Source organism: Salmo trutta, chromosome 5 (assembly GCF_901001165.1).
Source record: "Salmo trutta chromosome 5, fSalTru1.1, whole genome shotgun sequence".
NCBI lineage: Eukaryota > Metazoa > Chordata > Actinopteri > Salmoniformes > Salmonidae > Salmo > Salmo trutta.
Window position 1 is genome coordinate 55,193,866 of NC_042961.1, and position 121,242 is coordinate 55,315,107.

The 121,242-nt window shown below is 42.1% G+C and overlaps 3 protein-coding genes, 1 long non-coding RNA gene and 1 pseudogene across 10 annotated transcripts; all 5 read right to left on the reverse strand.

Annotated features, from left to right (window-relative positions):
* Positions 1-1,293: 1,293 nt before the first annotated feature.
* Positions 1,294-4,986, reverse strand: LOC115194566 (fucolectin-1-like; annotated as a pseudogene).
* A 9,878-nt stretch (positions 4,987-14,864) lies between these two features.
* Positions 14,865-40,067, reverse strand: LOC115194562 (sterile alpha motif domain-containing protein 9-like). 7 transcript variants are annotated; one of them, XR_003878394.1, is made up of 5 exons: positions 39,885-40,067; positions 39,738-39,788; positions 24,516-27,529; positions 24,076-24,111; positions 14,867-15,820 (listed from the first exon to the last, which is right to left on the reverse strand). XR_003878394.1 is itself a non-coding variant. In XM_029754354.1 (3 exons), exons 1-2 carry the CDS (start codon positions 25,285-25,287, stop codon positions 24,095-24,097), a joined length of 789 nt encoding a protein of 262 aa, XP_029610214.1. In that variant the 5' UTR covers positions 25,288-25,398; the 3' UTR covers positions 14,865-15,820; positions 24,076-24,094. The 7 variants fall into 7 exon arrangements, 3 of the variants coding, with proteins under 3 accessions (XP_029610214.1, XP_029610213.1, XP_029610215.1); XR_003878391.1 differs by having other exon boundaries at positions 24,448-27,529; XR_003878392.1 differs by having other exon boundaries at positions 24,448-27,529; positions 39,938-39,979.
* A 16,786-nt stretch (positions 40,068-56,853) lies between these two features.
* On the reverse strand, positions 56,854-58,033 carry LOC115194567 (uncharacterized). Its single transcript, XR_003878395.1, has 3 exons — positions 57,847-58,033; positions 57,400-57,520; positions 56,854-57,064 (listed from the first exon to the last, which is right to left on the reverse strand). It is a non-coding gene; the product is annotated as an uncharacterized LOC115194567 (long non-coding RNA).
* Positions 58,034-58,098: 65 nt separating this feature from the next.
* Positions 58,099-63,199, reverse strand: LOC115194980 (uncharacterized). The gene is made up of 6 exons (XM_029754883.1): positions 63,193-63,199; positions 62,150-62,420; positions 59,709-59,854; positions 58,969-59,248; positions 58,331-58,479; positions 58,099-58,106 (listed from the first exon to the last, which is right to left on the reverse strand). The coding sequence occupies exons 1-6, from the start codon at positions 63,197-63,199 to the stop codon at positions 58,099-58,101; spliced, it is 861 nt and encodes a 286-aa protein (XP_029610743.1).
* A 24,450-nt stretch (positions 63,200-87,649) lies between these two features.
* On the reverse strand, positions 87,650-110,137 carry LOC115194981 (uncharacterized). The gene is made up of 8 exons (XM_029754884.1): positions 109,933-110,137; positions 91,109-91,394; positions 90,660-90,805; positions 90,030-90,309; positions 88,909-89,060; positions 88,415-88,506; positions 88,204-88,324; positions 87,650-87,877 (listed from the first exon to the last, which is right to left on the reverse strand). Exons 1-8 carry the CDS (start codon positions 110,135-110,137, stop codon positions 87,852-87,854), a joined length of 1,308 nt encoding a protein of 435 aa, XP_029610744.1. The 3' UTR covers positions 87,650-87,851.
* Positions 110,138-121,242: the final 11,105 nt, after the last annotated feature.

The window sequence follows — 121,242 nt, forward strand, 5'->3', positions numbered from 1 at the left end:
TGCCTAAATATGTTTTATTAATAATTTATGTTTTAGAAAGATAAGCTTGAAATGGACATGGTGTAATTAACTCAACAACCTTAAACACATATCTAAGTTAAGATTTCTTAATGAACCAGAAAATCAATAGTTATATCTGGCTCACTGATTGCGTCAGGTTACCACGCTAGTGGTAAGATTTCTTAGTTACACTTTCATTATTTGGTGGCAGATGTTCATTTTCCAGGAAATGGTGTGACAGAAAGAACACTGCAGTGTGTGCCAAGTTCGCATTCCCAACCCACCTCTCTTCATCTTCGCATCACTTCCACATAAGTGGAAGCTGATATATCATAGTCATTGTGATGTAATAGGAATGTTAAGAGCACATATTAACATTACGGACTAGAATTTTTGTACTCATCACTGCATTCTCACCAGACAGTTGGTTGGCCTTCTTTGATGTCACATACATTGCTATGTTTTAAAGTTATTTTATAAAAAGTCCCACTTGTAGGCTGCTAACATCTTTACTAAACTTTAGACATAGGACTTACCACACCCGGTCGCAGGGATAGGTATCTGTCAATTCCTTTGGTCCCTACTGAGTTAGCTAAGTAAATCAGCTATTAGTTTTCGTGAGCCATATTTGTGGAACAATCTTCAAAATGTTCTTACATTTGATGTTTTGGTGCCTCTGGGAAATTCAAAAAGCTGATTGAGGACATTAATACTGATGAATGTGCTTGTTTTTTTATGAACATCTTTTTCTTTATGCTTAAATTTTGTATTTATAGTTTGATGTGTATTTTCTGTTTCTGTAATTCAGGGCTCATCTGTAAAATATACGTTGGTCTCAGTATTACTCCCTGATAAAATAAAGGTTATATAAAATGTATAAATAAAACATTTATAAAAAAAGGCCCATATGAATGAGTGAATATCAGTAGTAATACAGTATGAAAACACCTAAATGCTTAGCTTCTATTGAGAAAATACCAGATTGGGTATAGTGCAAAGCAGGATCAATGAGTTAGCCACTAACTTCCCTAAATATTCAGAAATAACTTTTTATAAAAATAAAAAAATCAGCTTGAAATGGACATGGCCTAATTGACTCAACAACCCAAAACATATATTGATCTTTAGCTTTTTTAATGTCCCTAAAAATCAGTCTTTATTTTGGTTGTTTTTCAAAGTTGGCTGGCTAACTCATTGGTGCTGCTTTGGTTCATCAATAGAATGCAGGCTTGAAATAATATACTTGACAAAACCATGTTCATTACTTGAAATGAATAGGAAACAAACTACATATCAACTGATACATGTTGAAAGGAATAATGTTGTTTCTACAGACATTCAAATACTGTAAAACTTCAATGAATCCCCCCAGCGTTTATTTGCTTAAATCACTGAACACAACAGGCACAGATACAGGCTTCTATTTCAGCCAGGCGTCTAGTTCCTTAACGTACACAGCTTTTACTCATTTGCCTAGTTCATTGTTTAATTCCAGCATTCACTTCCTGCATTTTAATTAATTTATTGCACTAATGTGTTATCATTTACACACTATCACACTTATTTTATCTTGGTATGCTTTTATAATAAAAATAAAAGGAATCCTTGATAGAAAGTTATTCTCCTCTTTGACTGTGCATTTTGAGGCAGTTCCTATGTTCACCACTAGAGGGCGATCAGACGCTTTCTGGGGGTCTGTACCCTCAAAGTTGTTGACTGCTTTTGTGCTTGCCAGTTAGGTAGCAGTTCTCAGCTGTTAGCAGCCCATGGCTAGAAGTTTCTCACTGTCGATAAAAATGTATTTTTGGCATCATTTTTTTGATTCATTACTGAATTAAACAATTCATGGTAATTTATGGTAACATCATAAACATCATAAACAATTAATGGAAAGTCCAGACCAGGCCACCCACGTCCCTATCCCGGAGGACTACCGGGACCTACAGGTGGCCTTTTCGAAGACTCAGAGACCGAAGCCATGGAGGCCTACGTCCAGGAGGCGCTGGCCCAAGGAATCATCCGTCTGTCCACCTCTCCGGCCGCCTTCAGCTTCTTTTTCGTGAAGAAGAAGGAGGGAGGTCTCTGCCCCTGTATCGATTACCGAACACTGAATAAGGCTGCTGTTAAATTCCGTTATCCCCTGCCTCTCATACCCACTGTGATCGAACAGATGCACGGTGCTAAGTACTTTAATAAATTGGATTTACGCAGTGCCTACATCCTGGTGCACATCAGAGAGGGGGATGAATGGAAGACCGCTTTCAGCACCGGGCACTACAACTACAGGCTGATGCCCTACGGTCAACTATTTCAGGCGCTACAATAGGGGTTTCAGCACAGTGGTGGCCCCTCTCACCTGAAGGGAGGTCATCGACAGCTGCGATGGACTGGGGAAGCCAACGAAAGCCTTCTGTGTGTTCAAGGAATGTTTTACTAACCTGTTCTGGTTCATCCTGACCTGTTCCTGCCCTTCATCGTGGAGGTGGATGCCTCCGAGGTGTTTTTTGAGCACAACAGTGTTTGGGTTTTGTCCCGCTTTGATCTATGGTGCTTAAATACATTCAGTAGTTCTAAACCTGTGACTGCCTCCTGCATACTCCTCTCTACACCAGTGACAATCTAGCGTGATCTTATTGTCAGCATGCACATTAATTATACTTCCAGAACATTGATGTTCTACTATATTAAAGTAATGTAAACTTGACTTGATGATGAATGTGAAGAGTGAAGACAGTGACAGATGATTACCTGCAGGAGTCCCATATACTTCCACCTCACACAGAGTGAGATATTCCTTCCTGTCAGGGATCAACACAACAACGTAGCGACCCTCCATCTCATTACATTGGAAGGTGTGGGTCTCTCCTGCTGGGATGTGGGAGATGACAACACATCTGAAAGAGAGAGAGAGAGAGAGAGAGAGTGTGTGTGTGAGAGGGAGAGAGCACATTAGAGGGAATGAGGACTCTCTACAATGCACCATAGAGAATACAATCATTCTGTTAAACATATAGCCACAGAAGCATGGATGAAGACCAATGTATCGAAACACCTTCAAGACAGGACATAAAAATGTACAAAGTTGTTGATGCCATTGTTATATAGCCACAGAATAGCTTCAGAAGCATGAAGACCATATCTAAACACCTACAAGAGAATAAATAAATATGTACAAATGTCTACAGTATGTATCACCTGGGGTTGTTGATGCCGTTGTTCTCCAGTGAGTTACCGATACGGATCTCAGCACCATCAAGCCTCTCAGGAACAACATCTCCTCTGCTGGTGATGGTGACAGCTGTCACTCTGTACACATCCAGCAGGTCCACTCTCCACCAGGTGTTGGTGTTAAACACAGTGCTGCTGCAGGATCCACCACTGTTAAAGTTAGTTGCGGTTTCCATCGATGACTTTGCTTGGACTACACCATAAATCCCAAAGGGAAGACTGGGAGGCCACTCCTCTCAACGCCACGTCTGTTTGAGTGACAGATACAGATTTAATAGACAGGTTTATTCATTAGTGAACACCGTAGCAATATGTTTTGCAACTGAAAATGTTTTGCAGTTTAGTTCAGATGAGTCCATTTTGTTCCGTTTGGTTCCTAGTGAATATACCTCAGATATACCCATCCCCATCCCCCTGTACACACACACACACCTGCACCAACTTGTATTAAATGTAAGTAGTTACCGTTAATTGGGCACTTTAAATGAATGAAAGTTATTACTAGGCCTAGCTTCTGTCACAGCGGCCAATGCTTGTACTTCATGCAGTGAATCATTGATTTATTAATTTATTTGTTTACTTATTCATTAATGTATTTTTTTTTTTTTTTTACGTAATGCATTTACCTATTTGCACGGTAACCCTCAGAAAGAGTAGGTTAGTCATAATTAATAATATTTGTGAATGATTAGTCATAATTAATCATGTGAATGTGAATGATTAGTCATAATTAATCATATGAATGTGAATGATTAGTCATAATTAATCATATGAATGTGAATGATTAGTCATAATTAATCATATGAATGTGAATGCACTATATGACAAGTTGTGTAATGTGCTAGAGGGTAATGCTGATCATTAGAGATCTCTGACTTAGAGATGGAAGGGTTGGGGTCAATTCAATTTCAATAAATTCAGGAAGTTCACTGAAATTCCAATTTCTCTGTTAAACTCTGAGTGGTGGTTTTGGTCCCTGTACAGAGCCCGGTGAGTTAATCAGAAAATAGAAAGTGACACATCATTTGAAAGCTACAGGCCTTGTCATTTTGGAAATGGAACTAAAATCTTACTGCTGACAATGTCATAATAATCTCTCAGAGTTCAACAGGTTAATTGGATTTTGGTTTACTTTCTAAATTGACAGGAACTGAAATAGAATTGACCCTAACCTTGTATGTATTTAGTTCTCACCAGAGACAGGGATAGCTCTCCAACTCCACTCCATGGATCTGGGGTGTAGCAACATATTCATCAGTCAATATGAATTAATAACATTAAACATTTCCCCCTTTTAATTATCAGTTAATATGATCTATTTCTGGACATCCAACACCTGCCATGTATAGGATGTGGATGTACTATTCTTGTCCTTTTCAACATTACCACACATACCACAACAACAATAACCTTTTATTAATGTGATAATAACCCATTTCTTTGCTGATATATTATCATCATTCTTTATTATAGTATTAGCCAAGATTATGAACAATCAAAGAGTATACCCAAACATAAATAAACATACCTGTATTGACAGGGCTATCTTGTCCTCCGCTGAATCCCTCACTCCTCTCCTCCGTCTCAGTGTGCGTGATGGATTCTTCTTACTCTCTTTTCTCTCTCTCTGTCTGGACAACATACAAATCTGAGTCATGTCATGTCAAATCAGCATCACTACTCTGGACGCCTCTGACTTAGAATACGTGACAAACTACAAATACCTAGGTGTCTGGTTAGACTGTAAACTCTCCTTCCAGACTCACATTAAGCATCTCCAATCCAAAATTAAATCTACAATCGGCTTCCTATATCGCAACAAAGCATCCTTCACTCATGCTGCCAAACATACCCTCGTAAAACTGACCATCCTACCGATCCTCGACTTCGGCGATGTCATCTATAAAATAGCCTCCAACACTCTACTCAACAAATTGGATGCAGTTTATCACAGTGCCATCCGTTTTGTCACCAAAGCCTCATACACTACCCACCACTGCGACCTGTACGCTCTCGTTGGTTGGCCCTCGCTTCATACTCGTCGCCAAACCCACTGGCTACAGGTTATATAGAAGTCTCTGCTAGGTAAAGCTCCGCCTTATCTCAGCTCACTGGTCACCATGGCAGCACCCACTCGTAGCACGCGCTCCAGCAGGTATATCTCACTGGTCACCCCCAAAGCCAATTCCTCCTTTGGTCGTCTTTCCTTCCATTTCTCTGCTGCCAATGACTGGAACGAACTGCAAAAATCACTGAAGCTGGAGACTCATATCTCCCTCACTAGCTTTAAGCACCAGCTGTCAGAGCAGCTCACAGATCACTGCACCTGTACATAGCCCATCTGTAAACAGTCCATCTATCTACCTCATCCCCATAGTGTATTTATTTATTTGCACCCCAGTATCTCTACTTGCACATTCATCTTCTGCATATCTACCATTCCAATGTTTAATTGCTATATTGTAATTACTTTGCCACCATGGCCTATTTATTGCCTTAACTCCCTTATCTTACCTCATTTGCACTCACTGTATATAGACTTTTTGTTTTCTTTTTTCTACTGTATTATTGACTCTATGTTTTGTTTCTTCCATTTGTAACTCTGTGTTGTTGTATGTGTCGAATTGCTATGCTTTATCTTGGCCAGGTCGCAGTTGCAAATGAGAACTTGTTCTCAACCAGCCTACCTGGTTAAATAAAGTTGAAATAAAAATAAATAAATAAATAAATGTTCATTAGGGCACACAAACAGAAATAAATTGGAAACTTTTTACAGCGGAAAACAAACATTTGTGTTTGTAAATTGGATAAGATCAGATAGTCCCTCACTCCTTGTTTCAATCTGTTTTCTTCCGTTTGGTGCCTTATGAACACAATCCTCTATTAGCCAAACATGGGGAGGTTAAGGTGAGGTGTATTTGGTTAGCAGTGAGCTGTAGCTCAGCACCCTGTGTGTGTGTATATGTTTGCATGTGTGTGTGTGTATGTGTCTGTGTGGTGTTGTTTGTCGGGAAACTGTTATTGGAGGAGGGGTCTATACTCAAGACAATTATTAGCTAATTATGTTCTTTTAGTATTTCATAAATTTGAGGATTCCATTGATCATTTGTTGTGTCTAAATCCAGTGTAATTTGTTGTTACTGTAACTAATTGAAGGGAAATAACATTGTGAGCATAATTATTAATAATTTCACTTTAGTAAATAATAGTTTTATGATTGATTTCAGAAAAACCTTCTTTACCTGAAATGTCTCATTGGTGTTACTACTCCTACTGGTGGCACAATGTTATAATGGTAAGAAATATTTAATGTCATTAAGCTATGATTTAGAATGGGGGGAAAAGTAAAATGTTTCGCAAGAATATTACATTTTTTTTATAACTTGGCAAGCCAGTTAACCCCTTTGGAAACTGTGAATATGATGGAAACTTTGTGAACCTGTTGGAAATTCAATATTTCATTGTAAATATTCAAAAAACCATGAAGGCCAATAGCCAAAACAAGTTGGTTCCACTTTTAACAATAATTAAGCTTTTTTATTTGTTTCCGTTCTCCAAGTTGCTGAATCTGCTCTCTTCTGCAGTTTCCTCCTTACCTCCTAACCAATTGTCTTTACTTATACTGTATCTTATCAACATTATTATTTATAATATTAGCCAAGGTTATGAACAATCAAATAGTATATCCAGACATAAAATAAACATACCTGTATTGAGAGTCATTCAGTCCCTGTTTCAATCTGTTTGAAGTGTTGCTACCTGGGTGTATTTCATTTAGTGATGGGTCGTTCGCGAACAAGAGCCGGCTCTTGTAGGTAAACGTTGGGAGATGGCTCGCATGTCAGAAGAGCCGAATCTATTTATAAAAATATTAAAAAATGAAGATATGAATAATCAAAACATTTAAATAATAGAATTAACTAATTCAAAGAACGAAAAAATAAATAAAATAATATAGGCCTAAATGCTCAAGCGCACACACATTCATTCTGACTGTCTGCTCAAACTAACAGCCTCACCTGTTGTTCCTGTCAATCAGACACGCAGTGTCAACCAATGAACCAAAGATGTGTGAGGGAGGTCCGAGCCAACTCACTCACAGTCACACACTTAGCAGCGAGGAGAGAGAGGAAGGACAGCTGTGAAAACAACAGCTGGAAAATGAGTCGGGAGCACAGGAGCATTTGGATGCATTTTAATAATGTAGACAATGTTAGAGCACAGTGTAGAATTTGCCAAAACAAAATCTCATATAAAGCTGGTTCTACGCGCAACCTACACCGGCATATGTGAACTGTGCACCCAACTGTGAAGCTAGCTGTAGCGGAGCTTCGAGAAACTAGCGGGCCTGCTAGTGATAGTGGTGGAGCCAGCACCTCCACACATGGAGATGTATCCACTCAGTCAAGTAGACCTACTCCGCAACCCACAGCAACGCAGTCTTCTATGGACCAGTTTATGCCAAAGTCTATGTCTGTAGCAAAACAAGGCCAAATTGATATTGCATTGGCTAAAATGATTGCCACCGATTTCCAGCCATTTTTGATCGTGGAGGACAGAGGTTTTAGAAATTATAGCAATAGTCTAAATCCAATGTACACAATTCGAAGCAGGAAAACTCTTTTAAAATCACTTATTCCACAACTGTATGAGAGCGCACAGGCTATAGTGCGGGAAAGAGTCCAAAAAGCTACTGCAGTTTGCCTTACCTCTGACTGCTGGACATCAAGTGTAACCACTTCTTACATGTCGGTTACATGTCACTTCATCAAAGATTTTTTTTGTCTTCTGGACTGCTTTGAGTTCAGCGACAGACACACCTCAGAGAACTTTGCAGAGGAACTGTTGAGAGTGGCCAGAGAATGGCAAGTAGATGGAAAAGTGGTCTGTTGTGTTAGCGACAATGCAGCTAACATAACCAAAGCCATGAAAATGTTAAAATGGACCCATCATCCATGTCTTGCCCACACAATCAACCTGATTGTAAGAGATGCTCTGAAGGTGATGAAGCCCACTGTGGACAAAGTGAAAGCAGCTGTGGAATACTTCCACAGGAGCACAGTAGGTGCTGAAAAACTAAAGTCTACACAATGCCAGATGGGGATGCCTGAGCTAAGGCCTAAACAAGACTGCACAACAAGGTGGAATTCAACATTTTATATGTTGAAGCGGTTTCTTGAGTCAAAGGATGCCATCATATCTACCCTGGCCATTGTCAACGCACCTGTTGATTCTCTGACCCAAAAGGAATGGGAGGTGTTGGAGGAGGTGTGTAGAGTCCTGGAACCCTTTGAGCAGGTCACTGTAGAGATCAGTGGAGAGAGGTACAGTATGCAGTTATTACTACATCCTTATTTAAGTCAGCAGCATACCACCCTGCATCCCACTGCTGGCTTGCTTCTTAAGCTAAGCAGTGTTAGTCTGGGTCAGTCTCTGGATGGGAGACCAGATGCTGCTGGAAATGGTGTTGGAGGGCCAGTAGGAGGCACTCTTTCCTCTGGTCTAAAAAAAAATATATCCCAATTCACCAGGGAAGTCCCCTGTGTAGGGTGCTGTCTTTTGGATGGGATGTTAAACAGATGTCCTGACTCTCTGAGGTCATTAAAGATCCCATTGCACTTATCGTAAGAGTAGGGGTGTTAACTCTGGTGTCCTGGCTAAATTCCCAATCTGGCCCTAATACCATCATGGCCAACTAATCATCCCCAGCTTACAATTGGCTTATTCATCCCCCTCCTCTCCCCTGTAACTATTCCCCAGGTTGTTGCTGTAAATGAGAATGTGTTCTCAGTCAACTTACCTGGTAAAATAATGGTAAAAAAATGTAATCCAGTATTATATATGTATATGAGAATGTAGTATCAGTAGTCAAAACCTGAATTAATAAGTTACTGTTCTCTCTTTTCAGCTATGTGACAGCCTCACAAATGATACTCCTGTGTAAGGGTCTGCAGTGAATCACAGCCAGCCGCCAGAGAGAAGAAAATGTAACCACAGGACATGTGACAGAGTTGATGGACGCCCTATGTTCATCAATGGACAGAAAGTTCCACAGAATGGAATATAATCATGTGCTATCAGAAACCGCTGCACTTGACCCAGGTTTAAGAAGTTAGCCTTCAGTGATGCCAGAGCAATTGATGAGGCTCTTCAAAGAATAACCCCCGTTCCCTCTGAGAGGGTCTTCTCGAAAACGGGACAAATAATTACTGAGTGAAGAAACCGCATCAGCCCCTGGAAAGTGAGGCAGTTTGCATTTCTGAATGCAAATCTCTCATGAAAGCAAAATATGGTCAGCATTGCTGTGTGCTGCTGGTTATAACATGGCAATAAAGAAGAGAGAGAAAAGAGGGACCAGTTTAATGTTTTAATGTTTTAAGTTATTTATTTTTCATTGATATGGTGCAATATTCTATTATTATGTTGTTCAGATTGTATTCGTTTTGAATTGTTACATTTATATGCACTTTGTTTATATACATTAAAGTTATACTTTAAATGCAAATGTTTAATAGCATTCTTTTTCATAACAAACCAATGCAGTTTTATATACATTGTGGTTAAGGTAGAGTAAGATTTCATTTAATCATTTAATTAGAATTGTTTTAACACCAATCATAGTCAAACTATCGCAAACTGTTTGACTTGAAAAAATACACAACATATTTTTTTTAAAGAGCCGTTTGGGAGCCAAAAGATTTTATATAGGAGAGGTCGCAATTTACGCGATAAATTGGTTCATGCCAACTGAAGAAAAAAAAAAGAAAATCAGCCAGGCTCTTTTACGCCCTCTTCCAAATGGTAGCTATAAATGCAGAGGATGCGCACAGTGCAACAATATGATGAAGTGTGAATATTTCTGCCACCCACATACAGGAAAACGGTTCCAAATAAATGACATTATTACGTGCTCCACCACCCATGTTATCGACATTAATAAATGTCCATGTGGGCTGTGTTAAGTAGGTAAAACCTCTCGTTCTCTCAAACAGAATCAGTGAACATAAAAGTTCAATCAGAGAAACGACAGGGATTATCCAGTCGCAGTACATTTTAATGATTTAAAGCATGACATGTCTACCTTTAGATTTTGTGGCATAGAGAAAGTTAAGATATCAGACAGGGGAGGTGATATTAATAATACTCTGAGTAAAAGAGAATGTTTTGGGATTTTCACCCTCCAGACATTGTTTCCTAAAGGTCTTAATGATGAAATGCCTATGTATGTTATGTTGTGATTTTGAACATGAATTATGCACCTATTTCAGATTACTCTTCTTACGCTGTAGTCAATGATTTATGAAAACTTGCTCGGTAGGTCGATGTCCTCATTGTGGTTTTACAGACGTGTTTAATACGTCTTTACACACTTTATTCGAATAATAATGAAATGCATATTGTTATATTTGGTAGCACTTATTTGTTTTTCCTTCGCCTCCAACCCCTTTCGATGTGTGGAACGGATGTGGGTGGGGCTAGGTCTACATAAGGGTGCTAATTTTGAAAAACTCACAAAAGCTCTGACGAAGGCCGTGAGGCCGATACGTAAGCTTATTAAAGATCAGTGATACTATCAAGAGCAGTGTGCGGTTTCCTTTTTCCCTCATCTTGTAACTCTTATTTAATAAGAAAACATATATAAGTCCTTTATACTGCAAAACATATATTTTTATGCGCTGTAGAAACGACAGGGGACTAGCAAATCAGCTTGATCCACTGGTGATGTGTAGAGGTGTAGTGAAATTCTTCTGGGATATAGAGATATTTATCTATTATTTTGAATGATTGAAAGTGAACAAAAGTATTTATTATATTGTTTAGATCAATAAAAACATAGGAAGATATTAAAATGCATGTTGTATTTGTTACATTTCTGAATCGTATTCCACACTGCCCTTTCCCACCTGGACAAAAGGAACACCTATATGAGAAGGCTGTTCATTGACTACAGCTCAGCGTTCAACACCATAGTGCCCACGAAGCTCATCACTAAGCTAAGGACCCTGGGACTAAACACCTCCCTCTGCAACTGGATCCAGGACTTCCTGACGGGACAACCCCAGGTGGTAAGGATAGACAACAACGTCTGCCACGCTGATACTCAACACTGGGGCCCCTCAGGGGTGTGTACTTAGTCCCCTCCTGTACTCGCTGTTCACCCACGACTGCGTGGCCAAACATGAAACCAACACCATCATTAAGTTTGATGACGACACATCAGTGGTAGGCCTGATCACCGACAATGATGAGACGGCCTATAGGGAGGAGGTCGGAGACCTGGCAGTGTGGTGCCAGGACAACAACCTCTCCCTCAATGTGAGCAAGACAAAGGAGCTGATCAGGGACTACAGGAAAAGGAGGGCCGAACAGGCCCCCATTAACATCGACGGGGCTCTAGTGGAGCGGGTCGAGAGTTTCAAGTTCCTTGGTGTCCACATTACCAACAAATTATCATGGTCCAAACACACCAAGACAGTCGTGAAGAGGGCACGACAACACCTTTTCCCCCTCAGGAGACTGAAAAGATTTGGCATGGATCCCCAGATCCTCAAAATGTTCTACAGTTGCACCATTGAAAGCATGCCATCACCGCCTGGTATGGCAACTGCTCGGCATCTGACCGTAAGGCTCTACAGAGGGTAGTGCGAACGGCCCAGTACATCACTGGAGCCAAGATTCCTGCCATCCAGTACCTATATAATAGGCGGTGTCAGAGGAAAGCCCAAAAAATAGTCAGAGACTCCAGTTTTCTCTGCTACCGCACGGCAAGCGGTACCGGAGCGCCAAGTCTTGGACCAAAAGGCTCCTTAACAGTTTCTACACCCAAGCCATAAGACTGCTGAACAATTAATAAAATGGCCACCGGACTCTTTACATTGACCCCCCCCCATTTATTTTGTACACTGCTGCTACTCACTGTTATTATCTATGCATCGTCACTTCACCACTACCTACATGTACCTTGACTAACCTGTACCCAAGCACATTGACTCGGTACCAGTACCCCCTGTATATAACCTCGTTATTGTTATTTTATTGTCTTACTTTTTATTACTTTTGACTTTGGTTTAGTTGGTAAATATTTTTTAACTCTTCTTGAACTGAACTGTTGGTTAAGGGCTTGTAAGTAAGCATTTCACGTTAAGGTCTACACTTGGTGTATTCGGCGCATGTGACAAATAAAGTTTGGTTTTATTTTAAATCTCTCAAGAGCACCTTGAGACTCTGGGTGATAGGCACTAGTGAGGCAATGGGTTACACCCAAGTGTTGTCGTAGCACTTGCTGGAAGACCTTTGACATGAATTTTGAACCTTGGTCCGACTGCACTACCCGCAGAAGTCCAAATGTTGAAAATCATTTCACCAGGGCCTTAACAATACTGAGAGCCGTGATTTTCCTCAGTGGAATGGCCTCAGGGAAACGAGAATCAGCACAAATTATGGTTAAGAGAAACTGGTTACCACTCTTGGCTTTGGGCAAAGGACCAAAACAATTCACCAGAACCCTATTGAAAGGTTCATCAAAAACATGAATAGGCTGCAAAGGTGCCACCAGTACAGCTTGGTTCGGTTTACCCATTGGCTGGCAAATGTGACAAGATTTACAGTAAGCCACAACATCCTGTTTCAGACCAGACCAGAAGAAGTTACGCAAAATACGGACATACGTCTTGTTGACCCCAAGATGGCCTGCCATAGTAACATCATTAGCCAACCTCAGTATCTCTTGTCGAAGTGTAACTGGAACGACAACGAGCTGTCGACTCATGGGCATTGTAGAATTTGGCTTGTCATTTTTCTTTACTGTCCAAATACATACTGAGGGGAGTGTATTTGTTTTTTATATATATTTCTATTGTATATTTTGTTGTCTGTAAATCCAAGGCATCTAGGTGGTTGAGCATTTATGGTTGAGCATTTATCTTTTCAGAGGACTTCCTTGCTGGAAATTCCAAGCCAACTCCTACATTCCTACATATCCTATATTTGGGATTCTTCGAACTAACCACCCTTTGCCTTGATGACAGCTTTGCACACTCTTGGCATTCTCTCAACCAGCTTCATGAGGTAGTCACCTGGAATGCATTTCAATTAACAGGTGTCCCTTGTTAAAAGTTATTTTGTGGAATTTCTTTCCTTTTTAATGCGTTTGAGCCAATCAGTTGTGTTTTGACAAGGTAGGGATGGTATACAGAAGATAGCCCTATTTGGTAAAAGACCAAGTTCATATTACATATGGCAAGAACAGCTCAAATAAGCGAAGAGAAACGACAGGCCATCATTACTTTAAGACATGAAGGTCAGTCAATCTGGAAAATGTCAAGAACTTTAAACTTTTCTTCAAGTGCAGTCGCAAAAACCATAAAGCACTATGATGAAACTGGCTCTCATGAGGACCTGCCACAGGAAAGGAAGACCCAGAGTTACCTCTGCTGCATAGGATAAGTTTATTAGAGTTAACTGCACCTCAGATTGCAGCCCAAATAAATGCTTCACAGAGTTCAACAGACACATCTCAACATCAACTTTTCAGAGGAGACTGTGTGAATCAGGCCTTCATGGTCGAAGTGCTGCAAAGAAAGTACTACTAAAGGATACCAATAATAAGAAGAGACTTGCTGGGGCCAAGAAACACGAACAATGGACATTAGACCTGTGGAAATCTGTCTTTGTGAGATCCAGAGTAGGTGAACGGATGATCTCTGCATGTGTGTTTCCCACTGTGAAGCATGGAGGAGGTGTGATGGTGTGGGGGTGCTTTGCTGGTGACACTGTCAGTGATTTATTTAGAATTCCAGGCACACTTCACCAGCCTGGCTACCACAGTATTCTGCAGCAATACGCCATCCCATCTGATTTGCGCTTAGTGGGACTATCATTTGTTTTTCAACAGGACAATGACAAACACACCTCCAGTCTGTGTAAGGGATTTTTGACCAAGAAGGAGAGTGATGGAGTGCTGCATCAGATGACCTGGCCTCCACAATCAGCCGACCTCAACCCAATCAATTGAGATGGTTTGGGATGAGTTGGACTGCAGAGTGAAGAAAAAGCAGCCAACTAGTGCTCAGCATATCTGAGAACTCCTTCAAGACTGTTGGAAAAGCATTCATTAAGCTGGTTGAGAGAATGCCAAGAGTGTGCAAAGCTGTCATCATGGCAAAGGGTGACCACTTTGAAGAATCTAAAATCTAAAATATATTTTTTGTATTTGTTTAAAACATTTTGGTTACTACAATGTAGAAAATATTAAAAATATAGAAAGCCCTTGAATGAGTATCCAAACTTTTGACTGGTACTATATATTTACTTTTGAGTTTGTCAGTATGGGGTATTGAATAAGGCTGTAACGTAACAAAATGTGGAAAAAGTCAAGGGGTCTGAATACTTTCCAAAAGCACTGTATGTATACATTTCAGTAATTTAGCAGACCCTTATCCAGAGCAATTTACAGTAAGTGAGTGCATACATTTTTTTGTATTTGTCCACCATGGGAATTGAACCCAAAACCTTGGTGGTGCAAGTGCCATGCTCTGCCAGCTGAGCCACAAGGGCTCAAATGTATATTCATTTTAGCACACTAACAAAATTGCATCATTTCAGTTTAGTCTCATTTAAATCAGGACAAAGCCACATCTGTAGGTAGGCATTTATTTCAATACATATTCTAAAACCTGTGTTGTGAAAATGTCACAAAAATTCTCACATATCATTACTGTTTAAAAAGTTGTATTAGGCTTGTACATAAAGCTTTACATTTTACATTTTACATTTTAGTCATTTAGCAGACGCTCTTATCCAGAGCGACTTACAGTAGTGAATGCATACATTTCATACAATTTTTATTTTATTTTTTCCGTCATATCATCATATATGTATTTAGATCGCTGGTATTCCTTACCCTCACTGACTTGTCAATCACTTAGTAGCCAAAATAAAATAATTGAATTGTTCTTTTTATCATCAATTCTTTACACAGTATACTTTTGTATTTTCATAATATATTTGCTTTATATATTTTCTTGTCTGTAAATGATCCAGAGTATCTAGGTGAGATGGTTGAGCATTTATCTTCCAACCCAACTTTTACCAGACCCCCAAGCTCCCCCAAAATGTTATATCTTTGGCAAAGCCTCTAGGCTAAAACACTGGGTTGCAGTTCTGCTGGCTACTAATATTTACATGTGGAAAAATAAGAATGATAAAATAATCATGCTATACTCCTCTTAGGTTGTGTTTTACTGTAAACACAAAGTAATAAAACAAAGCGTAACTGCCATAATTTATGCCCTTTTCCCCTAAAACAAACTTTAAATGTCCCCAATTCACCATTCCAGCTCCTCATTCACCCTTCAGGTCTTAGCAGTGGCTCCAACTCCTTCAGGATTTCATAGAAAATATATTTTGCTCTAATGCCGCTTGCCCTCAGAGGTCCTGTGGAGAGCTCCCTCATCTTGTCCTGTGTGGTGCGTTCAGACAGTACTGAACATTAGCCCTTGTCAGTGATGAGTTTATCCAAGATGGGCTTCACCTGGTTCACTCTCTGGATCAGGTATGGCCGGTGGAAGTCCTCAAAGTGCTGGCCTGAGGTCTGAGGTAAAGATTGGTCGCAGAACAACTGCATTTAAACACGATGACATCCACAAATGTAATACACTAAAAACGAAATTAAAAACATGATAAATGGTGCTGAAGCTTGGATGCTACTGAAGATTACTAGGCCAGGTGAAGATAAAAAAATTAATGAACGGCAATAGGTGGTGGTACTTGGATTATTATATATTTTTTAAATTTACAAAAAAAAATAAAAAAATGTATGCATTCACTACTGTAAGTCGCTCTGGATAAGAGCGTCTGCTAAATGACTAAAATGTAAATGTAAATGATATAAAAATACAAAAAAAATCGAGAATAGTCTAAATTCAATTTTGTGAATAAAGTGGCAATATTTCGACTGTAAAGAGGAAATATTTCGAGAACAAAGTGGCAATATTTAGAGAATAAAGTGGCAATATTTCGAGAACAGTCTAAATTAAATTCTGTGAATAAAGTGGCAGTATTTCGAGAAAAAGGTATCAATATTTCAAGAATAAGGCGGCAGTAGTTCGAGAATAAAGTGGCAATATTTCGAGAATAGACTCTAAATGTAATTTTGAGATAAAAGTCAACATTTTGATTATAAATTCAGTTATATTTCAAGACAAAGTAGGGGATTTGGTTAAGAGCATGTTTCCCTGGCTCCCTGTTGCTGTGCGCGCCACCGTTGAAATTCCTGCAGTTTGATGACCTGGTGAAGCTATACTTTAGAATTGACTTAAGTAACAAGGAAATCCTTTCACTTTTAGCACATACTAACCATATTATTATAAGTTGGACCTGCAAGAGGTTGTGCCATAGATTATTTTCAGAAGAAGGAACCACACGGAATTGGATGAGGTATTTCATCCCAGTTTGTGTGTCTACATACATAGACAGTTGTGTGTGTATGCTGGTGTGTGTGTGTGTGTGGGGGGGGGGGGTCTAATACACTCGTTCAAACAGGCTTCACACACACACATTGTCAGCGTTGTAAGATTGCGAAGAGACATGGAGTTGCATCCATCAGTCCTTTTCATGGTGCTGTTCAAATTCGCTACAGTGTTATCATCAATCCCCTGTGTATGCCATCACCGTGCATAGTATATTTTAGAGAATAAGAGCTAGGCCAACAGCCTATATGTCGAAACGAAAGGTTAAAATAGCGTCACAGGCCTATAATTATTATCTTGTGAATGTAGGTCAAGGACTGCATAGAGAACGATTGCGCGTCCCTGTCGGAATCAAGGGCTGCCCCCCAAAACCATGTCAAGGAGCTTGCATAGCCACAAGACTCTACAATGTGAACAAGTGGTAGTCTAAGTTAACGGTATAGCTGAGACAAATAGCCTATAATGGAGATGATGCACCTGTTTTGGGATAACCTATGCATCCTTCATTCCTCCCATCCTTGAAGACATCACCGAAAGATGGATAGTGAAATAATAGAATGCGCTATAGGCTACAACCAAGTCATGTCAGATCAGTGATCATTTCTTTATAGCCTATCATCATTTATCTAATAGCCATATATTTAGATCAATGATTATTTCAAGAAAGGCAGAATCTAGCCTTGAATCAAACAGCGCCTCAGATTAGCTGGTTTGCGGATGCAGTAGTGGTCCTTGAGTTGTCTTTCCTGGCTGCTCCCACAGACACTTGCGTAAAACTCCTGTTTCATTGTTCATTCATCCCGCAGCCGTTGAATAGGCCTATAATTTATGGTGATTTGCCAACTTTAATTTAAGATTAGCCTACATGTTAGGCTACTCAATCTAGTGGGCCGATATAGGTTTATAATGGAATGCAAAATATCGGTGTTGTAGCGAATGTGGAACTTTGCACTTCATTTTTTTTCCCTTATAGGAAGGGTGCTGGAGGTGTCGCAGCACCCCTGATAAATTTAAATACATTTGCCAAAGTTATCCAATTACTGCTGTCTGTTCAGAAATAAATTTAATAATTCAGAATACTACACCAGGAGTAGGCCTATAATTCAGCCACAGAGGAGCAATAGCTTATTTAAAATAAATAGCCTAGCTGTGGATTGTGTGAAGCCTAATCACAAGGCATGCCTACAGTCGGGAAGAGCAGCAAATCTGCCATTGAACAGCATGTAGCAAAAAAAGGCCTTTCGCAATATTTCAAATATAAAAAGTCGTGGGAAAGCACTGGTTGGAAAGCCAATTATTCTACTGAAAAGAGAAGACTAATTTTTCTGTAGGCTACCAAATATGTTATCAACTTCCAAATAGGCCTATTAGGCAAACAGCTGCATTTATTGTAGCTGGGGATTTTAACAAAGCTAATTTGAGAACAAGGCTACCTAAATTCTATCAGTATATTGACTGCAGCACTCGCTCGGGCCCTCCCCCGCCCTCCCTTCAGCAAATCCATCAAACCCGACCACGACTCCATCTTGCTCCTACCGTCCTATAGGCAGAAACTCAAAGAGGATATACTCGTGACTAGAATCATTCAACGTGGTCTGACCAATCGGATTCCACGCTTCAAAATTGTATTGATCACGGGACTGGGAAATGTTCCGGGAAGCCTCAGATAATAACATCGATTTATACGCTGACTCGGTGATTGAGTTTATAAGGAAGTGCATTGGAGATGCACTTCCTTACCCACTGTGACTATTACCCACTGTGACTATTAAAACCTACCCCAAACAGAAACCGTGGCTAGATGGCATCATTCGCGCAAAACTGAAAGCGCGAACCACCGCATTCAACCATGGAAAGAGGTCGGGGAATATGGCTGAATATAAACAGTGTAGTTATTCCCTCCGCAAGGAAATCAAACAAGCAAAATGTCGGTATAGGGACAAAGTGGAGTTGCAATTCAACGGCTCAGACACGAGACATATGTGGCAGGGTCTACAGGCAATTACGGACTACAAAAAGAAAACCAGCCATGTCACGGACACTGACGTCTTGCTTCCAGACAAGCTAAACACCTTCTTTGCCCGCTTTGAGGATAACACAGTGCCACCGACGAGGCCCGCTACCAAGGACTGCGGGCTCTCCTCTCCTTCTCCGTGGCCGGTGAGAGTAAGACATTTAAACGTGTTAACCCTCGCAAGGCTGCTGGCCCAGAAGGCATTCCTAGCAGCGTCCTCAGAGCATGCGCAGGCCAGCTGGCTGGTGTGTTTACGGACATATTCAATCGCTCCCTATCCCAGTCTGCTGTCCCCACATGCTTCAAGATGGCCACCATTGGTCCTGTACCAAAGAATTAAAAAATATATAAATTTGGATTTTATTTATTTATTTTTATTTTTCACCTTTAGTTAACCAGGTAGGCCAGTTGAGAACAAGTTCTCATTTACAAATGCGACCTGGCCAAGATAAAGCAAAGCAGTGCGACACAAACAACAACACAGAGTTACACATGGAATAAACAAATGTACAGTCAATAACACAATAGAAAAGTCTATATACAGTGTGTGCAAATGGCGTAAGGAGGTAAGACAATAAATAGGCCATAGTAGCAAAGTAATTACAAGTTAGCAAATTAACACTGGAGTGATAGATGTGCAGATGATGATGTGCAAGTAGAAATACTGGTGTGCAAAAGAGCAAAAAGTAAATAATAACAATATGGGGATGAGGTAGGTAGTTGGTTGGGTTATTTACAGATGGGCTGTGTACAGCTGCAGCGATCGGTAAGCTGTTTAGATAGCTGATGCTTAAAGTTAGTGAGGGAGATATAAGTCTCCAACTTCAGCAATTTTTGCAATTCGTTCCAGCCATTGGCAACAGAGAACTGGAAGGAAAGTTGTCTGAAGGAGGTGTTGGCTTTGGGGATGACCAGTGAGATATACCTGCTGGAGCGCGTGCTACGGGTGGGTGGTGTTATGGTGACCAGTGAGCTGAGATAAGGCGGAGCTTTACCTAGCAAAGACTTATGGATGACCTGGAGCCATTGGGTCTGGCGACGAATATGTAGTTAGGTCCAGCCAACGAGAGCATACAGGTCGCAGTGGTGGGTAGTATATGGGGCTTTGGTGACAAAACGGATGGCACTGTGATAGACTGCATCCAGTTTGCTGAGTAGAGTGTTGGAGACTATTTTGTAAATTACATCGCCAAAGTCGAAGATCGGTAGGATAGTCAGTTTTACGAGGGTATGTTTGGCAGCATGAGTGAAGGAGGCTTTGTTGCAAAATAGGAAGCCGATTCTGGATTTAATTTTGGATTGGAGATGTTTAATATGAGTCTGGAAGAAGAGTTAACAGTATAGCCAGACACCTAGGTATTTGTAGTTGTCCACATATTCTAAGTCAGAACCATTCAGAGTAGTGATGCTAGTCGGGCAGGCGGGTGCGGGCAGCGATCGGTTGAAGAGCATGCATTTAGTTTTACTAGCGTTTAAGAGCAGTTGGAGGCCACGGAAGGAGTGTTGTATGGCATTGAAGCTTGTTTGGAGGTTTGTTAGCACAGTGTACCAAAGAAGGGTCAGATGTATACAGAATGTTGTTGTCTGCGTAGAGGTAGATCAAGGAATCACACGCAGCAAGAGCGACCTCATTGATATATACAGAGAAAAGAGTCGGCCCGAGAATTGAACCCTGTGGCACCCCCATAGAGACTGCCAGAGGTCCGGACAACAGGCCTTCCGATTTGACACACTGAACTCTATCTGAAAAGTAGTTGGTGAAACATGTGAGGCAGTCATTTGAGAAACCAAGGCTGTTGAGTCTGCCGATAAGAATACGGTGATTGACAGAGTCGAAAGCCTTGGCCAGGTCAATGAAGACTGCTGCACAGTACTGTCTTTTATCAATGGTGGTTATGATATCGTTTAGTACCTTGAGAGTGGCTGAGGTGCACCCGTGACCAGCTCGGAAACCGCAATGAACAGCAGAGAAGGTACGGTGGGATTCAAAATGGTGATCTGTTTGTTAACTAGGCTTTCGAAGACTTTAGAAAGGCAGGGCAGGATGGATGGATATAGGTCTGTAACAGTTTGGGTCTAGAGTGTCGCCCCCTTTGAAGAGGGGGAAGACCACGGCAGCTTTCCAATCTTTAGGAATCTCGGACGATACGAAAGAGAGGTAATAGGGGTTGTAACAATGGCGGCGGATAATTATAGAAAGAGAGGGTCCAGATTGTCTACCCCAGCTGATTTGTACGGGTCCAGGTTTTGCAGCTCTTTCAGAACATCTGCTATCTGAATTTGGGTGAAGGAGAAGCTGGGGAGGCTTGGGCAAGAATTTGCAGGGCAAGTATCTGCAGGGGGTGTGGAGCTGTTGGCCAGGGTTGGGGTAGCCAGGAGGAAACATGGTCAGCCGTAGAGAAATGCTTATTGAAATTCTCGATTATCGTAGATTTATCGGTGTTGACAGTGTTTCCTAGCCTCAGTGCACTGGGCAGCTGGGAGGAGGTGCTCTTATTCTCCATGGACTTTACAGTGTCCCAAAACTTTTTGGAGTTAAAGCTACAGGATGCAAATTTCAGTTTGAAAAACCTAACCTTTGCTTTCCTAACTGACTGCGTGTATTGGTTCCTGAATTCCCTGAAAAGTTGCATATCGCGAGGACTTTTCGATGCTAGTGCAGTCCGCCACAGGATGTTTTTGTGCTGGTTGAGGGCAATCAGGTCTAGAGTGAACCAAGGGCTATATCTGTTCTTAGTTCTACATTTTTTGAAAGGGGCATGCTTATTTAAGATGGTGAGGAAATTACTTTTAAAGAACGACCAGGCATCCTCTACTGATGGGATGAGGTCAATATCCTTCCAGGATACCCGGGCCAGGTCGATTAGAAAGGCAAAGATAAATTAACTAAATTACTATCGCCCCGTAGCACTCACTTCTGTCGTCATGAAGTTCTTTGAGAGACTAGTCAAGGATCATATCACCTCCACCTTACCTGCCACCCTAGACCCACTTCATTTTGCATATCACCCCAACAGGTCAACAGACGATGCAATCACCATCACACTGCACAGTGCACTATCCCATCTGGACAAGAGGAATACCTATGTAAGAATGCTGTTCATTGACTACAGCTCAGCATGCAACACCATAGTACCCTCCAAGCTCATCATTAAGCTTAAGGCCCTGGGTCTCAACCCCGCCCTGTGCAATTGGGTCCTGGACTTTCTGACGGGCCGCCCCCCAGTGGTGAAGGTAGGAAACAACATCTCCACTTCACTGATCCTCAACACTGGGGCCCCACAAGGGTGTGTGCTCAGCCCCCTCCTGTACTCCCTGTTCACCCATGACTGCATGGTCATGCACGCCTCCAACTCAATCATCAAGTTTGCAGACGACACAACAGTAGTGGGCTTGATTACCAACAACAACGAGACAGCCTACAGGGAGGAGGTGAGGGCACTCGGAGTGTGGTGACAGGAAAATAACCTCTCACTCAACGTCAACAAAACAAAGGAGATGATCGTGGACTTCCGGAAACAGCAGAGGGAGCACCCCCCTATCCACATTGACGAGACAGTAGTGGAGAAGGTGGAAAGTTTTAAGTTCCATGGCATACATATCACGGACAAACTGAAATTGTCCACCCACACAGACAGCGTGGTGAAGAAGGCGCAACAGCGTCTCTTCAACCTCAGGAGGCTGAAGAAATTGGCCTTGTCACCTAAAACCCTCACAAACTTTTACAGATGCACAATTGAGAGCATCCTGTCGGGCTGTATCATCGCCTGGTACAGCAACTGCACCTCCCACAACCGCAGGGCTCTCAAGAGGATGGTGCGGTCTGCACAACGCATCACCGGGGGCAAACTACCTGCCCTCCAGGACACCTACAGCACCAGATGTCCCTGGAAGGCCAAAAAGGTAATCAAGGACAACAACCACCCGAGCCACTGCCTGTTCACCACGCTACCATCCAGAAGTCGAGGTTAGTACAGGTGCATCAAAGCTGGGTCTGAGAGACTGAAAAACTGCTTCTATCTCAAGGCCATCAGACTGTTAAACAGCCATTGCTGCTGCCTACACACAGACTCAAATCACTGGCCACTTTAATAAATGGATCACAAGTCACTTTAAATAATGCCATTTTAATAATGTTTACATATCCTACATTACTCATTTCATATATATATATATATATATATATATATATATATATATATATATATATATATATATATACTGTATTTTATACCATCTATTGCATCTTGCCTATGCCGCTCGGCCATCGCTCATCCATATATTTAAATGTACATATTCTTATTTCATCCCTTTACATTTGTATATATAAGGTAGTTGTTGTGGAATTCTTAGATTACTTGTTAGATATTAATGCACTGTTGGAACTAGAAGCACAAGCATTTCGCTACATTTGCATTAACATCTGCTAACCATGTGTATGTGACCAATAAGTTTTTATTTTATTTGAAAACAAGAAAGAGTTGGCTTTAAGCACGAGCGCATCGGCCATCGCAGGTGAATGAGCTGAGCATCATTGGGTGATTCAGTAAAACTAGAAAGCTTTTCAGGACTTTACTTTCCTCCTTATATTGTACAGTATCTCCACACACCAATGGCGACCCATCATTCAGGGCAGATGGGGCAGAGATCTATTTAGCAAAAAAAAAATAATAATTTTATTGTGTAGTGACTTTGCTGGAAAGCATCTAAACATTTTTGGGGGAGTTTGCCCCACCAAGATTTACATGCTAAAATCATCACCGCCTAAGCTATTGATGGATACAAGACATGGTTTTTATTGATCTCAGATTCTCAGTTTGTCAGTGTCAAAGTAGCCTGACTTTTCGATAATTTGTGAGGTATTATAGTCTGCTAAGGTCTCCAGTCATCTAAAATTATGTAGAATTGCATGAAATGCATGCAAAAAACTTTCCTGAACCCTAGGCTTACATTTTTTCCCCAACGTGTGCAACTTCTGCAAGAAGCTCTGCTCTACTGCTGTATGCTAGCACGCAAAAGCGATGATAACGCAAGCAATGCTTGATTATAAAAGTTTTTTTTTCATGTGTTCTGGCACCTGAGAGGCCCCCAGGTAACACCCCTTTCGCGCTCACTTTTTGTTCCGTCACCTCCCAATTTGACAAATTATGCACTAAAATTACGAATTCTAAGAGTGCAGCTGCCAGCTGTGAAATTGTAGCAAAATGTAGGATTTTCCCATCATATTTGTTATTTTCATGAAAACTATTTAATATTCATGAATACAGAGCTCAGTCAACATAGGTAGTGGTAAAGTTGCATTTGTCAAACATTTATCTATTACTATTGTACGCTCTATGAATACTGTAACAAACATTAACTCACCATCACATTGGCATGTTGTTCAACTTCTCACAGGCCCTGGGGACAGACACATCAATCAGAAAATCAGACACACCAAGCACTAACCTCAGTGATAATACAGTGGTCTTAATTTCCTGGTACACAAAGCATTTTAAAATCAATGATATCACAAATATCATAACAATGATGTTTAGTGCTAACAATGATCTCCTTTGAGAGGAGTAAAAAATACTCCCAGCGTCACTGTTTCCCCTGTGTAGATTTTGGACGTCTCATGTTTATATTATTATTATATTATACTCTATTATATTATTAGCACATTAAAATATCAAGAACTTGAACGAGTAAGAGAATATAGAGATGAAAATTAGAACATTAGAATTAGAACTGTACCGGTCTTTGATCCATTTCATGTCCGGTACTTCCAACATTTTTGCGAGGCTCCTCCTTTTTAATCCTACCTGAATGGGATGGGTAGTGGATATCGTAGGCCACAGGACCTCTAATGGTGAAGCCAAGGTAGAAGCAGACGTCTCCGGACTTCCAGACTTTGCTTTGTTGGTCGGCACAAACTTTAATCTCCTTGCCATCAACGCGCGCAAACACCCTGTGCTGTCTAACAACTCCATTGACTGGAAGTAGAAGACCCTGGACACTGGGTTCTCTCCACACCTCACCACTGCTCCACTTTTGAGAGATAAAGTATTGCCTAGCCTCTGGCCTTGGCATTGGTTTCTCCTCTACCAATAGGTTGTCTATTTTTGATCTATGAACCAATCTGCTCAAACCCTCACCCTTTCCCAGGAAAATAAGGGGGCGAAGGTACCTTGAGCGAAGATGCTTCTTGTATGTGTTTTTGTAGGAGTCTTGCATCTCCAGAACACATTTGTTGAGGTCAATATTGAAATCCATTTTCTTATGCTCCTCAGGCCAAAACAGCAGAAGGACTAAGAAGTAAAACTCTGGGGTTTGGTTACTGAGATTAGCCAGTAGATTTCTCTCCAGAATTCTTCTTAGGATTGGCAAAGGGGTAAGCATTGGAGATGCTGCTTCCACTTTGCTTAAGATGATGTTGGCAAGGATGAAGTTTTGGGAAGCGTTATTCTCACCATCACCATCTTTCTTTTTTTGTTTTTTGTTTATTTGCCCCCACAATGTTGTTATTCGACGTAAATTAGATTCATCATAGCCCGTATTAAGACAGGAAAGCAGTCCAGGGAAAGTAATGGCCATTTCTTCTTTGAGCTTCTGGAGGGGTACATCTATTGCAGACTCTGAGTGTATAGGTGTACATGTCCCCACATATTTGCAGTAGCATTTCTTGACATCAGTCTGAAAGTAATGCGGTTCATTTTCTTTTATGCTGGGCTTGGAGTAAGTCAGGTAACCATAAAAAAAACTCACATTTCCTCTCCACCTCATCCCTGAGGCTGATGATGAGTGGCTTGTACTTATTAAAGAGCTTTTTCTGTCCGATTGATATGAAGAAAGAGTCAGCGGATATTTCCATGGTAAGGACCTTTTGCCAGTTTTTATCAAGAGAGACAAGCGAGTCAAAAACAATGTTGGCAACCTGTAGATAACCAAATAGTCCCCTGTTGTTATAGATGTGTGAGACGTTGTTAATACCATCGTATTGCGTGTCTGCTCCCTGCTCATTTTCAGCAGTCTTTTCCTCATCTTTGAAAGCCTCAAAGGCCATTGTTGATAGTCGCAAGATTTCTTGTGCAGAGATGGAACCCAGCTCTTCGGGAACCTTAAAGGAACCCTGCGGTTTAGTAACCCTGTCCCAACCCTGTTCTTTAGGGACCCTGATGGAACCCTGCTCTTTAGAAATCCTGAAGGAACTCTGCTCTACTTTCACCCTGCTCATCAAATGGTTCTTGTATACTTGCCCCAGTGTGTCAGCAACAAATGAATTTTTGGGATCTCTGTCTTTTGCTATTTTTGCCCACTTCTCCGCTTCAGAATAGGCTCTATTCACAATGTAAAAGAAACGAGCAAGAGCTTGAGGAAAGAATGGGTTTGACTTGAATTTATTTGAAGCTAGTTGTAAAACAGATACACAGTTGCTTTTGGATTCTTTGCCTTCAGTATCTTGAATATCTTGAATCAACCTGGAAAACTTGCCTTTCCTCTCTTCTCCCATTTTCCCTTTCGTTAACGTGTCTTGTTTCCATTCTGCATTCTGCTGATCATCCACAGTGATTTCCCTTTTAGTTAGCATATCTTTGATGACAGATATCAAATGTTGCTGCACCTCTTCTCCACAAAAGTCTGTCAGAAAGTGCCTTGCTGTATCACTCCTGGTCACACCTGCTGTAGCCAGTAACTCAAAACACTGCTGTGCAATCAGTGGGTGAGCAATGCGGACATGTTTGTCTTTTCCCTGTTGTGAAGGGAATGTCACTATCAGATGAGTGAAAGGTTCCATTCGCTGCTCAAAGGAACGATATCCGTCTTGATGCCCAAGAAATGCCTGACATTGCGACTGCAGAAGGTGGGATCCAGGGACGTAGGCATTCACCAGTGATAAGAATGCAAGAAGCTGGGAATTTTTAGGTCTTCTTTTTTTCCTAACATTTAAAAAGGCACACGTTTCTTTAACATAATCTCCACTGAAATTTTCTTGCATTATGTTAAAGCCATGAAACTGTTTGTCTTCATTGCCGTAGCTTCGACTGATCTCAATCTGTTTCTCCTCAAACTGTTGTTTCTCTGCTTCAGAAAGTTCTGTCCTGAGAATAACACATCTTGAGTTGTTATGGCCCTCTTGTTTGATAACTGCCTTACGCACACAGTTTAAAATGATGACCACAGGCCTGTGGGTTGTAATGTTTCGGTCTGTAATCTCTTTCATGATGGCACCCTGCAGATTGTCCAAAATACGCTCATCTTCCAGCAGTAAGAGCACAGTGTTCTGCTGACCTTGACCGCCTGCAGTGAAAAGGTGAATCACCTGCTTGGCGATAGCGGAGATGTCTGACGTAGGGCCTGTTAGAACAGCACATCTGAGTGTTTTCCTCATATCCCAGAGCACCTGCTTGGCCAGAGTGGTTCCTCCGCTGCCTGGCTGATGCAGCAGCTTGATGGTAGAAGTCAGGTCGCCCTTACGCCGTTTCTGAATATTTTGTATCAGCTCAGTGTACCCGTCTCTTTTGATAAAGGGGGTTGTTTTATCAGCTGACGTTGGCCTTTCAGCCCAGCAGAAGTTAAGCCATTGAGGTGGGGCTCCTCTGTAAAAATCTGCCTCTGCCTTTTTCGCTACTGCTGAGTCTATGTCCTCTTCTTCAAATGCATTTGCATACAAAACATCCAGAAGTGAAATGGAATCCCTGATTTCACTTTCAACATAAATTTCACGACCATGGGAATTGGACAGGGATGGCCCCTTGCTGTGTGCCATCTTTGTTGTCTCCCGTCCCAAGCTGAACCAGTGTTCTGAATATTAGTTGTTCTTCATGTGGTATGGACTCTGAGAAAGGAGACAATAGTGTTTAAGTAAGAATGTTGAAGGTCATTAATGGTATAAACAAAAGGCTGATTACAGTACATCTTTGACTTTGTTGGACTTTCATTTATATAGCTGATAAGTTGGACATTGGTTGGATTTATCTACTGACACTGCATGGAGCTGACCAATACAGACTGTGTTTTCATGTCTTTATTGAACACACCGTGTAAACATTCACAGTGCAGGGTGGAAAAAGTATGTGAACCCTTAGATTTAATAACTGGTTGACCCTCCTTTGGAAGCAATAACCTCAACCAAACATTTTCTGTAGTTGCGGATCAGACCTGCACAACGATCAGGAAGAATTTTGGACCATTCCTCTTTACAAAACTGTTTCAGCTCAGCAATATTCTTGTGATGACTGGTGTGAACCGCTCTCTTGAGGTCATGTCACTGCATCTCAAATCGGGTTGAGGTCAGGACTCTGACTGGGCCACTCCAGAAGGCGTATTTTCTTCTGTTGAAGACATTCTGTTAAGGGATTTATATGTTTGAATGTAATGATTAAATAATTCTACCCTGAAACTTAACTATTAGGGATAGGGTCTATGTAGCATGTAGAATGAGTAAATAAAGGGTTAAGCATAAATCTAACAAGGGTGGACTGGGAAAGAGAAGAATGTGTGTCTCTGTGTGTTTAAGTAAACACTAAGAACTGTTAAACTGTGGTTGACCTGCCCTAACTTGAACTCTGAGGGTTTAAGATATGAGAGGGAGTACCCCTCAAGGTTTCCCTAATCTCAGAGGAATTAAACTGTCGGCTGGGTAATGATCTACAGTGTTAAGAGATCTGGGGCCTTAATGTTTGTGGGTATGTGTGTGCGTAAGGAAGGAGTGAACTATAAAAATTATGCCTCTGTACAATGGACTTCAGAACGTTCTCGTGAATAAACATTCTGCCTCTTGTAAGTTGGGACTCTGTCTGTGTTATTCAACCAGAATCTTACCAATTCCGGGTTGCAGATTGAGTATTTTAATTGAAGTTAACATTGATAACATAATTCTCCTAACACATTCCGTTGTTGATTTACTTCTGTGTTTTGACAAAACGGATGGCACTGTGATAGACTGCATCCAATTTATTGAGTAGGATATTGGAGGCTATTTTGTAAATGACATCGCCGAAGTCGAGGATCGGTAGGATGGTCAGTTTAACAAGGGTATGTTTGGCAGCATGAGTGAAGGATGCTTTGTTGCGAAGTAGGAAGCCAATTCTAGATGTATCTTTGGATTGGAGATGTTTGATGTGAGTCTGGAAGGAGAGTTTACAGTCTAACCAGACACCTAGGTATTTGTAGTTGTCCACATATTCTAAGTCAGAACCGTCCAGAGTAGTGATGCTGGACGGGCGGACGGGTGCGGCCAGTGATCGGTTGAAGAGCATGCGTTTAGTTTTACTTTCATTTAAGAGCAGTTGGAGGCCACGGAAGGAGTGGTGTATGGCATTGAAGCTCATCTGGAGGTTTGATAACACAGTTTCCAAAGAAGGGCCAGAAGTATACAGAATGGTGTTGTCTGCGTAGAGGATCAGGGAATCACCAGCAGCAAGAGCGACATCATTGATGTATACAGAGAAAAGAGTCGGCCCGAGAATTGAACCCTGTGTCACCCCCATAGAGACTGCCAGAGGTCCGACCACAGGTCCTCCGATTTGACACTGTCTGAGAAGTAGTTGGTGAACCAGGCGAGGCAGTCACTTGAAAAACCAAGGCTGTTGAGTCTGCCGATAAGAATGTGGTGAATGACTGAGTCGAAAGCCTTGGCCAGGTTGATGAAGACGGCTGCACAGTAGTGTCTTTTATCGATGGAAGTTATGATATCGTTTAGGATCTTGAGCGTGGCTGAGGTACACCCATGACCAGCTCGGAAACCAGATTTCATAGCGGAGAAGGTACGGTGGGATTCGAAAAGGTTGGTGATCTGTTTGTTATCTTGGCTTTCGAAGACTTTAGAAAGGCAGGGTAGGATAGATATAGGACTGTAACAGTTTGGGTCTAGAGTGTCTCCCCCTTTGAAGTGTGGGATGACCGCGGCAGCTTTCAAATCTTTAGGGATCTCAGATGATTCAAAAGAGAGGTTGAACAGGCTAGTAATAGGGGTTGCAACAATTGCGGCAGATAATTTTAGAAAGAGAGGGTCCAGATTGTCTAGCCCAGCTGATTTGTAGGGTTCCAGATTTTGCAACTCTTTCAGAACATTAGCTATCTGGATTTGGGTGAAGGAGAAATGGGGGATGCTTGGGCAAGTTGAAGTTGGGGGTGCAGAGCTGTTGACCGGGGTAGGGGTACCCAGGTGGAAAGCATTTCCAGCTGTAGAAAAAATGCTTATTGAAATTCTCGATTATTGTAGATTTATCAGTGGTGACAATGTTTCCTAGCCTCAGTGCAGTGGGCAGCTGGGAGGAAGTGCTCTTTTTCTCCATGGACTTTAGTGTCCCAGAACTTTTTGGAGTTTGTGCTACAGGATGCAAATTTCTGTTTGCAAAAGCTAGCCTTAGCTTTCCTAACTGCCCTAAAAAGTTGCATATCGCTGGGGCTATGCTAATGCAGTACACCACAGGATGTTTTTGTGCTGGTCAAGGGCAGTCAGGTCTGGAGTGAACCAAGGGCTATATCTGTTCTTAGTTCTACATTTTTTGAATGGGGCATGCTTATTTAAGATGGTGAGGAAAGCACTTTTAAAGAATAACCAGGCATCCTCTACTGATGGAATGAGGTCAATATCCTTCCAGGGTTCCCGGGCCAGGTCGATTAGAAAGGCCTGCTCGCTGAAGTGTTTTAGGGAGTGTTTGACAGTGATGAGGGGTGGTCGTTTGACCGTGGACCCATTACAGATGCAGGCAATGAGGCAGTGATCGCTGAGATCCTGGTTGAAGACAGCAGAGGTGTATTTAGAGGGCAGGTTGGTCAGGATGATATCTATGAGGGTGCCCGTGTTTACGGATTTAGGGTTGTACCTGGTAGGTTCCTTGATAATTTGTGTGAGATTGAGGGCATCTAGCTTAGATTGTAGGACGGCCGGGGTGTTACGCATATCTCAGTTTAGGTCACCTAACAGTACGAGCTCTGAAGATAGATGGGGGGCAATCAATTCACATATGGTGTCCAGGGCACAGCTGGGGGCTGAGGGGGGTCTTTAACAAGCGGCAACAGTGAGAGACTTATTGCTGGGAAAGGTGTATTTTTAAAAGTAGAAGCTCAAACTGTTTTGGCACAGACCTGGATAGCATGACAGAACTCTGCAGTAGATTGCAACTCCACCCCCTTTGGCAGTTCTATCTTGGCGGAAAATGTTATAGTTGGGGATGGACATTTCTGAATTTTTGGTGGCCTTCCTAAGCGAGGATTCAGACACGGCTAGAACATCAGGGTTTGCAGAGTGTGCTAAAGCAGTGAATAAAACAAACTTAGGGACGAGGTTTCTGATGTTAACATGCACGAAACCAAGGCTTTTACGGTTACAGAAGTCAACAAAAGATAGCGTCTGGGGAATAGGAGTGGAGCTGGGGGCTACAGGGCCTGGGTTAACCCCTACATCATCAAAGGAACAGAGTATGAGTAGGATAAGGGTACGACTAAAGGCTATAAGAACTGGTCGTCTAGTGCGTTGGGGACAGTGAATAAAAGGAGCAGATTTCTGGGCGTGGTAGAATAGATTCAGGGTATAATGTACAGACAATGGTATGGTAGGATGTGAGTACAGTGTAGGTAAACCTAGGCGTTGAGTGACGATGAGGTTTCGTCTCTGGAGGCACCAGTTAAGCCAGGTGAGGTCTCCGCATGTGTGTGGGGTGGGACAAAAGAGCTATCTAAGGCATTTTCAGCCGGACTGAGGGCTCTACAGTGAAATAAAACAGTAAGAACTAGCCAATTCAGCAGTAGACAAGGCATATTGACATTAGAGAGAGGCATAAAGCAAACACAGGTGTTGATCAGGAGAGCTAAGACAACAACGGGTAAATGGCGATGAATGGGCAGAGCGGGTTAGTTAGGTACGTACAGAACCTGAGTTCGAGGCTGGGGCCGACAGGTAATCAAATGAGGTACTGTTTTATTGAAACAGTCCAGGGGGCATCAGCTGTGTAGCCGAGTGATCATAGGGTCAAAAGAGCAGAAATAGGTGAGTCAGGGTGCCGTTCGGTAGTCACTACTACGCTAGGCGAGCAGGGGACACAGCGTTGAGAAAAGCTAGCGGGCCGGGGATAGTAGATGGTTCTTCGGCGTCATCGTAACACAATAGCCTGTTGAGACCCCCTCGGATGGTTATGTCGGTAGACCAGTTGTAATGGATCGGCAGGGCTCCATGTCAGGTCCAGGCCAATTGGCAAAATAGGTATTGTAGCCCAAGAATTGGCTGGAGGATCTCTTCGGCTAGCCAGGAGATGGGCCTAGCTCCAGGCTAACTTGTGCTTGCTTCAGGAAAGAGACGTTAGCCAGGAGTAGCCACTCGGATAGCAGCTAGTCAGCTGCGATGATTCGGTGTAAAGGTTCATTGCTTGCGGTAGGAATCCGGAGATGTGGTAGAGTAAAAGCAGTCCGATATGCTCTGGGTTAATATTGCGCTGTGCAGACTGGCAGGAATTGACCGGGCTAAGGCTGGCTGATGTCCGAGTTAACGTGATGACCGCTAGCAGTGACTAACTGACTACTAGCTAGTAGCTAGTTAGCTGGCTCGCTTCTGATGGAGGTTCCGGTTCTAAAGTGTAAAAAAATAGCAGATCCGTGCCACATTTACATTTACGTCATTTAGCAGACCAGAGCGATTTACAAATTGGTGCATTCATCCAGTGGAACAACCACTTTACAATAGTACATCTATATATTTTTTGGGGGGGAGGGTAGTGTGGGGAGGGTTAGAAGGATTACTTTATCCTATCCCAGGTATTCCTTAAAGAGGTGGGGTTTCAGGTGTCTCCGGAAGGTGGTGATTGACTCCGCTGTCCTGGCGTCGTGAGGGAGCTTGTTCTGCCAGAGCAGCGAACAGTTTTGACTGGGCTGAGCGGGAACTGTGCTTCCGCAGAGGTAGGGAGGCGAGCAGGCCAGAGGTGGATGAACGCAGCGCCCTTCTTTGGGTGTAGGGACTGATCAGAGCCTGAAGGTACGGAGGTGCCGTTCCCCTCACAGCTCCGTAGGCAAGCACCATGGTCTTGTAGCAGATGCGAGCTTCAACTGGAAGCCAGCGGAGTGTGCGGAGGAGCGGGGGGACGTGAGAGAACTTGGGAAGGTTGAACACCAGACGGGCTGCGGCGTTCTGGATGAGTTGTAGGGGTTTAATGGCACAGGCAGGGAGCCCCGCCAACAGCGAGTTGCAGTAATCCAGACGGAAGATGACAAGTGCCTGCATTAGGACCTGCGCCGCTTCCTGTGTAAGGCAGGGTCGTACTCTGCGAATGTTGTAGAGCATGAACCTACAGGATCAGGTCACCGCCTTGATGTTAGCGGAGAACGACAGGGTGTTGTCCAGGGTCACACCAAGGCTCTTAGCACTCTGGGAGGAGGACACAATGGAGTTGTCAACCACATTGGGTGAGGCGGGTTGCAGAAGATTATGTTCAGTCCGTAGATGGAAATTGAAATTAAAAATATATATGAAATATACACGAAGAAGACAATATATACATGGGACGGGACGGGACAAGACAAATAGACGTCCGACTGCTAAGCCATCTTGGATATGTATGATGTAGCTTTATGAGGTAGTCATCTGGAATGCATTTCAATTATCAGGTGTGCCTTGTTAAAAGTTAATTTGTTGATTTTCTTTCCTTCTAAATGTGTTTGAGCCAATCAGTTGTGTTTTGACAAGGTAGGAGTGGTATACAGAAGATAGCCCTATTTGGTAAAAGACCAAGTCCCTATTATGACAAGAACAGCTCAAAAAAGCAAGGATTAACAACAGTTCATCATTACATTAAGACATGAAGATCAGTCAATTTGGAACATTTCAAGAACTTTGAAAGTTTCTTCAAGTGCAGTCGCAAAAACTCTATGATGAAACTGGCTCTCATGAGAACCACCACAGGAAAGGAAGACCCAGAGTTACTGCTGCTGCAGAGGATAAGTTCATTGGAGTTACCAGCCTCAGAAATTGCAGCCCAAATAAATGCTTCACAGAGTAACAGACACATCTCAACATCAACTGTTCAGAGGAGATTGCGTGAATCAGGCCTTCATGGTCGAATTGCTGCAAAGAAACCACTACTAAAGGACACCAATAATAAGAAGAGACTTGCTTGGGCCAAGAAAGTCTTTGTGAGACGCAGAGTAGGTGAACGGATGAACTCTGCATGTGTGGTTCCCACCGTGAAGCATGGAGGAGGTGTGATGGTGTGGAGGTGCTTTGCTGGTGACACTGTCTGTGATTTATTTAGAATTCAAGGAACACTTAACCAGCATGGCTACCACAGCATGGCTTCTGCAGCGATACGCCATCCCATCTGGTTTGCGCTTCGTCGGACTATAATTTATTTTTCAACAGGACAATGACCCAACACACCTCCAGCCTGTGTAAGGGCTATTTGACCAAGAAGGAGAGTGATGGAGTGATAGATCAGATGACCTGGCCTCACCAATCACTTGACCTCAACCCAATTGAGATGGTTTGGTATGAGTTGGACCGTAGAGTGAAGGAAAGCAGCTAACAAGAGCTCAGCATACAGTGGCTTGCGAAAGTATTCACCCCCCTTGAAAGTATTGAAAGTATTCACCCCCCCCCCCCCCCAATTTTCTTTGTTGGTGGGGTTTGTATCATTTGATTTACACAACATGCCTACCACTTTGAAGATGCAAAATATTTTTTATTGTGAAACAAATAAGACAAAAAAACTGAAAACTATTCACCCCCCCCCAAAAAAAAGTCAATACTTTGTAGAGCCACCTTTTGAAGCAATTACAATTACAGCTGCAAGTCTCTTGGAGTATCTCTATAAGCTTGGCACATCTTGTCACTGGGATTTCTGCCAATTCTTCAAGGCAAAACTGCTCCAGCTCCTTCAAGTTGGATGGGTTCCGCTGGTGTACGGAAATCTTTAAGTCATACCACAGATTCTCAATTGGATTGAGGTTTGGGCTTTGACTAGGCCATTCCAAGACATTTAAATGTTTCCCCTTAAACCACTCGATTGTTGCTTTAGCAGTATACTTAGGGTCATTGTCCTGCTGGAAGGTGAACCTTTGTCCCAGTCTCAAATCTCTGGAAGACTGAAACAGGTTTCCCTCAAGAATTTCCCTGTATTTAGCACCATCCATCATTCCTTCAATTCAGACCAGTTTCCCAGTCCCTGCTGATGAAAAACATCCCCACAGCATGATGCTGCCACCCCCATGCTTCACTGTGGGGATGGTATTCTCGGGGTGATGAGAGGTGTTGGGTTTGTGCCAGACATAGCGTTTTCCTTGATGGCCAAAAAGCTACATTTTAGTCTCATCTGACAAGAGTTCCTTCTTCCATATGTTTGGGGAGTCTCCCACATACCTATTGGCGAACACCAAACATGTTTGCTTATTGTTTTCTTTAAGCAATGGCTTTTTTCTGGCCACTCTTCTGTAAAGCCCAGCTCTGTGCAGTGTACGGCTTAAAGTGGTCCTATGGACAGATACTCCAATCTCCGCTGTGGAGCATTGCAGCTCTTTCAGGGTTATCTTTGGTCTCTTTGTTGCCTCTCTGATTAATGCCCTCCTTGCCTGGTCCGTGAGTTTTGGTGGGCGGCCCGCTCTTGGCAGGTTTGTTGTGGTGCCATATTCTTTCCATTGTTTAATAATGGATTTAATGGTGCTCTGTGGGATGTTCAAAGTTTCTGATATTTTTTTAATAACCCAACCCTGATCTGTACTTCTCCACAAGTTTGTCCCTGACCTGTTTGGAGAGCTCCTTGGTCTTCATGGTGTCGCTTGTTTGGTGATGCCCCTTGCTTAGTGGTGTTGCAGACTCTGTGGCCTTTCAGAACAGGTGTATATATACTGAGATCATGTGACAGATCATGTGACACTTAAATAAAGTCCACCTGTGTCCACAGATCTTATTTAGGGGCTTCATAGCAAGGGGGGTGAATACATATGCACGCACCACTTTTCCAATTTTTATTCTTTTGAATTTTTTTGAAACAAGTTATTTTTATTTTTTTCATTTCACTGTGTATGTCCATTAAAATGAAATCCAAATAAAAATCAATTTACATTACAGGTTGTAATGCAACAAAATAGGAGAAACGCCAAGGGGTTGAATACTTTTGCAAGGCACTGTATATGGGAACTCCTTCAAGACTGTTAGAAAAGCATTCCAGATGAAGCTGGTTGAGAGAATACCAAGAGTGTGCCAAATTTTCATCAAGTCAAAGTGTGGCTACTTTGAAAATTCTCAAATATAAAATATATTTTGATTTGTTTAACACTTTTTTTGGTTACTACCTGATTCCATATTTGTTATTTCACAGTTTTGATGTCTTCACTATTATTCTACAATGTCGAAAATAGTTAAAATAAAGAAAAACCATTGAATGAGTAGGTGTGTCCAAACTTTTGACTGGTACTCTGTGTGGACACCCCTTCAAATTAGTGGATTCGGCTATTTCAGCCACACCCGTTGCTGACAGGTGTATAAAATCGAGCACAGAGCCATGAAATCTCCATAGTCAAATATTGGCAGTAGAATGGCACCGTCATAGGATGCAAAAAATCGACTCCGTCCTCTGTTGCAACACTCACTACTGCCTCTGGAAGCAACGTCTGCACAACAAACTGTTTGTCGGGAGCTTTATGAAATGGGATTCCATGGGCAAGCCTAAGATCACTATGCGAAATACCAAGCATCGGCTGGAGTGGTGAAAAGCTCGCTGCCATTGGACTCTGGAGCAGTGGAAACGCCTTATCTGGAGTGATGAATCACGTTTCACCATCGGGCAGTTAGACGAACGAATCTTGGTTTGGCGGATGCCAGGAGAACGCTACCTGCCCGAATGCATTGTGCCAACTGTAAAGTTTGGTGGAGGGTCTAGGGCTGATTTTCATGGTTCAGGCTAAGCCCCTTAGTTCTAGTGAAGGGAAATCTTAACACTACAGCATATGATGACATTCTAGACGATTCTGTGCTTCCAGCTTTTGTGGCAACAGCTTGGGGAAGGCCCTTTCCTGTTTCAGCATGACAATGCCCCCGTGCTCAAAGCGAGGTCCATACAGAAATGATTTGTCGCGATCAGTGTGTAAGAACTTGACTGGCCTGCACAGAGCACTGACCTTAACCTCATTGAACACCTTTGGGATGAATTGGAATGCCCACTACAGGCCAGGCCTAATCACCCAACATCAGTGCCCAACCTCACTATTGCTCTTGTGGCTGAATGGAAGCAAGTCTCCGCAGCAATGTTCCAAAATCTAGTGGAAAGCCTTCCCAGAAGAGTGGAGGCTGTTATAGCAGCAAAGGGGGGACCAACTCCATATTAATGCCCACGATTTTGGAATGAGATATTTGACAAGCAGGTGTCAACGTACTTTTGGCCATGTAGTGTATCATTTTGATATCATGCATGGTCAGTCCATAACTCTGTTCATGAATTTGAGAGTGGTTTAATTTATCCAGCCCCATCCCTCAGCTCAGGGGTGGGGAGTACACTTTGTTATTGTTTCTACTGCTGATTGCCACTTTAAGCAAGAGTTGTCTTTTGTATGGGCTGCGTCTCAATCCACCGCATCTGCCGATGTCGGCCTTCCGCTTCTGCAGTGGAAGGTGACGGAGCTACAGCAGTGTTTGTCAGACCAGGAGACAACCGAAAATAGGTCTTCGAAAACATCTGTAGTGTCCAAATAGTATGATAATAATATGACCCCACCATCGAAAGGTGAGACTCTCACGAACACGTACGTTGGTTGTTTTGCTCTAGGATGCCCTAAAGCCTCATAAGACTCATCTGAAAGTAGCCCAGTACCAGTTAAAAGAATGAATGGAAGTACATTGCATTCGGAAAGTATTCAGACCCCTTGACTTTTTCCACATTTTGCTACATTACAGCCTTATTCTAAAATGGATTAAATAAATAAACTTCCTCATCAATCTACACACAATACTCCATAATGACAAAATTAAAACAGTTTTAAGAAATGTTTGCAAATTGATTTAAAATAAAACCGAAATACCTTATTTATATAAATATTAAGACCCTTTGCTATGAGTCTCGAAAATGAGCTCAGGTACATCCTGTTTCCATTGATCATCCTTGAGAAGTTTGTACAACTTGATTGGACTCCTCAGTCCCCAAAACCTTTTTTTGCTTTGCTATTATGGGGTATTGTGTGTAGATGGATGAGGGGGAAAAACAATTGAATCCATTTTAGAATAAGGCTGTAACCTAAGAAAATGTGGAAAAAGTCAAGGGGTCTGAATACTTTCCAAATGCACTGTATATATGGAAGTAGTTTAGTGCCAAAAAAGGGGTTAAATATGGGACACAAAATGTTTTCTATAATTTCCTGATCTTTCTTATAGCCCTCAGACACTTCAAAACAAACTTCCTGTTTGTTTTTTGACTATCTGATCACATTTCCAATGGAGGGGCCTCTGCACACATGCCTATAGTAAATCATTCAGGCCAGCGCCATAGACAAAGAATACAGGGAAGAAACCACAATTTTGGCTACCTACCAATAGGCTGCTATAGCCTACATATTTATTACGTTTGTCATTCTATCGTTTTCATGGAATTTTAGTGGTAATTAGGCCTAAACACTCTGAACAAATATATAAACACAACATGTAAAGTGTTTGTTTCATGAGATTAAATACAAAATCCCAGAAAATGTTCCATATGCAGAAAAAGTGTTTTGCTCTCAAATTTTATGAACAAATTCGTTTACATCCTTGTTAGTGAGCATTTCTTCTTTGCCAAGATATTCCATCCACCTGACAGGTGTGGCATATCAAGAAGCTGATTAAGCAGCATGACCATTACACAGGTGCACCTTGTGCTGGGGACACTAAAAGACCACTCTAAATGTGCAGTTTTGTCACACAACACAATGCCCCAGATGTCTGAAGTTTTGAGGAAGTGTGCAATTGGCATGCTGACTGCAGAAATGTCCACCAGAGCTGTTGCCAGAGAATTCATGTTTATTTATCTAACATAGACTGCCTCCAACATAATTTTTGAGAAATTGGCAGGACGTCCAACCGGCCTCACAACCACAGAGCATGTGTAACCAAGCCGGCCCAGGACCCTCACATCCGACTTCTTTACCTGCAGGACCGCCTGACAACTGATGAAACTGAGGAGTATTTCTGTTTGTAATAAAGCCCTTTTTTGGGGAAAAACTCATTCTGAGTGTCTGGGCCTGGCTCCCCAGTGGGTGGGCCTTGCTCCCAAGTGGTTGGGCCTATGCTCTTCCAGGCCCACCCATGGCTGCACCCCTGCCCAGTCATGTGAAATCCATAGATTAGGGCCTAATGAATTTATTTAAATTGACTGATTTCGTTATACAAACTGTAACTCAGTAAAATCGTTGAAATTGTTGCATAGTGCGTTTCTATTTTTGTTTAGTATAGTTTGCCATCTATGAACATGTTATTCAATGCGTTTCTATGGACTAAGGTCAAATTCAATGTTGAATCAAATAATTGTTGTATATATATATTGTTTTTTTCCCTTCCCTACAGTATTCACTACTGTAAGTCACTCTGGATAAGAGCGTCTGCTAAATGACTAAAATGTAAATGTAAATGGGTCTTAAAATTCAAAATCAAATTGCAAAATTATCCATGGTATGACCATCTTAAAACAATTCCATATGTTAGCTTAGCAGAACCCCCCCTTAGACTTGTAGGGGTTAATTGATGTGCATTGTCCATGTCAAATAAATAAATACATTGATTCTGTTAGAAATTTGGCCATGTCCATATATGCCAATTCCCCCGAGTGTAAAGTTAATCAATCATCTTATAATTCTGAATGTTGTTGACTAATGGCTCAATTCAATCCGTAATGCTGAAGTTCTGCGTTACAGCATGATTTGAATTTAAAGGCAATGTTCCCGTGTTCGTGGAGACTACATTCACGGTAAATGCTGCATGAGTCGGTTCAACCACACATTACCTTTACATTTCAAGTGCGCTATAGCACTGAACATCAGCAATACAAATGTATACCAAGACAAAATAGAAAATAAGAAATTGGCATTGTCGTTACCTTTGTCTGTTTGAAGACGGTTCTATCCTTTTGTGGGAATCACAGCCGAATCTGCAAAGGAACGCATGATATCACAGTTACATTATCTGTAAAACTTCAGAGAATCAATTACTTTTATCTGAAATCAGGTTAATCTAAAGGTACAACCTTTTTATTGCATGGATTTTCTGGTTAATAATCGTAGGTTGCTACTTTATTACCTGTCTTGGTTCGTGTAATGCAGTGGCTGGCCCTGGATGATGTGTCCTTTTATAGTCAAATTTGAGTTGAGCCACCCACATTCAAACCGGTTCAGGTTGATGTTTTTCCCTTGTGTAGTTAGTCTCTATGCATCAGTCTGTGCCAAGTTTCCAAGGTAAACTGGATGAACTGGACAGATTAGATGCCAGTGAGGATTAAGATGTCATTGTTAACTTCAGTTACATTTCACTGTAAATGAAACCGAGTTGCATGGTTGTAAATGGTGCTTTGTTTCTTTTTCCTGCAAAATGTGCAGCATTATCACAGGAAATGCATTAAGGTATACATGTATTTCTAACGAAAATATGAAAGTTCCTGACTGTATAGCTTACTGGACTCCTCCACAGCCAAATCAAGGGTACAAAATATGGTCCCTTGATCAATTTGTTATAATACTGTATTTTCTATGTTTTTCATGGACTTGGAAGATTATCCCCCATTATGACATATTCAAAAAAACAAACAAATTATTCTGTTGGATAAAATACACATACATATTTTAGACCTGAGGGGTTTACCACAAAGCAGGATCAGTGGGTTCACCATCTAATATGACTAAATATGTTTTACATATTATTTTGTGGCAGATGTACATGTTAGTTTTCCAGGAAATGGTGTGACAGAAAGAACACTGCAGTACGTGCCAAGTTCGCATTCCCAACCCACCTCTCTTCATCTTCACATCACTTCCACATAAGTGGAAACTTATAAATCATATTCATTCTGATGTAATAGGAATGTTAAGAGCACATTTTAACATTATGGGCAAGAATTGTAGTACTCATCGTTGTATTCTCTACCAGAAAGTTTTGGCCTTCTTTGATGTCATATAGGTTGATACATTGCTATGTTTTCGTTTATAAAACCTTTTTACAAAAAGTCCCACTGTAGGCTACTAACCTCTTTACTAAACTTGAGACATAGGAGTTACCACAGGGATGTCTAACTCTGGAAATTCCTTTGGTCTCTAATGAGTTAGCTAGGTAAATCAGCTATTCGTTTTCTTGAACCATATTTGTGGAACAATCTTCTAAATGTTCTTACATTTGATGTTTTGGTGCCTCGAGGGATATTCAGAAAGCTGATTGAGGACCATATTACTGATGAATTTGTTTGTTTTTTATGACCCTGTTTTTCTTTCTGCTTACATTTTGTATTTACATTTTGATGTGTGTATACTTGATGTAATTCAGGGCTCATCTGTTGTCACGAGTGTGTGTAGGAACGGACCAAGGCGCAGCGTGAATATCGTGTATTTTCTATACCTGATGTAATTCAGGGCTCATCTGTAAAAGAGACCTTGGTCTCAGTATGACTCGCTGACAAAATAAAGGTTAAATAAAACATGTATATATATATATATATATATATATATATATATATAAAAAGCCCTAATGAATGACTAAATATCAGTTGAAATAGAGTAGTTGTGGTCTTTCCTGGTAGTTGAAATACAGTAATTAATGAGTGAATATCCATTGTAATACAGCAGGTGCATTCCAAGAGCAGACAATACACTGCGATATTTCTAAGGTTATTGCATTTATTCATATTAAATGGGGGGGGGGGGGTCTACTAAGCTAACATATGGGATTGTTTTTAAGACGGTGTCACGTCCTGACCATAGAAAGCTGTTATTTTCTATGGTAGAGTAGGGCAGGGCATTACAGTTTTTTTTTCTAGTTTAGTTATTCTATGTTGTGAGGTTCTAGTTTTGTATTTCTATGTTGGGCTTTGTTTGCAGCTGGTCATCATTGTCTCTAATTGGAGATACTTAAGTAGGTGTTTGTCCCACCTGGGTTTGTGGGAGATTAATTTTGAGTAGTGTATGTTGTAATTCTTTGTCACGGTTTGTTGTTTTGTTCGTTCAGTTTATTTTGTATGTATCACATAGTTTCACAGTTTAATAAAATATGTGGAACGATAATCACGCTGCACTTTGGTCCGCTTCATCTTCAGACAACCGTGACAGACGGTCATACCAGGGATCAATCAGCTATTTGATTTTGAATTTTAAGACGCTTTAAGGTATCAAAATATATATATATTTGATGACACATTGAATTTGGCATTAATGCTATTACCCAATAGAAACACATTGAATAACAGATTGAAGAAAATATAAAGGGAGTTTGTTCTGAAGTTTCTATCCTATATCTGAAAGATATAAGAAAGATCAGGAAACGACTTAAATTATACATCCATTCATTTTTTTTTACTGAGACCGGGGACCTTCAGACGAGTCTTGTGAGGCTTGTGCGCGTCCTAGAGCAAACACCATGGTCTCAGCTTTCCACAGAGGGGTCATATTAGTGTGTGGCCCAAACCGTTAGTATGCTACAGATGTTTTGTGAGATGCGGAAGGGCGATATTGGCGGATATAGTGGACTGAGACGTAGCCCATGCAAAAAAAACATATCTCTGATTTTGATGGGGATTTTTTTATTATGTTAAATTGAAATTCAATTGAATTGAGAGAGAGAGAGGGAATGAGAACGCTCTAAAATTTACCATAGAGAATACAGTCATTGTGTTAAATATATAACCACTGAATAGCTACAGAAGCATGGATGAAGACCAATGTATCCAAACTCCTTCAAGACAGGACATAAAAATGTACTGATGTCTATTTATCACCTGGAGTTGTTGATGCCGGTGTTATATAGCCACAGAATAGCTCCAGAAGAATGAAGACCATATCTAAACCTACAAGAGAATAAATAAATATGTACAAATGTCTACAGTATGCGTCACCTGGGGTTGTTGATGCCGTTGTTCTCCAGTGAGTTACCGATACGGATCTCAGCACCATCAAGCCTCTCAGGAACATCTCCTCTGTTGGTGATGGTGACAGCTGTCACTCTGTACACATCCAGCAGGTCCACTCTCCACCAGGGGTTGGTGTTAAACTCAGTGCTGCTGCAGGATCCACAACTGTTAAAGTTAGAGTTGCGGTTTCCATCAAAGACTTTGCTTGGACTACACCATAAATCCCAAAGGGAAGACTGAGAGGCCACTCCCCTCAACGCCACGTTGTCTGTTTGAGTGACAGATACAGATTTAATAGACAGGTTTATTCATTAGTGCACACCATAGCAATATGTTTTGCAACTGAAAATGTTTTGCAGGTCAGTTCAGATGAGTCCCTCCCTATTTCGTCCATTTTGTTCCGTTTGGTTCCTAGTGAATACACCTCAGATATACCCATCCCCCTGTACACACACACACCTGAACCAACTTGTATTAAATGTAATTAGTAACGGTTAATTAGGCACTTTAACTGAATGAAAGTTATTACTAGGCCTAGCTTCTGTCACAGCGGCCAATGCTTGTACTTCATGCAGTGAATCATTTATTAGTTTACTTATTCATTCATGTTTTTATTTATACTTTTTTTACATATTGCTTCTGTCAGTGGCCAATACTGATCATTGATTAATTGATTTGGATTGTTTTTGTGTCTGTCTGCTTTATTAAAAATGCATTTACCTATTTGCACGGTGACCCTCAGAAAGAGTAGGAAAATCCCTGTAACGCCACAATAATAATATGAATGATTAGTCATAATTAACAATATTAATATGAATGATTAGTCATAATTAATCATATTCATGTGAATGCACTATATGACAAAATGTCTAACATGCTATAGGGTAATGCTGATCATTAGAGATCTCTGACTTTTAGATGGAAGGGTTGGGGTCAATTCAATTTCAATAAATTCAGGAAGTTCACTGAAATTGAAATGATTTGTTAAACTCTGTGTTTTTTGGTCCCTGTACAGAGCCCGGTGAGTTAATCAGAAAATAGAAAGTGACACATCATTTGAAAGCTACAGGACTTGTCTTTTTGCAAATGGAACTAAAATCTTACTGCTGACAATGTCATAAGAATCTCTCAGAGTTTAACAGGTTCATTGGAATGTGGTTTACGTTCTGATTTGACAGGAACTGAAATAGAATTGACCCTAACCCTTGTAGGTATTTAGTTCTCACCAGAGACAGGGATAGCTCTCCAACTCCACTTCATGGATCTGGGATGTAGCAACATATTCATCAGTCAATATGAATTAATAACATTAAACATTTCCCCCTTTTAATTATCAGTTAATATGATCTATTTCTGGACATCCAACACCTGCCTTGTGCTTTAGCATGTAGATGTACTCTTCTTGTCCTTTTCAACATTAGACATTACCACACATACCACAAAAACAACCTTTAACAACCTGTGATAATAACCCATTTCTTTACTTATATCATCATTCTTTTTATAGTGTTAGCCAAGGTTATGAACAATAAAACAGTATATCCAAACATAAAATAAACATACCTGTATTGAGAGGGCTATCTTGCCCTTCGGTGAATTCCTCACTCCTCTCCTCTGTCTCAGTGTGTGTGATGGGATCTTCTTCTTCTCATTCTCTTATTATTCTCTCTGTCTGGACAACATGCAAACCTGGGTCATGTTCATTAGGGCACACAGCAGAAAAAATGTAGCAACTTTTTGCAAGGGGATAAAAAAAGAAATGTTTGTTATTGGGTAAGATCATGTAGTCAAACTGTTTCAATCTGTTTTCTTTCAATTGGTGCCTTATAAATACAACCCTGTATTAGCCAAACAATGGGAAGGTAAGGTGAGGTTTATTTGGTTAGCAGTGGTCCGTAGCACACCATCCCGTGTGTGCGTGCGTGCGTGCGTGCGTCCAGGGGGGGATTTGGTTAGCAGTCATCCGTAGAACCTCATCTACTACCTGAGGTGAAATATGTAAACTGTGGTTTATTTAACAACAGTGCTTTTACTCAGAATACATCTCACTTTAAAGAATTACAATCAATTAATATATTATTCAAATGTACAAATAGTGCATATTATACTTTGAAGTTTATTTATTTTTATTTAACCTCTACTTTCAAGCATGCACTGTACCTTAGAGGTGATATACACTTAAAGACAGAACCATACAGAAAAACTGAAATATCCATAATAATTTATACGTGCTTTCTCCCAGCAAGAAAGAAAGACATTTATATAGATGGAAATACAAATTAGATACAATGAACAATATTTATTATAAATTCAGTTTAATCTAAAACTATTTTGTCTCCCTGGAGTGTTTTTGTGCTGGTGTCTCACATGTCCATAACCCACCACCTCAAGAGTGTGTGTGTGAGAGTGTCCTTTTCCAGAGACATCAAACCTGATAACATTCTGCTGGGCGAACACGGTAAGACGGCTCAGCCAATCATATCTGATTTATGGTATGCTTAGCTAGCCAATGTAATATAAATCAATACAATTAGTGGGATGGTTAAACTGTGTATTGTTGTAGGTGGTACAGAATCTGATTCCACCAACATGCACGTCCAACCCCTAGCTCTGCACAAAGTGAAGGTAAATTGGCCGAAATATTTACAAGCTGACAGCTAAGATAGCTAAATTTACAGTAAGCATAGTATAAACATGAATAGGGTATGGTTTGTGTTATGAGGTTACAGGTGGTTAGAAGTAGCCTGAGGACCACAGAGTACCCTCCAGACCATGTTATCAAGTTAATCTACCACTATTCTCTTCTGACTTCTAAAACTCAGGTTATCTGGAGTCATTCCACTGTGCCCTGCTGAAAAATACCCCAAAGCAGGGGCATTTTGGGTACACAAGCATGAGGGAGCGGACACTCCTTGCGGTTATGGAGGACAATAAGTTTGCGGGGCAGAAACCAGCAAGGCGCTGGTTTCTGTCCAGCAAGGGGCAGCAGGTAGTCTAGTGGTTAGAGTGTTGGAATAGTAACCGAAAGGTTGCAAGATCGAATCCCTGTGCTGACAAGGTAAAATTCAGTTGTTCTGCCCCTGAACAAGGCAGTTAACCCACTGTTCCTAGGCTGTCATTGAAAATAAGAATTTGTTCTTAACTGACTTGCCTAGTTAAATAAAGGTATAAAGACAACAATAATGACACAACCACCTCATTCTTCTCTCTGCAGATTCTCGGAACACAATACAAAATTCCCTTGCAAAGGGCTACTATTGACAAGAATCATCTGTTAAAGTCAATGAGCTGGGGGAGGTTTAGACAGTACTTTTTTTGGGATGTGCAGGGATGTGATCTATTGTAGATCTATTGATTGTAGATCTATACAGTAGATCGATTGTTGTGTATGGAAATGATTGAGGTGCCATTTCTCCTCAATCTCCCATACACAACAATTCATACTGTGTAAGAACTGCCTTCACAAGACTTTTCAAACCTTCTTTAGTCCCCCAGCGCATTCACTTTGTTGACTGATCTTTCCTCGCAAAAGCAGCTCCCAATGTCCCTCGTTGTCCCTAAAGAATACGCTATCCGGTCCCATTCGGTTGACACCTTTACCAACAAGGGCGTGTTGCCCTACGTCCCTTCCACAAAAAGTGTAAAACGCTAAGACCACAACCATGCCTTTCCAGGAGTCGTGCAGTACCAGCAAATCTCCTGCAAGAGGACCAAACATTTGGTGGTTAAGAAGCCCAACAACCCTTTCGGCAGAGTCTTACCGCAGAAAGTACAAGACCATTGCCATAAGCACAGAGTCTCAGCTTCCCCAGCCCACGTTCGCCAGTGTACTGAAGCCGGACAAAGACTATGGCTGCGTTTACACAGGCAGCCCAATTCTTGCTTTTTTTCACTAGTTCTTTTGACCAATCAGTTCAGAAAAAGATCTGATTTGATCAGAATTGGGATGCCTGTGTAATCACAGCCAGTGTGGCACAGCATAAGACAGCGTTTTCCAAACTTGTTCCTGGGGACCCCAAGGGGTGCAGGTTTTGGTTTTTGCCATAGCACTACTCAGCTGATTCAAATAATCAAAGCTGGATGATTTAGATGTTTTTTTGGAATCAGCTGTGTAGTCCCCAGGATCAAGTTTGGGAAATCCTGGCATTAGACCACGTAGGACAGGGGTTTCCAACCCTGTTCCTAGAGAGCTACCCTCCTGTAGGTTTTAACTCCAACCCCAGTTGTAACTAACCTGTTTCAGCTTTTCAACCAGCTAATTATTAGAATCAGGTATGCAAGATTAGGGTTGAAGTGAAAATCTAGAAGACGGTAGCTCTCCAGAAACAGGGTTGGAGATCCCTGATGTAGAACAACCATAAAATACATTTGGATATTTTCTATCACTCTTTGAAATTAGTGACACTTATGGATTCAAAGAATATATGTATATTATCTCTACAGGGCTTTGTAGCATCAAATAGATGCTCGACATTCAGATTGACAAATGAACAAACATTATTTGGATATCTAAATACAGGAGAATGTACACTATTTAATGCTAACTTAACAGAACTGGGTATTCAACAACAATGTTACATGCTAAAAGTAACATACAAAAAACAGTAGTACATTTCAGTGTGTCCGAGTGTATCTCAGATGTAGAAACAGAGTGCAGAGAACTGTAGCTACAGATTGTTACACCAGATAATGTGATTTACCCAAAGATTTTTGCCGACATCTTGTCAAATTCAAAACTTCTCTCATTGATGTACACCCCAAAGTGCTGAATGTCATGATGACAGAGACCTGTCTCCATCAATGAGTGAGAAGACTTGAAAGAGACACGATGACGGCGCACATATTGTTGGATTACCTCACGGAGCAAAAAAAGTATTCATTTTCCTAATGGAGCATTTTCTAAATTCAAACTAACCCCCTGCAACTGGACACAGACCTTTTATGAGACTCCTGTTTCTCCGAATCGAGGACGAAGGCCGCATCGCTAAGGTTGGTAGATAATTCTGTGCTACACATAACAACACCTCTCCAGTAACTCCCAGTAATGGATATCTGGTGTAACATTCTGTAGCTAAGAGAAGTAGTGATCAGGAGACGATGGGAGAGCAGTTCTTTTTTTATTGGGGGGGCTTGCCTGTTTTGCATTTTATTTTGGCATTAATACGTGTCACTTATCAGTTTGCAAACAATGTAAAAAAAATATATATATAATTGAGTTAATAAAGCCGCAGATGAACAGGCAGTTTCAAAGTGCACTGTGATTAGCTCAGTGTTCTGGCTTTAGTAAGGGTAGACAACAAGAATGTGAGCCCTTTGATTCCTGCCATATTAGATTAGAAGTGCCCTTCCAAGAAGACTCAGGGTCATTGGCCATAGATAAAATGACGTCAAATCACATATCTACAGTAGCTTTGATTGGACTGATTATGTCAACATCTTACTTTCAAAATCTTAGCTAGCAGTCATCATCATGAATCAAGTCGACAATCTACTGGCTAATGCTTTTTAATCCTTGTCATATGAAGAGAAATAATGACGATAAATTATAGATAAAACGTATCGGACTCATCGCCATTGGACATAAACATTACACAACAAGTTGGAAATTGCAAATTCAACAATGAGTTGTTTGGAAGGAATCGATGATAGTGGCTTACTGCAAGCACTGCAACTGGGAAATCGGGAATAAACGCACTCAGACTGGGAAAATACGCAGTGAACAGTCATCCAACTTGGAATTGTAAATCTTTCTCTATCTTTGATGACAGAATTTGCCCACGAAGAACCGCCGCGCGATATTGCTGTTCAAGTGAGCACATCACAACAAGGTGAGTCCAAAAATGTCTTATATGCTGCTGCATAAATAATATGCCAGGGAGATATGCGTACTGTAGCTAAGAAAGTAGTAAACTGTTAGTAAGCTGTTAGTAGCCCATGTGCCTTACCCTAATAATGTGGTCCCTTTTCCCCTCAGAATTTTGCCTACTGTTCTGACTTGGTGGTGCACATGTAGCCTCTAGCCTATTTCAGAGATATGTCATATATAATATATATAATATTGTAAGAGCTTTTATTGTCTGCTTATATTTCCCCTTTATTTATCCTACTGTTCTAACTTGGTATACAGGGAGAATACTGTATGAACAACCCATGTTCTGAATTCTGTCGCTGTACATTTCAAAAAAGTTCTCAACAAAAACACCAGTCTCAACGTCAGAATTGAAGAAGCGACTCCGGGATGCTGGCCTTCTAGGCAGAGATGAAAAGAAACAGCCACATCTCAGACTGGACAAAAAAAATAAAAGATTAAGATGTTCAAAAGAACACAGACACTGGACAGAGGAACTCGGCCTAGAAGGCCAGCATCCCGGAGTTGCCTCTTCACTGTTGATGTTGAGACTGGTGTTTTGCGGATACTATATAATGAAGCTGCCAGTTGAGGACTTGTGAGGCGTCTGTTTCTCAAACTAGACACTCTAATATACTTGTCCTCTTGCTCAGTTGTACACCGGGGCCTCCCACTCCTCTTTCTATTCTGGTTAGAGCCAGTTTGCGCTGTTCTGTGAAGGGAGTAGTACACAGCGTTATACCAGATTTTCAGTTTCTTGGCAATTTCTCGCATGGAATAGCCTTCATTTCTCATAACATTAGAGTGTCTGACGAGTTTCAGAAGAAAGTCCTTTGTTTTTTGCCATTTTGAGCCTGTAATCAAACCCACAACTGCTGATGCTCCAGATACTCAACAAGTCTAAAGAAGGCCATTTTTATTGCTTCTTTAATCAGAACAACAGTTTGCAGCTGTGCTAACATAATTGCAAAAGGGTTTTCTAATGATCAATTAGCCTTTTAAAATGATAAACTTGGATTAGCTAACACAATGTGCCACTGGAACACAGGAGTGATGGTTGCTGTACACCTATGTAGATATTCCATAAAAATCTGTTGTTTCCAGCTACAATAGTCATTTACAACATTAACAATGTCTACACTGTATTTTTGATCAATTTGATGTTATTTTAATGAACAAAACATTTTTGCTTTTCTTTCAAAAACAAGGACATTTCTAAGTGACACCAAACTTTTGAACGGTAGTGTATGTCTAACGAAAAGATGATAGTTCTTGACTATATAGCCTCCCCGCCTCCTCCCCAGCCATATCAAGGGGACAAAAGATGGTCCCCTGATCAATTTCTTATAATACTATATTTTCTGTCATGGACTCTTGGAAGATTATTCCCCATTGGGGTCTTAAAGAGATTCAAATATACAAACAAACAAACTCCTCTGCAGTGTTGACATTAATAGTCAGAGTTGGATGACTTAAATATATTTTAAATAACATTTATTTATTTTTAGAGAGCTTAGCTTGCAATAGGCATGGTGTAATTAACTCACGAAAAAATGTTCGCCTCAATGTTCGCCTAAAATGACATAGCCAAATCTAACTGCCTGTAGCTCAGGACCTGAAGCAAGGATATGTATATTCTTGATACCATTTGAAAGGAAACACTTTGAAGTTTGTGGAAATGTGAAATTAATGTAGGAGAATATAACACATTAGATCTGGTAAAAGATAATACTAAGTAAAAACCATGTGTTTTTTTTGTACCATCTTTTAAATGCAAGAGAAAGTCCATAATGTATTATTCCAGCCCAGACACAATTTAGATTTTGGCCACCAGATGGCAGCAGTGTATGTGCAAAGTTTTAGACTGATCCAATGAACCCTAGAATTATTGTTCAAAATTTTGTATCAAGACTGTCCAAATGTGCCTAATTGTTTTATTAATAACTTTAAGTTCATAATTGTGCACTCTCCTCAAACAATAATGTGGTATTCCTTCACTGTAATAGCTACTCTAAATTCGACAGTGCAGTTAGATTAACAAGAATTTAAGCTTTCTGCCAATATCAGATATGTCTATGTCCTGGGAAATTTTCTTATTACTTACAACCTCATGCTAATCGCATTAGCCTACGTTAGCTCAACCGTCCCGTGGCGGACCCACCGGTAAGGTAGAGGTTTTAATGAAGCAGAAAACCAATAGTTATTTCTGGAGTTTTATCAAAGTTAGCTGGCTAACTCAAACAATAGTATGGTATTCTTTCACTGTAATACATACTGTAAACTGGACAGTGTAATTAGATTAACAATAATTTAAGCTTTCTGCCATTATCAGATATGTCTATGTCCTGGGAAATGTTCTTGTTACTTACAACCTCATGCTAATCGCATTAGCCTACATTAGCTCAACCGTCCCGTGGGGGACCCACCGGTAATGTAGAGTTAATGATGCAGAAAATCAATAGTTATTTCTGGTGTTTAATCAAAGTTAGCTGGCTAACTGATTGCGTCAGGATTAAAACACTAGGGGTGAGATTATTTAGTTACACTCATTATTTAGTGGCAGATGTACATTTTAGTTTTCCAGGAAATGGTGTGACAGAAAGAACACTGCAGTATTACAACAGTTATGGCCTAACCTGTCCCTTATCAATGAGTGAATATCCATCGTAAAACAGTATGTCTCCCCTGGCCCTTATGAATGAGTGAATATCAGTTGTAATACAGTAGTTATGGTCTACCCTGGCCCTTATGAATGAGTGAACATCAGTTGTAATACATTAGTTATGGTCTACCCTGGACCTTATGAATGAGTGAATATCACTTGTAAAACAGTAGTTATGGTCTACCCTGGACCTTATTAATGAGTTAATATCAATTGTAGTAGGAGCTGCATTCAAAGAGCAGTCAAAACACTGATGTTTCTAAGATTATTGCGTTTATTCATATTCTATAAACTGTTAATACATTCACTTACGTTCTTTGACAACTCTTTCTCAATGTTTTAAGGGGAGTACATCCATTTCTAGAGATTTTTTGACACTCATTTGTATGGTTTCTGCACAATGAAATGAAAACACTTAAAACTAAGCTTCTATTTAGAGAAGACCAGATGGGGCATACTGTCAAGCAGAGTTAGCCACTACCATGCCTAAATATTCAGAAATCACTTTATATTTTTTGAAAGATAAGCTTGGAATGGGCATGGTCTAATTGACTAAACAACCCAAAACATATATTGATGTTTATCTTTCTTAGTGTACCTGAAAATCAGTCTTTATTTATTAATTTTTTATCAAAGTTGGCAGGCTAACTCATTGGTGATGCTTTGTAGTATACCCCTTAGGTGCCTTTTGATAAGTCAAAAGATTGCAGGCTTGCAATAATATACTTGACAAAAACATGTTCATTACTTTAAACAAATAGGAACCAAACTGCATATTAACTCAAACATGTTGAAAGGAATAATGTTGTTTATACAGACATTTAAATTAGAGCTGGGCGATATGGCCAAAATATTATATCACAGTATTATATCACAATTATATACTGACAGTATTATATCGCAATATTATATCACAGTATGACGGTATTTTTAGTTTTTGAATAATAAATGTTCTACATTTGCTTTATGAGTAGTGAGTGATCCCAGGGTGGCAACACATACATTCCAAGTGATTTCAATTAGTCTTTCTCCACTATGATTGTTTTATATTGTTCAATTCAACTTCAACCAAAACAAATTTCAGCACTTTTATGATGTCTGCATTTCCTGCACTCAATTGCAGTGGTGGAAAAAGTACCCAATTGTCATACTTCAGTAAAAGTAAAGATAGGTTAATAGAAAATTACTCAAGTAAAAGTGAAAGACACCCAGTAAAATTCTACTTGAGTAAAAGTCTAAAGATATTTGGTTTTAATTATACTTAAGTATTAAAAGTAAATGTAATTGATAAAATGTACTTTAGTATCAAAAGTAAAAGTATAAATCATTTCAAATTCCTTATATTAAGCAAACCAGATGGCACCATTTTCTTGTTTTTTTAATTTATGGATAGCCAGGGGCACACTCCAACACTCAGACATAATTTCCAAAGAAAGCATTTGTGTTTAGTGAGACCTCCAGATCAGAGGCAGTGGATGACCAGGGATGTTCTCTTGATAAGTGTGTGAATTGGACCATTTTCCTGTCCTGCTAAGCATTCAAAATGTAACGAGTACTTTTAGGTGTCAGGGAAAATGTATTGAGTAAAAAGTACAGTATTTTCTTTAGGAATGTAGTGAAGTAAAAGTAAAATTTGACAAAAATAAAAATAGTCAAGTAAAGTACAGATACCAAAATAAAATGACTTAAGTAGTACTTGAAAGTATTTTTACTTAAGTACTTTACACCACTGCTCAATTGAGATAATTTCCACACTGCCACGTAGGGCTGCACAATATGGGCAAATAATCGAGGATTTATTTTTAACCAAATGTTGCAATTGCGATTTGACTTGCGAATTAGAGCAAAACGTTTGGAATCATGGAAATACACTGCTCAAAAAAATAAAGGGAACACTTAAACAACACAATGTAACTCCAAGTCAATCACACTTCTGTGAAATCAAACTGTCCACTTAGGAAGCAACACTGATTGACAATACATTTCACATGCTGTTGTGCAAATGGAATAGACAACAGGTGGAAATTATAGGCAATTAGCAAGACACCCCCAATAAAGGAGTGGTTCTGCAGGTGGGGACCACAGACCACTTCTCAGTTCCTATGCTTCCTGGCTGATGTTTTGGTCACTTTTGAATGCTGGCGGTGCTTTCAATCTAGTGGTAGCATGAGACGGAGTCTACAACCCACACAAGTGGCTCAGGTAGTGCAGCTCATCCAGGATGGCACATCAATGCGAGCTGTGGCAAGAAGGTTTGCTGTGTCTATCAGCGTAGTGTCCAGAGCATGGAGGCCCTACCAGGAGACAGGCCAGTACATCAGGAGACGTGGAGGAGGCCGTAGGAGGGCAACAACCCAGCAGCAGGACCGCTACCAGAGCCCTGCAAAATGACCTCCAGCAGGCCACAAATGTGCATGTGTCTGCTCAAACGGTCAGAAACAGACTCCATGAGGGTGGTATGAGGGCCCGACGTCCACAGGTGGGGGTTGTGCTTACAGCCCAACACCGTGCAGGACGTTTGGCATTTGCCAGAGAACACCAAGATTGGCAAATTCGCCACTGGCGCCCTGTGCTCTTCACAGATGAAAGCAGGTTCACACTGAGCACATGTGACAGACGTGACAGATTCTGGAGACGCCGTGGAGAACGTTCTGCTGCCTGCAACATCCTCCAGCATGACCGGTTTGGCGGTGGGTCAGTCATGGTGTGGGGTGGCATTTCTTTGGGGGGCCGCACAGCCCTCCATGTGCTCGCCAGAGGTAGCCTGACTGCCATTAGGTACCGAGATGAGATCCTCAGACCCCTTGTGAGACCATATGCTGGTGCGGTTGGCCCTGGGTTCCTCCTAATGCAAGACAATGCTAGACCTCATGTGGCTGGAGTGTGTCAGCAGTTCCTGCAAGAGGAAGGCATTGATGCTATGGACTGGCCCGCCCGTTCCCCAGACCTGAATCCAATTGAGCACATCTGTGACATCATGTCTCGCTCCATCCACCAACGCCATGTTGCACCACAGACTGTCCAGGAATTGGCGGATGCTTTAGTCCAGGTCTGGGAGGAGATCCCTCAGGAGACCAACCGCCACCTCATCAGGAGCATGCCCAGGCATTGTAGGGAGGTCATACAGGCACGTGGAGGCCACACACACTACTGAGCCTCATTTTGACTTGTTTTAAGGACATTACATCAAAGTTGGATCAGCCTGTAGTGTGGTTTTCCACTTTAATTTTGAGTGTGACTCCAAATCCAGACCTCCATGGGTTGATAAATTGGATTTCCATTGATTATTTTTGTGTGATTTTGTTGTCAGCACATTCAACTATGTAAAGAAAAAAGTATTTAATAAGATTATTTCTTTCATTCAGATCTAGGATGTGTTGTTTACTGTGTTCCCTTTATTTTTTTGAGCAGTATATAATGACTATTCTAATTCTATAGTTAGAATATAATAGTGGGCACTTTGAATACAGTGTTGTTTGAGATGACAACGAACTAAAATGCCAGGGAGGAGTTATTGTGACAGTGTTGATAAGTGTTTCCTAGGGGACCCTATAAACTTTGGCTACATTGCATGTTGTTTTCTTAGCTACTTGATATAGCTAACATATTCTTGCTATGCATATTCCTCTTTGATTTAGAAGATACTGTTGCACAAACAGCATGTTGATTTAGGTCTACACCATCACTGGTATTATCAGGCTGTATTAGCTAGCTACGTTTGCTCTTAGTCAGTACATTTATTAGCTAGCTAGCTAGCTATTATCATTAGCGGCTAACAATTAGCATCTCACAAGATTTAGGGCAACTTGCTAAGAAAAGACAAACTAGCTGTTTGCTGATGTAAGAAACACAAACTAATAGTGTCATTATAGAACGCTAGTGGATTTATATTAAGAAGCAAAGTGAAAACAGCATTGTTGTCATCAACATTGTTGCATGTGCTGCATTGATCATGCAGACTGAATGCAAGTGTCTCGTGGTTGAGGAACATCAAATGCGCTCCTTGAGTGACAGGTGGTTTGGCTAGGTCTGTGTGGAAAGTGGCACGGAGAGAAAGTGCGAGAGAGAGATGACTCAAGTAGCGAAGTAAACTATACACATTGACATTACACATGGCGTATCACAATTAACAAACCAAACATTCAAATACCGGTATAGAAGGTAAAGAAAAAACCCAAACCGGTCCCTGCATCAATACCGGTATATCATAAAATACGGTATACTGCCCAGCCCTAATTTAAATACAGTAAAACTTAAATTAATAGCCCCAGGCGTTCATGTGCTTAAATCACTGAACAGAACAGTTGCATATTAGATACAGGCTTCTATTTGAGCCAGGCATCTGTTTCTTTAATGCACACAGCTTTTACTAATTAGCATAGTTAGTTGTTTAATTCCAGCATTCACTTCCAGCATTTAACCTTTTTACCTGCACTAATGTTTTATCATTTACACACTGTGTTACGTGTCTTTTCTCTTAGAATGCCCCCATAAAAGAAAATCCTTAACAGAATAATGAAATCAAATTTTATTTCCCACATGCGCCGAATACAACAAGTGTAGACTTTACCGTGAAATGCTAACTTACAAGCCCTTAACCAACAGTGCAGTTCAAGAAGAAGAAAATATTTACCAAGTTGACTAAAATAAAAAGTAATAATAAAAAGTAACACAATAAGAATAACAATAACGAGGCTATATACAGGGGGCACCGGTACCAAGTCAGTGTGCGGGGGTACAGGCTAGTTGAGGTAATCTGTACATATAGGTGGGGCTGCTAGGTATAAACTGACAAGCCCAAAGTGACTATGCATAGGTAACAAACAAACAGCGAGTACATGTGTTCGTCAGTTCTTGCCCATTTCTTGGGGTTTGTACTCCCGAAGTTGTTTAGGGTTTTTGGGCTTGCCAGTTTATACATAGCAGTTCTCAACTGTTAGCAGCCAATGGCTAGCAGTTTCTTACTGGCAATAAAAACAGAAGATTGACCATTTTTCATTACTGAATGACTTAATGTAACAAATCAAACATTAAACCTGGTAAACAATTCATGGTAACCTGGTAAACAATTCATTAATCACTAGTCACTTTATACAATGCACTCTAAATAATGGCACTTTAATAATGTTTACATATCTTACATTACTCATATTATGCAGCAGGTAGCCTAGTGGTTAGAGCGTTGGACAAGTAACCGAAAGGTTGCAAGATCGAATCCCTGAGCTAACAAGGTAAAAATCTGTCATTCTGCCCCTGAACAAGGCAGTTAAGCCACTGTTCTTAGGTCTTCATTGAAAATAAGAATTTGTTCTTAACTGAATTGCCTAGTAAAATAAAAAAATATCACATGTATATACTGTATTTTATACCATGTATTGCACCTTGCCTATGCCGCTTGGCCATTGCTCATCCATATACTCACATGTACATATTCTCATTCACCCCTTTAGATTTGTGTGTATTAGGTAGTTGTTGGGGAATTGTTAGATTACTTGTTAGATATTACTGCACTGTCGGAACTAGAAGCACAAACATTTCGCCCTACTCGCATTAACATCCGCTAACCATGTGTATGTGACAAATAACATTAGATTTGATTTGATTTAGACCCTGAGTTTATCTGAAACAGCCGTTTAGTTGCTGAAATGTGTTGTTGCCTAGCTATTAAAAAGGACAGGCAGCTATTTGAGACTGGGTTTAATTAAAGTTTTACGGTAGATTGATTGTCATCAATACAGTCCAATCTTAAAACTATTTGGTCTTCTTAGAGTCTCTCACCAGGCTAGCCCCCTTCAGTTCCAGAGACACCTGGAAGAGAAATGACATACAGAAACTCTTTCAGGTATTAATTGAGTTATGACTTGCTAACACGTTCTCTTCTTACAATAACAACTTGGCAATACGATAATAAGACCCAGAGTTAGGGTGATTACATTTCAATTCAGTCAATTCAGGAAGTAAACTGAAAATCCACTTCCACATGTTCATAATTGAAACTCATTAAGGAAAACTGAAATTGGAATAAATAAATACAAGTTTATTTCCTGAAATGGAATAGACCCCAACTCTGATAAAAGCACAATGTCTTCATTGCCTGTCTGTGCAATAAGGACAACAGTCTGTAATATGCTCCTTGTTGTTACCTGTCTGTGTGGTTCCACACTCCTTCTCTTCTTCCTCACGGTGGAAAATCTGTCCATCTGGCTGAGTCCTCCAGCGCAGTTGAAAGTCAGACACCCCCTGCTTCACAAGCTCTACATGCAGCTAGATTAAAGCACAAGCTTTTAGGTTAAATTGTTAGATTATTTTCTCTCTCGCTCACTCTCTCTGGCTCTCTCTTTCTGTCTCTCTTTCTGTCTTTCTTTCTGTCTCTCTCTCTGTCTCTCTCTCTCTCTCTCTCTCTGTCTCTCTCTCTCTCTCTCTGTCTCTATGTGTCTGTCTCTCTGTGTCCCTGTGTCTGTCTCTCTGTGTCTCTATGTCTGTGTCTGTCTGTCTCGCTCTCTCTCTCTCTCTCTCTCTCTCTCTCTCTCTCTCTTTCTGTCTCTCTGTCTTTCTCTCTCCCTCCCCCTTTCCCTCTCCCTCTCTCTCACCTGCTGAAGGAGCTGGTCACCGACCGCCTGGTCTGTCAGATCAGCATCTGATTGGATCTTCATCCTCACCACCGTTCTCTTTGACTTGGGGGCTGAAATACATTTGCTGATATTTGTTATGGTGCAAAATAGTTCAAATCTGTGCAATATACAGGGAATACAACAAAACTCAATATGACATGACAGTATGATTTTATTTAACATATTTCTTTAGCAATGCGCTGTACAAAAAGGTGATTGTTTTACTAAAGTTTAGTAAGCTGAGCAATGCGTAAATTACACTGATTTGTACTAATTTGCATTGTGAAAATGTCTCCCACATAGTCACAAAATAACATTCAATATAACAAAACATGAATTGTGGGAAAAAAAAGTATAATCTCCACTAAACCGAAGTCCGATACGAAAATAAGTATGTTCATTAAAGTTACTATTCGGCATATCTTCACTGACAGAATAAATACATGTACCAGGAAAGAAGTACCTTCTGTGGAAGACTCAAATACTTCCACCTCACAAAGAGTGAGCCATTCTGACCTGCCAGGGATCACCACAACAACGTAGCGACCCTCCATCTCATTACACTGGAAGGTGTAGGTCTTTCCTGCTGGGATGTGGGAGATGACAACACATCTGAAAGAGAGAGAGAGATGGTGAGAGAAGGAGGTGGGGGGATAAAGAGAGATGGGGTGGGGGGAGAGTGAGAGATAAGGGTGGTGGGAGATGGGGGTGATATGAAAGAGGGAATGGGGGAGAGAGAGCGAGTGGAGTTGTGGGAGAGAGCGCGAGGGGGGTGGAGGGAGAGAGAGGTGGGGGGACAGGGGTTGGGGTGTTGATGGAGAGAGAGCGGGGAGTGCGTTGAGAGAGAGTGAGGCGGAGTGGGGGGAGAGAGGGGGTCGGGGGAACGTGGGGGGTGGGGTAGAAAGAGAGAGAAAGGGGTTGGAGGGAGAGAGAGAGGGAGATGATTATTATACAGTGTGTTGCAATAGTGAAAATACCTCTTCACTGCAGGAAGACTGAACATATTAACATATTTCATGAATAACAGGTTTTTATTGAATCACAAACTTTACAATCAATCAGATTACAGTATAATGTTATTAATTCTATTTCACAACTCACCTGGGGTTGTTGATGCCGTTGTTCTCCAGTGAGTTACCGATACGAATCTCAGCACCATCAAGCCTCTCAGGAACATCATCTCCTCTGTTGGTGATACTGACAGCTGTCACTCTGTACACATCCAGCAGGTCCACTCTCCACCAGGGGTTGGTGTTCTGTGCAGTGTGGGTGCAGGATCTTTTGTAATAGTCTGATTCTCTGTTCCCATCAATGGCATTGTGAGCATTGCCATACCCATTCAGTGATGACTGGCTGGCCACTCCTTTCAATGCTACATTTACTACCGGGACATAGAGAATGTTTTAATATAAAAAATGACAAGTTATTCTTTATCATCTTACAGTGTATACATTTGACATGTTTAAAAGAGGGGGGATATTAGTGGTAGGAGGGGGAGTGTAGGGGAGTGTAGGGGAGAGGGGTGGATGTTGGAGAAGAGAAGAGAAAAGAGAGGTGACAGTGGTGGGAGGGGTGGAGGAAAGAGGGGTTTATGGGTATGAAATAAGAGGTTAAGAGTTCAGTTATTATTACAATTTCTATATAAGACATAAATACAACATTAAAAGTGTGACTGCAGAAGCAAGTCACACTAATAAGAATATGACAGAAATCTAGAGTGATGTTCCTGTCAGCAGGCACATTACTTATACTTCCAGAACATTGATGTTCTGCTATATAAAAGTAATGTAAACTTGACTTGGTGATGAATGTGAAGAGAGAAGACAGTTACAGATGATTACCTGCAGGAGTCCCATATACTTCCAACTCACACAGAGTGAGATATTCCTTCCTGTCAGGGATGACCACAACAATGTAGCGACCCTCCATCTTATTACACTGGAAGGTGTAGGTCTCTCTTGCTGGGATGTGGGAGATGACAACACATCTGAGAGAGAGAGAGAGGGTGGGGGAGAGAGAGAGATACATGATTATTGTACAGTGCGGTGCTGTAGTTCAAATGCTTCTTCACAAAAGTATTACTGAAAATATCAACACATTTAATGAATAACTGTTCTTTTTACTGAACTTTACAATCAATCAGAACTACCGGCTCTGATGTTCGTCAGATGTGGCGGTGCTTGCAAACTATTACGGACTACAAAGTGAAACTTAGCTGCGAGCTGCCCATTGACGTGAGCCTACCAGACGAGCTAAATGTCCAAGAATGTGAAGGTAACCTGCCTAAATGACTACCTCCCCGTAGCACTCACATTGGTAGCCATGAAGTGATTTTAAAGACTGGTCATGGCTCACATCAACACCATCATCCCAGAAACCCTAGACCCACTGCAATTTGCATACCGCCCCAACAGATCCACAGATGACGCAATCTCAATCGAACATCATACTGCCCTTTCCCACCTGGACAAAAGGAACCCCTATGTGAGAATGCTATTCATTGACTACAGCTCAGTGTTCAACACCATCGTTCCGACAAAGCTCATCACTAAGCTAAGGACCCTGGGACTAAACACCTCTCTCGGCAACTGGATCCTGGACTTCCTGACAGGTCGCCCTCAGGTAGTAAATCAAATCAAATCAAAATCAAATCAAATTTTATTTGTCACATACACATGGTTAGCAGATGTTAATGCGAGTGTAGCGAAATGCTTGTGCTTCTAGTTCCGACCATGCAGTAATATCAAACAAGTAATCTAGCCTAACAATTTCACAACAACTACCTTATACACACACAAGTGTAAAGGGATGAATAAGAATATGTACATAAAAATATATGAATGAGTGATGACAAGATGCAGTAGATGGTATAGAGTACAGTATATACATAGGAGATGAGTAATGTAGGGTATGTAAACATTATATAAAGTGGCATTGTTTAAAGTGGCTCGAGTTGGGTTGAGTCAGTATGTTGGCAGCAGCCATTCCATGTTAGTGATGGCTGTTTAACAGTCTGATGGCATTGAGATAGTAAGGGTATGCAACAACACATCTGCCACGCTGATCCTCAACACCGGTTCCCCTCAGGGGTGCGTACTTAGTCCCCTCCTGTACTCCCTGTTCACCAACGACTGCGTGGCCAAGCACAACTTCAACACCATCATTAAGTTTGCTGATGACACACTAATGGTAGGCTAAATCGCCGAAAACGATGAGACGGCCTAAAGGGAGGAGGTCGAAGACCTGTCAGTGTGGTGCCAGGCCAACAACCTCTCCCTCAATATAAGCAAGACAAAGGAGATGATCGTGGACCACAGGAGAAGTAGGGCCAAACAGGCCTCCATTTACATTGACGGGGCTAAATTGGAGCGGGTCAAGAGTTTCAAGTTCCTTGGTGTCCACATCACCAACAAACCCCCATGGTCAAAACACGCCAAGACAGTTGTGAAGGGGCTACGACAACCCCTTTTCCCCCTCAGGAGACTGAAACTATTTAGATTGGGCCCCCAGATCGTCAAAAAGTTATACAGCTGCACCATCGAGAGCATCCTGACCGGTTGCATCAGCACCTGGTATGGCAACTGATCTGTATCTGACCCTAAGGCACTACAAAGGGTAATGCGCCAAGTTTCCTGCCATTCAAGACCTATATACCAGACGGTGTCAGGGGAAGGAAGGCCCCAAAAAATTGTCATACTCCAGTCACCCAAGTCATACAAGGCAAGACAAACAAGTCCATACTCTTTCAATAAGAGCATCATCGAATTCCACGTCAAGAGACAGGTTTTTAAAGTGTTCTCTGTTCGCTCTGCTACCGCACGGCAAGCAGTACCGGAGCGCCAAGTCTAGGTCCAAAAGGCTCCTTAACAGCTTCTACCCCAAGCTATAAGACAGCTGAACAATTAATCAAATGGACACCCTGACTATTTACATTGACCCCCCCGCTGCTACTCGCTGTTTATCATCTAATCATCTATGCATAGTCACTTTACCCTTACCTACATGTTTAAATGACCTCGACTAACCTGTGCCCCTTGAGTAACCTGGGCCCCCTGTATATAGCATCATTATTGTTATGTATTTCTACTGTGTTACTTTTTATTTTTGACTTTATTTTATTTAGTAAATATTTTCATAACTATTTCTGGAACTGCACTGTTTGTTAAGGGCTTGTAAGTAAGCATTTCTCTGCCAGGTCTACACCTGTTGTATTCATCGCATGTGACAAATACAATTTGATTTGATTTGAGTACAATGTTATTAATTCTATTTCACTACTCACCTGGGGTTGTTGATGCCGTTGTTCTCCAGTGAGTTACCGATACGGATCTCAGCACCATCAAGCCTCTCAGGAACAGCATCTCTGTTGGTGATGGTGACAGCTGTCACTCTGTACACATCCAGCAGGTCCACTCTCCACCAGGGGTTGGTGTTCTGTGCAGTGTGGGTGCAGGATCCATAGTTTGTGTTTCTGTACCCATCAATTGCATAGTGAGCATCGCGATCCGAAAACTGTGATGACTGAGCAGCCACTCCTCTCAATGCCACATTGTCTGTTTGAGGGACAGATACAGATATAATACACAGGTTTATTCATTAGTGCACACTGTAGCAATACGTTCTGCAACTGAAAATGTTTTGCAGGTTAGTTCAGTTTAGTCAATCTCCATTTTGTTCAGTTTGGTTCGTAGTGAATACACCTCAGATACACACACACACACACACACACACACACACACACACACACACACACACACACACACACACACACACATCCCCATCCCCCTGTACACACACACCTGCACCAACTTGTATTAAATGTAAATAGTTACCTTTAATTCGGCACTTTGTATTTGTATTTATTATGGATCCCCATTAGCTGCTGCCAAAGCAGCAGCTACTCTTCCTGGGGTCCAGCAACATTAAGGCAGTTTATACAATTTTAAAACATTACAATACATTCACATATTTCACAACACACTGTGTTCCCTCAGGCCTCTACCCCACAACTACCACATATCTACAGTTCTAAATCCATGTGTATGTATAGTGCGTATGTTATTTGTGTGTGGGTACGCATGTGTCTGTGCCAATGTTTGTGTTGATTCACAGACCCCGCTGTTCCATAAGGTGTTTTTTTAATCTGTTTTTTAAATCAAATTTTACTGCTTGTGTCAGTTACTTGATGTGGAATAGAGTTCCATGTAGTCATGGCTCTATGTAGTACTGTGCGCCTCCCATAGTCTGTTCTGGACTTGCGGTATGCATGGTTGTCCAAGCTGTGTGCCAGTAGTTTAGACAGACAGCTCGGTGCATTCAACATACCTCTCATAAACAATACCTCTCATAAATAAAAGTGGTGATGAAGTCAATCTCTCCTCCACTTTCAGCCAGGAGAGATTGACATGCATATTATTAATATTAGCTCTTTGTGAACATCCAAGGGCCAGCCGTGCTGCCCTGTTCTGAGCCTATTGCAATTTTCCTAAGTCCTTTTAGTGGCACCTGACCACACAACTGAACAGTAGTCAAGGTGCGACAAATCTAGGGTCTGTAGGACCTGCCTTGTTGATAGTGTTGTAATTAAGAAGGCAGAGCAGCATCGCTTTATTATAGACAGACTTCTCCCCATCTTAGCTACTACTGCATCAATATATTTTGACCATGACAGTTTACAATCTAGTGGTACTCCAAGCAGCTTACTCAACTTGTTCAATTTACACAATATTTATTACAATACTTAGTTGTTTTAGGGTTAAGTGACTTTAAGTGAATGAAAGTTATTACTAGGCCTAGCTTCTGTCACAGCGGCCAATGCTTGTACTTCATGCATTGATTAGTTGATTTATTTACGTATTCATTCATGTTTTTTGGGGGGGGGGGGGTTTATGTATTGCTTCTGTCACAGTGGCCAATACTGATACTTCATTCATTGTGTCACAATCGTCAAAAGGAGTGGACCAAAGCGCAGCGTGGTAAGTGTTCATCGTGTATTTTATTTTACCTCAGAACACTACAAACAAAAGAATAAACAATGACAACGAGCATCTTGTAGGCTTAACAAGCAGTACAAAAAATAAGATCCCACAACTACAGGTTTGGGAAAGGCTGCCTAAGTATGATTCCTAATCAGAGACAACGATAGACAGCTGCCTCTGATTAGGAACCATCCTCGGCTCAAAACAAAGAAATAGACATCATAGAATGCCCACCCCACACCCTAACCTGACCACATAGAGAAACAAACCCTCTTTCTCAGGTCAGGGCGTGACACATTGATTCATTGATTTAGATTGTTTGTTTGTTTGTTTGTTTGTTTGTTTGTTTGTTTTGTCTGTCTGTTTTTTTTGTGTGATTGTTTTTGTGTCTGTCTGTCTGTCTGTCTGTCTGTCTGTCTGTCTGTCTGTCTACTTTATTAAAAATGCATTTACCTATTTGCACGGTGACCCTCAGAAAGAGTAGGAAAATCCCTGTAAAGCCACAATAAGCATATGAATGATTAGTCATAATTAACAATATTAATGTGAATGATTAGTCATAATTAACAATATTAATGTGAATGCACTATATGACAAGTTGTCTAACATGCTATAGGGTAATGCTGATCATTAAAGATCTTTGACTTTTAGATGGAAGGGTTGGGGTCAATTCAATTTCTGTAAATTCAGGAAGTACACTGAAATTCAAATTATTTGTTAAACTCTGAGTGGTTGTTTTGGGCTCTGTACATGAAAATAGAAAGTGACACATCATTTGAAAGCTACAGGCCTTGTTTTTTTGGAAATGGAACTCAAATCTTACTGCTGACAATGTCATAAGAATCTCTTAGAGTTTAACTTAACTGGAATGTGGTTTACATTCTGATTTGACAGGAACTGAAATAGAATTGACCTTAACCCTTGTAGGTATTTAGTTCTCACCAGAGACAGGGATAGTTCTCCTACTCCACTCCATGGATCTGGGATGTAGCAACATATTCATCAGTCAATATGAATTAATAACATTAAACATTTCCCCCTTTTAATTATCAGTTAATATGATCTATTTCTGGATATCCAACACCTGCCATGTATAGGATGTGGATGTACTATTCTTGTCCTTTTCAGCATTTCCATGTCACACATATCACAACAACAATAACCTTTCACTAGTGTGATAATAACCCATTTTCTTTACTTATATATTATCATCATTCTTTATTATAGTATTAGCCAAGGTTTTGAATAATAAAACAGTATATCCAAACATAAAATGAACATACCTGTATTGACAGGGCTAACTTGTCCTTTGCTGAATCCCTCGCTCCTCTCCTCTGTCTCAGTGTGCGTGATGGATTGTTCTTACTCTCTTTTCTCTCTCTCTGTCTGGCAAACATGCAAACCTGGGTCATGTTCATTAGGGAACACAACAGAAAAAATGTAGCAACTTTTTTCAACTTAAAACAAAAATGTGTGTTTGTGATTGGATAAGATCAGATAGTCCCTCACTCCTTGTTACAATCTGTTTTCTTCCGTTTGGTGCCTTATGAACACAACCCTATATTAGCCAAAGATGGGGAGGTTAAGGTGAGGTGTATTTGGTTTGCAGTGAGCTGTAGCCCACCACCCCGTGTGTGTGTGTGTGTGTGTGTGTGTGTGTGTGTGTGTGTGTGTGTGTGTGTGTGTGTGTGTGTGTGTGTGTGTGTGTGTGTGTGTGTGTGTGTGTGTGTGTGTGTGTGTGTGTGTGTGTGTGTGTGTGTGTGTGTGTGTGTGTATTTGCATGAGTGTGTGTGTGTGTGATGGTGTTTCCCGGGGGATTTGTTTAGCAGTCATGTAGATAACCTCATCCTCTCCCTGAGGTGTCAATAGTTACACAACTTCAGCCTTTTCCATCCCTGATGGGAAATGTTTGAATCTGATGGAAACAATGGATGCTCCTCAGAGGAGGAAGGGGAGGACCATCCTCCATGGTGAATTTCATACAAATTGAAATGGTGAACATTTTTAAAGGTGATCTTTTTTAGATACAACTAGTATATTAAATATAATCACATGTCAGCAAACAATAGATTAAAACATGGTTCTCACAGTGGACTGGAATACTAATTGGGACAACTTCTGGGATGAATTCGAGGACTATGCGCTGGCGACAGGTCTAAATGAGAAAACAAGGGAGGTACAAGCGGAGTTTAATGGCAGCGAATGCAGGGATATCTACCGGCACAATCTCACCCTCACAGCACGACAACAGTGTGATGCAAAGGCTATATTGGATGCATTGGAGAATTACTTCAAATCCGGCAGAAACGTCATTTACGAGCGGTTCGTTTTCGGAAGCTGCAAACAGGAAGAGGATGAGTCCGTACACAACTTTGTAACCCGTTTGAGGGGAAAAATCTGCTACTTGTGAATACGGGGAATTGAAAGATGAATTGATTCTTGACAAAATAGTACTGGGAATTGCAAATGAGGATATGCGCCGGCGTCTACTGAGAGAGAGGCGCTTAACATTAGTAACTGCCATTGAAATGTGCCGCACTGGTGAAGTCACTGACATGAGAATGAGCGCAATGGAAATCGAAACCCCACACTCCAACGTTGATACTGTTCACGCTGTTGCCAGGCAGACATTCAGACAAAACCAATCGAGGCAGAGTAATTCACCACGAACGGTGAACACAGAGACCCCCATAGCATGTAAATACTGTGGTAATACACACACACGTGGAAAAGAGCACTGCCCTGCCTACGGAAAACCATGCAGAGCTTGTGGAACTAATAATCACTTAGCAAAAGTGTGTCTCAAAAGCAAAAAAAGTGTGAGTGAGGGCAAGATTCACTGTGTTAATGATGTCACTCAATGTTCAGAACAGTGAAAGTGACATTTACATGCATGAATCCACTAGAACTGTACACTCAAGAGGAAAGAAATGGTTTGTGACACTACGATTACACAACAAGCAACAACAATGTCAACTGGATTCCAGTGCTACATGCAACGTAATGAGCTACAAAGACTAAATCAATCTGGCACCTGACACACATCTATTGCCCAGCGATACTAGACTAAAGCTGTACTCAGGAGAGCTAATGAGCTCTATGGGCACCTTTGAGACCGGATGTGTATTTCAGGGACGCAAACACAAGCTGGAGTTTGAGTTTGAGATTGTGAAAACCAGTCAACATCCTCTCCTCTCAGGCTCTACGTGCGAACGCCTGGGACTGATGCAGTTCACTGTACCAAATGACCTGCACATTGTGGAGCATGTCCAGCATGGACCCCTGTCCAAAGAACAACTGCTCAGCAGATATGCCGATGTATTCAACAGTCCTGTTGAATCAGTGCCTGGGGAGGTACACTTTGAATTGGATGAGAGCGTCACTCCAGTCCAGTGTGCTCCTCGCAATGTGCCCATTGCAATGAAAGTGGCTGTGAAGGCCCAGCTGGACAAGTATGAGGCCGATGGCCACATGACATCTGTGACTGAACCAACTGACTGGATCAGCAATATGGTCATAGTGAAAAAAACAGAGAAGCTGAGGGTCTGCATCGACCCAAAGCATCTGAACCAAGCACTGAAACGGTCCCACTATATCATGCCGACACTAGAGGATGTCCTCTACAAGCTTCCCAAGGCCAGGATTTTCACCTTGGTGGATGCCCGAGATGCATTCCTTCAATGCAAGCTAAATGAAGAAAGAAGCTTCATGACTACCTTCTGGACCCCTTGGGGTCAGAAATGCTCGCTCAAGATCCCGTTTGGTGTCTCAGTGGCGCCTGAGGTATACCAACGCAAGCAGCATGAGTTACTGGCTGGGCTAAAGGGCATTGAACCCATCGCCGATGATGTCCTGATCGTAGGCTGTGGTGACACAGACAAAGAAGCAGAACGCGACCACGATGTGAAGCTCCAGGCACTGATGGAGCGCTGCCGATCAGTTAAGCTTCGTCTTGGCCTGAAGAAGCTGCAGTTCAAGGTGAAAGACGTCCACTTCCATGGCCACATTCTCTCGGCAAAAGGCCTGAAGCCGGACCCAGACAAGGTCAGAGCGATCCTCGACATGCCAAACCAGTCTGATGCAAAAGGAGTACAGCGTCTCATCGGCTTTGCAAACTATCTTGCAAAGTTCATGCCACACCTATCAGCAGTCTGTGAGCCTCTGCACCGGTTGCTGGACAAAGACACACCATGGCACTGGCTACCCAAGCACAAGGCCGCAGTGCAGGAGATGAAATCTCTGGCTTCATCCATGCCAGTGTTGCACTACTATGACGTCACAAAGCCTGTCACAATCCAGAGTGACTCCAGCCAAAGGGGAATTGGATGCTGCCTTATGCAGGAAGGCCAGCCCGTTGCGTTTGCCTCGAGAGCGCTCACCCCCACCGAACAAAACTACACACAAATTGAGAAAGAGTGCCTCAACATCGTCTTCTCCTGCCAGCGCTTCCATCACTACTTATATGGTCAAGAGCTGGTCACCGCTGAAACTGACCACAAACCACTCATTGCCATATTCAGTAAACCTCTCCTCAATGCGCCCAAGATGCTTCAAAGCATGCTCCTGACTCTGCAAAACTACAGCCTGAAGGTCATCTACAAGCCAGGACCAGAGATGTACATCAGCGACACACTGAGCAGGGCAACAGCACAATGTACAGGCAGAGGCACTGCCTATCAGCGGCATGCCATCTGTTCACTACAGCAGGAACAACAAGATGTTCAACAGATAAATCAGGCAGACTACTTAAACGTCACAGATCACCGCCTAGCCCAGATCAGGCAACACACTGACAAGGACGAACACCTACAGTCACTGAAGTCCATGGCTCTTGCAGGTTGGATACACCTGAAAGAGGAGACACCTTTCACAGTGAGAGAATACTGGACCTTTCGAGATGAGATCAGCGTGCAAAATGGCATCTTGTTCAGAGGTCAGAAGGTCATTATTCCCAAATCACTACGTCCAGAGATGCTTACCCGCATACACTCCAGTCACATTGGAGGTAACGCATGATACTGCCAGGCTCGTGAAACATTATACTGGCCAAACATGCAAGCGGAAATGAAAGACTTTGTCAGCAGCTGTACCACATGCAACGAGTACGCTCATGAACAGCAAAAGGTAACCATGATGTCACACGAACTGCCGACAAGGGCCTGGAAAATCGTCAGCATGGACTTATTCAGCCACAGACAAAAGGACTATCTTCTCATTGTTAATCACTACTCTGACTTTTGGGAAATTGAACTGCTCCCTGACTTGTCAGCAGAGACGGTTATAAAGAGCTGCAAGACGCAGTTTGCAAGGCAAGGTCAGCCTGACAAGGTAATCACAGACAATGGCCCACAATTCACTGCACAGTTCAAGCGTTTCGCCTCAGAATGGGAGTTTGACCACGTGACCTCTTCTCCAAGACACCCAAAAGCAAATGGCAAGGCAGAGTCAGCTGTCAAGATTGCAAAAAACCTGTTAAGCAGGGCCTTGCGTGACAGCAACGACCCATGAAAGCGATCTTACAGTGGAGGAACACACCCACCGAAAACATGGGCAGCAGCCCAGCACAACGCCTTCTGTCCAGACGTCTGAAGACTACCATCCCCGTAGCTAACAAGCTACTTGAGCCCTGCATCATGGTTGGCGTCACGGACAAACTGCGTCACAGAAAGCAGCTCGCTAAGGGCTTCTACAACCGGACTGCTCGAGACCTACCAGAGCTGGAGGTGGGTGAAACGATAAGGATGAAACCGCTGCCGGGAGACCACACAGGACTTTGTAGGCTGGGCACGTGCCTACAGAGAGTTCCACCACATTCTTACCTGGTGGATGTTGGTGGCTCCCTCTATCGTCGCAATCGGGTGGATCTGCACGTAGCAGAGCAGACAAACCAGAACACACCATACACTCACCTAGATGAGCTGGATCACAGTCCAGGCCTAAATAAACATACATTAATTTGTCCAATAGCAACTCTCATTTGCAACTGTTGGACTAATGATTACACCCTATATCAGCTAGATGCAAGCAAGATTGTGCAAGGCGGTAATGAATGTCACTGTCTGTCCATGTGCCACTGTCTGACGCCTCAAATTTGTCTCTCGATCTTTGTGCACCTGCATTGTAAACTTTCATTCATAGGTTAAGTTGTAGCAACTTCGTTATGGGTATAGGGAAAATTTGAGTATCATGCAGTAACCTAAACCTATTGCTGTTACATTGAACTGGATGAATGGAATATGAATGAGATTCATCCAATATGCTGTAATAGAAATAAGGCCATGTTCATGAGAAAAAACAATTGTCCTCCTTCATCTTACACGGCCTTGACCACAGCTAGTTAGAATCAGTGTAAATCTGATGGAAACTGTATGAATCTCATGGAAACTGTGTGATTCTGATGGTAATTGTATGAATTATATTGAAACTGTAAATCTGATGAAACTGTGTGAATCTGATGGAAACTGTGTGAATATGTTGGATACGGTTTGAATCTATTGGGTTATTCTTGAGTTGTGGCGTTAAAATCTGTCCCTTGACTTTGGCACCATGTAAAAAACTGTTATAATGACAAAAACCTGACAAATAATACATTTCCTGATTAATTTAACAGTTTTTTTTTCACCTCCGTTTTGTGTCATTTGTGTAATTGGTGTAATGCATTACAAATAACTAATTACAAATATATACAAGGACGTTGAGCATTCTCTCCAGTGGCAAACTGTTGTCGGGGGAGGGGTCTAGGTTCAAGACAATTATTAGCTAATTACGCTCTTTTAGTATTTCATACATTTGAGGATTCCATTGATCATTTGTTGTCTAAATCCAGTGTCATTTGTTGTTACTGTAACTAATTGAGGCTAATAATTAATCATGTCACTTTAGTAAATAATTGTTTTATGATTGATTTCAGAAAACCCATCTTTACCTGAATTGTATCATTGGTGTTACTACTCCTACTGGTGGCACAATGTTATCATAATGGTAAAAAAATATTTCATGTCATTTAAGGTATGATTTTAGTTAATTTATAATGGGGGGGAAAAGTTACATTTTCTAAATGCCTAATTGCCACCGTAACTCAAGAATAACCCTTTTGGAAACTGTGAATCTGATGGAAACTGTGTGAATCTGTTGGAAATTAAATATGTTATTGTAAATATTCAAATACCATGAATAAAGCCAAAAGCTGAAATGAGTTGTTTCTACTTTAACTGTCACGTCCTGACCATAGTAAGATGTGATTTTCTATGGTAGAGTAGGTCAGGGCGTGACAGGGGGTGTTTTGTGTTTTTCTATGTTTTCTATTTCTATGTTTAAGTTCTAGTTTTTCTATTTCTATGTTGTTTTTTGGGGGTTGATCTCCAATTGGAGGCAGCTGGTCCTCGTTACCTCTGATTGGAGATCATATTTAACTTTTTAAGGTATAGGGGGAGTATTTTCATTTTCGGTTGAAAAGCGTGCCCAGAGTAAACTGCCTAATACTCGGACACAGTCAAATATTTGCATAATATTAGTAGATTTGGATAGAAAATACACTGAAGTTTCTAAAACTGTTTGAATGATGTCTATGAGTATAACAGAACTCATATGGCAGGCAAAAACCTGAGAAAAATCCAACCAGGAAGTGGGAAATCTGAGAATTGTAGTTCTTCTTTTGAATCCCCATCGAAACTACAGTGTCTGTGGGGTCACGTTGCACTTCCTAAGGCTTCCATTGGCTGTCAACAGCCTTTAGAAACTTGTTTCCTCCTTCTCCTGTTACTGGGCAGAGAATAGTAGCTCAGTCAATGAGTGGACTGCCTATGGACAAAGGGCTTGGTTATGCGCGAGCCCGCGAGCGCGCCGCTCCTTCTTTTTCTTCTTGAATGAATACGCTATTGTCCGGTTGGAATATTATCGACGTTTTATCTTAAAAAGACCCTAAGGATTGATTGAAAACAATGTTTAACATCTTTCTACGAACGGTAATGGAACATTTTGACTTTTCGCGTCTGGATTTACGCTCGCACGTTATGCCTTTGGATAGTGATCTGAACGCACAAACAAAACGGAGGTATTTGGACATAAATATGGAGTATTTTGAACAAAAATAACATTTCTTGTGGAAGTAGCAGTCCTGGGAGTGCATTCTGACAAAGATCAGCAAAGGTAAGAGAATATTTATAATACTAATTCTGAGTTTAGTTGACCCCAGAACTTAGCGGGTGTCTGTATAGCTTGCTGTGATGGCTGAGCTATGTACTCAGAATATTGAAAAATGTGCTTTCTCCGTAAAGCTATTTTAAAATCTGACACAGCGGTTGCGTTAAGGAGAACTATATCTATAATTCTTTCAATAACTGTTGTAAATTTTATCAACGTTTATGATGAGGATTTTTGTAAATTGATGTGCACATTCACCGGTAGTTTTGGTGGGAATACATTTTCTGAACATCACGCGCCAATGTAAAATGGGGTTTTGGATATAAATATGAACTTTATCGAGCAAAACATACATGTATTGTGTAACATGAAGTCCTATGAGTGTCATCTGATGAAGATCATCAAAGGTTAGTGAATATTTTAGATATATCTTTGGTTTATGTGATGCATGTCCTTGCTTGGAAAATGGCTGTGTGGTTTTTCTTGTGACGTTTATGTCCTAACATAATCTAATTTTATGCTTTCGCCGTAAAGCCTTTTTGAAATCGGACAATGTGGTTAGATTAACGAGAAGTTTATCTTTAAAATGGTGTAAAATAGTTCATTGTTTGAGAAAATGAAATTATGACATTTTTGCTGTTTTGTATTTCGCGCCCTGCTATTTCACTGGCTGTTGAATAGTGTGCCCCGCAGGTGGGACGGTAGTGTCCCACGTAGCCCTGAGAAGTTAAGTAGGGGTTTTTCTTCCTGGGTTTTGTGGGTGATTATATTTTGAGTAGTGTTTTTCTCTCTGCGTCACAGTTTGTTGTTTTGTAAATTCAGTTATTTATGTTTGCAAAGTTACACAGATTTAATAAAATGTGGAACTACAACCACGCTGCACTTTGGTCCGATCCTTTCGACAGCCGTGACAGAATCACCCACCCCAAAAGGACCAAGCAGCGTGTCCAGGAGCAACAGAAATGGACCTGGGAGGAAATTCTGTATGGAAAAGGACCCTGGAGGCAGGCTGGGGAGTATCGCCGTCCGAGGGAGGAGATTGAGGCAGCTAAAGCGGAGCGGCGTCATTATGAGGCGCTGTACCAACAACGAGGCAAAGGCGAGAGACAGCCCCCCCGGGCACACGGGGAGATTGGCAGAGTCAGGTTGGAGACCTGAGCCAACTCCCCGTGCTTACTGTGGGGGGCGAGTGATCGAGCAAGCACCAAGTTATGCTGAGATACGCACTGTGTCGCCAGTGCGTGCTAGAGGTGGCATTGAGCCAGGAAGGAGTATGCCTGCTCAGCGTTCCTGGTCTCCGGTGCGTCTTCTCCGCCCAGTTTATCCTGCGCCAGCTGTGCGACCTGTCACAATGCCTCGCACTTGTCGGGCTACGGAGGTTATCCAGCCAGGACGGGTTGTGCCAGCCATAAGCTCCAGACCTCCAGGATGCCTCCACGGCCCAGTATACCCTGTGCCTGCTCTACCGAAGTCGATGCCCCTTCTTGTTCGAGTGGTGCTCGGCGGTCGACGTCACCAATCTTCTAGCTATCACTGATCCATTTTTCATTTTCCATTGGTTTTGTCTTGTTTCTTTTCACACCTGGTTCCAATCCCATTCATTACCTGTTGTGTATTTAACCCTCTGTTTCCCCTCATGTCCTTGTCTGAGATTGTTTGATGTTATTGTGTTCGTGTTGTTTTTATTAGGTGTGCGACGGGTATGTGTACCCGTTTTGATTTTTGTATATATTCTCTTTTTGGAGTTTGTTTAAAAAGTTTATTACACTTCTCCACTTATATTAAGTTTGTTTCTCCTGCGCCTGACTTCCCTGCCACCTACACACACGGCAATGACACTCTCTGTCTGGCAAACATGCAAATCTGGGTCATGTTCATTAGGGCACACAAAATTTAAAAAATCAACTTTTTCCAACAGGAAACAAAAATGATTATTTGTTATTGGATAAGATCAGGTAGTCCCTCACTCACTGTTTCAATCTGTTTTCTTTCCATTGTTGCCTTATGAATACAACCCTGTATTATCCAATCAATGGGAAGGTGAGGTTTCTTTGGTTAGCAGTGGTCCGGAGCACACCATCCCGTGTGTGTGTGTGTGTGTGTGTGTGTGTGTGTGTGTGTGTGCGTGCATGCGTGTTTCCCGGGGGGATTTGGTTAGCAGTCATCCATAGAACCTCATCTACTACCTGAGGTAGTGAATACGTGAACTGTGGTTTGTTTAACAACAGTGCTTTTACTCAGAATACATCTCACTTTAAAGAATTACAATCAATTCATCTATTATTCAAATGTAAAAATAATGTATATTAAACTTTGAAGTTGTATTTTTATTAAACCTCTACTATCAAACCTGAACTGTACCTTAGAGGTGACATACCCTTTAAGACAAAACCAAACAGAAAAATCCATTATAATGAAGTTATACATGTTTTATCCCAGTAAGAAAGAATAACATATGTAGACAGAAATTCCAAATAGATGCAATGAACTATTTGTATAATAAATTCAGTTTAATCTAAAACTATTTTGTCTCCCTGGAGGGTCTTAGTGCTGGGGTCTCACATGTCCATAACCCACAACCCCAAGAGTGTGTGTGTTTTTATTTAACTAGTCAAGTCAGTTAAGAACACATTCTTATTTACAATGACGGCCTAGGAACAGTGCTGCCTTGTTCAGGGGCAGAACGATAGATTTTTACCTAGTCAGCTCAGGGATTCGATCTAGCAACCTTTCGGTTACTGGCCCAACGCTGTGCGTGTGCATGTGTGATCAAACATGACAACATTCTGCTGGACGAACACAGTAAGATGGCTCAGCCAATCATATCTGATTTTTGGTATGCTTAGCTCGCCAGTCTAATAGAGATCAATATAATTACTGGGGTGGATGAACTGTGTATTGTTTTGTTGTAGGTGGTACAGATTCTGATTCCACCAACATGCACTTCCAACCCCTAGCTCTGCACAAAGTAAGGGTAAGTTGGCTGAAGTATTTACAAGCTGACTGCTGAGATAGTTACATTTACAGTAAGCATAGTATAAACATGAATAGGGTATAGTTTGTGTTATGGGATTTTAGGTAGCCTGAGTACCACAGAGTACCTTCCAGACCATGTTATCAATTTAATATACCCCTCTTCTCTTCTGACCTTTTCTTTCTGTGAAACTCAGGTTATCTGGAGTCATTCCACAGTGACCTACTGAAACAGGTTATCTGGAGTCATTCCACAGTAGCCTGCTGAAACAAGTTATCTGATACCCCAGGGAACACTCAAAGGGTAATAGGCCCGTGGCATACCAGGGAAGGGTGTTGCGGGCGTATTCGACCAACACAAGCTGCTGGCTCCAGGTGGTGGGGTTGGCAGAGACCAGGCAGCACAGAGTAGTTTATAGGTCCTGGTTGGCTCGCTCCAACTGGCCTTTGGACTAGGGGTGGAACCTGGAGGACAGGCTGGCCGACGACCCAATGAGGGTGCAGAACGCCTTCCAGAACCGGGATGAGAAGTGAGGACCCCGGTCGGAGACCATGTCTACTGTTAGTCCATGGATCCGGAAGATGTGCTGCACCATGAGCTGGTGCAGCACGTCTCTTTAGCTGAGGGTAGCTTGGGGAGAAGAATGAAGTGGGCGGCTTTGGAAAACCGATATGCCACGGTCAGGATGGCGGTGTTGCCATCAGACTGAGTCCAGGGAGATGTGAGAACAGGGACGGTGAGGGACAGGCAGAGGTTGGAGGAGACCAGCCGGAGCTTGTCGCAGAGTCTTGTTCTGTTCACAGACCATGTAATCGGCGACGATTGCGGAGACATCAGGAACCACAGTATGCAACCAAAAGCATTGTCGCACAAAAGCCAGGGTCCGACAGGAACCCGGGTGGCAGGCAAGCCTGGAGGGGTAGGCCCACTCCAGGACCGAGGAGTGGACCACGCCAAGAATGAACATTTGGATATCTGGGTCCCCGCTGGGGTTCGGCTGGGAATGCTGAGCCTCACAAACCTGATTCCCTATTCCCCAGCTGAGTGCCGTCGCCAGGCACGAGGTGAGAAGGATGGTCACAGGTTCCGGGGTAGTATCCGTGGGGCTATAGCGGCGTGACAGCACATCCGGCTTGACATTCTTGGATCCTGGCGGGTATGAAAGGGAGAAGTTGAACCGGGTGAACAGCAGGGCACACCTAGCTAACCTGGAATCGAGGCGCTTGGCGGTGCAGAGATATTCCAGGTTATTGTGGTCAGTCCACACAATGAAAGGATGTTCCACCCCCTCCAGCCAGTGCCTCCATTCCTTCAACACCATCTTCACTGCGAGATGCTCACGATTCTCCAGATCGTAATTTCTCTCTGTGGCATTGAGGCGGTGGGAGAAGAAGGCGTAGGGATGTAACTTGAGGTCCAGGGTAGACCGCTGGGTCAGGACAGACCCCTCTCCGACATCCGAAGCGTCAGCCTCCACCATGAACTGGCGGGACGGGTCAGGATGAATCAAGATGGAAGCTGTGGTGAAGCGATGTTTGAGATCCCGGAACACCTGGTCAGCAGCTGGGGATCATGTGAACGGAACCTTAAGAGAGGTAAGTGCAGACATGTGGGGAAGCCAGGGTGCTGTAGCCCTGGATAAAGCGGCGATAAAATTTGGCGAATCCCAGGAAACATTGCAGCTGTACTCTGGACGTAGGATGGGGACAATCCACCACCACTCTCACCTTCCCAGGATCCATCTGTACACTCCCTGCAGCGATGATGTAACCCAGAAATGGGATGGTGGAGAGATGGAATTCACATTTCTTTGCTTTTACAAAAAGATGGTTCTCCAGGAGGTGTTGGAGAACCTGTCGGATGTGGAGCACGTGTTTTTGGGTGGAGGGGGAGAAGACGAGGATGTCATCGAGGTAGAGGAAGACAAAACGGTTCAACATATCGCGGACAACATCATTAGCCAGAGCCTGGAACACAGCAGGGGCATTGGTAAGGCCAAATGGCATGACCAGATACTCATAGTGACCACTGGCCGTGTTGAAGGCAGTCTTCCACTCGTCCCCTTCCCATATCCGCACCAGGTGGTAGGCGTTCCATAGGTCCAGCTTGAAGAACACGGTGGCCCCCTGGAGCGACTCAAGGTCAAGGAGATGAGAGGTAGCGGTTCTTCACAGTTATGTCGTTGAGACTCCGGTAGTTGATGCACGGGCACAGGGTTTTGTCCGGCGGGGGAGGCAGAAGGACGGATGCAGCCTGCTTCATGGGAGTCCTCAATGTAGGTCTCCATAGCCTTGGTCTCCGGACCCGACAGAGAGTACAGTCATCCCCAGGGCGGAGTGGTGCCTGGGAGAAGGTCAATCCCGCAGTCATATGGTCGGTGCGACGGCAGAGAAGTGGCCCGGGCCTTACTGAACACCTCCTGGAGGTCCTGGTACACCACGGGAATGGCGGAGAGGTCCAGGTTAACTTCTGAGCCCCCGGGAAGACGTCCCGGGGCAGGCTGCACTGACTTCAGTCAATGGGTGTGGCAGAACGGGCTCCAGACCATGATGGCACGTCATTCTTCGGAGGCTCTTGGGGAACTCGGGTAGCCTTATGTTCTCTCGGCAAAGGAGCCGTCAGAGACTTCCGGGATACCTCGGAGGCGAGGTGGAATCCTTGGACTGGTGAGTGAAATTCAATCTCCTCTCCTTCCATTGTTCCCGTAGTCGCCCATTAATCCAAATGGTCAAGGCAATGAGTGAGTCGAGATCTGTCGGTAGTTCCCGGGCTGCAACCTCGTCCTTTACTCACAAATGAGGGAGCACTGAGATAGAAAAGCCTGGCAGGTTCCGAAATCTCCAGCATAGCGCTCCGGAGGTGGTAAGCAGGGTTCTCGGGACACTGGGGTAGGCTGGGAGATTATGGGTGTGACCCGCTGTCCAGTGAGGAATCCGCAGAATTTCTCCAACAAGGTATCGACAAGGTATCAAAAGCCTCGTTCTGTCAGGGTATGAAGTCCCTCCATAGGACCTTGAAATAACTCCTTGTGTCTTCCAAGGGTGGCTCCTTGCAGGGAGACATTATTGTGGAGCTGGTCTGAGTCTGCTGGGTCAGTCATGGCCAGTTTGTCCTAGGAATGGCCGATTTAATTAGGGCCGATTTCAAGTTTTCATAACAATCTGTAATCTGCATTTTTGAACACCGATCATGGCCGATTACATTGCACTCCATGAGGAGACTGCGTGGCAGGCTGACTACCTGTTATGCGAGTGCAGCAAGGAGCCAAGGTAAGGTGCTAGCTTGCATTAAACGTATCTTATAAAAACAATCAATCTTAACATAATCACTAGTTAACTACACATGGTTGATATTACTAGTTTATCTAGCTTGTCCTGCGTTGCATATAATCGATGCGGTGCCTGTTAAAACCTGTTGAGGACAGGCGTTCCGGTAGCCAACATCCAATGGAACAGCAGGCCGCGAAATAAAAAACATAAAAAATCTAATAATTTCAATTTCTCAAACATACGACTATTTTACACCATTTTAAAGATACACTTCTCCTTAATGTAACCACATTGTCCAATTTCAAAAAGGCTTTACAGCGAAAGCAAAACATTAGATTATGTTAGGAGAGTACATAGACAAAAATAACCACACAGCCATTTTCCAAGCAAGGAGATGTGTCACAAAACCCCAAAATACAGCTAAATGAAGCACTAACCTTTGACGATCTTCATCAGATGACACTCCTAGGACATCTTGTTACACAATACATGTATGTTTTGTTCGATAAAGTTCATTTTTATATCCAAAAACTGCATTTTACATTGGCACGTGATGTTCAGAAAATTTATTCCCACCAAAAACTCCGGTGAATGAGCACATCAATTTACAAAAATACTCAACATAAACGTTGACAAAATACATAACAATTATTTAAAGAATTATAGATACACTACTCCTTGATGCAACCGCTGTGTCAGATTTTAAAATAGCTTTACGGAGAAAGCACATTTTTCAATATTCTGAGTACATAGCTTGCCATCAAAGCAAGCTATACAGACACCCGCCAAGTTCTGGGGTCAACTGAACTCAGAATTAGTATTATAAATATTCTCTTACCTTTGCTGATCTTCATCAGAATGCACTCCCAGGACTGCTACTTCCACAAGAAATGTTATTTTTGTTCGAAATAATCCATATTTATGTCCAAATACCTCCGTTTTGTTCGTGCGTTCAGGTCACTATCCAAAGGCATAATGCGCGAGCGTAATTCGAGACACAAAAAGTCAAAATGTTCCATTACAGTTCGTAGAAACATGTCAAACGTTGTTTACAATCAATCTTTAGGGTATTTTTAACGTAAAAATGCGATAATATTCCAACCGGACAATAGCGTAATCATTCCAGGAGAAAAAGAAGCAACGTCGTGCTCGTGGGATCGCGCATCACCAAGCCCTTTGTCCTCAGGCAGTCCACTCATTGACTGAGCTACTATTCTCTGCCCAGTAACAGGAGAATGATGAAAAAACTTTCTGAAGGCTGTTGACAGCCAATGGAAGCCTTAGGAAGTGCAATGTGACCCCACAGACACTGTAGTTTCGATAGAGATTCAAAAGAAGAACTACAATTCTCAGATTTCCCACTTCTTGGTTGGATTTTTCTCAGGTTTTTGCCTGCCATATGAGTTATGTTATACTCACAGACATCATTCAAACAGTTTTAGAAACTTCAGAGTATTTTCCTATCCAAATCTACTAATAATATGCATATTCTAGTTTCTGGGCCCGAGTAGTAGGCAGTTTAATTTGGGTACGTTTTTCATCCGGCCGTGAAAATACTGCCCCCTACACCTTATTAACAGGTTTTAATTTATCATTGAATCATAGCCTACTTCGCCAAACAGGTGATTTAACAAGCGCATTCGCGAAAAAAGCACTTTCGTTGCACCAATATGTACCTAACCATAAACATCAACGCCTTTCTTAAACCTGCATATTTAGTTAAAATAAATTAATGTTAGCAGGCAATATTAAACTAGGGAAATTGTGTCACTTCTCTTGCGTTCATTGCACGCAGAGTCAGAGTATATGCAACAGTTTGGGCCGCCTGGCTCGTTGCGAACTAATTTGCCAGAATTTTACGTAATTATGACTTAACATTGAAGGTTGTGCAATGTAACAGGAATATTTAGACTTATGGATGCCACCCGTTAGATAAAATACGGAACGGTTCAGTATTTCACTGAAAGAATAAACGTTTTATTTTCTAAATGATAGTTTCCGGATTTGACCATATTAATGACCTAAGGGTCGTATTTCTGTGTGTTATTATGTTATAATTAAGTCTATGATTTGATCTTTGAAAGAGCAGTCTGACTGAGCGGTGGTAGGCAGCAGCAGGCTCGTAAGCATTCATTCAAACAGCCCTTTCATGCTTCAAGCATTGCACTGTTTATGACTTCAAGCCTATCAACTAACCGAGATTAGGCTGGTGTAACCAATGTGAAATGGCTAGCTAGTTAGCGGGGTGCACGCTAATAGCGTTTCAAACATCACTCGCTCTGAGACTTGGAGTAGTTGTTCCCCTTGCTCTGCAAGGGCCGCGGCTTTTGTGGAGCGATGGGTAACGATGCTTCGAGGGTGGCTGTTGTCGATGTGTTCCTGGTTCGAGCCCAGGTAGGGGCGAGGAGAGGGACGGAAGCTATACTGTTACACTGGCAATACTAAAGTGCCTATAAGAACATCCAATAGTCAAAGGTATATGAAATACAAATCGTATAGAGAGAAATATTCCTATAATACAACCTAAAACTTCTTACCTGGGAATATTGAAGACTCATGTTAATAGGAACCACCAGCTTTCATATGTTCTCATGTTCTGAGCAAGGAACTTAACTTCACTTGGATAGGGGGCAGCATTGGGAAGTTTGGATGAAAAGCGTGCCCAGAGTAAACTGTCTGGTACTCAGGCCCAGAAGCTAGGATATGCATATTATTAGTAGATTTGGATAGAAAACACTGTCGTTTCTAAAACAGTTTGAATGATGTCTGTGAGTATAACAGAAATTGATGTGGCTCTCTGCAAATTCACTGGATGTTTTGGAGACAAAAAATTACTGAACATAACGCTGAGATTTGTTGTAAACTGAGATTTTTGGATATAAATATGAACTTTATCGAACAAAACATACATGAAGTCCTATGATTGCCATCTGATGAAGATCATCAAAGGTTAGTGATTAATTTTATCTCTATTTCTGCTTTTTGTGACTCCTCTCTTTGGCTGGAAAATGTCTGTATGTTTTTTTGTGACTAGGAGCTAACATAATCACATGGTATGCTTTCGCCGTAAAGCCTTTTTGAAATCAGGCACTGTGGCTGGATTAACAAGAAGTTTATCTTTAAAATGGTGTATAATACTTTTATGTTTGAGGAATTTTAATTATGAGATTTCTGTTGTTTGAATTTGGCACCCTGCAATTTCACTGGCTGTTGGCAAGGTGGGACGCTAGCATCCCGAACGATCCTAGAGAGGTTAAACGTTAGCTTTTTTACATGGCACATATTGCACTTTTACTTTCTTCTCCAACACTTTGTTTTTGCATTATTTAAACCAAATTGAACATGTTTCATTATTTATTTGATGCTACATTTATTTGATTGATGTATTATATTAAGTTAAAATTAAATTGGTCATTCAGTATTGTTGTAATTGTCATTGTTACAAAAAATAAATACAAAAAATTGATTGGTCCTCCAATAATCGGACCGATTATGAAAAATCATAATCGGTCAACCTCTAGTTTGTATTATCAGGTTTCAGATATGACCCAAATGCAGACAGTGTCGAAGAAACAAACGTTTATATCTAGTACAGGAGCAGGCAAACGACAGGGCAAAGGCAGGCAGAGGTCAGTAATCCAGAGAGGGTGCAAAAGGTCCAGAATGGCAGGCAGGCTCAGGGTCAGGGCAGGCAGGGGTCAATAATCCATTGAGGTGGGGCAAGGTATAGAACGGCAGGCAGGCTCAGGGTCAGGGCAGGCAGAATGGTCAAATCCGGAGAAGGACTAGAAAATAGGAGCAAGAACAGACAAGAGCAGGGGAACAAACGCTGGTAGGTTTCACGAAACAAAACAAGCTGGCAACAAACAGAGAACACGGGTATAAATACACAGGGGGTAATGGGGAAGATGGGCGACACCTGGAGGAGGTTGGAGACAAGCACAAAGACAGGTGAAACAGATCAGTGTGTGACAGTCTCAGCTTCCCCACCCACCATTGCCAGTGTACTGAATCCAGATAAAGGACTATGGCTACGTTTACACAGGCAGCCCAATTATGATATTTTTTTCACTAATTAGTCTTTTGACCAGTTAGTTCTGATAAAGAGCTGATGTGATTCAGACCACGTAGTGAAAAAAATATCAGAATTGGTCTGCCTGTGTAATTGCAGCCAGTGTGGCACAGGATAAGACAGCATTTCACAAACTCGACCCTGGGGACCCGAAGGGCTGCAGATTTTGGTTTTGGCAAAACCCAAAACCTGCACCCTTTGGGGTCCCCAGCACCGAGTTTGGGAAATCCTGGCATAAGACCATGTAGGACAGGGGTCTCCAACCCTGTTCCTGGAGAGCTACCCTCCTGTAGGTTTTCGCTCCAGCCCAATTGTAACTAACCTGTTTCAGCTTATCAGCCAGCTAATTTTTAGAATCAGATGTGCTAGATTAGGGTTGGAGTGAAAACATACAGGATGGTAGCGCTCCAGGAACAGTGTTGGAGAGCCTTGATGTAGAACCACTATGAAATAGTTTTGGATATGTTCTATCCCTCTTAGAAATTTGTCAGCCCTTATGGATTCACAGAATATATGTATTTAAGCTGTACAGGGCTCTGTAGCATCAAACAGATGCTAAACATTCAGATTGTCAAATAAACAAACTAATACAGGAGAATGTACATTATTTAATGCTAACTCAAGAGAGCTGGGTACTGAACAACAATGTTAAATGGTAAAAGTAACATACAAAAAACATTTGTATGTACAGTGTAGTACATTCCTGTCCGAGTGTGTCTCACGTGTAGAGACAGACAAGTGCAGAGAACTGTGTCTAATGTGATTTACCCAAAGGTCTTTGCTGACATCTTGTCTTTTTCAATTCTTCTCTCATTGATCGAGACAGGTGGGTGTCCACCCCAAAGTGTTGCATGTCATGATGACTGAGACCTGTCTCAATCACGATGGCGGCGCACATATTGTTGGATTACTTTATGGAGCAAAAAAAGTATTTAATTTCATAATGGAGCATTTTCTAAAATCAAACGGACCCCCTGCAACTGGACACAGCCCTTTTATGACTGCTGTTTCTCCATATTGAGGATGAAAACCGCATCGCTAAGGTTGGTAGAAAATTCAGTGCTACACCAAACAGTACCTAGACTGTATCTTCCAGTAATCTGGTGTAACATTCTGTAGCTAAGAGAACTAGTGATCAGCAGATGATGGGAGAGGTGGTCATTATGAAATTGTCATTCCAAAGAAACATGCAGTAAGTTCAGGGAATACTTGTAATGTTGTGGGAGGAGTGTGATGCCATTCAGTTCCTGATGAGTCATCTGCTTGAAATCGAGCATAATGTCTAATCCCTCGAGAGGGATGCAGTTCACGGGATACAGTTCTGCTACAATGACGCATGCAAAGGCCTTCTGTTTCTGTATCTAGAATACAATTCAGGATGATGCCCAGGCACCACACGATATTGTCTGGAAAAACGAACAAAATTATATTCTATTATACAGTTTGAACAACAGTTGAACCGTGCCAGAAAAACATCAACATTAGGGTAGACTAGTTGAACATACATACATGGGCACAGGAACAGAGATTACATTTACAACAATATCTAGCCTAATAGAAAGAAACGGGGCATAACCCTCAACCTTTGCAGTGACCAGACCATATAAATGAGCCTAGGTAGGTAGGCAGACAGTATCTACCTACAGCCATGTCCATCAGGCATGCTTAGGCATATATGTTTTATAGTACAATCAGCTTCAGTTTTACAGATTCACAACAGTAAATTGATGTATTATTGTTTCTCCTCACTGTTTGCTAGTAAACTTAGCTAGCCTGCTTGCTGGATATCCAATACTTGTGATTTACATCTGTTTGGAATCCTGTTTGGATCTGTTTGGAATCCTGTTTTGCGTCATGCCTATAGTTTTGTGATTGGTTATGATTATGACTTTGGATGCATTTCAATGTCAACCCTCATCAGTTATGTTACATAGGTAGCTAGTAAAATTCTTTACAGTTCCTGATGTGACACGTTTGCTAACAAGTTACAAATGCAAGGCGTGGCACATAACACGTTAGCATGCGCAAGGCTAACAAACTAGCCAACTCCAGTCATGTGCTAATGTTTGCTGATAAACCTAGCTTTAGGTGGCTGGTTGTAACGTTGTAGCTTGCTGTTTAGTAGCTAGCCATATCTACAATTAAAAATAGAAGAGGTTTAACAATCAAGAAATAAGAGATCTTCTATTTGTAATCATAGATATGGCTACCTGTAGTTGTTTAGCTAGCTAGCTTGCTAAGTTAACAAACAGAAACATATTTTGATTTCCCACCACTGTAACACCACTGTATGTTAGCCATCAATGCACAATATGGGTTTCAGTAGTTAAACTAAAGTTAGCTAGGTGGCTTGCAGGAAAAATATCTTACGTAGCTAGGCACCGTATTTGCCATCGGCCCTCTTGGGGCTGGCATCGGCTGTAGCTGAACTTCTAACGTTAGCTAAAGCCAACTCTTTGTTTTGAATCCTCTTCTCTATAACGTGTGGATGAATGTCACCATGTAGCTAATAGATGCTCCATCATCGAATTTGTGTTGATGAGAGGAATCACTGGAAGCCATTGCATTTGGTCAGTTCTTTAGTGATGTTCCTTTTCAAAAAAGCCCGCCTTGGGGGAAGGACGGGGGGCCAGAGCACAAAACCCTGCCCAACACAAATTGTAGTCTTTCAGAGACTGGAAAAATCTGTCTGCTTTAATATTTAGCAATGACTCCGCCAATAGGAACAGAGCTGAAAGTTGCCCAATGGCTCTATCGGACAAGCACAACCATACATACACCTACAAAAATGTAAAGTGCGATCAGTATAACATAGAGCCTTCCTAAAATGCCACAACAAATGCCACCTCCCCCCCCCCATTCAATGTCGAATTAGTAAGCAACTCCAGTTAATTTTTGGCCTTGTGTTTTAGGTTATCGTCCTGCTGAAAGGTGAATCTGTCTCCTAGTATCTGTTGGAAAGCAGACTGAACCAGGTTTTCCTCTACGATTTTGACCGTGCTTAGCTCCTGAGTGGTTTCCTTCCTCTCCGGCATCTGAGTTAGTTAGGAAGGATGCCTGCATCTTTGTAGTGATTGGGTGTATTGATAACCATCAAGTGTAATTAATAACCATACTCTAAGGGATATTCAAAACAATGTTAACCTATTTTTGCATGGCATTGGAAAAACTCCCTGGTCTTTGTGGTTGAATCTGTTAAGCACAATTTTACTCCTGAACTTATTTAGGCTAGCCATAACAACGAGGTTATGCCTCCTCCCCAGCCATGTCAAGGGGACAAAATATGGTCCTCTAATCAATTTTCTTATAATAGGATATTTTCTATGTTTTTCATGGAGTCTGTGTGGTATCAGCAGTACAACGTGAGGCCCAGTCTGTGTGGTATCAGTAGTACAACGTGAGGCACAGTCTGTGTGGTATCAGTAGTACAACGTGAGGCCCAGTCTGTGTGGTATCAGTAGTACAACGTGATGCCCAGTCTGTGTGGTATCAGTAGTACAACGTAAGGCACCCTTGGAAGATTATGCCCCATTGGGGACTTAAATAGATTCAAATAAACAAACTCCTCTGCCATGTTGACAACAATAGTAGGAGATGGATAACTTGCTAAAATATTTGCAGAATAACTTTATTAATTTTTTGAAATGGGCATGGTGTAATTAACTCAACAACCTTAAACACATCTAAGTTTAGATTTCTTAATGACCCAGAAAATCAATAGTTATATCTGGTGCTTTGTCAAAGTTAGCTGGCTAATTGATTGAGTCAAGTTACCAGGCTAGGGGTGCGATTTCTTAATGAACCAGAAAATCAATAGTTATATCTGGTGCTTTGTCAAAGTTAGCTGGCTAACTGATTGAGTCAGGTTACCACGTTAGGGGTGAGATTATTTAGTTCAAGTTATTCTTTGGGGGCAGATGTACATTTTAGTTTTCTTGGACATGGTGTGAGAAAGAACACGGCAGTATCACAGTAGTTATGGTCTATCCTGGCCCTTATGAATGAGTGAATGTCAGTTGAAATACAGTAATGAATGAGTGAATATCATTGTAATACAGCAGGTACATTCCAAGAGCAGACAATAAATACACTGAGATATTTCTCAGGTTCATTTATTCATATTCTATAAACTGTTCATACATTAACTTACATTATTTCCCAACTCTGTCTCAATGTTTTAACAGGGGAGTACATCAATTTGTAGAGAATGTCTCTCACACATTTGTATGGTTTCTGCACAATTACATTAAAACACCTAAAGCTAAGCTTCTATTTATAAAATACCAGATTGGGTATACTGCAAAGCAGAATCAATGCGTTAGCCACTAACTTGCTTAAATATTCTAAAATAACTGTATATTTTAGAAAGATAAGCTTGAAATGGGCTTGGTCTAAACCAAAAATATAATGTACCTGAAAATCTGTCTTTATTTTGGTTGTTTATCAAAGTTGGCTGGCTAACTCATTGGTGCTTCTTTTGTAAGTAAAAAATAATGCAGGCTTGTAATAATATACTTGACTAAACCATGTTCATTATTTGAAACAAATAGGAACAAAACTGCATATTACCTTATACATGTTGAAAGGAATAATGTTGTTTATACAGACATTTAAATACAGGAAAACTTCAAATAATCACCTCTGCATTTATTTGCTTAAATCACTGAACACAACAGCTTAGCCTAGTGGCAGCGTAGCCTAGGGGTTAGACTGTTGGACTAATAACTGAAAGGTTGCAAGTTCAAATCCCCGAGCTGACAAGGTACAAATCTGTCATTCTTCCCCTGAACAAGACAGTTAACCCACTGTTCCTAGGCTGTCATTGAAAATAAGAATTTGTTCTTAACTGACTTGCCCAGTTAAATAAAGGTAAAATATTAGATATATGCTTCTATTTAAGCCAGGCATCTATTTCCTTAATGCACACAGGTTTTTACACATTTGCATAGTTAATTGTTTAATTCATGCATGAACTTCCAGCATTTTAATCAATTTCCTGCACTAATGTGTTATCATTTACACACTGTGTCACATTTGTTTTGTCTCAGCATGCCTCTATAAAAAAAAACATTCCTTGACAGAAAAATTATTCCCATCTTTTACTGTGTTTTCGTCAGTTCTTACTGGGGTGCCAATTTCTGGGGGTCTGTACTTCCAAAGTTGTTGATGTTTTTGTGCTTGCCAGTTCATATCTAGCAGTTCTCAGCTGTTCGCAGCCAATGGCTTGTACTTTCTTAGACGATTAAAAACGGAAGATTGCCATAATTCTTTTGAATCCTTACTGAATTATTTCATGTGACAAATCAAACATTAAACCTCATAAACAATTCATGGTAATTCATGGTAACCTTGTAAACAATTAATTTAGACACAGTGTTTATTTGAAATAGGTGTTTATTTGCTGGAATGTGTGCCGTTGCCTGGCTAATTAAAGGGACAGGCGGCTATTTGAGATTTTGAATTTAATTTAAGTTTTATGGTAGATAGATTATGTCGTCAATTCAGTCCAATCTTAAAACTATTTTGTCTCATTGGAGTCTCTCACCAGGCTACCCCCCTTCAGTTCCACAATCACCTGGAAGAGACATGACATACAACAACTCTTTAAGGTATTAATTGAGTTATGACTCGCTAACACGTTATTTTCTTACAATAACAACTTGGCAATACGATAATAAGACCCAGAGTTAGGGTCGATTCCATGTCAATTCAGGAAGTAAACTGAAATTCCACTTCAACATTTTCATAATTGAAACACAATGAGGAAAATTGGAATTGGAATTGAAATATCAATTTATTTCCTGAAATGGAATTGACCCCAACTCTGATAAAAGCACAATGTCTTCAATGCCTGTCTGTTGCAATAAGAACAACAGTCTGTAATATGCTCCTTGTTGTTACCTGTCTGTGTGGATCCGCCCTCCTTCTCTTCTTCCTCACAGTGGAAAATCTGTCCATCTGGTTGAGTCCTCCAGCGCAGCTGAACATTAGACACACCCTGCTTCAGAAACTCTACATGCAGCTAGATGAAAGCACAAGCGGTTAGACAAATGTTCATATACACAGATACATTCTATTTCTCTCTTTCTCTTTCCCTCTCCCTCTCTCTCACCTGCTGTAGGAGCTGGTCACCGACTGCCTGGTCCGTCAGATCAGCATCTGATTGGATCTTCATCCTCACCACCGTTCTCTTTGACTTGGGGGCTGAAATACATTTGGTGCTATCTTTCACGGTGCAAAATAGTTCAAATCTGTGCAAAATACCGTAAATACCACAAAACTCAAAAGGTGATTGTTTTACTAGAGTTTAGTAAGCTGAGCGATGCATAAACAGTGTTCTTTTTATAACGCACATTGTTGAAGAAAAAAAATGTCACACTGCCAGATTATAGAGTTTTACGGTATATTTTACACAGATTTCTACTAATTTCCATTGTCTCCCACCGAGTCACAAAAAAACCCATTCAATATAAAAAAAACATGCATTGGAAAACAATTATCATCTCCACTAAATTATGTCGGACAGGAAAGAAATTCTGGTCGTTAAAGTTATTATTCGGCATACCTTCACTGACAGAATACATACATGTACTGGTGAAGAAGTACCTGGAGGTTTGACCGTGGCAAATACTTCCACTTCACACAGAGTGAGAATCTTGTTCTGTCCAGGGATGACCACAACAACATACTGACTGTCCATCTCATTACACTGGAAGGTGTAGGTCTCTCCTGCTGGTATTTTGGGGATGACAGCACAACTGAAAGAAAGAGAGGGTGGGGGGAGAGAGAGAAGGGGGATTGGGGACAGAGAGAGAGAAAGAGAGAGGGGTGAGAAAATTGAGAGGGGGAGAGAGAAAATTGAAAATAAATTGATTTGAGTGAGGGAGGGAGTGAGGGAACAGAGACAGAGGGGGTGCGGAAGAGAGCGTGAGGGAGTGGGGGATTGAGAGAGAGTGGGGGTGGTTGGACAGTAAGAGGGGGAGTGGGGGGGACAGAGAGTTGAGGGGGATGGGTGGATAGAGAGAGAAGGGGGATGAGAGAAGGGGGGTGGGGGTGAGAGAGAGAAGGGGTGTGATAAGGGGGGGGAGATGGGGAAGAGCAAGGGGGATGGGTGAACAGAGAGAGAAGGGGGTGGGGGATAGAGAGAGATGGGGAGAGAGAAGGGGGGTGTGGGGGATAGAGAGAACGGGGGTAAGAGGGGGGAGAGAGAGATGGGGTGGGGGAGAGAGAGAGAGAAGGGAATGGTGGAGAGAGCAAAGAACATTATTATATTACAGAGGTTGTGTGGGGGGACAGAGAGAAGGTGTTTGGGAGGAGAGAGATATAGGGGAGTGGGGGACAGAGTGGGGGGTGAGAGAGAGTGATGGGGTAAGAGAGGGGGGGTGGGGAGAGAGATGGAGAGAGGGGGTTGGGGGAGAGAGAGGGGTGGGGGGAGAGAGAGGGGTGGGGAGAGAGAGAGGGGTGGAGAGAGAGGGGGTGGGGAGAGAGAGGGGGTTGGGGGAGAGGCGAGAGGGGGTGGGGAGAGAGATGGAGAGAGAGGGGGTTGGGGGAGAGGCGAGAGGGGGTGGGGAGAGAGATGGAGAGAGAGGGGGTTGGGGGAGAGGCGAGAGGGGGTGGGGAGAGAGATGAAGAGTGAGCAGGGGGTGGGGAAGAGAGCAAGAGACATGATTATTGTACTACAGTACAGAATTACAGTACAATGTTATTTATTCTATTTCACTACTCACCTGGGGTTGTTGATGCCGTTGTTCTCCAGTGAGTTACCAATACGGATCTCAGCACCATCAAGTCTCTCAGGACTACTATCTCCTCTGTTGGTGATACTGACAGCTGTCACCCTGGTTACATCCAGCAGGTCCACTCTCCACCAGGGGTTGGTCTCCTGTGTAGTGTGGGTGCAGGATCCTAGGGGATAGTTTGATTCTCTGTTCCCATCAATGGCATTCTGAGCCTGGCCATACCCATTCAGTGATGACTGGCTGGCCACTCCTTTCAAAGCGACATTTACTACAGGGACAGAGAAAATGTTTTAATACAGAAATTACATTTGACATGTGTTGAAGATGGGGGATAGTAGTGGTGGGAGGGGGAGGGAAAAGGGGTGGATGGGTCTGAAATAAGAGTTCAAGAATTCACAGTTATTATTACAATCTCTATACAAGACATAAATACAACATTAAAAGTGTGACTGCAGAAGCAAGTCTAGCTAATAAGAATATGACAGAAATCTAGAGTGATGTTCCTGTCAGCAGGCACATTACTTATACTTCCAGAACATTGATGTTCTGCTATTTAAGCGTAACGTAAATGTTACTTGATGATGAATGTGAAGAGTGAAGACAGTTACAGATGATTACCTGCAGGATTCCCATATACTTCCACCTCACACAGAGTGAGAATCTTGTTCTGTCCAGGGATCACCACAACAACGTAGCGACCCTCCATCTCATTACACTGGAAGGTGTTGGTCTGTCCTGCTGGTATTTTGGGGATGACAGCACATCTGAAAGAGAGAGGGGGAGAGAGAGAGATAGAGGGGGAATGAGGACTCTCTACAATGTACCATAGAGAAGACAGTCATTGTGTTAAATATATAACCACTGAATAGCTACAGAAGCATGGATGAAGACCAATGTATCCAAACTCCTTCAAGACAGGACATAAAAATGTACTGATGTCTATTTATCACCTGGAGTTGTTGATGCTGGTGTTATACAGACACAGAACAGCTCCAGAAGCATGAAGACCATATCTAAACCTACAAGAGAATAAATAAATATGTACAAATGTCTACATTATGTGTCACCTGGGGTTGTTGATGCCGTTGTTCTCCAGTGAGTTACCGATGCGGATCTCAGCACCATCAAGTCTCTCAGGACAGCAGTCTCCTCTGTTGGTAATTGTGACAGCTGTCACTCTGTACACATCCAGCAGGTCCACTCTCCACCAGGGGTTGGTGTTAAACTCAGTGCTGCTGCAGGATCCACCACTGTTATAGTTAGAATTGCGGTTTCCATCAATGACATTCCTTGGACTATATTGCCGATTAAAAAGGGAAGACTGAGCAGCCACTCCTCTCAATGCCACGTTGTCTGTTTGAGTGACAGAGACAGATATAATACACAGGTTTGTTCATTAGTGCACACCTTAACCATACATTTTGCAACTGACAACGTTTTACAGGTTAGTTCATATTAGTCCCTCCCTGTGTCGGCCATATTGTTCCGTTTGGTTCCAAGTAAATACACCTCAGATATATAGAAATACCTCCTGCACACACACACACACACACACCTGCACCAACTTTTATCAAATGTAATTAGTAACCGTTAATTGGGACGTTAACTGAACTAAATGTATTATTAGGCCTAGCTTCTGTCACAGTGGCTAATACTGATACTTAATTCATTGATTAGTTGATTTGGTTTGTTTGTTTCTGTCTGTCTGTCTGTCTGTCTGTCTGTCTGTCTGTCTGTCTGTCTGTCTGTCTGTCTGTCTGTCTGTCTGTCTGTCTGCTTTATTAAAAATCCATTTACCTATCTGCATGGTGACCCTCAAAAAGAGTAGGAAAATCCCTGTAAAACAACAATAATATTATGAATTAATAATACACTTCGATAACATTATATGACAAGTTGTGTAACGTGCTATAGGGTAATGCTGATCATCAGAGATCTCTGACTTTTAGATGGAAGGGTTGGGGTCAATTCAATTTCAGTAATTCAGGAAGTACACTGAAATTAAATTATCTTTTCAATTCTGATTGGTTCTTTTGAAAGCTACAGGCCTTTTTGGAAATGCAACTCAAATCTTATTCCTGGCAATGTCATAAGAATCTCTCAGAGTTTAACAGGTTAATTGGAATGTGGTTTACGTTCTGAATTGACTGGAACTGAAATAGAATTGACCTTAACCCTGGTAGGTATTTAGTTCTCACCAGAGACAGGGATAGCTCTCCTACTCCACTCCATGGATCTGGGGTGTAGCAACATATTCATCAGTCAATATGAATGAATAACATAAAACATTTCCCCCTTTTAATTATCAGTTAATATGATCTATTTCTGGATATCCAACACCTGCAATTTGCTGTAGGATGTGGATATATTATTATTTTCCATTTCAGCATTTCCATGTCACACATACCACAACAACAATAACCTTTCACTAATGTGACAATAACCCATTTTCTTTACTTATATATTATCATCATTCTTTATTATAGTATTAGCCAAGGTTTTGAATAATAAAACAGTATATCCAAACATAAAATGAACATACCTGTATTGACAGGGCTAACTTGTCCTTTGCTGAATCCCTCGCTCCTCTCCTCTGTCTCAGTGTGCGTGATGGATTCTTCTTACTCTCTTTCCTCTCTCTGTCTGGCAAACATGCAAACCTGGGTCATGTTCATTAGGGCACACAGCAGAATTTTTTTTTGCAACGTTTTGCAACGGAAAACAAAAATGTGGGTTTGTTATTGGATAAGATCAGGTAGTTCCTCACCCCTTGTTTTAATCTGTTTTATTCCGATTGGTGCCTTATGAACACAACCTTCTATTAGCCAAATATGGGGAGGGTAAGGTGAGGTGTATTTGGTTAGCAGTGGTCCGTAGCCCACCACCCCATGTGTGTTTGCATTTGTTTGTGTGTGTGTGTGTGTGTGTGTGTGTGTGTGTGTGTGTGTGTGTGTGTGTGTGTGTGTGTGTGTGTGTGTGTGTGTGTGTGGGTGTGGGTGTGGGTGGGTGTGTGTGTGCATATGTGGTGGTTAATTTCTGTATTATCAAATGAGGAGAGACAAACTTATCACACAAGTCAGAGTTATACTTGAACTGAATCTTTATTAATGAGAGCTCTGCAATAGCGATGGCTGGTCGCCGAACCGCCCTCAGATGATTCGTTGAGAGCCCCGACAAATGTTTTATAGCAAAGATCCACCCCTCAGTCTACATGAAAATCAACAGATGTGTGGAAGACTGTTCTCATTGTTCAGTTTGGCCCCTAAAACAATCTCATTCCTGGTACTTCATAGCACAGAAACACCAATTCATTCTATGGCATAAATCAATTGTTAACTTCAGATACTCCCATCTCAATTAAAACCCCTTCTTGACCACACGCCTGGACAAGCTCACTGAGGGGAGTGAGCCTCTAGGTCATACACTACCCCAGGATAGGTGCAACATCAGAGATGACATACAATGGTTCCAGACACAACCACACACATCTTTTCTCAGACCTTATCTCCCCCAAGGCCAAAGGAGGGAGTGACAAGCACACAGACATTGTGGAGACAAGTAATTGGTTCCCCATTAATCACGCCATCCATTCACATGGTTTAGAATAGGTAAAGACACATTCACATATGAAGACAATGTTCCCTCCTGTCCTCTTCTCTTTCTGATATTCTTCTATTCCAAGATGGCGTAGCAGTGCAAACGTGGTTTGTTGTCCTCTCGTTAACTTTTTGTATTTTTCGTATTTTTTTGTATATATTCCAATTCATTTTTCAATCTCTTTTTCCATTTTTTAATTAAATATACCTTCCGGTAACCCGCCTCACTCAATGTGACACGGATCCGCTTTTTGTTGTTGTTGACCCTATAGCCAAAACTTTCATCAGAAGGTAGCCAGCTAATTAGCTAAGTTACTAGCAATTTAGTCATTGTTAGCCGCTGCTAGCGGCCTTTACCCTCTGCTCAGGTACCAGCTGTTTTTTTAGCCTGGATAATACCTGCCAGCCTCGGACTGTTTTTCTCCAATACAACGCCAGATTCCTGCTGTAAACCCTGGACCATTGGTCATCACAGCTAGCTAGCTGCCACTGAGTGACCCAGCTCCGAAGCTAGCCATGAGCCAGGTGCATCTCCCGGCTAGGAAACGAAATTACCACAACTACAATACCTCCTTCGCCATCTGGCCCGGTCCCTTCGTCGACACGGCGCCCCACTGTACCACCACGACTGGTCCGCAGACGTAATTCCATCGGCTGTGCCTTCAACCGGCCTTTGCCGGACGACGGAGCAGACACTTCTACTTACCCCGGACTGCTAACTTTAAACGCTGTGTCTCCCGCGTGCTAGCGTAGCAACGACTACCCCGCAGCTTCCCTGTTCCATCTATTGCTGTACACTGGACCCTATGATCACTTGGCTACATAGCTAATGCCTGCTGGACTGTTCATTTATCACGGTACTCCACTTTGTTTACCTTTGTTTATTTGTTGGCCCTAGTCCCGAACTCAGGCCCTGTATGGAGTTAACCGACCCTCTCTGCCCATTCATCGCCATTTTACCTGTTGAAGGTTGTCTTAGCTGATCAGCTGTTGTTGTCTTACCCGTTGTTGATTTAGCTAGCTCTCCCAATCAACACCTGTGATTGCTTTATGCCTCGCTTTATGTCTCTCTCAAATGTCAATATGCCTTGTATACTGTTGTTTAGGATAATTATCATTGTTTTAGTTTACTGCGGAGCCCCTAGTTCCACTGTACATGCCTTAGATACCTCCTTTGTCCCACCTCCCACACATGCAGTGACATCACCCAGTATAACCAGTGTGTCCAGAGATGCAAACTCTCTTAACATCACTCAGTGCCTGGGCTTACCTCCACTGTATCCGCACCCCACCATACCCCTGTCTGCACATTATGCCCTGAATCTATTCTACCACTCCCAGAAATCTGCTCCTTTTATTCTCTGTCCCCAACGCACTAGATGACCAGCTTTGCTAGCCTTTAGCCGTACCCTCATCCTACTCCTCTGTCCCTCGGGTGATGTGGAGGCTAACCCAGGACCTGCATGTCCCCAGGCACTCTCATCTGTTGACCTCTGTAATTGAAAAATCCTTGGTTTCATGCATGTTAACATCAGAAGCCTCCTCCCTAAGTTTGTTTTACTCACTGCTTTAGCACACTCCGCCAACCCTGATGTCCTTGCAGTGTCTGAATCCTGGCTTAGGAAGGCCACCAAAAATTCTGAGATTTCCATACCCAACTACAACATTTTCCATCAAGATCGAACTGCCAAAGGGGGAGGAGTTGCAATCTACTGCAGAGATAGCTTGCAAAGTTCTGTCATACCTTCCAGGTCTATGCCCAAACAGTTCGAGCTTCTAATTTTAAAATTAATCTCTCCAGAAATAAGTTTCTCACTGTTGCCGCCTGTTATAGACCCCCCTCAGCTCCCAGCTGTGACCTGGACACCATATGTGAATTGATTGCCCCCCATTAATCTTCAGAGTTTGTTCTGTTAGGTGACCTAAACTGGGATATGCTTAACACTCCAGCAGTCCTACAATCTAAGATAGATGCCCTTAATCTCACACAAATTATCAAGGAAACCACCAGGAACAACCCTAAATCCATAAACATGGGCACCCTCATAGATATTATCCTGACCAACTTGCCCTCCAAATAGACCTCAGCTGTTTTCAATCAGGATCTCAGCGATCACTACCTCATTGCCTGCATCCGCTGTGGGTCCGCGGTCTAACGACCATGCCTCATCACTGTCAAACGCTCCCTAAAACACTTCTGTGAGCAGGCCTTTCTAATCGACCTGGCCCAGGAATCCTGGAAGGATATTGACCTCATCCCGTCAGTTGAGGATGCCTGGTCGTTCTTTAAAAGTAATTTCCTCACCATATTAAATAAGCCTGCCCCTTTCCAAAAATGTTAAACTAAGAACAGATATAGCCCTTGGTTCACTCCAGACCTGACTGCCCTTGACCAGCACAAAAACATCCTGTGGCGGACTGCAATAGCATCGAATAGTCCCCGTGATATGCAACTGTTCAGGGAAGTCAGGAACCAATACATACAGTCAGTCAGGAAAGCAAAGGCTAGCTTTTTCAAACAGAAATTTGCATCCTGTAGCTCTAACTCCAAAAGGTTTTGGGACACTGTAAAGTCCATTGAGAACAAGAGCACCTCCTCCCAGCTGCCCACTGCACTGAGGCTAGGCGACACGGTCACGACCGATAAATCCATGATAATCGAAAATTTCAATAAGCATTTCTCTACATCTGGCCATGGTTTCCTCCTGGCTACCCCAACCCCGGCCAACAGCTCCGTCTTCAGTACTGTGCAGTACTGTGCAGCCGTCTTCATCAACCTGGCCAAGGCTTTCGACTCTGTCAATCACCGTATTCTTATCGGCAGACTCAATAGCCTTGGTTTCTCAAATTACTACCTCGCCTGGTTTACCAACTACTTCGCAGACAGAGTTCAGTGTGTAAAATTGGAGGGCCTGTTGTCCGGACCTCTGGCAGTCTCTATGGGGGTACCACAGGGTTCAATTCTTGGACCGACTCTTTTCTCTGTATATATCAACGATGTCGCTCTTGCTGCGGGTGATTCCCTGATCCACCTCTATGCAGACGACACCATTCTGTATATATCTGGCCCTTCTTTGGGCACTGTGTTAACCTCCAAACGAGCTTCAATGCCATACAACACTCATTCTGTGGCCTCCAACTGCTCTTAAACGCTAGCAAAACCAAATGCATGCTTTTCAACCGTTCACTACCCGCACCCGCCCGCCCGACTAGCATCACTACTCTGGATGGTTCTGACCTAGAATACGTGGACAACTACAAATACCTAGGTGTCTAGCTAGACTGTAAACTCTCCTTCCAGACTCATATCAAACATCTCCAATCCAAAATTAAATCTAGAATCGGCTTTCTATTTCACAACAAAGACTCCTTCACTCACGCCGCCAAACTTACCCTAGTAAAACTGACTATCCTACCGATCCTCGACTTCGGCGATGTCATCTACAAAATAGCTTCCAATACTCTACTCAGCAAATTGAATGTAGTCTATCACAGTGCCATCCGTTTTGTTACCAAAGCGCCTTATACCACCCACCACTGTGACCTGTATGCTCTAGTCGGCTGGCCCTCACTACATATTAGTCGCCAGACCCACTGGCTCCAGGTCATCTATAAGTCTATGCTAGGTAAAGCTCCGCCTTATCTCAGCTCACTGGTCACGATAACAACACCCACCCGTAGCACACGCTCCAGCAGGTATATCTCACTGGTAATCCCCAAAGCCAACACCTACTTGGGCGCCTTTCCTCCCAGTTCTCCGCTGCCAGTGACTGGAACAAATTGCAAAAATCGCTGAAGCTGGAGACTTACATTTCCCTCACTAACTTAAAACATCAGCTATCTGAGCAGATAACCGATCGCTGCAGCTGTACATAGTCCATCTGTAAATAGCCCACCCAATCTACCTATCTCATCCCCATATTGTTTTTATTCACTCTGCTGCTCTTTTGCACACCAGTATCACTACTTACACACCATCATCTGATCATCATCATCTGCTCATCTGTCACTCCTGTGTTAATCTGCTAAATTGTAATTACTTTGCTACTATGGCCTATTTATTGCCTTACCACCTCATGCCATTTGCACACACTGTTTATAGACTTTATTTTTTTCTATTGTGTTATTGACTGTACGCTTGTTTATTCCATGTAACTCTGTGTTGTTGTTTCTGTCGTACTGCTTTGCTTTATCTTGGCCAGGTCGCAGTTGTAAATGAGAACTTGTTCTCAACTAGCTTACCTGGTTAAATAAAGGTGAAATAAAAAAATACAAATTCTGCATAGCACCAGGGACATGTGAAAGACGAGCCTGACCTCTCCCCTCTCTGGGCCCCAAGTAACTGAGCCCCAGCTGAGGGAGGAAGTGCAACTGCCAACACCAGAGTCCCAAAGGATACATTTTAATACAAGCATTTTATATAAGCATATTATGCAGATAAGACATCTTAATTATCTATGTTACCTAACTAATTCTGATTCTTCCGCCACGTGTGTTTGTTTGTGTTTGCATGTGTGGTGTTGTTTTCCAGGGGGATTTGTTTAGCAGTGTTCCATGGAACCTCATCAAATCAAATCAAATGTATTTATATAGCCCTTCTTACATCAGCTGATATCTCAAAGTGCTGTACAGAAACCCAGCCTAAAACCCCAAACAGCAAGCAATGCAGGTGTAGAAGCACGGTGGCTAGGAAAAACTCCCTAGAAAGGCCAAAACCTAGGAAGAAACCTAGAGAGGAACCAGGCTATGAGGGGTGGCCAGTCCTCTTCTGGCTGTGCCGGGTGGAGATTATAACAGCACATGGCCAAGATGTTCAAATGTTCATAAATGACCAGCATGGTCAAATAATAATAATCATAGTAGTTGTCGAGGGTGCAACAAGTCAGCAACTCAAGAGTATGTGTCAGTTGGCTTTTTCATAGCCGATCTTTGAGAGTATCTCTACCGCTCCTGCTGTCCCTAGAGAGTTGAAAACAGCAGGTCTGGGTGTAATGGAAATTATATGATTAAAGGTTTGACTAAATGATTTCACCCTGAAAAGGTATAACCGAGTGATTATAAGATGAATGTACTAATGTGTGTGTGTTGGAAAGGTTTAAGCTTAATGATTTAGCAATGTAGGCAAGACATTCAAGGGAAAAGGGGAACTGTTACCAGACAGAAGACAACTTGTGACCACTGTGAAACTGATAACAGGAAGAAGGTCTCCCCACCCAGGGAGGGGAGAAACCTTTAGGCTTGCAGTAGATTATGTAACATGGGGCAGGATATGATAAGCAATGTATGTGATGGAGAAGACTTGTAAATAAGCATTGACAGTGTTAAAGAAGAGGAGGGGCATTTGTAAAGGGGTATGACCAAATGTCAGGTATAAAAGGCTGTGTACATTGTATGATATTCAGAGCTCTCGTAAATAAACATTCTGACCAATTGTAGGCTGGCTCTCCGTCTGCTTCATTCAACCAGAATCTTACACCCTCTGGGGGGCAGACTGAGTAGTTTAGTTGAAGTTCGGTTTATGAACATTGGGAACAGAATTCCAAAGACACTGGGACAGGTGCACGTCCGGTGAACAGGTCAGGGTTCCAGCAGGTCTGGGACAGCAGGTCTGGGACAGGTAGCACGTCCGGTGAACAGGTCAGGGTTCCAGCAGGTCTGGGACAGCAGGTCTGGGACAGGTAGCACGTCCGGTGAACAGGTCAGGGTTCCATAGCAGCAGGCAGAACAGTTGAAACTGGAGCAGCTGCACAGCCAGGTGGACTGGGGACAGCAAGGAGTCATCATGCCAGGTAGTCCTGAGGCATGGTCCTAGGGCTCAGGTCCTCCGAGAGAGAGAAAGAAAGAGAGAAATAGAGAGAGCATATTTAAATTCACACAGGACACCGGCTAAGACAAGAGAAATACTCCAGATGTAACAGACTGACCCTAGCCCCCCGACACATAAACTACTGCAGCATAAATACTGGAGGCTGAGACAGGAGGGGTCAGGAGACACTATGGCCCCATCCGATGAAACCCCCAGACAGGGCCAAACAGGCAGGATATAACCCCACCCACTTTGCCAAAGCACAGCCCCCACACCACTGGAGGGATATCTCCAACCACCAACTTACCATCCTGAGACAAGGCCGAGTATAGCCCACAAAGATCTCCGCCACAGCACAACCCAAGGGGGGGCGCCAACCCAGACAGGAAGACCACGTCAGTGACTCAACCCACTCAAGTGACGCACCCCTCCCAGGGTCGGCATGGAAGAATACCAGTAAGCCAGCGACTCAGCCCCTGTAATACCTCATCCCCTCCCTGATGTGTCAATAGTTACACAACTTCAACCTTTTCTGTCCCTGTCTGTCTCATCATCACTGACTGTGTCAACCTTTTGGAAACTGTGTGAATCTTTTGAGTCATTATTCAATTGTGGCAGTAAATGCTGTCCCTTGACATTGGCACCATGTAAAAAAAAAAACACTTCCAAATGACAAAAACATGAAATATAATACAATTTCCCATTTAACTGTTATTTAATATGAAAACTTGTGTCCTTTATACAGCAAAACATATGTTTTGATGAACTAGAAACTACTGGGGACTAGCAAATCGGCTTGATCCACTGGTATTTTGTAGAGGTGTAGTGACATGTTTCTGAGATATCTATTATTTTGAATGCTAGAAAGTGAACAAACGTATTTATTATATTGCATAGATCCATAAAAACATAGGCTATTAAGATACCTATTTTTACCCCAGTTTTATTTAATTGGTGTTACTACTTAAAAAATCACTGATTCCAAATATATATCCCTGTTTCAATCTGTTTTCGTCCATTTGGTGCCTTGTGAACACAACCCTCTATTAGCCAAACATGGGGAAGATAAGTTGAGGTGTATTTGTTTAGCAATGGTCCGTAGCCCACCACCCTGTGTGTGTGTGTGTGTGGTGTGTTGCTTCCTGGGTGTATTTGATTATCAGTCATCCATACAACCTTAACTCCTCCCTGAGGTGAAATAAGTCAACAGTAGTTTATTTAATACCAGCGCTTTTACTCAGAATACATCTTACTTTGTAATTCTTCAATCAATCAATTATTCAAATGTACAATAATTCTTATTAAACTTCATTAAGAAAATAACAGTACAATTTAGGATCAGATATTCTCTAGTATTAAAAAAGGGATGTATTTATTTCCTCCAGATTTCTAAATCCGTTCAAATGCAGAATTTAGACTGACTGTAAAATATAAAACTTTGTGTAAAAGATCACTGTTAATTTTTTTTAAAGGCATCCGATATAATTCCTACTTTGAGACGCATGATATGGTCCCCCTTTGGCTTATTTTTCATGATCTGAAAAGCAAACGTGACCCTAGATCAGCACTCAGTCTCGGATACCTTGTAAATATGGGCCAGAACTATGCATATAATGTGGATGGTTGAAGTGATGGTGAATAACCCAGTTACCAGTATTTCCCATGGTTAGTTAAAGTGCATTCGGAAAGTATTCAGACCCCGTGACTTTTTTCATATTTTGTTACAGCCTTATTCTAAAATGGATTAAATAAAATAAATTGCTCATCAATATATACATACTATAATCCCCCAGAAAGTCAAAGTGAAAAACAGGCTTTTAGAAGTGTTTGACAAATGCCTTATTTACATAAGTATTCAGACCCTTTGCTATAAGTCTCGAAATTGAGCTCAGGTGCATCCTGTTTCCATTGATCATCCTTGAGATGTTTCTACAACTTTATTGGAGTCCACCTGTGGTAAATTTAATTGATTGGACATGGTTTAGAAAGGCACACACCTGTCTGTATAACGTCCCACAGTTGACAGTACATGTCAGAGCAAAACCAAGTCATGAAGTTGAAGGAATTGTCTGTAGACCTCCGAGACAAGACTGTGTCGAGGCACAGATCTGGAGAAAGGTACCCAAAAATATCTGTAGCATTGAAGGTCTCTAAGAACACAGTGGCCTCCATCATTCTTGAGTAGAAGAAGTTTGGAACAACCAAGACACTTTCTAGAGCTGGCCACCCGGCCAAACTGAGCTATCTGCAGAGAAGGGCCTTTGTCAGGGAGGTGACCAAGAACCCAATGGTCAATCTGACAAAGCTCCAGAGTTCCTCTGTGGAGATGGGAGAACCTTCCAGAAGGACAACCATCTCTGCAGCACTCCACCAATCAGGCCTTTATGGTACAATGACCAGACGGAAGACACTCCTCAGTTAAAGGCATATGCCCGCTTGGAGTTTGGCAAAAGGCACCTTAAAACTCTCAGACCATGAGAAACAAGATTCTTTGATCTGATGAAACCAAGATTGAACTCTTTGGCCAGAATGCCAAGTGTCACATCTGGAGGAAACTTTGCACCATACCTACGGTGAAGCATGGCTTTGGCAGCATCATGCTGTGGGGATGTTTTTCAGCAGCAGGGATTGGGAGACTAGTCAGGATCGAGGGAAAGATGAACGGAGAAAAGTACAGAGAGATCCTTAATGAAAACCTTCTCCAGAGCGCTCAGGACCTCAGACTGGGGAGAAGGTTCACCTTCCAACAGGACAACGACCCTAAGCACACAGCCAAGACAACAGAGTGGCTTCAGAACAAGTATCTGAATGTCCTTGAGTGGCCCAGCCAGAGCTCTGACTTGAACCCGATCGAACATCTCTTGAGAGACCTGAAAATAGCTGTGCAGCTACGCTCCCCATCCAACCTGACAGGGCTTGAGAGGATCTGCAGAGAAGAATGGAAGAAACTCCCCAAATACAGGTGTGCCAAGCTTGTAGCATTATACCCAAGAAGACTCAATTCTGTAATTGCTGCTAAAGGTGCTTCAACAAAGTACTGAGTAAAGGGTCTGAATATTTATGTAAATGTGATATTTCAGTTGTTCTTTTTTTTATAAATTAGCAAACATTTCTACAAACCTGTTTTCACTTTGTCATTATGGGGTATTGTGTGTAGATTGATGAGGGGAAAAACCCTATTTAATACATTTTAGAGTAAGGCTGTATCATAACAAAATGTGGAAAAAGTGAATGGGTCTGAATACTTCCCGAATGCACTGTAGATGAGGGTAGCAACAAGAAGAAAAGCACACACTGTCTGTAATTTTCAGAGGCATCCATTGTCAATCCATTAGCTAGATCAATGAACGTCCCAACAAAGTCAAAGATATACTGTAATCAGCCTTTTGTTTATAACTGTTAATGCCCTTCGACATTCTTACTGAAACATTACTGTCTCCTTTTTCAGAGACCATACCATCACCTGAAGTACAACTAATATTCAGAAAACTGTTCATTTTTGGTTTACGCTTGAGTCAGGACACAGTAAAGATGGCACACAAGGTGTCATCTCTGTCCATTGCCCGCAGTCATGACATTTATGGTAGAAGGGATATCAGGGAATCCATTTCACTTCTGGATGTTTTGTACTCAAATGCATTTGAAGAAGAGGACATAGACTCAGCAGTAGCTAAGACCGAGGAGCCCCACCTCAATGGCTTAACCTCTACTGGGCTGAAAGGGCAATGTCAACTTATAAAGCAACACGCTTTATCAAAAGAGATGGTTATGATGAGGGTGACCTGCCTTCTACCATCAAACTGCTGCATCAGCCAGGCAGTGGGGGAACCACTCTGGCCAAGCAGGTGCTCTGGGATATGAGGAAAACACTGAGGTGTGCTGTTCTAACAGGTCCTACCTCAGATATCACCGCTATCGCCAAGCAGGTGATTCACCTTTTCACTGCAGGCAGTCAAGGCCACCAGAACACTGTGCTCCTACTGCTGGTTTCATGACTTTAACATAATGCAAGAACATTTGTGGAGATTATGTTCAAAAAACATGTACCATTTCAGATGTCAGGAAAAATAGAAGACAAAAAAAAATGTCTAACGTCTTGCTTTCTTATCACTGGTGAATGCCTACATCCCTGGCTCCCACCTCCTGCAGTCTCAATTTATGCTGCAGTCAGCATTGCTCACCCACTGATTGCAGAGCAGTGTGTTGAGTTATTGGCTATGGCAGGTGTGACCAGTAGGGATACTGCAAGGACCTTCCTGACAAACGTTTATGGAGAAGAGGTGCAGCAATATCCGTCAATGATATGCTAAGAGGGAAATCACTGTGGATGATCGGCAGAATGTAAGCCAAAGAATCCAAATGCAAGTGTCCGTTTTACGATTAGCTTCAGAGAAGTTTATGCAAAGCCATTTTTTTTCTCAAGCTCTTGCTTGTTTTTTATATTGATATGAGGGATTATGTTGAAGCGGAGAAGTAAGGTTAAAATAGTAAAAGAGTTCCTAAGAGTTCATTTGTTGCTGATATACTGGTGCAAGTATACAATAACCATTTGAAGAGCTGAGTCCAAGTTCTTTCCATCTCTGCACAAGACATTTTGGAACTGGCAGAAACAGCATTTGAGGTTTTCAAAGACAAAAGGGCTGCTGAAAACGAGCAGGAAGCAGATATGCAAGCTGATGGTATGACCAAAGTCTCACACATCTTTAACAACTGTTATCTACACTTTGCCAACATTGTTTTTGACTCACTTGTCTCTCTTGACAAAAAGTCCTTACCATGGAAATATCAGTTGACTCCTTTTTCATCAATCGGACAAACAGTCACGGATGAGGTAGAGAGGAAATTAGTTTTTTTACCGTTACCTGACTTACTCAAAGTCCAGCACAAAAAAAAGATTACCCACATTACTTTCAGACTGACGTCAAGAACTGCTACCGCAAATACATGGGGACATGCACACCTATACACTCAGCCTGCAATAGGTATACCCCCCTCCAGAAGCTCAGAAGAAATTGCCATTACTTTCCGTGGGCTTCTTTCCTGTCTTGATAAGGCCGATGATTAATCTCACTTGCGCCAAATAACAAAATGGTTGGGGGAAAAAAGAAAGATGAGAACAAACCTGAGTGTCACAGCTGTTAAAATGATTGGACTAAAGTGCAGCGTGTTCGTAGTTCCACATATTTTATTTACCGTGAAACTAAACGCAATACACTAAATATTTGAATACGCAAACTGACGCAGAGAGAAAACACTACTCAAATTAATCACCCACAAAAACCACTACTTAAATATGATCTCCAATTAGAGACAATGAGGTCCAGCTGCCTCTAATTGGAGATCAACCCCAACATAGAAAAACTAGAACTTAAACAGAAATAGAAAACATAGAAAAACACTCCCTGTCACACCCTGACCTACTCTACTATAGAAAATTACACCTGACTTTGCCAAACTCCCCATGTGCCCCCCCCCAAAAAAATGTTTTGGGGAGGTGCCTCTCGGGCTTCCGTTGGGCTAGCTCCTCATAGCGTTGCCCGTTCCGCATACACCGTCGCCACCTGCTTCCATGGCAAGGTCTTGTCCCCTGCAATTCAAATCAAATGTATTTATATAGCCCTTCGTACATCAGCTGATATCTCAAAGTGCTGTACAGAAACCCAGCCTAAAACCCCAAACAGCAAGCAATGCATGTGAAAGAAGCACGGTGGCTAGGAAAAACTCCCTAGGAAAAACTCCCTAGAAAGGCCAAAAACCTAGGAAGAAACCTAGAGAGGAACCAGACTATGAGGGGTGGCCAGTCCTCTTCTGGCTGTGCCGGGTGGATATTATAACAGAACATAGTCAAGATGTTAAAATGTTCATAAATGACCAGCATGGTCAAATAATAATCATAGTAGTTGTCGAGGGTGCAACAAGCACGTCTGGTGAACAGGTCAGGGTTCCATAGCCGCAGGCAGAACAGTTGAAACTGGAGCAGTAGCACGGCCAGGTGGACTGGGACAGCAAGGAGTCATCATGCCAGGTCGTCCTGAGGCATGGTCCTAGGGCTCAGGTCCTCCGAGAGAAAGAAAGAGAGAATTAGAGAGAGCATATTTAAATTCACACAGGACACCGGATAAGACAAGAGAAATACTCCAGATGTAACAGACTGACCCTAGCCCCCCCGACAAACTACTGCAGCATAAATACTGGAGGCTGAGACAGGAGGGATCAGAAGACACTGTGGCCCCATCCGATGATACCCCCGGACAGGGCCAAACAGGCAGGATATAACCCCACCCACTTTGCCAAAGCACAGCCCCCACACCACTAGAGGGATGTCTCCAACCACCAACTTACCGTCCTAAGACAAGGCCGAGTATAGCCCACAAAGATCTCCACCATGGCACAACCCAATTACCTCCTCCCAGGTCCAGGACGTCCTCCATTATCTTTTCTCCCGAGCCCAGGATCCCTGCTCCTCCTGGGCACGCTGCTTGGTCCTTTTGTGGTGGGTGATTCTGTCACAGCTGTTTAAATGATCGGACCAAAGCGTAGTTCCAGATATTTTATTTACCGTGAAACTAAATGCAATACAATACTTGAAACCACAAAAACGACAAACCGTGACGCAGAGAGAAAACACACTATTCAAAAATTATTCACCCACAAAAACCCAGGAAGAAATACCCCTACTTAAATATGATCTCCAATTAGAGACAACGAGGTCCAGCTGCCTCTAATTGGAGATCAACCCAAACAACCCCAACATAGAAAACGAAAAACTAGAACTTAAACAGAAATAGAAAACATAGAAAAACACAAAACACCCCGTCACGCCCTGACCTACTCTACTATAGAAAATTACATCTTACTAGGGTCAGGACGTGACACTGAGAACAAAGTTTGCCAAAACGTCATCCTTGCAAACAAGAGACGTCCAAACCCACCAATCTACTCAAGGGAAACTGTGACGCTGGGAGGATTTATGACTCATCTCATGTTAGCATTACAGATCATTGTTTGCACTAAAAATCATTGTCAACAATAAAGATCATTGTTAGCACCTTATTTTACATTGCTTTGTGTAGCAGGAAATGAAAACACCACTGGTATACCCTGAGCGCTGTATTAAGACAGAGCTTTGAGTGGTTGATTTTCTGATTGATGTGTGTTTCAGAATAGATTGACCAGGTGGCCTCTTCGTCTGCCCCTTCTGCGGTGCAGTTGATTTGGGTCAACTACTGGAATTAGATCCATTGTCCTGGGTGGTGGTCCGCACAGAGGATCCGCTTCAGGAAAGTCGTATAGCTGGTCGTAATTGTTACATATGCCTCTTGAAGGAGGGAACGCAACATCCTGCTACATCTCAACTCCCCGTGGAGTGAAAGAAGTACGTGATCGTAGGTGTGGGGAAGGACGACAAAGGCAGAGAAAAATACCACTTAATACCATTTATTATTCCTGAACACGGTAATGTGGGGAAAAGGACCTGGATGGAACCAAAGCAAAGAAAGTAAACATTAAGGAATCCCCTCTCCTACCTAACCTGCCTTCCCACTTCTAACCTAACCTTTAGCACCACCTGGCTCGCTAACCAAAATACAGGGGGTGGTCTGCCCAGGTCTTACCTAGTGTGCATAGACAGATTAAATACTACGGGTTATTAATGCCTGCAGGCCTCTTGCCTAAACAGTCCCAAGGTGCGTTCCCCTTCCCCCACTGGTAACAAATGAAACAGAATTAAACAGCCATCACTAACATTGAGTGGCTGCTGCCAACATACTGACTCAAATCTCTAGCCACTTTAATAATAAAAAATTGGATGTAATAAATGTATCACTAGCCACTTTAAACAATGCCACTTTATATAATGTTTACATAACCTACATTACTCATCTCATATGTATATACTGTACTCTATACCATCTACTGCATCTTGCCTATGCCGTTCAGCCATCGCTCATCCATATATTGTTATGTAAATATTCTTATTCTTTCCTTTACACTTGTGTGTATAAGGTAGTTGTTGTGAAATTGTTAGATTACTTGTTGGATATTACTGCATGGTCGGAACTAGAAGCACAAGCATTTCGCTACACTTGCATTAACATCTGCTAACCTGTCACGTCCTGACCATAGAGTGCTCTTATTTTCTATGGTAGAGTAGGTCAGGGCGTGACTGGGGGGTTTATCTAGTTTATTTTTTCTATGTTGTGTTCTAGTTTCTTTTTTCTATGTTGGGGTTTTTGTATGATTCCCAATTAGAGGCAGCTGGTCATCGTTGTCTCTAATTGGGGATCATATTTAAGTAGTTGTTTTTCCCACCTCTGTTTGTGGGAGATTATTTTGAGTTAGTGCATGTTGCACGTCTGTCGTCACGGTTTGTGTTTTGGTTATAGTTTGGCTAAGTGTCACAATATAATAAAGATGTGGAACGATACTCACGCTTAGTCCGTTTCTACACACAAGCGTGACATAACCGTGTGTATTTGATAAATAAAATTTGATTTGGTTTGAATAATGTACCAATACTTTCAGTGAACATTTTTAATAAGCACAAACACTAAGTCCCATTGTCATACACATACCTCTAAAGAGTAGCTACAAAATAATATTAAAAAAAACATTCACTGACAGCCACAATAACCAACACAGGACATAAAAAGAAACTCTCCCCTCTGATGAAGCAACACTGGCTTTTATCAAGATGGAGAAGGAGTTGGTAATTGAAGACACAGCTGTATCCCCTGATGAGAGGGACGGTTCAGAGCTCCAATCAGTGATGGGGCCGATCAATCAGCTGCTTTAGGAATCCAGGAAGCCATTTCCTGAAATATACAAACCTACAACAACACAGAAACTGGGGAACGTAACAGTAATGTTGGTAAGTTGACGTTGCTCTTATATCCAATAGTTCTTCCCGGCTGTATGTAATAAGACTTAAGATTTCTTGGGGTAACAATGTAAGAAATAATACATAAAAAAAACTAAATACTGCATCATTTCCTAAGAACTCAAAGCAAGGCGAGCATCTATGTCGGTGCCATCTTACTTACTTTTGATGTAGCTTACGTGTTCATATCCTATCTGGGGAGTAAAAGGTAAAGGGGGATACCTAGTCAGTTGTACAACAATGTATTCAACTGAAATGTGTCTTCCACATTTAACCCAACCCCTCTGAATCAGAGAGGTGCGGGGGGCTGCCTTAATCGACATCCACGTCATCGGCACCCAGGGAACGGGGTGGCGGGTGGCAGTAGAGGCATAATCTTGATTTTACTTACAGGAAAATAAAACAAAAGCATGTGATTTATCAGAAATTGTGACAAGGTAGGGGTCGTATACAGAAGATAGCCCTATTTGGTAAAAGACCAAGTCCATATTATGGCAAGAACAGCTCAAATAAATAAAGAGAAACGACAGTCCATCATTACTTTAAGACATGGAGATCAGTCAATCAGGAAAATGTCAAGAACTTTGAAGTTTCTTCAGGTGCAGTCGCAAAAACCATCAAGCGCTATGATGAAACTGTCTCTCATGAGGATTGCCACAGGAAAGGAAGACCCAGAGTTAACACTGCTGCTGAGGATAAGTTCTTTAGAATTAACTGCACCTCAGATTGCAGCCCAAATAAATGCTTCACAGAGTTCAAGTAACAGACACATCTCAACATCAACTGTTCAGTGGAGACAGTGTGAATCAGGACTTTATGGTCGAATTGCTGCAAAGAAACTGATACTAAAGGACACCAATAAGAAGAAGAGGCTTGCTTGGGCCAAGAAACATGAGCAATTAGACAGGTGGAATTCTGTCTGATGAGTCCAAATTTTTGATTTTTGGTTCTAACCACCGTGTCTTTGTGAGACACAGAGAAGGTGAACGGATGATCTCTGCATGTGTGTTTCCCACTGTGAAGCATGGAGGAGGTGTGATGGTGTGGGGTTGCTTTGCTGGTGACACTGTCTGTGATTTATTTTGAATTCAAGGCACACTTAACCAGCATGGCTACCACAGCATTCTGCAGCGATACACCATCCCATCTGGTTTGTGTGCAAAGAGTATGCAAAGAGTGTGCAAAGTTGTTATCAAGGCAAAGGGTGGCTAAGGGTGGCTACTTTAAAGAATCTAAAAGCTAAAATAAAATTAGGATTTAATGCTTTTTTTGGTTACTACATGTATCCATATGTGTTATTTGGATGTCTTCACTATTATTCTACAATGTAGAAAATAGTAAAAATAAAGAAAAACCCTTGAATGAGTAGGTGTTCTAAAACTTTTGACCCGTAGTGTGTATATATATATATTACCATTTTATAAATGGTCTATAAATGCTTGATATTATTGCATTTTGCAACCCCCGCTCCCCCCATTTCCCCAAGATGAATGGTTTTGGCCACTGTAACGTACGGGTGAATAAGGGAGTTTGACCCCCCCCACACACACACACACACACACACAGTTTTTGAATCAGGGTCCTGTTCTTGCACCAGCAAAAGTTGCTGACGATTCCTCACAGAGTCTGTGCCATCTGAGGTGACAACGTAACTGTTTGTTTGTGGGGCATAGCCACGGGGCGTCTGCATCCTGACAGTTTGTCCAGGCTCCAGTGGACTGAGCTGCTGTGCACTGAGGTCATAGTACACTTCTCCCCTCATTCTCTGTTGTGTCAGAGCATCCTTCAACTGTGTCTCCACTGCAGGGTGAAGCATATCTGTGGTTGTGGAAGCATTATCCTAGTCCTGCTGGCAAACAGTCTCTGCGCAGGAGAAACCTTTTTGAGGCACGGTTGGGCACACACAGCAACGTAGCCTGAATATCGGACTTGTCTCTTTGACACTTTTCCAATAAGTGTTTTGCTGAGCGTACCTCACGCGGGTTTAAGAGCATTACAGAGAGCACTGCGGGACACCTCTCTATGTCAGCACACATTGAGGGCCAGTTCATAGTCTCCCTTGCTCTACATTTTGATGCAGTTGGCCTGTATAGAATTGTTGTAAGGACAAGGTGATCAGCATCCTTTGACCCCGCAGTATGAGCCCATCCTGTACTGTAAACTCTTCTCTTATGGCATAGCAGGGGGGCGACCATCTTGGGGAAGCTCCTTTTAATGATTTTGGCCAGCCATTTAGAATTACTTCTGAGAGCTGGCATGTGACGTCTGTTGCCACCACAGCCCTTAACTCTTCAGTACGCCGAGAGGACAGATCCTGCACAGTCATGACATCAAAGGACTCTGTGTCCTACAGGCCTGTCATAGGGAGATGAGCCCGCAACAGGGCGTCAGCTACAAACAGCTCTTTGCCTCTTGTAAACCACATCCAGATTGTAGCCTTGAAGCTTCATCATCTTCCCCTGCTTCCGGAGGATAGTTATCAGGGGTTGGTGGTCTGTCTCCACCAATACTGCTTGCCCGTAAATGAAATCATGAAACTATTCACACGCGAAAACAAGAGCCAACATCTTCTCTATCTGAGCGAGATGTGTGTCTGTCTCCATCAGTGCTGTAGATGCAAAGGCCACTGGCATAACAAGTTGTAAACATACTGCTCCAAGACCATGCTGGGACGCATCTACAGACAGCACCACTGGGTTGCCCAAATCATAGTACTGGAGCACTGGTGGGCTAGATAACAACTCTTTCATTTTGGTGAAGGCAGCATCATGCTGCTCCTGCCAGCATTATTCAGTGTCCTGATGGAGGAGCTGGTGGAGGGGCCCTGTCACCTCACTGTAGTGTGGCAGGAACTTGGAAAGAAAGTTAGTCATACCCAAAAAACGCTGCAGTGCCTGCTTTTCCTCTGGCTTGGGGATATGTCTGACGGCCTCTGTCTTTCCCGTTCAGGTTTCACCCCGTCAGCTGTGAGAAGGTGGCCGACATAGGGAACCTCATGAAGCCTAAATCTGCATTTCTCTGGATTCAGCTTCAAGTCGACAGCTGCTTGAGTGTTCGTTCACCACATCCAGTGTTCATTCCCACACCAGGATGTTGTCCACCACTATCTCACATGGCTTCCCAGCAAGAATTCCATCGACCTCTGGAAGACCTCAATGCCAGTGGAGATGCTGTACGGCATGCGGAGGAACCTGAACCTTCCAACAGGAGACATTAATGTGGTTAGTTTTGATGAACTTTCATCAAGAGGAAATCGCCAGAATCCACATTTTGCATCAAGAATGCTGAACACGGGCTTCCAGAGTGGCGCAGCGGTCTAAGGCAACGCAGTGCTAGCTTTGTCACTACAGATCCTGGTTCGATCCCACGCTGTGTCGCAGCCGGCCATGACCGGGACTCCCATGAGGCTGCGCACAATAGACCCAGTGTCGTCTGGGTTTCCTCCAACACATTGGTGCGGCTGACTTCCGGGTTAAGCAAGTATTGTGTCAAGAAGCAGTGCGGCTTGGGGGTTTGTGTTTCGGAGAATGCAAGGCTCTCGACTTTTGCCTCTCCCGAGTCCGTACAGGAGTTGCAAGACTGTAACTACCAATTGGGGATAAAAAGGGGTCAAATAAGAAGAAAGACAAAAATGCTGAACACTGGCAGGTCTGCAATGACCTGTTCTATAGATTTCATTGGGTGGTGCGGCCTTAGCAGCACTTTTATCAAATGTTCTGGGTCCATGCGTAGCCTGACAGAGCCATCTTTTTTTACAGCAGCTACCATGGCTATCTGTGGCTTCATTCTCAGCCCCGACATCCTCTCAAGGTCTTTAACTTTTTAGTGATAGGGGGCAGTATTCGGAAATTCAGGATGAATGACGTGCCCAAATTAAACTGCCTGCTACTCGGGCCCAGAAGGTAGTATATGCATATTATTAGTGGATTTGAATAGAAAACACTCTGAAGTTTCTAAAACTGTTTAAATGATGTCTGTGAGTATAACAGAACTCATATGGCAGGCAAAAACCTGAGAAAAATCCAACCAGGAAGTGGGAAATCTGAGGCTTGTAGTCTTTTCAAGTCATTGCCTATCTAACACACAGTGACTTAGGGTTCATTTTGCACTTCCTAAGGCTTCCACTAGATGTCAACAGTCTTTAGAACCTAGTTTCAGGCTTTTGCAGTGAACAGAGAGCGAACAAGAAGGCTGGGAAGTTGGTGAGTCAGAAAAGGATATGAGTTCAGTGGCGCGCATTCACGTGAGCGGTAGCTGTGTTCCATAATGTTTTTGAAGACATTGGAATCGTCCGGTTGGAATATTATGGATTTATGTTAAAAAGGCCCCAAAGATTGATGATATACATTGTTTGACATGTTTCTACGAACGTAAATAGAACTTTTTTAAACTTTTCGTCTTGAAATGTTTGTCATGCTTCCTACATTTGGAGTAGCTTACTGAACGTGCTAACAACAAGGAGGTATTTGGACCTGGGATTCCTAGGAGTGCATTCTGATGAAGATCATCAAAGGCAAGTGAATATTTATAATGCTATTTATGATTTTAGATGACTCTTTTTTGATTTTAGATGACTTTTTTCTGAGCGCCGTACTCAGATTATTGCAAAGTGTGCTTTCCCCGTGAAGCTTTTTTGAAGTCTGTCACAGCGGTTGCATTAAGGAGATGTTTATCTACAATTCTTTGAATAACAGTTTAATATTTTATCAACGTTTATGAGAAGTATTTTTGTAAATTGTTGTGCTGATTCACCGGAAGTTTTGGAGGCAAAATATTTTCTGAACATCACGCGCCAATGTAAAATGGGGTTTTTGGATATAAATATGAACTTTATCGAACAGAACATACATGTATTGTGTAACATGAAGTCCTATGAGTGTCATCTGATGAAGATCGTCAAAGGTTAGTGCTTAATTTTTGCTGTATTTCTGGTTTTTGTGACGCCTCTCCTGCTTGGAAAATGGCTGTGTGGTTTTTCTTGTGTTGGCGCTGTCCTAACATAATCTAATGTTATGCTTTTGTCCGATTTCAAAAAGGCTTTACGGCAATGTGGTTGGATTAAGAAGTGTATCTTTAAAATGGTGTAAAATAGTTGTATGTTTGAGAAATTTGAATTATGAGATTTTGTTGTTTTGAATTTGCCGCCCTGATATTTCACTGGCTGTTGAATAGTATGAACCGTGGGTGGGACGGTAGCGTCCCACGTAGCCCAGAGAAGTTATTCACTTTCTCTTTCATTGCCACTGGCACCTTTTCTGGGTGCACAGACTGTGGGCATTACTGACTCGTTCAGTTGCATGTGGTATACCACTGGTAGTTAGACAGGTCACTATACTCCTGGAGCTCTGGGGCCTGTTGGTTCAACATGTGCACATCAGGACCTAGCTGTGTCAACCCCAATGCTATGCTGCCTGGCAACCCTAGTAGTGGTTTCACTTCCTGGTCAACTACATGAAAGGTAAAGTTCCCTTGAGTGCAATGGAGCGTGGCTGTGCCCTCTGTACGGATTATAGGCCACCAGGTAAACTTTTTCAGCAGTATTAACAGACACAGTACGTTCAATGTTCTCCAGCATCTGTTTAAATAACACATTGCACTTTGCATCAGTATCCACTTTCACAATGAGCTTGGCTGCGGTGTGGTTTACTGTCACAGTAGTGAAAATCTCCCCCTTTTTAGTAATCAGATCAACACTTTCACAGTAGAATGTATCCTCAGCTTCATATTCAGGTTTTACATTCCAGTTCATTCACTCTGCTGAAGTGCTGTGCTCTAGGCTGATATGACCCAGGCTGGTATGCATTAGCATGGTATCTGTTACTGTTAGCATAGCTGCCGGATGGTTGCTGTTGGTATCTGTTACTGTTAGCATAGCTGCCGGATGGTTGCTGTTGGTATCTGTTACTGTTAGCATAGCTGCCGGATGGTTGCTGTTGGTATCTGTTACTGTTAGCATAGCTGCCGGATGGTTGCTGTTGTGCTTGTTGTTGCCTTGACCTACAGCACAAAGTGATTCATCCTGCCACCGTTATTGCACCATTTGTTTCTATCAGGGGTGTGTGCATCATTACAGTTCGTACAGCATTGACCTTGAACGACGACAACCTCTGCCTCCCTCCTCAGTTCCTTTGTACCCCTTTCAGACTGCTCATTTAGCATGCACAGATTAACAGCAGATTTTTTTTCATGTAGCAGTTGCTTGAGCACAGTGTCACTTTGTATACCACACTCTAACAGGTCTCTAACAAGTTTGTCAGTTAGTGGACCAAAGTCACATTTCTTTGCCAGTATATCTGCCATTCCTTCTCAGCTTTTTTCCAGTTGTCCACAATGTTTTTGTTGAAAACCAGATGGTCGATACAGCCCTGTGCCATAATCCCACTTCTGAGAACATGTATACACGTGGGTGAATAAGGGAGTCTGACAACTTTATTGTCAATGTACACATGTCCAATGTTTACTTTACCCTCTGCGTTTCATACATGATACAGCCACTAAAGTTTTGCTTCACTACACGCACTACACACTCGACAAGTGTCTCTCCTATAATGAATGAAAAGGCGCCCGCGAAAGAAAATTCAAGGAACTTGTTTATCTATGTTGTGCTGTTATTACAGATCTGTTGGTGTTTCGTGTCCGATGCGCTCAGGATGTTGTTACATGTCATTTGCGTTGTGCATCATGAGCAATGTCTTTGTAACCTATTATTTCACTTCCCCTGTGAGAATCATGAGCACGGGCTGACTTGGCTTTCTATCCATCTCTATCCCATACCTTTCAATAGCTATCTATATTATAAGGTGAGCTTCATCTTATTTTTTTTAACTATTTCAATGGCGGATTGACTAGCCTAGCCATCTTTTGAATATGGCGTAGTAAAAAAAGAAATGTATAACATTAGCAAGCTTGATAAGGTTAGCATGCTAGCTAGCTTGATAAGGTTAGACAAAGTAATTAGGATTTCTATCAGCCTAATCGAAGTGTAGATTACATCACACATGCCAGGGTTCGAACTTGTAACACGGCTGCATGGGATTTCTACTAATGTGTCTCATAATGTACTCTACGGGGATCTCAAAGTTTCAGAGTGGGATCTCTGCTACTTTTAGAGTTATGATCCAATTTGTAAGCATTACCAACAAAGTGAATGTGATAAATGTATTCAAAATGGTCAAATATAAACATTAGAAACACCTTCAGAAGAGCCTCAATTCGTTGGGGCATGGACTCTGCAAGGTGTCGAAAACGTCCATTTCGATGATGGCCCAAGTTGATTCCAATGCTTCTCACAGTTGTCAAGTTGGCTGGATGTCATTTGGGTGGTGGACCATTCTTTATACACACGGAAAACTGTTGAGTGTGACACAAACCGGTACGCCTGGTACCTACTACCATACCCTGTTCAAAGGCACTTACATGTTTTGTCTTGCCCATTCAATCTCTGGATGGCACACATAAACAATCCATGGCGTGTCTCAGGGCTTAAGAATCCTTATTTAACCTGTCTCCTCCCCTTCATCTACTCTGATTGAAGTGGATTTAACAAGTGACATCAATAAGAGATCATAGCTTTCACCTGGTCAGTCCTATGTCATGGAAAGAGCAGGTGTTTTGTATACTCAGTGTATGTCAACAATCTTTTCTCCGAAGGACCATTCTATGGATAAAATGTCATGAAAATCCCTCAAATCATGTTTTTTTTGTCCTGGTTTTGTGAGGAAACACCCCAAAGCAGTATCATCATCTTGCTTTCCATTTCTCTCTCTCACTTTATCTTGTGCACACACTTTCTCTCTCTGACTCCATCTCTCTCTATCCCCCAACACTTCTCTCTTTCTCTCTGACTCCATCTCTCTTTATCCTCCAACCCTTCTCTCTTTCTCTCTCTGACTCCATCTCTCTTTATCCTCCAACCCTTCTCTCTTTCTCTGACTCTTCTCTCTTTATCCTCCAACCCTTCTCTCTTTCTCTGACTCTTCTCTCTTTATCCTCCAACGCTTCTCTCTTTCTCTCTCTGACTCCATCTCTTTATCCCCCAACCTTTCTCTCTTTCCGACTCATCTCTCTGTATCCCACAACCCTTCTCTTTCTCTCTATGACTCCATCTCTCTCTATCCCCAACCCTTCTCTCTTTCTTTCTCTCTGACTCATCTCTCTTTCTCTCTCTGACTCCATCTCTTCATCCCCCAACCTTCTCTCTTTCTCTCTCTGATTCCATCTCTCTTTATCCTCCAACCCTTCTCTCTTTCTCTCTCTGACTCCATCTCTCTCTATCCCCCAACCTTTCTCTCTTTCTCTCTCTCCAACTCATCTCTCTTTCTCTCTCTGACTCCATCTCTTTATTCCCAACCCTTCTCTCTTTCTCTCTCTATCCCTCAACCCTTCTGTCTCTCTGACTCCATCTCTCTATCACCAACCCTTCTCTCTTTCTCTCTCTCCGACTCCATCTCTCTTTATCCCACAATCCTATGCTCTCTCTCACTTCGCTTTCTATCTCACTCTTTCTCTCTCGCTCTCCCTCTCTCTTTCAGATGTGCTGTCATCTCCTGGATCCCGTCAAATGACGGAAGGCCGTCATTGTAAATAAGAATTGGTTCTTAACTGACTTGTCTAGTTAAATAAAGGTTAAATACAAAAATGTAAAAGAGAGACCCACGCCTTCCAGTGTAATGAGATGGAGGGTCGCTACATTGTTGTGGTCATCCCTGGACAGGGAAAAACTCTCACTATGTGTGAGGTGGAAGTATTAGCTTTCGCTGGCTTCGACAGAAGGTACTCCATTCAGTTTATTTATTCATTCATTCATTCATTCATTCATTTATATTTAATGTTGTTTGTTCTTCTACATTTATGTATTAATTTGTTCATTTATTAATGTATTCATTCATGTATTCATTTAATGTGGTTTGTTCTCCGCAGGCCCCTGTTCTTCCTCCTCCTGTCTTCTAGAGTACATCCTTCTGACTAACAAAACCAGCTGGACTGAAGCACAGAGCTATTGCAGAGAGAGGTACACTGACCTGTCCACCATAGACAACATGGAGAGGGTCATATAGTTAGGGTCCTTGGTATCTTCCACTATCTGGATAGGACTCTATGATGATGTTAACAGCTGGAGGTGGTCTCTGAAAGAGTTCTATGGAGAGGGAGCGGCTGAGTGGACAACCTAACAACAACATGTCAACCCAACATTGAGTTAGCATCATCGATGATGGAGAATGGAGAGATGAAACATGTTCTGATTAAATGTTCTTTGTTTGCTATGACGGTAAGACTTTCCTGTAGCCCTTATTTATACATTCATAAAGCCTTTATAACAGCTACATAAGACATTATAACATCAGTCATAGGCAGTCATAAATATTTAAAGTAACAGTAGCCACCACTAACAAATTCATTCTATATTTTCCATGGTATTTTCAGGTAAGAATAACAGCCATGTTTTCATTGAGAGAAGAGAACTGGTCTGAAGCTCAGAGTTACTGCAGAGTACCACACAGACCTGGCCAGTGTGAGGAACCAGACTGAGAACCAGGAGATACAGAAGATGGTGTCTGAGGGTAATAAAGTGTGGATTGAACTGTTCAGAGACTCCTGGAAGTGGTTGGATGGGAGTGACTCCTTCAGATACTGGTGGGCTTCACAACCCACTAATGATAACAACGATCACCGCTGTGTTTACATTCAAGAGAGGAAATGGAATGATTGGAGATGCCCAGCCTCACTCAGCTTCCTCTACAACAGTAAGTATAAAAGTTTAGTCAGCTGTCAAAGGTGGATTCTCTAACTTGAATTGGCTTACAAAAGTATTGCCCCTGCACTTGTCTGTAAACGAAAGGGGTGCGTCTTGGCAGAACCACGTTTTTTTTCTCCAAACATTTTCAGACTAAATGTGTTTTTAGTCATTTAAATTGTATGATGTATAATTATTTGTTAAAAACAATGACATTACTTCGAAGACTGTCCATTAAAATAAATGTTTTGTTTAAAGTCTGTCCTCATCTTGGTTCATTGTCTACACAGTCCTACACCTCCTCATACAGTGAAAACCCCAACAGATGTCAGCCAAGGTAAACTAAATTACAGGCTCAACCTTTAATACAAAAAACATGTCCACAATGTAGCATTGACATGACCAATAATAGTAATTAATTCATTTTTATTCACATTCTATCCACAGTACAAGAGAGTGTGACTTCATCTCCTTCAACTGTGAAAACACAAGTCAGGCTCCACCTTTAATGACAAAAATGAGTCAAGAGTTCATTCACCTATTCCAGATGACCCATTCTATATTTTAATCCACAATGGTAGCATTGTCATGATCAAATTAGTCAAATGTGTGTGTGTATGTATGTATGTATGTGTATATATATATATATATATATGTGTATGTATATATATATATGTGTGTATATATATATATATATGGAGTTGGCAAGAACATAAACAGATCTGGGACCAGGCTAACCAATATGTACTCTTTATTACAACTGCAGTGGACCCAGAGTTGAGCCCTGGGGAACCCCTCATAGATGAGAAAAATAAGTCAGGATGCTTATCATAAGTTAGTCTGCTGAGCTCCAATCACTGTTTTATCTTGTGTGGTGACGAGAGGAACAGTGTTTTTATCTTGTGTGGTGATGAGAGGAACAGTGTTTTGTCAACCTGATCTGATGTGTCTTGTAGGCCCCAGGAGAAAGAGAGCCGTGGTGAGGATGAAGAACCACTGTGGTGCTGATATGACAGATCATACCGTCCATCAACAGGTCTTAGAACAGGTAATGGATAAAGAGAGAGAGAGTCCATTGTTGTTATTTTCATAGCTGCAAGAAGAGATTATGAAATAGGGGTTGTCTGATTTCCAACTCCACCGGAGGAGTCTGGATGGACAGATCGTTCACCAGAAGGAAGAGACGGGAATGGACAGATCATTTACCAGGAGGAAGAGGAGGGAATGGACAGATCGTTAACCAGAAGGAAGAGGAGGGAATGGACAGAAACAAAGGAAAAGGTAAAAACCCAGAAGCCCAGTGTAAGGGAAAATGTATACAGTGAGGGGAAAAAAGTATTTGATCCCTGGCTGATTTTGTACGTTTGCCCACTGACAAAGAAATGATCAGTCTATAATTTTAATGGTAGGTTTATTTGAACAGTGAGAGACAGAATAACAACAAAAAAATCCAGAAAAACGCATGTCAAAAATGTTATAAATTGATTAGCATTTTAATTAGGGAATTAAGTATTTGACCCCCCTCTCAATCAGAAAGATTTCTGGCTCCCAGGTGTCTTTTATACAGGTAACGAGCTGAGATTAGGAGCCCACTCTTAAAGGGAGTGCTCCTAATCTCAGTTTGTTACCTGAATAAAAGACACCTGTCCACAGAAGCAATCAATCAGATTCCAAACTCTCCACCATGGCCAAGACCAAAGAGCTCTCCAAGGATGTCAGGGACAAGATTGTAGAACGACACAAGGCTGGAATGGGCTACAAGACCATCGCCAAGCAGCTTGGTGAGAAGGTGACAACAGTTGGTGTGATTATTCGCAAATGGAAGAGAAACAAAAGAACTGTCAATCTCCCTCGGCCTGGGGCTCCATGCAAGATCTCACCTCGTGGAGTTGCAATGATCATGAGAACGATGAGGAATCAGCACAGAACTACACGGGAGGATCTTGTCAATGATCTCAAGGCAGCTGGGACTATAGTCACCAAGAAAACAATTGGTAACACACTATGCCATGAAGGACTGAAATCCTGCAGCGCCGCAAGGTCCCCCTGCTCAAGAAAGCACATATACATGCCCGTCTGAAGTTTGCCAACGAACATCTGAATGATTCAGAGGACAACTGGGTGAAAGTGTTGTGGTCAGATGAGACCAAAATGGAGCTCTTTGGCATCAACTCAACTCTCCGTGTTTGGAGGAGGAGGAATGCTGCCTATGACCCCAAGAACACCATCCCCACCGTCAAACATGGAGGTGGAAACATTATGCTTTGGGGGTGTTTTTCTGCTAAGGGGACAGGACAACTTCACCGCATCAAAGGGACGATGAACGGGGCCATGTACCGTCAAATCTTGGGTGAGAACCTCCTTCCCTCAGCCAGGGCATTGAAAATGGGTCGTGGATGGGTATTCCAGCATGACAATGACCCAAAACACCCGGCCAAGGCAACAAAGGAGTGGTTCAAGAAGAAACACATTAAGGTCCTGGAGTGGCCTAGCCAGTCTCCAGACCTTAATCCCATTGAAAATCTGTGGAGGGAGCTGAAGGTTCGAGTTGCCAAACGTCAGCCTCGAAACCTTAATGACTTGGAGAAGATCTGCAAAGAGGAGTGCGACAAAATCCCTCCTGAGATGTGTGCAAACCTGGTGGCCAACTATAAGAAAAGTCTGACCTTTGTGATTGCCAACAAGGGTTTTGCCACCAAGTACTAAGTCATGTTTTACAGAGGGGTCAAATGCCTATTTCCCTCATTAAAATGCAAATCATTTTATAACATTTTTGACATGCGTTTTTCTGGATTTTTTTGATGTTATTCTGTCTCTCACTGTTCAAATAAACCTACCATTAAAATTATAGACTGATCATTTCTTTGTCAGTGGGCAAACGTACAAAATCAGCAGGGGATCAAATACTTTTTTCCCTCACTGTATTAGCATTACTTTAAGATTTATATAAATGATATGTGTGTACAATCCTGTTTCTCTGGTTGTGTAAATTGCTGTTTTCACACAAACTCTGTACCTAATCCACCACGGCTGTGCACATCTCATGCTTTTACCACCACCCTCTGTACTCTGAAACTTGCATATTCGTAACGAGGTATCTCTGTTCCGAACAAAGTCTTTCCTTATCCTCTATTCTAAGTACAAACAGTTGTTAGAACTCACAGGAGAACACAGAGGACAGAATATCT

Coding starts and splice junctions, on each gene's coding strand:
- LOC115194562 (XM_029754353.1), bottom strand. CDS start 25,287: ATGGCCATTACTTTCCCTGGACTGCTTTCCTGTCTTAATACGGGCTAT.
- LOC115194980 (XM_029754883.1), bottom strand. Junction 59,855..62,149: donor AACGGCATCAACAACCCCAG/GTGAGTAGTGAA, acceptor TCTCTCTCTCAG/ATGTGTTGTCATCTCCCACA. Junction 58,480..58,968: donor AACGGCATCAACAACCCCAG/GTGAGTTGTGAA, acceptor TCTCTCTTTCAG/ATGTGTTGTCATCTCCCACA.
- LOC115194981 (XM_029754884.1), bottom strand. CDS start 110,137: ATGCTTCACCCTGCAGTGGAGACACAGTTGAAGGATGCTCTGACACAA. Junction 90,806..91,108: donor AACGGCATCAACAACCCCAG/GTGACACATAAT, acceptor TCTCTCTTTCAG/ATGTGCTGTCATCCCCAAAA. Junction 89,061..90,029: donor AACGGCATCAACAACCCCAG/GTGAGTAGTGAA, acceptor TCTTTCTTTCAG/TTGTGCTGTCATCCCCAAAA.